This window comes from Equus quagga, chromosome 22 (genome assembly GCF_021613505.1).
Source record: "Equus quagga isolate Etosha38 chromosome 22, UCLA_HA_Equagga_1.0, whole genome shotgun sequence".
Taxonomy (NCBI): Eukaryota; Metazoa; Chordata; class Mammalia; order Perissodactyla; family Equidae; genus Equus; species Equus quagga.
The window spans coordinates 24,065,038-24,209,216 of NC_060288.1; the positions used below are offsets into that span (position 1 = coordinate 24,065,038).

Consider the following 144,179-nt stretch of genomic DNA (forward strand, 5'->3'; position numbering starts at 1 on the left):
ATGTACATTTATGTACCACACCCTCAAATGTGTTAGGAGCAAAGTTTGTAATAAAAAGAAGCTGAGGAAAGCAGCATAGCAGTGTGGTTAGGTTCCATTAATACCACCCTAAGACTAGTGCTCTCACTGGAAAGAAGCTCAGAGATGCTGAGAGAAGAAAAGGTAAGTAGTTTCAGGTTGGATCGACCATTCAGCATAACAAGGGAATCTTTAAGCAGGAATTGTCCTGAGAGACTTCCGGATCTCACAGCCCCCTGAAGGATGCTGTGGCCCATGATCTTGGTGAGACTATGAGGTTAGGTACAAAGGAAGAGTGTAGATGAAAGAATGTTCACTTTTCCATCTCCACTGCCCTCCTTCTTTCCTGTATCCTCTTAGTGTACCTTAAAGGATCCTGAATTGTCACTCCCTTCAAGGTTGAAGGACTTTACTGTAAAAGGCCCTTCAGCTCCTGGGCAAACGCAGTAAGATGAGGATGCTCTCTACGCGCCTCTGAGTCACAGCTCTGAGTTAAGACATTTGCTCTTGGGATCCTGGTGTCCAACTCTGGGAAACTCTGCAGGCTCCAATATCACCGTGTCCTTAAGCTGCTCAGCACTAAAGGAACATAGAGAGATACTATCTAGCACTCACAGGAGAAAACTCAGCAAGGTTGGCTTTGTCAGGCCCACAACTTGTTTTCTGCAGATATTACAATGTGACAAATCCCAGGGTCTCTTCTTCTGAGTAAGGTCCTCAGGTTTGGGACAAGGAGAGAGAAGGGGTCTGTTGTAGCATCTCTGTGCACCAAACCCTCTTGTGTAACCTTGGATCCTAGGCCCCAAAGGTCACTTCCACCAAGGACATCTTGGTTCTGTGGAAAGTAAATATTTTTCTGAAAGTTGCCACCTTGTCACCTGGGTCCCATCTGGGAGGAGAAAAATTAAATGGTTACATAGGGCAACTGAGTGGCAAAAAGAAGACCATGATATTTTGTTTCTATTCTATCTTCATGACAGAAACAAAAGCAAGACAGACAGATTGAATAGATGATAGAAGACAATGACAGTCATACCCATGATTTCTTTTTCTAATTCTAGAATCTAGAATCATTACCCAAATATTCCTCCAGAACACAACTAAATACCACTGTTTTACACTTAGTGTTACAGATATTTGGTGCAAGTACTTGGAATGTGACTAATTCTAGTGTGGTCAGTCCCGAACAATCTGAAAAGAAAAAAAGTGGTAGCCTAGCAATAAACTAGGGTCCAGCTAATGGCTGCTCCTGAAATGCACAGATAGAAAAGGATGTGGGCTAAAAGAGAAATCTGTGGGGACCTCTTATCTCATTAAGTAGCAAGCCAGGTTTCGTTCAACTAATCTGGTTCATCAGGCAGATATACCCCATCTCCCTTCACCCATCCCTGGGGGCCTGTCCTGAAGTGGTGCTACAAACTTACATCCATGTATTTTTAGAATTTTAAGGAAAAACTTGAACTCAGACTGATAGAGTTTTGTAAAGGAAATCCTCTCGAAAGCTAAAATGGTATTAAGATTATTCACTAATTAATGCATTCAACTATCATCTATTGTCTGTCCACCATGTACATTACTTGTTACTTAGGCATTCATTTCTTCTAGATGTTGACCGTTCGTTCAATAACAACACTGAAAAATCCACCCACTTATCTCTCTCATTTTGCCCGGAGGGAATGAGGGCCTTGCTCTCCCTCTGCATGCAGGTGTTTCCTTCTTCAGAAAGAGGGCTGAAGGCTGCTCCAAACTGGGAGCTTTGTCATCTCAAGAACAGCTTTTTTTAGAGCAACTCTGTGAACTTGCTGTCCCTTCTCACATTCAAAACTGACTCTGTAGGTCTGGAGCTTAATTGGAGAAATATTTTAAATTCCACTGATAGGTGGCCCTTCACTGATTCTTGGAAGCGGAAAATATTTTGCTCTGGTCTGACGCAGCTCCAGGGACAATGCACTACATTCAGCTTTTTGTACCGAATGTTCAAACAGCTGCAGGTTATTACAGGAGCTGGAGAACATTCTGTATTTAAAAGGAAATCTTTACACCTTGCAGCAGCTGCAAAAGCATCAATATAGTTGTGGGAAAATGGCTCCCAGGAACAAGGGCCTTTGAAATGTGACACTCCAGGACAAAGCGCTCCGGCTGTGAGGCAGGGTAAAATTTGCCCGCAACCCACAATCATTCCATGTGAAATCTCTCATTAAATTTACTTATTTGGGTCTCCAAATTTTCTTCTCCAAGCAAGTACAAGGCCATCTGCCTCCTCTTCCTTTTGAGAAGGCCGGTCACATGATGAACCATAACTATTAATGAAGATACTCATTAAAAAATGTAATATATATTTAGAATATTCATGCCTACTGAACTTCCCTGTATTAGCATCAAAATGGTTGGAAGGATAAAAAGCCATAAGAATTCCTCATAGGGCTTTAATCGTAAAGCATCGAAAAAACAAATTAATTATATCTCCCAGGCACTTGTGGGCCTATTTTCCTTGCCCAGCAAACACATAACCCTGGTCGCTAACAATCGTATACAGGTAGGATTTAATTTCTCTTGATTTTAATTAGATGCAAGAAAGGAACAAAAGCCATATCAAAACAAATGAATGTGAATGCCTAATTATTTTTGTTGCAACTTCTCTCCATCTTTTCCTTACATTTGTGTGGCTTGCCAAGGCTTTCACAGCATTTTTAGCTACCTTATCTTATTTGAATTTCACTGCAGTCTTGTGAAGAAAACAGATGACTAAAGTGACCATCACCATTTTGCAGATGAGGAAACCGAGGCTCTCAGAGATCTCCTAGCTGAGAACTGGCAGTGGAGCTCTGCACCAAAAATAAGGATTTAGTTTTTGCTGTTTTCCAGAAGGAACTGAGGCAGTTTGTCAGTACAGCTAATACTTGTGTGTGAGTGCCATGGATTAAGTTTAAGGGGCAAGACGGCCAAAAGATTAAAAAAGAAGAAAAAGAGCCAGCCCTGATGGTCTAGTGGTTAAAGTTCGGTGGTCTCACTGCTTTGGCAGCCCTGTTCATTTGCTGGTCATGGAACCACACCACCCGTCTGTCAGTAGCGATGCTGTGGCGGCATCCCACAGAGAAGAAGTAGAAGGACTTACAACTAGGATATACAACCATGCACTGGGGCTTTGGGGAGGAAAAAGAAAAAAAAGAGGAAGATTGGCAACAGATGTTAGCTCAGGGTTAATCCTTCTGTGCAAAAAAAAGAAGAAAATCAGGTCCGGCATGTTGGTGTAGTGGTTGAGTTCATGTGCTCTGCTTCAGTGGCCCAAGGTTCACAGGTCCAGATCCCAGGTGCAGACCTAGCACTGCTCATCAAGCCACACTGTGGCAGCATCCCACATAGAATAGAGGAAGACTGGCACTGATGTTAGCTCAGCAACAATCTTCCTCAAGTGAAAAGAGGAAGATAGCAACAGATGTTAGCTCAGGGACAATCTTCCTCACAAAAAAAAAGAAAAAGACATGGAAAATGGACTAAAAGGGGCTGAGAATAATAGTTATGCTAAAATATGGTTCAGTACAGCAAAATCAGCCCCTTGTGCCAGAGGATGAAAATATTAAATCAGCACCTATAATATGTCATGATTTCTCAAAACATGGTCCATGAGAATTCTTTGGTTGGCACCCAAACTAGTCACTAGGCATTGCTTTTAGCAGATACTGTAGTCAGTAAGTGGGGTAACATTGAGACACTCACACCTTTGAGAGAAGGTTAACCTCTGGGACTAAATGAGGAAGCATCCAAAGATACTGAGTAAGGTCAGACTGAAGACTAGTCAGTAAATTATTGACTAAGGAGATAGAGATGCCCCAAGCTAATCAATGTGTTATGTCAGGGCCTCTGTAGTAACGTATCCGAGGCTAAACATAACAGGTGTTATTAGCCTGGAGGAATATGAATCAACTATGTTTGCCTTATCTAGGGAAGAATGACTGTTCATAGGAGGGGGGTGGCAGATCACCATCCTCTCAAGCAAGGAGCTGGACAGCAGGAATTTGGCAGTTGGAGAGGGGAGAAGGAAGTAACTGGCAGCCACTGAAATCCCCTATTTGGGGCAGGATGAATCCCTGTGCTCTGATTTCATGCTCATCGTGCAGCCTCTAAGATACCTGGATACCTGGAAGGGGTAGCTGAGGATGGAGCAGACTTTGAAAAGAACTACTCCCCCTTATGAAGTGATAACCAGGCATTCTGGCTTATTTTTCACATCACTGGAGCTAGCTGGTGTGAGTCTGTCCTCCCACGATGCAACCGATTTTGGGGTTTCTTGCTCAGCAAAGCAGAACCTTGATCTTTAATGTGATGAGCATGCCAAGGCCCTTGGCCCAATTTGACTGTCCTGTCTGGGGGACAGCCAGTCTCCTTGGACCACACCTCTGCTGATCTCCCTCAGTGACAGTGAGCATGGTGCTTTTTTCTTTTGTTTAAATGAATAATCTACTTGTGGCATGTAGGGCAGTAGTCTGGTTCAAGGGCAGTGGCAGATCCATGTTGGGACTGGAGAGAATAGAGATTTTTGTCTTGGCATTATCACTAGCCATCTCTTTGATATTTTAAGCTATTTAACCTGAGTCTAGGTTTCCTCATCCATGCAGTGAAGGGATTTCCTTAGATGATCTTTGTATCTTTCCCTAGGTCACTTAGCTGATAAGCGACAAATGGACCTTTACCCCGTGACTCTTCCCCTACCTTACTCTACTTCTCCCATGGAAATTTGGGAGTAGAGCCTGGGTTGGCAGGAGTCCCAAGCGAATAGTAAGGTAATTTGAAATGGATTTCCCTTTTCCTTAACTCGGTTGGAATCAGGAGAGATTATACATAGACTTTTGTTACCTACATGAAGGCCTCATCAGTATAGAATCAACTCAACCACAACCCAGTCTCTCAACCTTCTCCATCTCATTGGACACATTTAGAAAATGATGATGGAAAATGATACTGTATATTGCACACTGGGGTAAATGCATGGGGCTGCACATGGCCATCCCAAGGGGTAAAGGACTCAATATTTTGGCCGACCTATAACCCATTTGCCCAAGCACACTGGCTGGAAAGTTCTGTCACAAGCCCTCTCAAACCAGGAGTAAAGCTAGATTAAGTTATCTCCTTTTCTTGGGATCTGTCTCTGATTGGTAGAATAATTTCTTCTCATCCAAAAATAGAGATACAGGTCCCAACCTCCCTTTGACCTCCATTATGCAGTGATGGTTTATTGTACAAGGTCTCCAGGTAGGAAAGAACCTGCTTCTTTGGTTTGGTGTCTTTCTGTAAAGTGGGGACCCATTCTACAGACTGCTGGTTTCTACTGTATTGCTTATATTGTTATTGTTTATCTCCATAGCTATCATGACTATTGTCTTCTTTCAGCATGATTTATTTAAAGGTAGAGTATGCTCTGTTTCTTAATGATTAACGTCCTAACAGACAGTCAGGAAGCCAACTTCCATTACTCACTCTGACCTATCAATCTTCTTGTATGCACCATAGAAAGCAGAGTCATCTTTGAAGAGTCTTTCCTGTGATGCACTCAAAATTTTAGGTTCCATCTCCAAATCTCATAATTTTGCATTGTTAATAGGTTATAAGCGACTTGCATGTTACTGCTCTAACAGCAGAGGCATAAGATCAGTATACGTTAGTCTATTTGGTACATTGTTTCTCCTTTACTTTTTAAATGAAGTATAGATTACAGACAGTACAGTGTTCATACATTTTTTTTGCACACTGTCTTGGCTGTCTTGGAACTCCACTCATGTTTATCTGCCTTCAGCAGATATTTTTGGTATACCTTTCAAGTATTATGGACTGTACTTGGTCTTTTTCTCCCCATTTTCTCTTTCTCACCTCATGATCTTTATCTCTTCCTTCCTTATTTCTCTGACCCTGTATCTATTTTTTCTATTTTCTTGCTCATTTCCCTTTCATTTCCTCCTTTCTCTCCTTCTTATCTTTCCCTTCCATTTATTATTTATTCTGTATTTCTCTATAGCATTTCTTTAGATGTCCATAATTTGATACTTCAATGATAATAATTACACTCATTACTCTTCCCCATTTTCACAAGACGTTGCTAAGCTTCTAATCTCTTTAGGCTTAATATTTCTACCATGTGACAAGCTCTCCTTTCTACTTTGCTGGTCTCACATTTGATGGGTGAGGTTAGTGAGGGTGAATCTTGGAGGCAATTCCCAGTGTCAGTATCTAGGGTACAGGGTTCCCTAGTCAATAAGGAAAGTGTAACTTGCTAAAGGCCAAGATGAGAAGTGCAAACCACAGTGTGAGACAAAGGGTGGGGAAACTTTAATGACCAATATGTAGGGCTGGTGGTTCCAAGTGGGAGGTAGGAAGATAGATTTGGAGAAGGTGAAATGTGATGAACAAGAAATCAAAACAGCTGTTTTTATGGTCCCTGTTCTAATTACCTATTGCCATATAATAAACCACCCCAACTTTAGTGGCATAAAACAACGAAAATCATTTGTTATTATTATCTCTCACAATCGTGGGGTTGGTTTGGCTTTGGTGGGCAGTTCTTGCTTGGGGTCTCTCATGTGGTCGCAGTTAGGTGGTGGCTGGGGCTGGAATCTGAGGTTAATGCTGGTTGTCAGCTGGGGCTTTAGCTGGACAGTCAGTCGGGAGGCCTTCATGTGACTCCTCCATGTGAGGTGGGCTTTCTCACAGCATGTCAGCTGGGTTCCAAAAGCAAGTATCCAGAGAAAAAGCCAGGATGAAACTGCATTGCCTTTTATGATCTAGTCTTGGAGGTCACATATTATTACTTCTGCTATACTCTGCTGGTTGAAGTAGTCGCAAAGATCTACCCGGGTTCAAGGGGAAGAGACATAGACACCACCTCTTGATGCGCGATGACAAGATCACATTGTCAAAGAGCATGTGGGACGGGAGATACTGTTGTGGTCATCTTTGGGTGGTATAGTCTACCCTCTGGTCACAATGACGCATACCCCTCCCACATGTAAAATATACTCATCCTCTCCCCAAGAGCTCCAAGTCTCACTGCTTTATGACATCAAGACAGGCCAGGAGGGAACAAAAACAGGATTCGCCCTCTTATCTCTGTCATGCAGGGACTCCCGCCTCCATTCCTTTGATCAGAAAGGGAGGGTTTCTCTTGGATCTTTTTCTGTCCTTGCCACTTAAGCAGTTCCAAGTTTCAGGTTGTCCTGAGTCTATGCCAAGAGATATGGAAAGAAAAAAACCAAGGACACTCACCATCTTATTGGTCTGTCTTGGAGTTTGGATTTGCCTCCCCAACCCACCTGCTATTATTTCCTTTCAGAGTCCTCATTAGTTGCTCTATGTATTCTGCCCAGGGTTTTTAGATGTAATCAGTAGGAGAAAGAGCATGGAATCTGCTCACTCCATCTTTACTGGAACCAGATCCAGAAGCCATTTCTTAATTTTAGATTTGTTTGCCATCTGGGAATGAGAAACCATTTTATTTCCGAACTCAGCAAGTCCTGTCACTTTTATATCTAACTGTTTGTTCTTTAGCTTATCTTTATACTCTCTCATTTTATTGTAGGCAGCTGGAAGAGGCCAGGTGGCACTTTCAACACCATTTCTGGAAATTTCCTTAGCTAGATCACACAGTTCATTGGTATATTTTCTATTTTCCAAGTTACCAAGGGTGTCAATGTTGCTAAACTTCCCACCACTACATAAAAACGTCTCCTTTCTTCCAGATTCCAATAATATTTTCCCCATGTTTATTTAAGCTTTCACTGACAGACTTTTCAAGGCCAGTCCCAAAGCCAGTGCAAATGTTTTAGGTTTTTATTACAGCAGCTCTCATCCTGGTTCCAAAATCTGTATCAGTTAAAATTTGATCCGAGAAGCAAAACCACTTTGAGCGAAACAAAGGATTCATTGTAGGGATTAGAATTATGTGATTATGGGAACTGGTCAGGCAGTCTGTGCAACCTGTGGTCCCCATGTCAGGACTTGGGGCTGAAGTCAGCAGGATGGGCTAGCTTCATGAGGGGAAGATGGATGGGAAGTGGAGATGTGAAGAGAGCAAGCCCAAACTGGAACTTGTGCGGACGAGATGGAACCCTCATGGATGAACTGGAACCCTGGTCTCCCGCATCGGTCTCTCATACCTTCAATCCTCCAATTTCAATGATGAAGGTGACCTGAGGAAGAGGTGGTGCACTTCGCCATGGAGTGAGTCACAAGCCTAACCAGGATTCACGGAAGCTGAAGAAGCAGCTGGAGGAGCTGGAGGCCGCGCTGCTGCCCTGCATCAGCGAAGTGAGCCAGCAGATGGCTCGCGTTGTGTGTGAGCTGCAACAGTGCCTGACCCCACACCGACCTTCTGACTACAATCATGGCTGCCGTTTCACTTTTGCCTTCCAGATGTTGTTCAGATTTTCTGGGATCGAGCTGAGGTACATTGACACTGTACAAAGCCACCACAGTCCTAAAGCCCCTGTCCAAGAATTAAGAGTATAGCCTGAGAATGCACGGTAGGTGTTTGTCTGTCTAACGGTGGAGACTGGCCATTGGAGGATTTGTGTGAAGCAAGTGCAAAGAACTCACGCAAGGGTAGGGAGAATTAGTGCTTATAAATCAGTGATGCTAGATAACTAACAAATAAAAATGAATAAATGTCCAGAATAAATTTTAATGAAATAGTATTGAAATGACTATTAACACTATTCCAGCATATCCCAAACCGATCATTAAAATATTAGTAGGTTTTCTGCATTCGTTTGCTGGGGCTGCCATACCAAAGTACCACAGACTAGGGGGGCTTAAACAATAGAAATTTATCTTCTCACAGTTCTGGAGGCCGGAAGTCGGAGATCAAAGCGTTGGCAGGGTTGGTTTCTTCTGAGGCCTCTCTCCTTGGCTTGTAGATGGCCACCTTCTTGCTGTGTGTTTGAATGGTCATCTCTCTTTGTGTGCACGCATTTGGTGTCTCTCTCTCTGTGTCCTAATCTCTTCTTATAAAGATACCCGTTGTTGGATTAGGGCCCACTCTGATGACTCCACTTTAACTTAATCACCTCTTTATAGGACCTATCTCCAAATGCAGTCACATTCTGAGGGACTGGAGGTTAGGCCTTCAAGATATGAATTTGGAAGGGGACACAATTCATCCCATTACATTTTCTATAGTGCAATAAAATTTGAAAAATGCTACATGCTATATTTTCTTCCTGGAAGTTCACAAAGTACATTTGTATATGAAGGATCACACAAAGTCTTGAAGAATATCCAGTATTCATCTTTTACATGCCCCACTCTTTTATACATTATTTATCGATAATCCTAAACTGTCCTTCGTCTTTTATACATTGGCTGATAATATTGAACTATCACCTGGTAATCCTATCTGCCAGCTGGTGCTGGTGGTCAGGAAGGGAAGATGGACGAGAGGTGGAGAAGAGCAACCTGGATCTGGAGAGGAACCTGGGTCTGTCTCTCATCAGAACCCATGTTGGTCTCTCTTCACCTCCAAGCCTCAAACTTTGAAGATGCTTGTTGAGTTGCTGTAGAGATCTATGCTGAGAGAGTGGGTTTGTAAGTGGGCAAGAGGGTTGGCCCTGTCACATGGAATTGTCCCTTCCATCTGTGCCAGGGGGACCTTCCAAATTGCCATGGGCCTGGAGTTTCCTTGCTCACCTATAGCTGCTGGCCAAGTTGAGTGGCCTCTTACCTGGCCCAACCCTGCTCCTCCCTTTGTTCTCTTGTTCGTTGCAGGTGAGGAAAAGAGCAGAACTGCGGATACCACTGGGTGTGACAGGCAGCTGGGCAAGGATCCATCCAGGAAGGTGTGGGCAGGTGCAAGTGTGTGGGGATGGGCGATAAGGGTTACTGGCCTTGCACAGTCAGCTAGTTCTGCAGCGGCAGTGGAAGAAGAGCCCCCCGCCATGCCCCAGCTCCAGATAGGCCACATCGGCCATCTAGGTAGCCACCTGCTCAGGCCTCTCCTGGCTCATGGCCTACTGTCTGATTTCTACTCTTACCTTTCCAACCCGATGCTCAAGTCAGCTTTTCTAGCTCAGATGTTGACTTTCCTTCTTGACTACAGTTAGGGTTTCTTCCCTAGGCCCTGGGCCCCCATTCTGAACAATTCCTGTGGCTCTGGCTTTGCACAAGTGATATAAGTCAGACCGCAGTCTCACTTCTTTCTTTGTGCAAGGAAAGATCCTCCAGGTACTCCGGGGAGGATGTGTCAGCTTCTAACATCGGTTCTGCTTGAACACTGGTATCTTTACTACGGCAGCCTAGTGCAGAGGATATTATTTCAACAAAGTGTCCATCTCTATAGTGACTGACTGAGCAGGTCAGAACAGTAACAACTGCTTCCCTTCCAGCAGGGCAACATGCAAGTTGCTTTTCATGCTTTATCTCTACTCCTCGCAACAAGCTTGAATGGTAGAGCGTACTGTGCCCATTTTACAGGTGGTAAAACTGGCTCCAAGAGAGCAACTTCACAGAGCTAGAACATGTCAGATCCTTGACTTGGACCCACGTCTCCTGACTCCCAGGGCCAGGGCCCTCACACAGGCCTTAACAGAAATGGCAGTTTAGGTTACAACTAGCCCTTAGCCCAGGATTGTCCTCACGCTCTAAGGATTTGCTGCATTTTTCCTCTAAATCCCAGTTCAAAAGTTCCCTTAGCAGCCTCTGTCAGAACGGGACCCTTGGTATTTGGTACACTCGGTTACACTGCAACAATTCCTACTGTGAACCCCATGTGCTGAGTTGCTTTGGGAAATATATCGTTTCTAAGTTAAAACTGCCCCATAAAAGTGAGAGGAGGTTCGATGAGTTTCTCTCCTGGCATGGCCTTAATCTCTGATCTCTGCAGCTTTCTTTTGCAGAATCACCCTTTCCCATTGCTGCCTCAGAGGGACCGCCCCCTGCATCTCACAGAACGTATTTGCATTTTAAGCTGACATCCCTTAAAATCATATATATCTTTTCTTTATATATTGTAAGAACAAAATGATGCATTTAAGCACATACCAATTTAACTAAATAGTCTTAAAATATGCACAAAATGGTGGGAGTTGTCACAGTGGCATTTATTAAGCAGAATATGGCATTACTGTTTCATGGTATTAAGAGAAGGTGAGTGAAATACTTTATATTTCTCTAGGACATAGTTTGCAAAGCAGTTTTACAAATGTTTTCTCATTTGATCCTTAAGAATCTCTAAAGGGATTAGGCGAGTTGGTATTTTTACAGAAGAGGAAGCTGGCTCAGAGTGGGCAAATGGCTCGCTGGGGTCCTCCAGCTGTTGTGGAGAGGGGAGGTCTTCTGATCTAAGATCTGTGCAGTTTGGCTACACCACATGCTAAACTTATTTACCTTTTATCCAGAGGGCTACTGCCTTCTCCTGTGGACCAGTGCTCTGTAATGAAGGAAAAACCTCACCCTCCTTTGTAATTCCCACGTCCACAAATTATGCCAAGAATTCTGGGCTGTGCGCACTGCTTTGCTGGCTATAATACGAGGGCGATGTGGCTGGAAAGACCATGAGGAGAGTCTCTGAAGCCTCCTGGTTCCCTCGAGTCTGGCAGATGGAACAGAGCCTCCTCCTCCAGCTTCGTCGTCTCCTGGGTGCAACAGGGGGAGAACAGCCACTCACGCTGACCACAGAAGGAATCGCCAGGTCTACGGGGCTCAGGCCGACCCTGACCTCCAAAAAGCTTCTCATTTCCTCACTGCTGCCAGATGGGAATCTTAAATCCAATCTCTCTATCCAAGGATTGGAGACTGGTCCTTTCACAGGTAAGAGACGCCGTCTGATCATATAGGACCTTCTGCTGGTTTTGTCCATGTGAAGCGAGACCTTATGAGAACAAGCCAGTTATGCAAAGAGCTGGACAAGAACATTCCAGGAAGAGGAAACAGGCAATAGAAAGCCCTGAGGGGGGGAATGAAAAGGGCGAGTTTTAGAAACAGAAGGGAGACCCGTGTGACTGAAGCAGGGCCCAGAAACTTTTCTTGCAGAGGGCCCGCTTGTAAATATTTTAAGCTTTTGTGGGCCATTCCGTCTTGGATGCAACGACTCGGCTATTGTAGCACAAAAGCCACCGTCAACAAAACACAAACGGACGGGCATGGCTGGGTCCCAATAAAGCTTTATTTATGGACACTGAAATTTGAATTGCATGTCATTTTCATGTGTCACAAAATATTGTTCTTTTGAATTTTTTCCAAATGTCTAAATATGTAAGAACCATTCTTAGCTCGGGGGCTGTACAAAGACAGGCAGTCGGATTTCGCCTGTGGGCTGTAATTTGCTGACCCCTGGTCTAAAGCGCAGTGAACAGGAAAGAGAATGGTGCCAGATGAAGTGAGGGAGAGGTAGAGAGGCGCAGGCCAGACCACATGTGCAGGTTTTGTAGGTTTTACAGGCCACTGAAGGGCATGTGGATTTTATTCTAATTGCTATGGGAAATGCCTGAAGGGCTTGAGGCAGCAAAGTGACATGATATATTTTAATACCCCTCTGGTGCATCGAAGTCCAGATGGACTGTCAGGAAAGAAAAGTAGAAGCAGAGATGCCAGCAAAGGGTCTCCTCCAGCAGACCAGGCAGAGATGATAAAATACTGCATTGGGAATTAGATCCCCACCCTCCCAAGGAATGACCCATTGGGGTGACTGAGTGTTTAAGCATCCAGCAGAGTGCCTGGTACATAGTAGGTACTCAGTAAATGTTAGTTCCATATGCTTCCTTCCTTCTTTGGTGATAAAAAGGCTGGGAGTATTGGTTTGGTCCAAATCTCTCACCACTCTCAGAAAAATGGCTCATTCTACTAAAAATGGGTCCAATAATATTGTTAAAAATAAGCAGACATAGGCTTAAGCTAAGGACTCTGTGACAGAATATATGTGTGTGTATGTGTATTCACATTTTTGTTGAGACACATGAAATAGCTAAAATTTTTCTACAGATTAAGCTTTATCAACTCTGAAAACACATTTAGGTATTTTTTTTGGGGGGAAGATTAGCCCTAACATCCGCTGCCAATCTTCCTCTCTTTTCTGAGGAAGACTGGCCCTGAGCTAACATCCATGCCCATCTTCCTCTACTTTATATGTGGGATGCCTGACACAGCATGGCTTGACAAGCAGTGTGTAGGTCTGCACCTGGGATCCGAACCAGCCAACCCCAGGCTGTTGAAGCAGAACGTGCGAACTTAACTGCTGCGCCACCGGGCTGGCTCCACACATTTAGTTTTAATCTATATAGTTATCCACATTAAAAGTATGACTATATCAAAAAGGTTTTTAAAAAATTATTCTTAGGTGTAGACTGAAAAAACAAACCCCTTGATCATTTTGCCAGAAGTAACAAAAAACTAGTCGTTGTGTGCCATTCCATTTTCTCCCAATCTCTTGATCTCTCCTGGCATTAAATAGGAATAAAGATGTATGAAAAAGCAAGGTCAAGAATTTGCCTGATTTTTGGCAAATTATCAACTTGGCAAAGGGGACAAATCACCCAGAACCCCATATAGGACCACATAGGACCATAAAGTTGAGATGAAGTAGGATAAAAAGCCAACCAGCCAACCAAAAAAACGTAGAATCTGGGTGTTAAAGGAAATAATGTAGACAGTTGTTGGGTTAAAGATTTTATACCTATTTGTTTTTGTGTACTTACAAAGATAGGGGTAGTTAATCAATACTTATTAATGTTATATATACAACAAAAGCACGAGTATGACCATAGGTGGCCTCAGAGGCTCCAGGAGGAAATCCTTCCTTGCCTGTTTGTTTCTGGTGGCTCCATGTGTTTCTTGGCTTGCAGTACCATCACTGCCATCTCTGCCTTAATCTTACATCACTTTCTCCTCTGTGGGTGTGTCTTCTCCTCTTCTGTCTCTTTTAAGGACACTTGTCTTTGGATTTAAGACCCACCAGGATAATACAGAATGATCTCATTTTGAGATCCTTAACTCAATTATGTCTGCAAAGACCCAATTTCCAATAAGGTCACATTCACAGGTTCTGGGTGTCAGGACATGGATAAATCTTTTTGAGAGCCACCGTTCAACCCACTACAACAGTGGACTCTGTCTTTGTCAAAAGGTTACTTCAGGGAATTGGCAGCGTAATTTGCCTACATACAATGTGCCACATGATACATTGCCCTAGAACCATTTCCTAATTGTTTTCACTATGCAAATCTTATCTCTTTAAGGAAGTTCTAAGTTTTATGTCCAGTATAGGGTTTTTTATATTGAATTCATCAATCTGATTATTAACTAGTATCATTCCATTGTCTTCTGGGCTTCCAAAATTCTGATGAGGAGTCTGCCGTCATCTTTGTTTTTGTTCCTCTCTATATTATATCTTTTTCTTCTCTGGCTGCTTTTAAGATTTTTCTCTTTATCATGTATTTTCAGAAATTTGAAAAGATACACCTTACTATGTTTTATTGTTTGTTTGTCTGATTATCCTGCTTAAGGTTTCTTGAGCTTCTTTCATCTGTGGATTTCATTAAACTTGGAAAACTTTCGGTCATTACTTCTTCAAAGATTTTTTTTGTGGCCTCCCCTCTTCTCTCTTTCTGGGAGTTCCATTATATATATGTCAGATTTCTTTGCATTTTCCCAAAGTCATTCAGTCTCTGTTTAATTTTTCTTTCAGTCTTTTTTTTTTAAATCTCTGTGCTGCATTTTGGATAGAGTGTATTGCTATGACTTAGGATTCCCTGCTTTTTCGTGTCTAATCTGCTGCTAATCCTATCCAGTGAATTTTTCAAAAATAAACTTTATTTTAGAAGAGTCTTATATTTACAGAAAAATTGCAAAGACAGTGCAGACAGTTCCTGTATACTCCTCACCCAGTTCCCCCTATTGTTAACATTTTACGTTACTGTGGTGCATTTGTTACAACTAATGAACCAACATTGACACATTACTGTTAACTATAGTCCATACTTTATTCAGATTTCCTGTTTTTACCTAATGTCCTTTTTTGCCTCTAAGATACCACATTACCTATAGTTATCATGTCTTCTTAGGCTCCTCTAGGTTGTGATGGTTTCTCAGACTTTCTTTGTTTTTGATGATCTTGACAGTTGGAGGAGATATTTTGTGGCAATTCCCTCAGTTTTGGTTTGCCTGATGTTTTCCTCATGGTTGGACTGAACTATTAGTTTTTTATTGCTGCAGTAACAAATTACTACAGACTTAGTGGTTTACACAACACAAATTTATTACTTACAATTCTGTAGGTCAGACATCTGACACATGTCTCATTGGGTCAAAATCAAGGTGTCATCAGGGCTGTGTTCCTTGCTGGAAGCCCTGGGGAGATCCTGTTTCCTTGCCTTTTCCAGCTTTCACAGGCCATCTACAGTTCCTTGAATAGTGGTCCCTTCTTCCATCTACAAACCCAGCAACTCTCTCACCCTTCTGTCCCTCTGACCCATCTTCCATCGTCTCCTCTCTCTCTGTCTCTGAGTCAGTAAAGGGTCTCCACTTTTAAGGACTCATGAGATTAGACTGGGTCTACCCAGATAATCCAGGATCATCTCCCCACCTCAAAGTCTATAGCCTTAATCTCATCTGCAAAGTCCCTTTTGCCACAAGGTAATGTATTCACAGGTTCTGGGCTTTAGAAAGTGGACACTTTGGGGGCCATTATTTTGCCTACCACATTGGAGTTATGGGTTTGTGGGAGGAAGACCACAGAGGTAAAGGGTCATTCTCATCGCCTCATATTAAGGGTACATGCTATCAATTTGATGTATCACTGATGATGTTAGCTTTTCTCACTTGGCTGAGGTAGCGTTTGTTGGGTTTCTTCATTATAAAGTTACTTTCCTCCCTAATTCTATACTGTACTCTTTGGAAAGAAGTCACTTAAGGAGTGGGAGTTATGCTTTACCTCCTTGAGAGAGAAGTCCCTACAGAAAATCATTTCAAATTCTTCTATATGAGCTATTTGTGTGTAGGTATGTATGTGTTATCATTGATTTATATCAGTATGGACTCATAGGTATTTATTTTATACTTTGGGTTATAATCCAATACTTCTTATTTATTTTATTCAAACCGTTCCAGCATAGGCCTTTCGGTTGGCTCCTCTGTCTCTTTGACATACCTCCATCATTTTGTTTCTTGAGGACTTAACTTTCTGGCACCAGGCTCATCTTGTATATTCTCTGCCCCAGCCCTAGAATCTATCATTTCTCCAAGGAGCCCTGGTTTCTTGTACTGGAGAGTTGATTTAGAAACCAAGACCTGAGTCTGGGTTTGTCCAGTTAAGCTTGCCTTTCAGATGATGTATTGTTACTATTTTTTTGCTGAGGAAGATTCACCTTCAGCTAACATCTGTGCCAATCTTCCTCTATTTTGTATGTGGGTCCCTACCACATCATGGCCGCTGATGAGTGTTGTAGGTCCATGCCCGGGAACTGAACCCAAGCTGCTGAAACAGAGTGCACCAAATTTAACCACTAGGCCATGGGGCCAGCCCCAAGATGGTGTACTTTTTTCTTAGAAATGTCATTTTTTTATATCTTCTGTTTATTCCCTTATTTAGTTCATACTTTCCTTTAAATATGTGTTCACAATTATAATAGCTAAAAAAAAAAGTCCTGTCTGCTTTTCCCATCATCTCTAGCTTTTATTTGTGTCTGTTCCTATTGCTTTTTTTCTTGATTATGGGTCATATTTTCTCACTTATTGGCATGTTTCATAATTTTTTATTGGATTTTAGATACTGCATATTTGATGTTGAATGTCTGGATTTTTGTTTTTTGTCTTACTTTAATGAGTTTTTGGTTTTGTTTAGGCAAATAGTTTTACTTTCATGTAAGCTTTATTCCTTTAAGACCTGTTTTTAATTCTGCTAAGACATACAGAAAGTAGCCTTCACTCCAAGGATTGTTCAGCCCTACCAGAGAGGCATAAAGGCCTTTGATGATTAGTAAGGCCTCTCCACTCTGCCTGTTAGGAATCTGATCAATTCCAAGATCTGCCTGGGCTCTGGGAATATTTAGTGTACCAGCCCCAGTCATTCTTTGTCCAGCATTTTGGAGGATGGGTTTCCACATGCCTGGTCCCACACTCAGCAAACACTAAAGGGGACCATAAACATTTCTAGAGCTCTGTTTTGCATCCCTACCTCTTTTTGAGAACTCTGCCTCACTACTTCCAGCTCTCTGATCACTGATCTTTGTATCTTCAGCCCCTTTCCTGGTTCTATTCGGGTCCCCTCATCATTGCAACTACAGTACGGAAATTGTCTCTAACACAAAGCGCAAGGCTCACTTCATTTCCCTTTTCTCAAGGATCACAGTCCTGTGCTGCCTGTTGCTCAATGCCTGAAAACAGCTGTTTCATGTTTTGTTCAGTTTTCTGCAGGAGGTCAAGTCCAGTCCTTGATACTCTTTCATGGCCAACCTGTCCCTTTTCTTCTTAGTTGTGGTGAAAGTCTTGAGGTAGATCTCCACATCATATCTTCGTTCATGTATTGTGTAGACATTGGGTGCCTTTTAAATCTGGAAAATCATGTTCCTCAAAACTTCCTGATTTGGTGACCATAAATTTTCTCTCCCAAGCCTAAGGAATCCGTTAAAGTATCACAAGGAAATGATTTTTTAATCTATAGTTTTAGAGGCTAAAGAGATGTCTCAGAGATCTTATTAAATGTACATATTTCTTCCACACGTTTGATCTAGGAGTCTCCCCCGACCCCTCATCTCCAATTTTTAATTTAAAAAACTAGCTTCCTAACTCTACCCATATATTTAATGTATAATTCAACAAAATCCCTTTGGCCTAAAAACAGAACTGGCTCAGACTATAAGACCAGATGAGTTTGTTAGATGGGTGTTCTCTGTGGGATGATAGGATGTTTTAAAGTCTGAAAGGTTCTATCAAGGCTGTTTTTTGTGGGTTTTTTTGGTGAGGAAGATTGTCACTGAACTAATATCTGTGCCAATCTTCCTCCATTTTGTATGTGGGATGTGGTCACAGCATGGTTTGATGAGCAGTGTGTAGGTCTACACCTGGGATCTGAACCTGTGAACCTCGGGCCACTGAAGCAGAGCACATGAACTTAATCACTATGCCACTGGGCTGGCCCCATCAAGGCTTTTTATTTTTATTTATTTATTTTATTTTTTATTGCAGTAAGATTGGATTATAACATTATATAACTTTCAGATGTACATCATAATATATTTCGAATTCTATGTAGATTACATCATGTTTACCACCCAAAGACTAATTACAAGCTATCACCACACGTGTGTATCAAGTCTTTTTAACTACACACACACACGAACCTATTTTTACTCATTTATTTTTAACCTGTTCTTTAATGTAGAGCTCACGTCTCGCTACCTGTGGGAAACCTTCTGTGCCTTTCTTTCCACTCTATGCTTCGTTGTTTACCCTCTGGAAGTGTTTACTTCTGTGCTTGACTTAGGAAAGTGTCATGTTGATGTAATGGACATGAATCTCCTGGTGCATAATTCGTCAGAAGAGGTACAGAGAAAACTGGACTAAGGTACCCACTTTTCCAGAGGCCACTGAACCAGCATCATGGGCTTCCAAGTACTGTCGAGCAGAAATGCCCCCAGCACTTTCTTAAAGTGTATTCAGTGGGCCAGTCCCCACCAGCTGCTTGCTTCCTTCCTGTGAGTACGTCCCGCCTGCCTGGAAGGAAGCCGTGTTGGTTCTTTAAGATGATGTAGATTCATCAGGATAAAGCAGAGAACCCTTAACGGGAGCAGGGCTCATGCTGGCATGAGAGCAATGCCCCTTTATTCCCACAGTTTTACACTTTAGGGAACTCTTCCTTACCATTTAGGTAGCAGAGATACACAGACAGGGTTAAGATGGGCCTCCCCACATGGGGAGCAGGCAGATCCCACAGGGAAGTGAATGCCCACCTGCTTAAAGGGGTCTCCATCATGGGTCTACTGGGTGGCTTTGGGTTAAAGCAGTCTTGCCAGGAGGCCCCTGAGTTGACATAAACATAGTGATGGTCAAGAAAAATCATTTCGAATTAATTATCCAGGGCAGTTCACACATACACACACACACACACATTTAACATAATAGAAATCAAATCAAAGTGATTTTAATTTTTCTCTTTAATCCACTCTGTATTTCCAAATTTTCATTTTGTTTTAAAATTATCATTTTTTCCCCCAAGATGAAGATAAATGAAGAAAAACATTAGTAACCCACCTGTCCTCAAGGTGACCAATATTAACAGCTTTGTGTATACACCCTTATCCTTTTTTTTTTCCTTTTTTTGTGAGGAAGATTGTTGCTGAGCTAACATCTGTGCCAGTCTTCCTGTATGTTTTTTATGTGGGTGGTGCTAGGTCTGTGCCCAGGATCTGAACCTGTGAACCCCAGGCCACCAAAGCAGAGTGCATAAGCTTAACCACTATGCCACCTGGCTGGTCCCCCACTTTATACTTTTTAATTCAAACTTTTTTTGGGGGGGGGGGGTCACTGTTGTGTTTGCAAAAAGATCATAATATGAATATTTCTTTGCATCTTTATTTTTATTCTTTATAATGCATCCTGGTCCCCTCTCCAGATCAACAGACATTCTTAATTTGTTCTTTTTTATTGGTGCATAACATTCCATAGGATGATCAACCATACTTTATTCAATCCTTCAGTTGCCAGCAGATATTCAAGTTCTTTCTGATTTTGTCACTACAAATAAGTCTGTGTTGCTCTAACAGTCTATGGAAATCATGTATTATTTACATTAGAAATATCATTTAAAATATAAAAAAGAGAGATAATTACTGTAAAGTCAAGAAACAGATGCTGAATGAACAGATAAATGAATGTGTTCCAATGTTACTTGGGAGAGGGGACGCATACCATTTCCCTCTTGTAATAATCATCTTTTCGTTGTCGGCCCTGTCTCTCAATGTCAACTGCAAATGCCTTGAGATCAGGAACCAGGTCTCTTTCTTCCTTGTCTTCTCCATGCTGCTGAGCACAGCCCTGAGCAGGGCGGAGGGCGGGCAGAGCCAGACCCAGACAACGCAGTGTGCTCTAATAGTTTCTTTTGAAAACAGCCGTTTAGATTTCAGAGTGAAATTCTCCCATGTGTACAACGTTATAAAATGGTGTATTTCCAGGCCAGCCCACAAACTCTTATTTTAACTTATAATGAAGGTAAACTATATACTTATACTATTATAGTTTCTTATTTCTGCGGGAAAAAATGTTCTGAATTCCAAATGAGCATCTGCATGCAGATAACCCTCCTCCAGTGTGTGTGTGTGTGTGTGTGTGAGAGAGAGAGAGAGAAAGGGCCTTTCCTTCACTGCCCTCAAATGAGATGTTTTCTTTCCCCGTCGGCTAATCTTGTTGTATGTGGCAATTAAGCAAGCAAAATAGGAAATATGATGACTAAATATGAAAGTGCCAGAAAGAAGAAAGGCAGAAAGAACAAATTTCACATAAAAGTTTGATATTTTTTCTTAGAGTCCTCATTCATGTTTGTGATCTAAGAATTCGATTGCTAAGAACACAGTAACTGAAATTTGCATATAAGTGAAATGAAAATTTACAATTAGAAAGGATTTTTTAGTTGCTATAGATTTCTCTTACTCTCAATCTTTCTCAAGCATCATATTTAAAACCTGATGCGAATCAAAGCAAAAGATTATTTAAACTTTAATAATGATCAAGGGCTGTATCACTTTTTAACAGCTACTGATCTGGAGACACACCAATTTACAAGTTTGTTCTTACACGTTCCTTTGGAGAGTCAATATTTGCACTGCTAAGAGAAAAACAAAAATGTGTCTTAAAAATGAATATTTTTATCAAAGACTAGGAGAAACTACAGAGCACTTGTAGGAAAAAATTATCTTCTAGACATACGAAAGGCCAACAGGTACATGAAAAGATACTCAACATCACTAGTCATTAGGGAAACAGAAATTAAAACCACAATGAGATATCACCTCATGCCTGTTAGAATGGCCATCATCAAAAAGACAAGAGATAAATGCTGGCGAGGATGTGGAGAAAGGGAACCTTGTGCAGTGTTGGTTCCACTGTAAACCGGTGCAGCAACTATGGAAAACAGTATGAAGGAGCCTTAAAAAATTAAAAATAGAACTACCACATGATCCAGCAATTCCACTTCTGGGACTATATCCAAAGGAAATGAAAACACTAACTCGAAAAGATACCTGTACCCCCGTGTTCATTGCAGCATTCTCTACAATAGCCAAGACATGGAAGCAACATAAGTGTTCATCGATGGATGAATGGATAAAGAAATCATATATTTCTTTGTAATTTAATTGTGTGTACACACACACACACACACACACACACACACACATAATGGAATATTATTCAACCATAAAAAATGAAGAAATCCTACCATTTGCAACAACATGGATGGACCTTGAAGGCATTATGCTAAGTGAAATAAGTCAGACAGAGAAAGATAAATACTGTGTGATCTCACTTATATGTGGAATCTAAAAAAAAAAAACCAAACACCAAACTCATAAAAAGAGATAGACAGGTGTTTGCCAGAGGCAGAGAGTGGAGAGACAGGGAATTGGAGGAAGGTGGTCAAAAGGTACAAATTTCCAGTTAAAAGATAAATAAGTCCTAGGGATGTAATGTACAACGTGATGACTACAGTTAACACTGCTGTGTGACATACAGGAAAGTTGCTAAGTGAGTAAACCCTAAGAGTTCTCACCAGAAGGAGGAAAACTTTTTTTCTTTTTATTGTATCCATATAAGATGATGGATGTTAGTGGAATCTATTATGATATCATTTCACAATATATGTAAATTAAACCATCATGCATACGTATGCCTTATACAGTGATGTATATGTCAATTTTTTCTCAATAAAACTGGAAAAAATTATCTTCTATGAAAATTAAAGAGGTCTAAATTTAAAAATTCTTAAAAGAATGTAGTGTAAGATATAAGATGTATTAATTAGTGCATTCTTTCTTGAAGTACTATGGAAGAAACTAGCTAAAACTTACAAGTTATTTATATAAAAATCACAAGCATATCAAGAAATAATTTTCTGAAATCACCTATAAAAGTATTACTTAAAATTTTACTTTAATAAAAGTAAAACTCTATTCTTAAAAATGTTAATTTTTCAATAGGACAAAAAAATTATCCACAGTTCCATTACTCAGAGACAATCACTATTAATGTTTTGATTTAGTTCCCTTTGGTCTTATTTATGTGAACATCTTCAGGGTGGTCATCTGTACATATAAAACTTTATTTTCCTTTTACCCTCAATGTAGCATAAATATTTCCTACTATCATGCTTATCTGAAGTTTATCATACGCAAAAATATCAACAAAAGGAAAAGCGTATATGTGGCAAGATATTTATGAGCATTGAGAAAGATGACAGCGTTAGGGCAATGTTCCTCCAGTTTCTCAATGAGAGCAAAAGATTTGTCCATTAGTCATAAAAGCATGACATTAACCGCACACATTGTGAAACAAGTGGTCATGATTCTGTTGGTTCTGCATCGCTGAAAAGGTAAAAAGTTCTCATCAAGATAGCAAATAAAAACAAAGAAATATGGAGACAATTTGAGCAACTCAAGCGATGATGAACCTATAATGTTGGTGTTCTACTGTGGTTGCCCCGGCCTGGCTACCCAACGGGAACCAACTCAACTGTGTGGATGCTCACACACGCTTCAACTACTCGGTGTCCATATTTCTGTCTCTCCTTCAGTCTTACGGTTTTTCACCCATGGTTGGTTGTCTTTTCTTTCTTATCTCCAATTATATCAAAATGAAGTAAAACTAAAAGCAAGTATTTGTGACTTTGATTTATTCCCTATTTTTTTAAGCAACAGAACCTTTTCCCTACATGAAATCTTACTCAGAACCTCAATATGTAAAACAGAAAAAAAGTGGATCTTTTTTGGTTGTCAAGAGAGGAGTGGTGCCGAAAACCAGGATCCACAGCTTGAGGTTGAGAAAATATGTGATGGGCTGTTTAAAGTAATATTTGCTTTCAAATTACAAAACAGTTAAGGCAAATCATGCTTTTATTTATGCTGATTGTTCTGTCAACAAAAATTCAGTTCTGTGGAAACTGTTTATTACATAAGGAGTTTGTGATGGAAAAAAATCTGAAAATTTTTAGAAATCAACAAAGTGAAATACATTTGAAACCATTAAATTTTGGAATGAATATTGATTTTGTGGTTACACAATCTCTGAAAATTATCACTGTTCACTCAAAACAGTCTGAGGAAAAGTGTGTGCCTGGGATCCACAGTTGAATGTATCTTCTTTGTTTTATTTTTAAGGAAAAGTTTTTGAGGGAGTGAAAAAATGACGTAAAATTTACTTCATTTATGAAGATGAAAATCAGAGAGAACGTTAAAGGGAAATAAATATTTTAACTTAGGAATTCAAAAATGGAATTAAAAAGACTAAACTGTTTCAGAATATCATAAATGCATTGTATTTCCTCTGCAAATTCATCAGTAATGAACTGAGAGAGCAATGAGAGAACAGTTGCAAATTCCTCTAAGAAATCAACAAATTAAGAAATCCTCTCATTTCACTGATGCTGAGGAGACAACTGAGAAATTTATAGGGTGACCTTTTAAAACCACAGAACCCTTCAAAATCTTCTCATTGATATTAGAATAAACCCAAACTCCTTGATCCGGCCTCTGCCCACCTGGCTTCTGCCTGTGCCTCTCTTACCCTCACTCACAACTCTAAAGTCATACTCACCTTCCTTCAGTTTCCAGCACATATCAGACCCTTTTTTTTTTTTGGTGAGGAAGCCTCGCCCTGAGCTAACATCTGTGCCAATCTTCCTCTATTTTATGTGGGATGCTGCCATAGCGTGACTTGACAAATGGTGCTAGGTCCGCAACTGGAATCTGAACCTGTAACTCCTAGGCTGTGCAAGTGGAGCATGCAAACTTACTCACTACACCACCGGGCTGGCCCCACCAGACCCTTTTGCTTCTTAGGGCTTTTGTCCCCACTCTTTCCTCTGCCTAGGGGCTTCCTTGCTCAATGGGTATCTGTTACGGATTGAACTGTATCCCCCTACAAATTCATATGTTGAAGTCCTAATTCCCAGAACCTAAGAATGTGACCTTATGTGAAATAGGTCTTTCCAGATGTAATTAGTTAAGATGAGATCATACTGGAGTACAGTGGGCCCCTAATCCAATATGCCTAGCGTCCTTATAAAACAGGGAAATTTGCACACAGACACACACGCAGGGAGAACACCATGTGAAGATGAAGGCAGAGATCAGAGTGATATGTCTACAGACAAAGAATGCCCAAGATTGCTGGCAAACCACCAGAAGCCAGGAGGCATGGAACAGATTGTTCCCTGACAACCCTCGGAAGGAACCAACCCTATGGACACCTTGATCTTGCACTTCTAGCCTCCCTAATGGTAAGAGAATAAATTTATGTTATTTAAGCCATCTAGTTTGAGGTTCTTTGTTATGGCAACCCTAGGAAACTAATACAGTGTCCTCTTATTCTTCAAGTCTTGGCTTAAATGTCATTTTCTTTGAGGAACCTTCTTTGACCACCTAGATGCCCCAGTATTTTCTATCGAAGCTCTGGTTATTTCCCTCAGAACACTAATACAAATCTGTAACCATTCTATTGGTTTGCTTGTCTGTCTGTCTGTTGACATCACCCCCACTGGAATGTAAGCTCCGTGAGAGCAGGGGCCTGTCTTGTCCTTACTGTCTTCACAGCAGCTCTCAGACCGTCTGGAGCATCCTGGAGCTCTATAAACACGGGTGGGAAATGTCACAGAGGTGCCTCCAAGGTTAAGGAGGGAGTGCCAAAAGCTGTATATATGAATTGTCAGGCACATTTTGGATTTAGCGGAGAGGAGATTTTCTAGCAAATGAGAGAATTTAAAAATACTCTCAATCCTTTGTTTTATGATGCTCTTCTGTCTTTCTGATTGGCAAGTTTTGAAACATTTTCAAATAGAATAAAGATGTATCATTCAAACCACTAGGAAGTTTGGGGACAAAGAGGACACACTGAATGCCACCAAGCTTCATATGCTGCGAGTGAGGCACTTATGGAGAAACAGTGGAAGCTGTAACGAAAAGTTCTTTAAATATTCAGATTCAGTAAATCACGTGGCTTACTGAATTTACATTACAAATTTGAAATTTATTTCTTATTTAAAATATTTTTAATACTCAAAACTACTATAGTAATTCTTTCTAAAGAATTTCAAGGCAAAGCTATAGATACTTTTTCCTTCTGACTTTAAAAGTAAAAGCACTACTTTCTCACCATAGAGAAATAATATTTCAAAGCCACTTGCGATGGAACAGAGAAATTATAGCAGAAAACAATTTATGAAGTTTTCAAAGTTGAAAGCCTTCCTTTTGGAGAAGAAAAACTCTCTCTCTTCCTCACACACACACGCACACATATATCCTGGCAATTTTAAAGAGTATTTTTTCCCTTATTTCATCAGAAGAACAGGACAAAATAAATATTTATTACTAAGGATTGGGCAATGTATATTACTCAATTTAAATTGGTGATTTTCAGAGAATAATTGCAACAAAATGAACCTCATTTCAGAGTTTCTAGTAAAACGGAAGAAACCATTACATGAGGTAATAGTCAAGAATTTCACCAACTTGGTGCCTATGATCTTTGAACTTTGATCGAAGTCTTTTTCAACATCTTCACCGTTCTATGGTCTCAACTAAAATCGAACTTGGCTGTATGTTTATTCAACATGGACTTCACAATAAGATTCTTTGCAATGCGGAACTCTCATCTATGGCTCTGTATTGGCCAACTGCTCTGGCAAGTGTGGAACACTCACCTTCCGTGATTTTATAACCCCTGAATTACGGCACCATGAAGGAGAGCCTTAGTGGTCAGGACAGAAGTGGTACCAGTGATACTGTGGAGAAAATCAGGGCATCCACTGACAGACAGATGAGGGGCTACTGATTTCATCACAGCCATAAATATGCAATGCTTTAGTTGGTGTGCCATCATATTCTATATTCTTAACTTTAACGTACAGTTCTAAAGGCTGTGATTATAGATGGAGGTGATGTGGGTGCAATGACTGGGACGATGCAAATGGAAATTAACATGCTGATGTACAGACTGTAAGAAAACTTGGAAGGCAGAGATTTTTCATTTGTTTTGTGCACTACTGTAGTCCCAGTGCTGAGAAAAGTTCTTGGGCACTTACTACATGTTTGTTACTTGAATGATTATTTGATGAAACTATTCTCATTTATTAGAAAAATAAGTAAAAAACCCATTTGAAAGGAGTTACCCTGGAATGTGTCTTTCAATTTCTTCCTTAGTTGAGTTCCATTCATGGAGAGATCCATCTCTACATGTCCTTACTCGACTCCCTTGAAAAGAAATTGGTCCTGATGCATCCAGGGAGATCTTCCTTTAGGATGTTCCATTCCACAGGTAAAACACAAGCATGCCTCACTGAGGAGATCATTCTGGTTTCATTATACAAGACTGTTGCAACAATGGTTTTTGTATTAGATCAAGGTGTTTCCTCAGATTTCCTTGGTATGGCAAAGGTTACTTTTTTCCAGAGACTTTCAAAGAGGTTATATTTTGTTATATTGATCCATTTTCCACTAGAAGCATCTCATCAAAGGGCTAAGAAATATATCTTGACTGTGTATATCAATACCACGTGGATTTGGGGTTCGTATTTATATTTTTGGTCTGCAGCGACATTTCACCAGGGGCATGAGAACAGAGTGAAATTCATTCTATGCTTTATGAGTGTAGGGGCCCAGAACACTGGAAACAATACTCATGCCCCAGGGAACTCCAGGGGCTCAGGAATGGCAGGCGTCCATGATGCCTCCCAGTTTCCTGGCTAGTTAATGAAATGACCAATACAAGGTTGTAGGGAAAGATGTTATGAGCTTAGTTTTAGATATGTTTAATTTGTTGCACCCAAGGAACCTTCAGGAGGTAAAGCACCCAGAGCTCAGAAATGACAAATCCTGGAGTTCTTACCAAACAGGGATATCTGAAGCTTTGGGTGTGGGTTAGAGCACTTTGTCAAAGAGACAGCATGAAGAATGAGAAAACAGGAAGGTCGAGGATAGACGGTCTGGAAACAGGGGGCTGGCCGCAGAAGAGGAGCCAGCCAAGAAAGAGAAAAGGACAGAGCGGTGTCACATGGGCATCATGGAAACGGGGAGCACGATGGGCATCATGAAATGATACGAGAGACTGAGCAGATGAGGACTGGAAATGGCCTTTTAGAAAAATCACTAGAAGGAAATAGATAAAAATATCAAGAGGTCCATTACTGACTGGTGGGATTTCAAGTGGCTTATTTTCTTCTTTCAACTTTTCTGTGTTTTGTGCCTTCTGTACAATACGTATTGACTACATTTATATTAAAAAATAAAATACTCTGATAAAGTTTAAAATATTTTATGAGAACAAAGAGCAAGTAATTATTAATCCACAAGTATTTGAGTCCCTATGTGCCGGGCAACATGCTAAGGATAAAATAACAAGCCAGAGGAAGGCTCTGTTGTTTTACAAAGAGGAATGGCAGCTGGTTTGACAAGGGAGAGGTGTACAGCTTGCTGGGCACAGTAGCAGGAGATGAGGCTGGAAAAGTAGTTTGTCGCCAGATTACAATGGACTTTATATGTCTCGTCAAATAATAGGGACTTTATTCTGAAGACTGCAGAGAGGTTTTTGAAGAGTGGAATTAGGATTGGAATTTTGCTTGACCTGAAGTTAATTTTCTACTTAATTTGGACAGTAGTGTGGCTGCGAGCTTGGGGGAGTCTGAGTTAGGAGAAGACAGAGCACAGTGACGAGGCCACTGCAATAACCGAATGAAGGCAATGGAGTGGGGATGCAGAAGGGGCCAGGTCCAGAGGGATCCGGGATTGGCATCAACAGGCCAATAGGATACTACTGATTGGAAGTATGGAAAGAAGACATAAAGGCCTATTGGGTTTTTAACTTGGGTCCATGGGTGGGTAAAGAGTGACAACGATCCTACAGAGTTTGTATATAGTGACTCTAATTGCTTATAGTGGTCACTGCTATAGGAAATAAGAAAGTGAGTGGCTGTGACAGTATTGTATGAGAGGGGGTGAGAAATAATGTGTGTATGTGAGATCTATTTCTCAGACCACAGCCACGAAACAGAATACTAAACCTTCACCCCTTTTTCAGGACACGTGTATATTTGGATATTTTTCTTTTTCCAGTCCCTAGAATTCAGCACTCCTGTGGCAGAGAGGGGTGTTAAAGTTGTTAGAAAAGTTTTTACATCTATCTAGCTATGGCCTCCCAGGAAGGGACTTTTCCTGTTGAGTAGAGAAGTTTGGGAGGAGGCTGATCAAACTGCGTGTAGGGGAAGAAACAGATATAATTAAAGGGGAATCTATACTTTTAAAGCAAGGGACCAAAAAGCAGCAGGTCCCAAGTGAATTGTATTAGGTTGAGCTTGAAGGTGACAGGTGCCATACCTCTTGCATTCTCATTTAGTCCATTTCACAGAATTGAAAACTGAGGCCTTGGGTGAAGCAACTTGACCAAGAAGGCCCAGCTTGGAAGTTAAGGAGACCAAATTGGAACCTGGCTGCAAGTCCTATAGGACAAAGCCTCTCTCCTGGGCCAGCCACGACCAAGACGTCTGTAAGTCAAATGAGCCCATATCCTTGCCCGCCTGGTCCTGCAGCAAGGTAACTTTGGTGCACTGGAGCGTGCTGTTGTTGATTTACTAGAGCAAGGCCTTCCTTATCTCGAAGCTAGCCCCCGAACAGAGCGCCAGGTGGTGGCAGAGATGGCAGCAGCCGTCACATGGTTACATCCTGAGCCACTGATAAGGGTTCAAATGAGGTTAAGGGTGCAAGTCCCGTGGCCCAGTTCTTGCATAACTATCTAAGTAACGCTGTCTTGTCAGTTAATTACTCCTTATGCTTCTTTGAGGTGGGCAGTGTTACAAAGTGACTTTTTATTCACTTTGAAGACAGCGGTTCTAAACATCTGCCCTACCAAAGAGAATGGCGGGAGGCCGTCTGCTTCCCCGGACGCCCGCTCTCTCCCTCCCTCCCAACCTCCAGGTAACCCTTAGGATGGAGAGTCAGGTACCCCCTTTCCTCCCCGACAGCCATTAGCTTCTGGCCTGAACGCAAGCTTGCTCCGGGTCAACCCCCAGAACCCCCCGGCCCCCCAAGTGCTCGCGCGGCGAGGGTGGGCGCCCCGGTGTGCGAGAAACAGACTCACGAGCAGCCGCTTGTTGCTCCCGCTGCCGCGACGTGGGGAAGTGAAAATGAAATTGACTTTTCCGAGAAATGATGAAAGCGGCGCTGCCTGCCAATGAACAGCGGCGGCGAACTTCCGCACCTCCCGGCCCGGCCGCTCGCGCCCTCCCTCCGCCTCCGACTCCCGGTTGCACAAGCCTGAAACAAACACTGGGGAGGAAGGGCGGAGGGAGGAGGGCGGAGGGGGAGCGAGGGAGGGAGGGAGGCAGGAGGAGGGCGGGGGGTGGGGGGATTTCCAGCCTCGGCTCTTCGCAGTTTCCTCTCCTTGTTTTGCTTTCGATCTGGACTGTTCTCAGGCAAGCCGGGGAGTAACTTTTAGTTTTGCTCCTGCGATTATTCATCTGACGGGCTTTCATTTCCATTTCATACACCCTAGCAACATTTAAACCTTGCGGAATTGTATTGGTAGCGTGAAAAAGCACACTGAGAGGTAACATTTTTCAAATAATAGTTGTGACTGTGCGTTGTGTTTTTCTCGAGGGCATGTTTATGAGGACCGGAGGGGATCTGTGTGCGTGCGTGTCCTGATGGTTTGACACGATGTTTTGCAGACGGAAAATGCTGAGGTTCATAAATATTAATACCGATTTTTGGAGGAACAGTCGGCGCCGTTATGGATCATCTGATTTTAGGGGAAGCAGGTTCTGCTGCTGTTTCTGCTGCTACTGGGGCTGCTGAGGCTGCAAGGAGGAGGAGGAGGTAGAGAGGGAGGAGGAGGAGGAGGAGGAGGAGGTCGGTGGAGGTTTAATTTCACTTTTGGATTTGCAGATGAGGAGAGGTGGCTCCATGGACACAGACCTGCTCTGTGTGGTTCTGCGCCCCAGGTGTCGTGTGTGGGGGTGCGCGTCCGCTGGAGCCGGGCCTCCTTTTAAAACAAAATTGTCGTGGACATGTATGTGCGTGTGTGTTTACAGATGCCGTCGCCACCGGATCCGAAGGAGGGGAGCGGGTCCTTCTCGGTGCCCGGCGGCGGCGCCTCTCTCCAGGCAGCCTCCAGCGTAAATAAGCAGGATCCCGCTGTCCGCCGGGCTGTCTGCGCCCGCGCCCCGGCCGGGCGAGGCGCCTCCCGCCGCGGCGACAGCAAACTTGATGGGGCGCCCCGCGGCGGTCCCAGAGCTCGCCCGCCCCTGGGGTCGGCAAGGGTCGCGGGCGTCGGGTGTCAGCGGCGGGAGCCGGCGGGCGGGCTCCGAGCTGGGCTGGGCGCAGGGCCTGGCCGGCGCGCCCGGCTTCCTGGGGGCTGGGCCGCCGCCGCCGCCGCCGCCGCTCCGGAGGGACGCCGCGTCCTCCTTCCCGCCGGCCAGCGCCCGGCCTGGCCCTAGGGGCTTTGTCACTGCACTTGTCCCGGCGCGCGGGGGGCTCGGGCGGCGCGCCCCGGGAGGGCGGCGCGCCGAGGGGTCATCTGCCCCGGCCGCGGCCTAGCGCCGGGCGCCTCCGGGTCCCCGCGGGCGCCCCCGGGCCGGCCTGGCGCGCTGGGCCTGACCCGCCTCGGCTGCGGAGCGGGCGAGGTGGGGGCGGGGAGCCTCCGGGGACCGAGCGGCGCCCCGCTGGCAGGCGTGGGCGCGTGTCCCCTGGGGTCTGGGGGCGCGGGCTGCCGCAGGGTGGGGACTTGAGCGCCTGCCCCGCGCCCTGCGACCCCGTTCTGGGCGCCGAGTGGCATTTGCCCGCCGGCCGAACATGGTTGGTGCAAAGCCGCGGCCGCCACTTCCTCTCCGCCCTGCCGGCCGGGCTCGCCCCCGGAGCGCTGCCCGCCGCGGCCAGTCGTGGCGCCCGCCCGCCTGCGGCCACTTTCGGCGCTCCGGCCTGGGGGCCGGCCCCCGCGGGGGCTCGGGCGCCTCTCCAAGTTCGGAGGGCTCCAGGATGCCCCATCCTCCTCCCCAGGACGCACCGGCGTCTCTCTGAGGCCCCAGGTGTGGGTGCGTTTGCTGCGCTCACCCCCTTGGCGCGTTAGAGGGCAAGAAGGGAAGGAGGGTGGCAGCCCCAGCCGGGCGCAAGGACAGTGTTCCGGGCACCAGGGCGCCGCCCGGGTCAGTCGGTGTAGGTAGGACCCTTGGTCATCAGCTGTAAATGTGACCCCTGGGACTGGCTAATTGTCACACATTGGCACCGGGGCCTTCACTCGTCTTTAACCCCATAGTATAGTCTTTGGGACTTGGGGACACTTTACCCGCTCCCTCCCTCTTCAGCCTCCTCCCTCCAGTGTGAGCAGTGGGTAGTGCTCCTCGATCTTGGTTACCGAATAAGAAAATGCAGAGTCTTTCTAAAGGAGGAAAAGTGCTGGCATTTGCCTCCTGCCTCTGGCGTCCCTGTTGCTGTGACTCGGTCTGCTTTTGATGAATGGCTAGGGAGGGTGGAGGATAGTTACATTTCCTGTTGTGGATTGTCAGGAATCACCAAGGTTGCTGTCGAGCCTGCAGTCTTTTATTAGTTTTCAGATTGCCTGCAAATAACATTGGGACTTAGCAGCCTGCACTTTTCGGTGCCTGAGGACAGGTGCAGACAGGGGCCTGGTGACAGAGTATGAAAGGTGGGTGTCCTGATGTTAGACAGATGCGCGCTCCCTTACCACGACCCGGATGGTGATCCCTGGTTAACTTCATCACGCACGCAGATCGAAGAGTCTCTCGTTTTCTCAAACCGCTCCTCTCTCCCCAATCATTCTTTTTTTGGAGGAGGAAAGGGTGAAAATAGAAACCTAAAAACTCCTAGAAAAACTTGTCTTTTTAAAAGGAACTTCCGCAGATGGAATATTTGGGACTTAACCTGGTATTTTTAAGGGGTAATCTTGGAACATCTATTGATTGATGTGGCAAAGTCCGGAATTTCACTGTAATTAGTGAATGATTATAATTTATAACTCAGCCTGTTATGTAAGAAGTTAGATTTTGGCCTCTAGATCCAAGAGTTCTTGTCTGTTATGATTTGTAGCTGCTTCTTAATATTAAACATTTACATATTTCATTCTCAATGAGTTGTCTTTTTTTCTGTTGACCTTCAAAAGTTAGAGATAATTCCGTGTATTTCAGACTTACCTGTAAAAATGACATCATAATCAAAAGTAAGGGTTTCTAGTTAAATTGGAAGCAAGTTATGGCAAATGATTGTCCTAAAGTACTGACAGCTCTCTCAACGATGGCCCCACTTTTCTCTGCCTCTGCTTTCTGAAGTTCTTTATTAGGTACAAATTCAATATACTAAGGGTAGTTCAAGATGTTTTAATTTAGTGAAAAATTTGAAACTTGGAGTGTTTTACATTTGATGTACATCGATTTTCCCATGTTTCCAAGAACAGTGTACTTTTATTTTTAGTCTCATTGAGTATAAGCTCTTGTTTTTAGAACATTTTTACACAGTTTCCTTTTGATAGAGAACAGACCAGTGAACTCTAAATGGGGTATCTGGGACATGGTTCCGGTGTGTGCTTTATACCAAAACGGGCTTGAGGCCAAGAAGGGGCTTTATTTATTCATCTCATAAATATGCCTAGAACATTCATTATGCCCCAGACACAGTGCTAGGCTCTGAGGGTTCAGCTGGAAACAGGAAGACAATTTCTCTACCCTCTGGGGAGATGGTGCCTTGGGGTTGGTGAGCTGACAGTCCACAACTGAAAGATAAATAGAGTAATTCCCTGGTGGGGTTAGTTCTATGGAAGGTGATAATGATACTTAACTGTGTATCCGTTAGGGTTGCTTTTAGGAACAAATGAGATACTGTTTATGAAAGACGGTGCATAAGTTACAGCAGTCTACAAATATGTGAGGCCTTAACTTTCAGGATTCTATGGGATTATTATTAATTTAAAAAAGCCAGGGAGGCATGACTGTGGATTAAACACTGACTTTCTCGCATAGAATTTTCAGCAAGAAGGGATTTTACTCCTTCTAAGAGTATATAGATAATGCTAAGGAATTAAACACAGAATAACTATTTTATGTAAAGCATCAAAGTATTTAACAATGAAATATTATATTGTCAGTGAATTTTTTTTTGCTGTCAGAAGAAAAGTTAGATGGTATCCATGGATACCAAATGATATGAAAATAACAGTGATTGGACTGGTATCTTTTCCTTCTTTGTATCAGAAAAAAATCTTCCTGAGCTCGATGTGCTTTAGTCTGGCTTTCTTCATCATTGCGGCAGACTCTCTAATTCATTATGTGTTATTGCAAGTAGGCCCTTAACTGATTTTGCTATCTTCTTGTACCATCTTTAAAAGGATTCAGTTAACTTGCATTTACTGAATGCTTCTTGTGTGCTGAACACTTTATATGTGAAAATAGTAAGTGACAACATATGTGAAAATAAATATAATAATATATACTTACAATATATAACACAAAAAACATAAAGTAGTATATAAAATAATATAAATTGCTGTGAAATATCAGTTATTGTTAATCATAAAGTCAGTTCTTCTTTTCGTCTGTATGGGACACTGTGTTCCTTCCCATCCTGGGGTAACAAGTCAGGGCTCTCTGCCCTGTTTGCTCATTTGTGCCCTCCTTTTGGCCTGAGTGTGATCAATGTTTGGTGTGTAATGTCTGCCCAGGGCTGAGGAGTGGTGCTCGTGATGTGGGTGGCTGGTGGGAACAGGAGTGAGGAGGTTTGATAAAATCTTGCTGTTTCAACAAAGAATGATAAACTATCTATAGGGTCCAGAGTTAACCTGAAGCTGCTATTTTATATAAGATACCACGGGAAATATACAGGCAGTAAATCAAGACTACAGGCCCTGATGCTGAGCTGTACCCTGCCCCCAGGACCCTGCCCCCAGGACCTTGCCCAGGCCTCCCTGGGGGGCAGGGATGCAGGCAGCAGGCCCATGGTTGCCAGCTTTTTACCTTCAAAGATCCCTTTAAAATGATTTTCCCCCTCACCCGATTTCTCCTGGGGATCCAGGAACCCCAGGGTATGAATCATTGTAGTAACCCAAGCAATTATTTTGTTAAACACAAACATTGTGCCCTTATTTCATTTATTTATTAAATATTTCTTGACCACCAGCTGTGTACATGGTTCTGTGTAGTGGAAATGAACTCAGGAGTCCAGAGGCCTGGAGTTGACGGTCAGTCTTCTGTTAACTCTTGCATCACTTCCTCTTTCTGGACTTTAGTTTTTACATCTGTAAAATGGGGCTGCGATGTTCTGTCATCTTTGGGGGATGGGACCTAGGTGTGCATCAAAATTGCCTGGGGTTTGGGGGGCTTTTGGAAACCACACAGGGACCTTCAGATTTGAGAGCCCCTTCCCCTTCTTGCCCCTCTCATCCTAAGATTCCCCCACCCCCTTGGTAAGCCTCTGATATTCACCAGGATGTCCTGGGTCCCTGTCTCTCAGGTGTGTGGGCCAGAGCAAAGGTGGAGAGCCACTGAATGGAGGATCTCCTCCTAGGGCCAAATCTTTTTATTTTTTATTGGCTCAGAGGCCACACTATGCAGGAAACAAGCGGATGGAACCTGTTCTCCACACTGTAGATGATGCTTGGAATACGGAATCTGGTCACTCTTCTTGGCTCTGCCCATGTTGACCTGGCTTGTCATACAAAAATGGTATTAGTGTTATGGTTGTGATACTTTGAATTTTTCATTCTGAAGAGACAAGAAGGACTTTGTCTTATGGTATGTCTCTCTGTCTGGGAAGGCCATAAAGAGTTATGGGTTTGTTTTCTGTTTGTTTCTGTTTGGGCTTATATGCCCTTTTCTCAGTTTAGCGTTCAGCTTCAATAAGCGGGAAAGTACTAGAGTCAAGCAAAAAATGTGCATGCCTTGTAGTCTCCATATTTTTATTTTTATTTTTTTGATGAGGAAGATTGGCCCTGAACTAACATCTGTTGCCAATCTTCCTCTTTTTGCTTGAGAAAGATTGTTGCTGAGCTAACATCTGTGCCAGGCTTCCTCTATTTTGTATATGGGATGCTGCCACAGCATGGCTTGATGAGCTGTGTGTTGGTCTGTCCCCGGGATCTGACCAGTGAACCCTGGGCCACTGAAGCAGAGCACGTGAACTTAACCGCTATGCCAGCAAGCTGGCCCCTGTAGTCTCCATTTTTATGAGAAACAGAAGGCTGTCTGGTGCTTTCTGATGATGGATTTTAAGCATTTTTATCTCAAGGGCAAAACCAATTTAGTTCTACAAACTATCTTAATTTAAGATTTTCGGTGATAAAAATCCTATCCAGTTTTCATCAAATGTATACCTTTGAGAGTTAACTATTTGCTGTATAATTTTCAGGCATATTTAGCAATCTGTTGCTAACTGTGTAACAGCATTTGGTACTTACACACCTAATGTGATCAAAGGGAAGGTGACCTTCCAATTTATTTGTTCTTAGTGAGCTTGTCAATGTCAGGTTTTTGTAGGAGCTAAAGAAATTTTATAGACAGGCTACACCAGCATAGCTCCATAAGCTTAGAATTCTACGGACTTTCCCATTTCATGAGGTTGACATTTTGAATGAGAAGGAACCGCATACAAATTGCTTTATTTCAAGTCATATCTAATGTGTTATCTTGGAAGGGAGCTTTTTTTGTTCCCCTGACCCTAGAATTATTGAAGATGATGAGAAAAGTGACCGTGGTGAGAAGACAGTGTCCTAACACCTGGATAGGGTGTTAGTGGGTGTGTGGAGGGATGGAATAGGAGTGGGAGGGCGGTGGAAGGTGACCTTTGGGGGATGAGAAGCTGAAAAAAGAGAATAAGGTGGAGAGTAGAATAGTGCCTCCTGACTTCTCCAGTGGGAGAGAGAAAAGAGGGAGTCACGCAGGTACATTTCTGTCTTGCCACAAAAGTCACTGAAGGCGTTTCAGAGGTGATGGAAAGAAGTTAGTGGTTAATTGAGAGTGACTCCAGGACAAGTTGAAATGCTGGAAGGACCCTCCCTTTCCGACCTTGGAGTTAGGCCTTTTTAGGCTGGGGAAGAATAAAGTCTGATGAGGAAACCGCCCTGCCTCACTGACTTTAGACAGGTGAACACGAGCTTGTGGGTGTCTATCACTGGGGCATGGTTGAAGCCTCCTTAGGGTGAGAAGTGTTGCAGCTGGAGAGGATGTAGGAATTGATACCCCCACCTGAGGCCTCAGACTCAATCCAAAATTGCCTTTGGAGGCAACGATGAGGCCCAAGAGGACGATACATGTTGATAAAATTTATCAGAAATACTGTTGGAGCTATCTTAGCCCTCCTTCCTTCCCCATGCTGGTCTTCCTTGCTGCTGTTTTATTTTTGTGAGGTTGTAGGAGGGAAAACAGAATGGGCCGCCACTGTGTTTCCCTAAGGAATAGGTACCACAAGTTAAGATTGAACTGTGAATGCCATCACAGGCTCACTGATTTTGAAACTAAGCACTCCATATTGGAGTTGGGATTTACACTGAAATAAACTTTCTGGAATTCGATTCAGTGTTATATACTTAAGGTCTTAAAAATGTCAAACTCTCTGTTCCACTAATTCTGCTTCTAGGAACCTACTTAATGTGAAATAACCAGAGATGGGGCAAAGATTTATGTACTGGGATGTTTATTGACTTAGCTTTTTTTGTAGTGAAAACTTGGAAAAAACCTAAATACCCAACAATAGGAGTACGTTTAAATGAATTATGGCACATCCAGACACTGAGTATAGACAGCTTATAAAATTCAGGTTTTGGCTTTTAATGATGGGAAAATGTTTGTGATATATGTTGAGTAGAGAAAAAGAGGATGTCAATTGTGACCCTAATTTTATTTTGAAAATGTGTGTGTGTTTGTATGTACACCATTTCAGAAACAAACCTGAAAGAAAACATTTGGATGGTGGCATTGTGGGTGTTAGGCTTTTTTTTTTTTTTACCTCCTTGAAACACTTGTATTTCCCAAATTTAATGCAACAGCACAATTTTAAAACCAGAAAAAATATTCTCAAGACAGCTCTAAAGTGTCCCCCGTGACCTCACCTCTGGTGTATAAGATTAGGACAAGTAAACTGGATGTTGCTGGGTGAATGTTGTGCGTGGACTTGGCCATTCTTGACTTCTTTCTGCCTTGGTGTGTGGAGCCAGGCTCCAGAATCAGGGCTTTCCTAGCCAGTTCTTAGAGATGCCATTGTCCCCATTCAGCTCTTACCACTTGAAGGCACTTAGATTGATGGCTCTTTTGTGAGGCTGGGACATGCTGTTTTGTCAAGAACTGTGGACAGTCTGAGATGTTACCCCACTTCACAGATACGTCTTTGATGCATGTGAACACTGTAGAAACACAAGACGCTGAGGTAGGAGAAAAGTTCTTTATCGGTCTTTACAGCCAGATTGATGTTTGGTGCTGGTCCCCCATACCTAGACTCTCAGGCGATGCTATGAGAACTGATGGACTCTGGGTGTGGGTTACACCCTGTAGGTGACGGTCAGAGCAACCATCCCTTTCCTCTCTCAAAGGAGAGAGAGAGAGAAAAGAAAACACCTTTGCTTCTTTGAGACGGGATGAAAGGACCGCAGGGTTCTCATCCTAAACTTCTGGAAAGTAAGGCTTTTACAACTTAGAGGTGTCCCTATAGGAGGTCTGGGCCTCATCCCTTTCGAAATGTACATGCTTAGAGAGAGAGGACTTCCTGGCACCCTGGGAACTTATCCTAGGGACCTAGTCCAGGCTGTAACCATTTGGCCCTCTCGAGGAGATAAGAGAAATTTAATTGTCCTTTTGGATCAGAGCAATTAATTTAGACAAATGCCTGCAGATCCAGTTCTCGTGGCATGTGAAGAGTAAGGTGTTTCTAGGGGAAGTGAGTGCAAACATTCCCTATCTTTACATCATATACATCCTCTGTCTTTCTATGGTGTGCATTCCTGGGTCTCCGGTGGCTCAGGTGTTCACAAGAGCCCTGGGGAATTCAGAGAAGTTTCATTTTCCCCCTACACCAACCCTTACAAGTCCTCTATTGGAAAATGACTCAGTATGACTCAGTCAAACTGTGACTTCTGACTTTGCACAAGTGAAGAAACCTCCAGATTCCTAGTTGGTATCTGAAAAGAATTTTAGAGTAGTTTTGATCCCTATATAGATACTGGAGGCATTTTTGGATTGTTATGAAACTTGAGTTGAGTATAACCATTGTTTCAGAGGCAGAATGCCAAAGCACAGCCCCTCCCTGCCCCCAATATATTGATTAGGACAACACTGTCCAATACAAATATAGTGTGAGCCACATGTATAATTTTTAATTTTCTAGTAGCCATGTTAGAAAAATTAAAAGAAGTCAGTGAAAGTAATTTTAATATTTTTTACCCCAGTATGTCCAACAGATTATCATTTCAACATGTAACTAATGTAAAAATATTAATGAGATTATTTACATTCTTTCTTAGGGAATCTTCAAAGTCCAATATGTCTTTCACACCTACAGCATATCTTAATTCAGCCTGGTCACATTTCAAGTGCACAATAGCTGCTTGTCACCAGTGGCTGCCATATTAGATGGTGGAGGATTAGGAAATGAAGCAAGGCGTGAAGAGAAATACGGGGAAAGTTGTAGTACGGGGACTAAACCTAAAAGGACCGAAGGAGAGCAGAGTTAGAGTGGTCGTTTTGGTTATAACTGCATGTGTCTCCCTGTGCCTCCTCCCACAAACCTCACCTGATCTCTTCAGCATAAAATAGTCATGCCTCGACTCTTCCCAGCGCCCTAGGAGTGAAGTGGCGGAGTGAGCTCACCCGGGACTCTCTCCCTTCCAAACTACAACCAAAATGGAACAACTGAATTTCAACCAATAACTCTAATAATACAGAGATCATCAGAGACCCACAGCAGCAAAACGACGGAGGGTGGAGAGGCTGGAGCCCTCCTCAGAGGAGCTGGAATGGGGTAAGAGAGAACTTCCCTCCCTCCCCTAGAGACTGGGATCACTGCAGCGGGTGAGGGAAGGAGCGGGGGAGGGGCCGCGCCACCATGGGATCATCCAGGACTTCCACTGCCCGCGCAGTGGAAACCTGCTAACGGGGGAAAGCTTTCCCGTGCAGGCACCCCATCAAGCCAGGGCCCTGGGAAACCAGAGAGCAAGAGCTGATTGGAATCCAGGTCGGCATGTGAGAGAAAGTATCCCTCCTCCCCCGACCCATGCTGCGCACCGCTATCGCGGCTGAAGGTGGAGGGCTCAGAACACATGGCTTTCGACCCCCATCTAGTGGCGACAGGCTTTAACTGCAACCGAATAATACCATCATGCGCAAAAACTGCTCCTCTACCATTTAGCAATTTATAAAAGCTCCAGACCAGAAGGAAAACAAGAAAAACACAGAATTAAGTCCTGAGGACTTGGAAATAGGTAAACTAAGTGAAAATGAGTTCAGAGTAGCTATCATCAAAAAACTCAATGAGGTAAAGGGGAATATAGAGAAACAAGTCAATGAGTTCTGGAGTTACTTCACAAAAGAGATTGAAACTATAAAGAAGAATCAATCAGAAATACTAGAGATGAAAAATACAATGATCAGATAAAATAGAATACGGATTCCCTGGATGCCCGTGTGGACACCATAGAGGAGAAAATTAGCATAATCGAAGATAGACAGGCTGAATGGCTCCAGACAGAGGAAGAAAGAGAACTAAGGATTAAAAAGAATGAGGAAAATCTCAGAAAAATAGCGGATTCAATGAGGAAATCCAATTTAAGAATTATCGGAATACCTGAGGGCGTGGAAAAAGAAAATGGAGCAGAAAGTGTGCTTAACGAAATTATAGAAGAGAACTTCCCAAATCTAGGGATTGAGGGAGAAATGTGTGTGCAGGAAGTTTTCAGATCTCCTAGATTTGTCAATGTAAAAAGACCTACTGCAAGGCATATAGTAGTAAAAATTGCAAAAATGAATGACAAAGAAAGAATACTCAGGGCAGCAAGACAAAAGAAAATAACCTGCAAAGGAACTGCTATCAGACTTTCAGTGGATTTCTCTACAGAAATCTTACAAGCGAGGAGAGAATGGAATGACATATTCAAAACTTTAAAAGATAAAAATCTTCACCCAAGAATACTCTATCCGGCAAAAATATCCTTCAGATATGAGGGAAAAATTAAATCTTTTCCAGACAAGCAAAAGTTAAGGGAATTTGTAACCAAAAGTTCTCTAGTACAAGAAATCCTCAAGAAGGCTCTCATACCTGAATAAAGAAAAAAAGGGAGAAAGGGGTCACGAACCACAGAGTAGGGAGACAAATAGATAGAACAGAATAGGATAGCAAATATTCAACTATAGCATTAGGATAAAGGGAAGGACACCACCAAAGCAAAGACGATCTTATCACTCTAACCACAAACTTATAACACGAGTTGGAATAAGACAGGAAAATAATAATTTAGAAGGGGAGGAGGGAAGGGACTAAATCAGTCTAGGCCAAGTAAGTAAGAGACCACCAGAAAATGGGCTATATTATACACGAGATTCTAAATACAAACTTCAGGGTAGCCACTAAACTAAAAAACAGAACAGAGGCACAAAACATAAATAAGGAAAAATCTAAGAAACCCGGCATAAGGAATTGCAGTAGTCAATGGGTAGGCTAAAACACACAGGACGAGAAACAAAGGTAATGCAGGAAAACAGGATAATGAGCAACAGATTGACAGCATTAAGTCCACATGCATCAATAATCACTCTCAATGTGAACGGATTGAACTCTCCAATAAAAAGACACAGAGTGGCAAAATGGATTAAAGAACAAGATCCAACAATATGTTGCCTCCAGGAAACACACCTCAGCCCCAAGGGCAAACACAGGCTCAGAGTGATGTGGTGGAAGACAATACTCCAAGCTAATAGCAAACAAAAGAAAGCAGGTGTCACAATACTCATATCAGACAAAACAGATTTCAAAATAAGGCAGGTAAAGAGAGACACAGAGGGACAATATATAATGATCAAAGGGACACTTCATCAAGAAGAAATAATGCTTATAAATATCTATGCACCCAACACAGAAGCACCAAGATTCATAAAGCAACTATTAACAGACCTAAAGGAAGATGTTAAAAACAACACAATAATAGTAGGGGACCTCAACACCCCACTCACATCAACGGACAGATCATCCAGACAGAAAATCAACAAGGAAATAGTGGAGCTAAATGAAAAGCTAAAACAATTGGACTTAGTAGACATATATAGAACACTTCATCCAAAAACAGCAGAATACACATTCTTCTCAAGTGCGCGTGGAACATTCTCAAGGATAGACCATATGGCGGGAAACAAGGCAAGTCTCTACAAATTTTAAAAAACTGAAGTAATAACAAGCATCTTCTCCAATCATAATGCTATAAGGCTAGAAATTAATTATAAGAAAAAAGCTGAGAAAGGCACAAGGATGTGGAGACTAAACAATATGCTATTAAACAAGCAATGGATCATTGAAGAAATTAAAGAAGAAATAAAAAAAATACCTGGAGACAAATGAAAATGATAACCTGCCATACCAACTCATATGGGATACAGCAAAAGCTGTATTAAGAGGAAAATTCATCACAATACAGACACATCTTAACAAACAAGAAAAATCCCAAATAAGCAATCTTAAACTACACCTAACTGAATTAGAGAAAGAAGAACAAACAAAGCCCAAAGTCAGCAGAAGGAGAGAAATAATAAAAATCAGAGCAGAAATAAATGCTATTGAAATGAAAAAGGCAGTAGAAAGGATCAATGAAACAAAGAGCTGGTTCTTTGAGAAGATAAATAAAATTGATAAACCCCTAGCCAGACTTACAAAGAAAAAAAGGGAGAAAGCTCAAATAAACAAAATCAGAAATGAAAGAGGAGAAATAACAACAGACACCACAGAGTACAACTGATTATAAGAGAATACTATGAAAAACTATATGCCAACAAAATGGATAACCTAGTGGAAATGGATAAATTCTTGGACTCCTACAATCTTCCAAAGCTCTCTCAAGAAGAGGCAGACAATTTGAACAGACCAATCATAAGGAAAGAGGTTGAAGCAGCAATCAAAAACATCCCAAAGAATAAAATCCCAGGACCAGATGGCTTTCCTGGGGAATTCTACCAAACTTTCAGAGAGGATTTAATACCTATCCTTTTCAAGCTATTCCAAAAAATTAGGGAGGATGGAACACTTCCTAACACATTCTACGAGACCAACATCATGCTGATACCAAAGCCTGACAAGGACAGCATGAAAAAAGAGAACCAGAGGCCAATATCTCTGATGAACATAGATGCAAAAATTCTAAACAAAATTTTGGTAACCCGAATTCAGCAATACATCAAAAGGATCATACATCAGGATCAGGTGGGATTCATACCAGGGACACAGGAATGGTTCAACATCTGCAAATCAATCAACATGATACACCACATCAACAAACTGAGGAATAAAAATCACATGATCATCTCAATAGATGGAGAGAAAGCATTTGGCAAGATCCAACAGCCATTTATGATAAAAACTCTGAACAAAATGGGCATAGAAGGGAACTACCTCAACATAATAAAGGCCATATATGACAAACTCACAGCCAACATCATACTCAATGGGCAAAAACTGAGTGCTAGCCCCGTGAAAACAGGAACGAGACAAGGATGCCCTCTATCACCACTCTTAATTAACATTGTACTGGAGGTCCTGACCAGAGCAATCAGGCAAGAAAAAGGAATAAAAGCAGTCCAAATAGGGAGGGAAGAAGTGAAACTCTCCCTGTTTGCAGACGGCATGATCTTATATATAGAAATCCCAAAGAATCCATAGGAAAACTTTTAGAAGTAATCAACAACTACAGCAAAGTTGCAGGGTATAAAATCAATTTGTATAAGTCAGTAGCATTTCTATATTCTAATAATGAACTAACAGAAAAAGAACTCAAGAACACAATACCATTCACAATTGCTACAAAAAGAATAAAATATCTTGGGGTGAATTTAACTAAGGAAGTGAAGGACCTATATAATGAAAATTACAAGGCCTTTCTGAAAGAAATGGATGATGATGTAAAGAGATGGAAAGACATTCCATGTACATGGATTGGAAGAATAAACATAGTTAAAATGTCCATTCTACCTAAAGCAATCTACAGATTCAACGCTATCCCGATCAGAGTCCCAGTGAGATTCTTTACAGAATTAGAACACAGAGTCCTAAAATTCATATGGGGCAACAAAAGACCCAGAATTGCTAAAGCACTCCTGAGAAAAAAGAACAAAGCTACAGGCATCACAATCCCTGACTTCAAAACATACTACAAAGCTACAGTAATCAAAACAGCATGGTACTGGTACAAAAACAGGTGCACAGATCAATGGAACAGAATTGAAAGCCCAGAAATAAAACCACACATCTATGGACAGCTAATCTTCGACAAAGGAGCTGAGGGCATACAATGGAGAAAAGAAAGTCTTTTCAACAAATGGTGCTGGGAAAACTGGAAAGCTACATGTAAAAGAATGAAAATTGACCATTCTTTCTCACCATTCACCAAAATAAACTCAAAATGGATCAAAGATCTAAAGGTGAGACCTGAAACCATAAGGCTTCTAGAAGAAAATGTAGGCAGTACACTCTTTGACATCAGTATTAAAAGGATCTTTTCAGACACCATGTCTTCTCAAAGAAGGGAAACAATAGAAAGAATAAACAAATGGGACTTCATCAGACTAAAGAGCTTCTTCAAGGCAAATGAAAACAGGATTGAAACAAAAAAACAACCCACTAACTGGGAAAAAATATTTGCAAGTCATACATCTGACAAAGGCTTAATATCCATAATACATAAAGAACTCACACAACTCAACAACAAAAAGTCAAACAACCTGGTCAAAAAATGGGCTGGAGACATGAACAGACATTTCTTCAAAGAAGATATATGGATGGCCAATAGACACATGAAAAGATGTTCATCACCACTGATCATCAGGAAAATGCAAATTAAAACTACACTAAGATATCACCTTACACCCATTAGAATGACAAAAATATCTAAAACTAATAGTAACAAATGTTGGAGAGGTTGTGGAGAAAAAGGAACCCTCATACACTACTGGTGGGAATGCAAACTGGTGCAGCCACTATGGAAAACAGTATGGAGATTCCTCAAAAAATTAAAAATAGAACTACCATACGACCCAGCTATCCCACTACTGGGTATCTATCCAAAGAGCTTGAAGTCAGCAATTCCAAAAGTCCTATGCACCCCAATGTTTATTGCAGCATTATTTACAATAGCCAAGATGTGGAAGCAACCTAAGTGTCCATCAACAGATGATTGGATAAAGAAGATGTGGTATATATATACAATGGAATACTACTCAGCTGTAAAAAAGAACAAAATCGTCCCATTTGCAACAACGTGGATGGACCTTGAGGGAATTATGTTAAGTGAAATAAGCCAGATAGAGAAGGACAATCTCTGTATGACTCCACTCATATGAGGAACTTAAAAATGTAGACAAAGAGAACAGATTAGTGGCTACCAGGGGAAAGGTGTGGTGGGGTGTGGGCACAAAGGGTGAAGGGGTGCACCTACAACACGACTGACAAACAATAACGTACAACTGAAATTTCGCAAGATTGTAACCTATCATTAACTCAATAAAAATTAAAAAAAAATAGTCATGCATCACTTAACAATGAGGATACGTTCTGAGAAATGCGTTTTGGGCGATTTCGCTGTTGTGCGAACATCATAGCGTGTACTTACACAAACCTAGGTGGTACAGCCTACTACACACCTAGGCTCTATGGTACTAATTTTATGGGACCACCGTCATATATGCAGTCCATCGTCGACTGAAACATTGTTATATGGTTCATGACTATAATAAATCCTCTGAATTTCTTCAACAGCAACACACTGTGTATGCCATTTGTATGGGCAATTAGTCACAAACATCTTGAATCTCTCCTAGCCTCTTGAACTGTTGTGAAAATTGTTGATTCCTTGGATTTTTCCATTTATAACACCTACAAGGCAAGTTATTTGAGAACTAGGATCGTGTTGTATTTCTTTGCATTCCCCACCAGTACTTAACCTGCCACAGTAAGAGGTAGATAAATATTTGTTGATTTGATTTTCAGCCCTAAAGCAAAGGTTAGCTCAGAAGGCTGAATTCCATCTCGAGATGGATGGCACGGATCTACTTTGTGTTAGAAACCTAATAGTATATGTATTGAGCACATAACGTTGGGATTTGTCACTTTGCATTAGGATTTGTCGCTTTGTATTAGGGGTTCAACATTCAGAAGGTGAAAAATTGTTTGCTTTTCTCCTTTGTACCTAGGTCTTTAAGGAAATCTTGTCAGTCCATTCCTTTGACATTTAAGTTTCACTGGTGGTACTGAATATCTTCCTGTATGTATAAACAAACTGCATTTGCTGATAAACTGGATAGACACATTTGCAAGCTGTTACTTTCTCTGTGGGTTAGTTATTAACAATAACTTTGTTATTAACAAACACTCAGCTGTAACATACATGCAGTGAAATTCTTTTGAAATCAAGTGCAGTATTTTACTGTTGCCTTCATTTGTTCTCTTGGACTGTAATTGTTGGGTTGAAGCAATAGATTTATCCACACAGCCAACGCAATTTATTTTTACTGAAGCCTACCTAAGAACTGCTTAGGTAGCTTTTCTCTGCAAGATTAAATACGACCTTCACTGAATCATGTTAGCAGGGCCAGCAGCTAGAAAAATAAAGACTAAACCAAACCTTCAGCAAAGAAATTCCCAGCTGCTCAGTGGGTCAGAGCTTTCCTGATTGCTTTCTTCCAATGAAAACACTGTAGATTAGTTTTAAGTGAATTCTAGTTAAGTTTGGGGATTTGCAACTGACAGAAGAAAAGGAAGGTATAATCTCACTTTAAAATAGTAATCCTGAAGGTAAATCTTCATTGACTCTGTTCGAGGATGTTGGGATTTTGTTCGTATGGGAAACATCACTCACGTGCACTGTTTAGCTAACCTTTAAAGTTAAGGTCCTCAGCTAGAATGGGACAGAGAAGTCAGGCGTGAGGCGGGGCATGTGGGGTGTTCTAGGTCTCCCAAGGACCGACACAGATGGCTCTGATCCCCTTTCTTCTCTCCATTATACAGTGAAAGTGGGAAGTAGGGGAGTTTGCAAGGGAAGCCCCAGAAGGGAATGTAGATGAACTGCCATGTCCACCTTTGGGTGTGGTCATCCTGAGGATTTGTGAAGTCAGGCTGAATTTAAAATATTATTGCTTCTCTTACAGGTGCTTTTAATACATTAAGACTTTTATTTTGTTTTTCTTCAAAATCAGTTTGCAGTTTGGGAGATGGAGTAAAGAAGGGCACTCCGTTCAACTGAAAAAATGGACGATTTTGATCATTCAGTCAGTCATTTATTCAATGAGTATGTACTCACTTCAAACTTTATGCAGAGGGAAGAATAAAAAGATAGAGATCTAATCAGCTTGGATTTGAGGTAGTGAGGTGGATCTGCATTCCCTACTGGGGCCTCCCTTGCGGGTTCCCCAAGGTTCCACTTTCATTGTATAATGGAGAGAAAAAGGAGCAGAACCATCCGTATTGGTCCTTGGGAGTACCTGGAACAACCCACACCCCCAGTACATCCTCTTGGGGAGTGTCTGATGACCTGCATTCCTTATAGTTAGGAGCCTAATTTATATGGCTAGATAAAGCAGAATCAAGCCATTGGCCAGTGAAGACCACAGTTCCAGAAGTGATTTTAGAGGTCTGTGCATCCCTTCTAGAGTAACCCCGTGGGCCACGTGGAGTTGTCTCAGATTGTAGGGCAAGCAACAGTGCTAAAATGACAAATTTTGGGCCAAATATATACCTTTTCTTTTCTAAAAGACTGATTCTTAATAAGTGTCACGTAATGGGCATCAAACAACATGTTGTGTTGTGGTTATTGCTGTTTTTCCACAATTCTTCCACGTTCAGTTTGGCATGTAGAGTTCACTTGTCTTTTGCATCGTCATGAAGGGAAAATGGGCCCTTAATTTTGAACATGCATCATTTTCTCTGTCTGTGTGTGACTGTGTGTGTGTGTGTTTGGTCAATGAATACTTCAAGTTGCCTGGAATTAAAGAATAATTATCGTCCATGACAGGACTCAAAGAAACAGTGGCAGCAAGTAGTGAGTGCATAAATGCATGTCTAGTAATTTTTTTATTATGAGAAAGTTACATAAGATAAAATGTACTGTTATAGCCATCTTAAGTATACAACCCAGTGACATTAAATACATTTACACTGTTGTGCAACCATCACCACTATCCATCTCCAGAACTTTTTCATCGTCTCAAATAGAAACTTTGTGCCCACTAAACAATAACTCCGCTTCCCCCAGCCTGGACCACCATTCTACTTCCTGTCTCTATGAATTTGACTCCTCTAGGTATTTCATATAAGTAAACCATACAATATTTGTCCTTTTGTGTCTGGCTTGTTTCACTTAGCTGTTTTCTAGGTTCATCCACGTTGTAGCACGGGTCAGAACTTCATTCCTTTTTAAGACTGAATAATATTCCCACATTTTGTTTCGCCATTCATCTGTTGATAGGCACTCGGGTTGTTATTACTATCTGGCTATTGTGAATAATGCTGCTATGAACATTGGGGTTAGGCCGTCTGTTTGAGTCCCTGCTTTCAATTCTTTCAATCCAGTAGATCATATGGTAACTCTATGTTTAACATTTTGAGGAACCGCCAAACTGTTTTCCACAGTGGCTGTACCATTTTACATTCCCACCAGTAATGCACATGGTTCCAATTTCTCCATATCCTCATCAAAATTTGTTCTTTTCTTTTTTGATAATAGCTATCCTAATTGATGTGAAGTGGTATTTCATTGTGGTTTTGATTGGCATTTCCCTAGTGGCTAGTGATGCTGAGCATCTTTTCATATGCCTCGTGGCCATTTCTGTATCTTCTTTGGAGAAATGTCTATTCCAGTCCTTTGCCCATTTTGGAATGGTTACTTGGTTTTTTTGTTGTTGAGTTGTAGAATCGAGTCATTCTTTCTGTGGGTTCCAGAATGATGTGCTAGTATGACCTGAAGACTAACAGAGATTCTCCCTCATTACAGTACGTGTAACATGCGGCACAAAACCATTTAAAAAATTTTGAGATGCTGTAAAGCAATGAAGCACCTACTGAGGAATTAAATTCTACCGAATGAAGTAAATCAGAGTGGATTGGTAAATGGGGAATCAGATAAAAGTACGTAACCTCATAAAATACAGAATTGGAAGTTTCCTTAGAGATTATAGTCTGCGCCTTCATTTTTTTAGCTGGAGAAATCGGGTGAGCTGCCAGGTTCTTGCAGCCAGATTAAATACTCAGTATGTTTTGTTGAACTCTGTAGGAAGGAATTAAATTTTTTTCTGTTGTACTTTTAATCCTAAAATTTCTGATGAAAAGAAAAAGATAGCAGTGCTGGAACACGGTAATGAATTAGTTGCAGCGGCTGCTCCTATGGTACCTTCCATGCTGGGGCTTGTGAAAAAGACCCTAGGGTTCATCACTTTTGTGGTTTAGGATAAAAATGAGTGAAAGCAGCCTCAGAATAGCATTTAGGGGCGTGGGAATTCAAATGTAATACATTCAATAATGGTTCAATACTACTACTTGAGTGGATGAAAAAATTTATTACTGTAATAACAGATCCGTTAAGTAAAATGAATAAAAGCATCTGTGTATTTATTGTGAATTATTGACAGAATGAGAAACTATTTATTTATATTATTATATTATATGCAATATAAAACATTTTATAATATATAATATAATAAATATATTAAAATATATTTCATATTATACATATATTTATATTTATATTATTATAAGAGCTATAGTTGGTGAAAAATGCAGTGAAATATCACAACTTTACAGTAGCAAATTTATTGTCAGGTTACTTTTACGGTCTGCTCAAATTTTTCATTTCATTTCATTGAGTCTTTATTGAATAATATAACCTGGCAAGATAACATATGGATTATAACCAAGAGTGAGTTGTAAATAATTAGGAAGAAGATACATAATGTCTGTGTTTGACATAAGGCAGAGTGATAAAAAGAGTTGCAAAAATTTGTATTCCCTTCAGGCTTGGGGCCAAGGATAAAAAAAAGTGCTTAAAATTAGCCTGAAGTACTATGAAAACAAATATGATAATGGTGAAATTACGTTGAACACTCCTTTCTGCAAACAAATATTTTATTTTATTTATTTTTTTGTGCTGAGGAAGATTCACCCTGAGCTAACATCAGCTGCCAGTCTTCCTCTTTTTGTACATGAGCCGCAGCGTGACCTCTGACAGATAAGTGGTGAAGGTCTGCCTGTGGAACCAAAGCAGCCTCAGAAGGGGAGTGCACCAAACGTAACCGCTATGCCACCCGGCTGGCCTTGCAAACACATATTTTAAATAAAACTCCGAGAAGAGTTAATTCCTTCACTGAGCATTTTTGAACCGCTGTGTGTGAAGCCCTGTGCTGTGGAGACGTAAAGTTGAAAATCTCATGTTCTCATCATTTCGAGAGACACGCAGGTAAATTACCATCTGTAGTAACAAAAAGAGTGACATGTGTGCTTAATAGAAATGCAGCAAGCAGAAGGCTGGGGGAGAGAAGAGGAAGGAGCTGTAGCTTTGACCGGAGAAGCTGGGGTGTGCTTCACCACTGACCTCCCACTGGCCGTAAGGAGGAGGGCAGTTACTCTTGGCAAATGAGTGAGCGGGGCGTCTTTGGTTGAACGAACAGCAGGAGCAAAGACATAGACTGGAAAATTCTTTACGCTCTTGGTGCCCTCAGAGTTCCCTGGTGTGGCGGGAGCAGACAGATCAAGGGAGTGTCCGGCTCGGTTCCCGGTGGCCCCGACCCCTCAGGACACGTGTTCCTGTGTTTCCAGGAAAGAAAGACTTTGTTCTGAGGAAAGAGCAAGCTTTTTGGGAGGAAGGTTCTTGAGGCCTTGGAACACTTTCCCCCTTACATTTAGAAACTGATAGATAATGGCTGTTAGCAGCTGGGAGTGGCAGAGCTGTGCACCTGCCTCCTCTGAGAGGAGCGACAGGGAGGCATGCATTCATTGTTCAGAGACATGATGGGCATTGCAGACTGGCCGGATTGCGCTGTGGGCAATTCCCAGGCCTGCCTTTGAGGTGCTCTCGTACATTTCTGGGAGGAAGTGATGTGTTGGTACAAAAATATTTTTTGTACTCTCATTTGGTTGTTTTGATTTGGTTTATAAAGAGGGTGAAGTGATTATGAATAGGTTTCCAATACTCAAGTGAGAAGGAGAAAGGGACGTCATCTTTAATATGGATGAGAAACCCAAGTTCAAGAGCCAAGACAGTGAATGGCAAGGGGCCCCAGAACGACACCTCCCGCAGCACAACTTCTTCGTCTTGTCGGCTCCAAGAGTGGTTGGGATCTCAGTGTCACCTCAGCAGTGAGACTGGCCATTGGCCCAGCAGGTTCCTCCCTACCCAGACATGAGGAGCGCTTGGCCACGTTCTCTGAGTGATGCCTGTGGAAGACCATGGAAGGGCTGGTCCATGGAACCTTAGGGTAGAGCCTAAACTGCAGGGACTCAGGAAGCTAGTGCTGCAGTGGTACCCTTTATGCGGGGGGATACCTTCCAAGACCCACAGTGGATGTCTGAAACCGTGGATATTACCAAACCCTATATATACTATGTGTTTTCCTAACTAATGGGCTAACGGGGATGTTGGGTATACAGCGTGGATACGCTGGACATAAGGGTGATTCATGCCCTTAGTGGGACTGAGAGGGATGGCATGAGATTTCATCACACGACTCAGAATGGCATGCAAATTAAAACTTATGAATTGTTTATTTCAGAAATTTTCCATTTAATATTTTCGGACCAGTTGACCCTAGGTAACTGAAACCCCCAAAAACAAAACCGCGAATAAGTGGGGGCTAGTGTATTGGTTGTACCACGTTGAGCGTTCCTCCCATATGCATCCCCAAAGCATGGCTGAGGTGAAAACCGCGCCACCATCTGGCGCCGAGCCCATCTCAGCTTGGTTGACTGGCTGCGCCGATAGCATTGCATAGGTATTTGTTGAGCTCTTCACCTCCTTGTAGGAATGAGATCTGAAGATCTTATTCAAAGGCCCTAGATATTTCTGTTATATTTCTATATATCATGTTCTACATCTATGATCATCGACTGCCTTTTTGATCTGATTATAAATTTTGGAGTATAGTTATTTGTTCCTTAGAGGGCTCAGCAAAATGACTTGCATATACCCAGTTCTCAATAAATGTTGGTTGAATTAAATTGTAACGATTGACCTCATTCTCCATTTGTTATTTCCTGTCCAGACGACAGACCTATCCCAGTACCTTAGAGCTAATAGGGCTCACGTGCTGTGTTTCCTAGTAAGGAACGGGACCAGACAGAAGGTGGGAAGCGGGTCAGCCATGTGCTTCCAGGGGTTTACTGGGGGCTTTCCCCTCACGAGTCAAGAGGGACCCTGATTAAGGTACAAGGACAAGTGGCGCTCTGTTAATCAGCCAACCTTAGGCAAGTCTTCCAGCTGTTTCTCTACCACATCCACCCATATTCCCTGGGGCACAGCTTCTCCATGTTACTAATATTTACACGCCGTCCACACTTCCTCCGTCTTGCCTTGGTTGTTATTCTTCCTTTTGTTTGGAATGTTTTCCTTCTTTTCCACCTGAAGATCTCTTAGCTTTCCAGGCCCAGTTCAGTTGTCCCCTCGTCTTTGAAGCCTTCCAGAGTTGTTTCTTCTGGGCTTTTATATAATACAGTAAAACTCCTCCCAAATGCCTTCCAGAAGATTCACCTATATTAAATGCGGGGTCACCTTACTGTGAGGCTATGAAATCATGGGGGTGAGTCTGATGCAGAGAAAGAACCAAGAAGCAAGGTGTTGAATGCCCAAGTTCCGCTATCGTGGGATGTGTTATATATGAGGTACATCAGCAGAAGTTTTATCATCCTCGGTTTGTTTCTCTAGAATCACCTTCAGGATAAGATGCCTTGTTTTAGAGTCGGTCATTTGTGTACCTGCTTCCATCGTTGCAGTGTAAACTCTTTTGAGTCCAGAGATCCTGTTCTCATCATCTTCGTAATCGGCCACAGAGTAATGCTTGGCACATCCTGCTCTTCACAGCGCTTGGCTCAGTAAGATTTTTTGGATGAAATGTTGCGTAAATGTGATTTAGAAGTTTGTTAACATACTTAGCTCGATTCACCTGGCAAATGTCATGAAAGTAGTAGAATTATTCGTTTTTAGGTTGCATGCTTTTTGCAGTCATTTTCCCCCTCTGCTTGCTTATCACCTGTACTTAGTAAGTTTCACCCATCACAGCTTTTCCTCCCCATCCCCTGCCCCCAGTGGGTCCTCTAGAATAGTCACCCAATTTCTTAGCAATAAATAATTACTACATATCAATGTGCAAGGTACTGTACCTGATATTTTGGGAGATTTAAAGATGAATAAGATGAGATTCCTGCTCACCAGGACTTTACACACAGATATGACTGTTTTCAAGGCCGTGAAGCTGTGAGCTTTGGTTATATTAGAAGATGGAAAGAATCAGGATAAGAAGTCAGAAAGGTGAGGTGGGGCTGAATTATGGTGGCTAGGAGTCCAGATTTTATTCAGTGGGCATTGTGTAGCCACTGAAGGATTTTGAGCAAGGTGATAAGATGTTTGGGAGGATTAAGCTGCCCAGCACTGTTCACGGTGGAGACTACAGTCATATTCCAGAAGATGGACCCTGGGTAGCTTCCTGCTCCTTGTGAGCCAATCTGGCCTTGTCCAGTCTGCTGTTGGGTGGAGTACTGGCTCTACTATTTGACACTTTCACTGGGGAGGTCTTAGGGGGAGATCAAAGCAATCATCCCATCCTTTTCCTCCTAGTATGAACTTCCCTTTATCCATGTCTTTTTCACAGTAGCTCTGCCAAGTTGCTGTTAACATCTCTGTTTATAGATGAGGAAACTAAGATTTGGAGAAGTTAGAGGCTGAGTGGTGAAGTTCGAATCCAGATGTGCTTGACATGACACCTGGGCTCTCTCCAACACATTCTGCTTCAACAAGGAGAGAAAAGGTCCTGGAAGGGGTTGGCTGAAGGGAAATGGGGACAATACAGTGGATGCCAAATCCAACTTCCAGGTACCATTTGGGACTTGTGTAGTGGCAATAAGTATCTTGTAAAAATATTTGAAGACCATTTTGCAGTTTGCAAAGGAGAGACGCGTTCTTGCTTCCGAGGTATTCCTGTACTTTGAGTAGGTAGCAATTTGGCTCTCTTTTTCCAGTTAGAATTCACTGGTAATCAGGATGTCTCATCTCAGGAATAGAAACAAGCTTGTGAAAACTGTAGTGCGTAAGTTTATAGTTTGTGAGTTGGATCTCAGCCTGATTTGAACATAAAGAGTTGAGTTGGATGGCTCTGTAATAATAGTAATAATGGGTAAGGTTTATTGAGACCTTCCTAGCAGGGGGGACAACTCAAAGGAAACTCCGAAAGGAGAAGTGGCAGCAAGGAGGCCATCAAGGACAGCCTGGTGGATATCGAATGAAGGAGGGGAATCATTTATTCTCATCCAGGGGAAAAGATAGACAGTACCCTTCAAGGTCAACCTCTCACGGAGCAAATGATTTCAGGCAACCGTCTTGGGAAGGTTTCCAACACTCTTCCAGTAATGGGTTTGAAATCAGATGGCAGCAAGCAGTTTTGTCATTTTATGCAAATAGGTTTTCTTAGAAGGTTCCAGTATGCTGGCCCTTCTAAGAATCTCTGTTTTTTGACTTTTCAAACTTAAGTACTGAAAGCATTGCCGTCTCTTCTTTCCTTATGTCCCCTTGGCTTTTCTGTATTCCAGGTGGGACCAAACACACCCACTGTAGGTCTGTAGAGTGTGGAAAGCAAGTGGAAGGTATGCCTTGACTTGCGTGATAGAAGCAACTCAGACAATTCAGGTCCTGCCCATGTCCTGCCCTGCTCCTCCTCCCCAAGCCAGCGTGTGTGTGTCTCACGTATGCACTTTGTCGTCCATACTTTTCTCGCATGCATCCTTGTATTTAACTTTTTTGCACTTTCCCTGTGTCCTGGAGGACTAAGATCTCTTTTCCAGGCTACTGCTGACTCACATAGCTGGCTCCAGGGAGACCAGCCTATTCATGGAAAGAGGGACGGTCTTAAATGAACTCTTCACGTAACTCCCAAAAGGAGAAGCTCTGCCTTCCAGAGTGCTTTACTTCTGTTCTGCAAAGGCGGTGCTCAGAGGACATGCTGATTCAGGGAAAACAGGGTCGCTGCTTTTCCCATTTTCCATATGGAAAGAAGGTTTGCACATGCAGTATGAGCCTCAGTCCATATGCTTTGAAATCTGTCCATGAGTCTTGCTTTGCTGAATTGTGCAATCTGATGCCATCTAGGTACTGGAGTCTGCTGCCAAACACACCCGGTGGTGCCAGCGTGATTTCAAGTTGATGAAATATTTTTAAAAGTCAATCTACCCTTTTAGGTCCTTATTGCCTTCTATGAAACCTTCTAGAAACTTCTTTAAAAAGGTGATGGATTAAAAGAATGCTCTTAGATTTTTATAATTTACATGTATCTGGAAAGTTATTTATCTGTGCAACTTCACACAACGTCCTCATCGTCTTATTTTATTTGACAAGAAAGAATACTACATTTATACCTGCAGCAGATTGAATGATCATTGTAAATTTTTGTTTTTTTGGAAGACATTTTTCACACATGATTAAATTGCTTAGGAAACATTCCTAGAGGTAACATGACTGGGTCAAAGGATGTCACTTATCAAATTTTTTATATCTATTGTCAAGCTGCTGTCTGGAAATTTTGTACCTGTTGATACTCCAACCCATGCTACATGTGAGATGTAAACATTCTAAATGTTTTACATATTTCCTCACGCAATCCTCACAAAGCCCTGTGAGAACAGAGAGGGTCAGTAACCTGCCCAAGGTCACACAGCTAAAAAGTGATGGAGCTGGAATTTGGAGCCAGGCATCTCAATTTTAGTCCACACTGTTGCCTTTTCTGCTCTGTTACTTCCATGGCAGCCGGTATGAAAAAGTTAAAAAGGGCGTGCTCTGATGAGACTCTTACTTCCTTCTGTGAGCCCCTGGGTATGGATATGATCTCTTCTTTAACCCTCATTCTTGATGCACCAGATAGAGAGGTGCAGAGTGACTTTCCTGAGGCAAAACCTTTGGTCTTTACATTCTTTATGAAACTGTATAATTCGGAAAATGTTCTTTAAGAAAGAAGCAGCAGTCACTTTGGGGAGCCGGCCCCTTTCCTCGGTTCTCCTTCCCCCCTCTTCTGCTGGCTGCAGGCTAGGAAAGACAGGTGACAGTGTTAAATCCTTACCCCCATAACTCTCCTTCAAGTGTTGGTGGGCCCCGTGCCTGCCCGTCAAGGGTTCCTGTTGTTGCCAACATCCCCGGAGAGGGGATGTCAGACGGAGTGTGAAGGTTTTACAAAGTTTGCTTAGGGTCTTCAGGTTTTCAATGCATGCTTGTGTTTGCTGCTGGATCTGGTGAGAGATCACACACACACACACACACACACACACACACACACGCACACAATTGTTTTCATCAGTGCAGCCCTGGGGTTATGCAGGGTCAAAAGACTTCCTCTTTTAGGAACAGCCCCAGACAGCTCACTTATTTTCTTGTTCCATCCTTGTTTGTGGGTGACTTGTATTCTTAACTGCCCCTCCCTCAGAACAAAGACCGAACGAAACAGAAAGTGTTGGGAGATGCCACGAAACTGGCTCTATGTTTTCTTTCTGATCTGTAGGCCTGGGGGACTTGAAGGTTGGTGTTCCCGAAACGTTCTTGACAGGAGGAAGCAACTGTCGGAACGAGTGTGGTCTCCAAGTAAAGCTTGGGAAACACACCCTGTTTTTAGTGTTTATGCTTGAGGACCCAAAGGGCCTGGTAGATGGATACTGTCTGCTCAGGGTTGAGGTCTATTTTGGATACTCAGGTTTGTGATAATGCAGCTCAGTGATGGAGAGTCAGCTTTGGCATGGGCTCGGGCACAGCTTTCTCTTCTTAAAATGGGAATAATAATAATACCTGCCGCATAGGGTTATTGTGAGGGTTAAGTGAGAAAATGTATGTAAAGCATAGGGTTTAATACCAGCTACCTCATAGGTGGTCTATAGTCTTTGCCCTACCACCATCATTATCTCCTGGGGAATCAGGAGAGCACTTTTTTGGAGGCAAGTTTTGACTTTTTTATGCATATATTTGTATTCAGGTTGGTGCATGCAAATGTAAATTCTGGTATAAGTGCCTTGGCCTCACGGGAGGAAGGTCTCTGGGGACCCCTTCACCTTGACCATCCTTTCTTCACACTGCCAGGAGGACGTATGTGCCCAAGGATCTCTCAACTGAACTTCTGCTCAAGTCCCACAGATCCTAAACTGTTCACTGTGTCTGGTACTTCTCATATGGCAATGATAGAGCTGTCCTTTCATTCAAAATTACTGTAAGTGATTAAAAAATGGAGGAGGTAAACTTTCCAGACGATTCCTTGCATGAATTTGCATTCGTGCCCCTATACATATTTAGTCTTTTCTTTTTCACACGATGGTCTCCACAGAGCAGTAGGGTTTATATTAAATGGGAGAGTGGCCCCTATGCCCATTTCAGTGGATGAGGGAGTTTTCGTTCATACGGCATAAACAGTAATCAACAAACAAATAAACTTGATTTAACTTGATACTCACAAAAGTATTCTTTGAAACAAATTTAATTTTTGAAATCAAAGATTTAAAATATTATAGGAGAAGGGGCAGTGTCATTGTAAGAGAACTCTAGAGAGGATATTTTAAGGAAATCTGAATCCTAAAAATTTTCTTATTTTATAAATACATGTTTTATGTATTAGATTGGTTAAACAAAACATGTATACATATTGTTAGGTAGACCTAATGTAAAGGCAATAAAAATTTTGAAATGGCTACTTAAGATTTCAAATTTATAAAAATATTCAGCAAAAGTATTTCTCCACTTTTTAAGATGCAAAAGCAGTTTGCATTAAACTTTTTCATTTCAGGCCTAAAAATGTGCTGTTACTCACTAATTTAAGCATAGGGCATGCCAGATTAATTTAGAATGTTAGCACAATTTAAAGAAGATGCTGATTCTCCTTGTATAACATGGGAACAATCATATATTCCAAGGATAGAAATAACTTGAAATTAATTACAGATCCGAAATCCCTTATTTGCAATCCAAAAAGCTTTGAAAATTGAAAGTTTTTATCATGACTCATTTGGCAGCGTACTCTGCCCTGATTGGCATGAAGCTATTCATAGTTTTTACTAGTCCCAGTTCGTGTGAATGTCCATATTTTACTGCAGAAATATTACTGTATTGGATGAAGGGGTTCTGCTCCAAATATTGCTGGGGGTGTTATGTTCTGTATGGTGTCTGCACCCTGTTATTTCTCTAAAATCCAAAACCTGCTGAATTCTGAAACGTATCTGGTCCAAGCATTTTGAATAAATGAGCAACTATCTCCTACAACCAGAATACTCTCACATCCTGGTTTTTCCGGGGACAGTCCTCTTGACATCTAAATGGGGCAAGGTATAATTATAGATAAGGCTGAATTCACACTCAAAAGTGTTCCATTTTGGGCAATGAATGATATGGCCCCCATACTGACCATCTGTGAGTTCTTGGTAATGGACAGTGTGATGCTGACGGGCATCAGTAAGTTTCTAGTGAATGCTCATATAAATAAACAAAGATTCCAGATCATATCTTGAAACCCTAAAATAATTTAAAGCATTGTTTATAAGAAATAATTTTTTAAATGTATAGCCTACTGCTTTCTTAGACAGAATGCCCCACAGCATTTATATACACCTTTTTTTTTTTTTTTAGCGGCATATCATCATTTTTCTCATTGTAATTGCTTGTGTGCCAGCCTTCTTTTACTAGGCTGCAAGCCCCACCTTTCTTCCCCCTTTGATTATCTTTGATGCCCGGCGACACGGTCAGTTCATAGTTTATTTATTAAGCATCAGCCTTGGCCACACTAGGCCCTGGGAACAGAGTGGTGAATGCACAGAATTGGTCTTGGCCTCATGGAGATTCTTGTCAAGTGGGGCAGACAGATTTGGGGACCTGGTCTCCCCTGGGGAGACTAGGGAGGCTGGCTGAGGAGGTGATTTTGCAGCTAAGACCTGAAGAATGTTAGAGTTACCCAGTGAAAGGGGTTGCTCTTGAGACTAAGGGCCGATAGGTGCAGAGGCCTTGGGGCAGACCCACTGGCTGGAGTGAGGACAGCAGGGGTTATGACACTGGAGCCAGTGCACGTGACAACAATGGGCTTTAAGCTGGTGATACTTGTACTTTTACTAGAGTATTGTGGCTGCAGGCAGATAACAGATTGGGGGTGGGGGTGGGGCAGAGCAGTCAGTATGGCCGCTTGGTACCAGCTTTGTTGAAGGAAGGAATTGTTCTTGACCCACGGGTTTCGCTTTCTCTTCCTACGGTGTTAGAGTTATTCTCTTGGAGAACAGTAAATGTGTGCTCTGCTTGTTCCTTTGCGGCCAAAGTAGTTACTGAAATCGTCAGCCAAGTTGGAGCAAGGAAAACAGAAGGTTATTCCGGCTTCTGAATTCTACAAGTTGAAGAAAAGTTGTAAATGAGAAACAAAAAGCAAAACCCTTACTCACGGTGGGCCTTTTTTGAGCCAAGTGCTTGAAAGGCTGTGGGAGTAGGAACTATTGTCATGAAAGAAAATGAAACTATGCCGGGAATGCCGGCTTTGGGGGCTCCGGTGACAACTTGGAGCTGGCCCGAAAAGTCCCACAGAGAATACGGTGGTGTGGGGCCTCTGAAGGCTGAATATTGAAAAAAATGCCATCCGTCGCAGCTCAGGAAGGTGTGCTTCTGACTTCTTTCCTTTGCTGCCGACTTGACCTGTGAGGTGAGGCTGTGTCACTTGGAAACCAAACTTGTGTTTTAAAATTTAAATAACTTCAATTAAATATTAGTATAGAAGTCTGACTGGAGGTAAGTCTTTGATGCTTAAACCTGAGAGCCTTCTCTAAAATATTCAGGCGAGCTTTTTGGTCGGCTCACTTGTAGTTTTGTACACAACCTACAATTTCACTGAATTATGGACCATCCCACCTCGTCTTCCCCAGGAAATGAGCTGTGAGGCTCCTTGTTCAGGTAATTGTTGCTTGATTACTCTGCCCCTTATGGATGGACCGATAAAGTGATTGATGGGGTGCACTTCATACAGTCGTGGTGACTGCGTTAAGAAAAACTGCCAGTAGTTTAATTTAAGCACCACAGAGGGAATTTTCTCGAGTTTGTTGTATTTGCAGAAATGCTGTCATTTCCCTCTCTGGGCCGTAAATCACTTATGTACTTTATTGTCTTTCTCGCCAAGTCTTTTCCTTTGCAACTAATCTCAGACTTACACTAAAGTTGCAAAAATAGTACAAAGAATTTTTTTTGCGAAGTTTTGGAGGGTAACTTGCCAACGTGACATCCCATCACTCCTGAATACTTGAGGGTGTGTTTCCTGCACACAAGGACACTCTCCAACATGACCACAACATGACTGTCAGAATCAGGCAATTGATGTTAGTAGCATCTAATCCCACAGGCCCCATTCAGGTTTGCCAGTTGTCTCAATAATGTTCCTTCCTGCGAAAGAATCCGATCCAGGCTCAGGGGTCATGCATCTTTAATCTTTCCTTAATTTTCATGAACTTGACATTTTTGACAATTACAAGCCAGTCATCTTATAGAAATGTCCATCAGTTTGGGTGTGTTGGCGGTTTCCTCGTGCTTAGATTCAGGTTGTGCATTTTCTGCAAGAATATCACAGACGGGATGCTCTGTTCTTCTAATTGCATCCTCTCAGGTGGTGTATGACTTTGACTTGTTCCTCCTTTACTGGTGGTGTTCATTTGATCATTTGATTGAGGATCTACGTGTCAGGCTTCTCCATTGTAAAGCTACTCTTTTTCCTTTTGTAATGAAAAATATTTTGTGGGAGGTGCTTTGAGACTTTGTAAGTGTCCCATTTCTCATCAATGTTTTACCTACTGGGTTTAGCATCCATTGATGTTTCTTGACTGAATAATTGCTGCTTCCATAGCTGCCAAATGGCGATCTTCTAGTTTCATCATCTTTCCACATTTATTAGTTGGCATTCTACTTTCTGGGAAAGCTTTCTCTTCCCCCTGTTTACTTTTTCATAGATCTCTGTTTTGTTCAGTGGGCTGTAACACATTTTTATTATTATTTTGATGCTCAAATTGTCTCAGTATTAGCCAGTGGGAGCCCCTTCAAGTTGGCTGCTATGTCCTCTTGATGTGTTCCCAGTATTATTTCAGCACTTCCTTACTTTCTGGCCCAAAAAGATGATTCAGGCTCATCTTTTGCTTCCTCTGTCCTAGCCTTGGAATAAGCCATTTTTCCAAGAGGGCCTGATTCCTTTTAGTGGAGAGTGGTATTTAGAAACGAAGATTTGGGCACTACATGCTCTCATCACCACTGGCGTATTGCTGTCCCCAGACTCTCTTAGTGGACGGGGTTAGGGAATATATGTACTATTTACATATATACTGACACACACATACTTTTTACATCAATAGGTACTTCTGTATTTATCGAGATGTATGAAAAACCATGAATTCAGTCCTATTCCAATCCAAAAACCAGTGTCATTCTAGTTTTCTTTCTATATTTGAACTTCCTTCTCCAATAGTGAGAAACCTGGCCCCCTTAATGTATTAATTCATTTAATAAATTGCCTATGTGTATCCAATCTCACGTCCATATGGCCACCCACCACAACGAGGATGCCCTCCTCACCTCACTCCTTGGCTCCTATACTCTGGACAGGACTGCTGCCCTCCTGTACAGGAGCCTATGTGCTCTGCTTGGGCCCTGACAGCCCAGTCTGGGCTGCTCTCTTCCTCCTGTATTTATCCTCACTGCCCAACGTGGGTTTCAGTACTCCACAAGCCAGGTGCTGCTGCCTCTTCCCACCCAGCTGGATACCTTCTTTATGCCAATACCCCACACTGGGATGCCTCTGCCACGCTCCACTAATGTCTACTATGTTAAGTTTGCTAGGGCTGCCATAACAAAGTACCATAAACCTAGTGACTTACACAACAGAAATTTATTGTCCTACAGTTTTGGAGGCCAGAAGTCTGAAATCAAGATGGCGGCAGGATTGGTTCCTTCTGCAGACTGTAAGGGAGAATCTGCTCCATGCCTCTCTCCTCGCTTCTGGTGGTTGCTGGCAAGCCTTGGCCTTCCTTGGCTTGTAGACACATCACTCCAATCTCTTTCTCTGTCTTCATATGGCCTTCTCCTGTCTGTGTCCAAATTTCCCTCTTCTTTTAAGGACACCAGTCATATTGGATTTAGGGCCTATCTTAATCCATTGTGACCTCATTTTAACTTGATTACATCTGCAAAGACCCTATTTCCAAATAAGGTCATATTCACAGGTTCTGAGTGGACATGAATTCTGGGGCAACACTATTCAATCCAGGATATCTGCTTTGCTCAGTTCCACCTACTAGGCTTTTGAGCTAAATCAGTCATAAAGGGAGGAAGGGGGGCAGGGAAGGTAAAAGGAAGCTCTCAGTCATTTTGAGAAGAGTGTTCTCTGTTGCCATATTGTTCTTATTTTCTAGTCTAAAATTACAGTGCTCTGCTGACATCTGGGCTCTTGGAAAACTGAGGACTTGGAGTGAGCACAGGATGGCACTCACTGTGATGTCGTAGGACTTTACGATTCCTCATGGGGACCGCACCCCTTAAGACACTCTGTGCTGTAAAGTGTTGCAACCTGTTACTCTAACTGTTCAGGAGGCTTCCTCACCTGATATGGAGCCACGAGGCTTGGGGTGCTCCCCTCCTCTTGCTGCCCAGTTCTGGGCCAAATAACTGTGTCCTGGTGCGTCCTGGCAGTCCTGTACTAGGCGGTGCTGGCTGCCTCCGAGAGTCAGCTGGAGTGCGGGTGGGGGTGAGCTCCGACTGTCATCAGCGCTGTCCAAGAAGAGAGCAGTGTGTCAGCGCTGGGACTCGAGCCATGGGGAAGCCATCCACGGCCCAGCATGTCTTAGAAGTTTGTTACCCTCATGGTTGAAAATCGACCCCCACTCTGCTTTTTTTCACTTATTAACTTATATTATATTCTGAACTATATTGAATTATTTATTATTTATATAGAATATATAAAAACACATCCACAGGATATATAATTATATATATTAGCTACATGAACATATATATTCTGAACATTTTTTTGTACAAATACAATATTCTCGTATAGTTGCAATATTCCATTATTTGAGTCTGCCGCATTTTATTTAACCATCTTCCTACTGGCTGGTACTTGGATCAAATTAAATTTTTTGCTATTACCAATAATGCTCTGTCGAACATCCTTCACCATAAATTTGTGCCTGCGGGAACTGTTAATTATTAAATATCCAGTATTGATCAGATAGTAGGCTAGGCACTTTTCATATCCTCTTTGATCCTTACCACAAACCCAATGAAGTGATCCTCATTTTACAGGTGAGAAAGCTGAGGATGAGGATCTTGGGTTCTGCTACCCCTGCTTTTGGTTCCTGAAGCAGCGCCCTGGGGAGTAGCCATGGTGATACTCCCAAACCTGAGTGGCTCCTACAGTTGTGGAGAGAGTGGCAGAGACTAAGGAATCTCTGAGTTTTGAGGGGAATGGCAGGTTGATTTCTCATTTAAGGTCACAACTCCCCAATCCTAGTCTCATATAAGGTATGGTGATAAGGAAGTGGCACTAGCCATAGGCTCACTCCTTGCCCAGTTGTGGTGGACACGGGCCTTCCCTGGTCTCCACTCTGCCCGTGGATGGCCATGCTGTCCCGGAGTCATGGTGGCTGTCGGACCCTGAGTGATGTCCTGCATCGTGGCCACCATCCTACTCGATGATAAATAAGGACAGTGCTAGGCCCTATGGAGATCATAATCATTTTTTAGGAAGTTCCAGGTCAAATTAATTAGCCAAGAGTCAGACAAGATCGATAGTCATTAATATCCAAATATTCCTCAGGGCTCTCATATCAGTACGAACAAACGATTGTTGTGGTAACAGTTGAGTCTGCGTTGGTCAGGTGAAGCCTTTTTGGAAGGGTGGATTTAAAACTGGCCCCTCGATTCCAAGAGAGAAGTGAGTTGGTGTAGAGCCGTGTAGAACGAACAGGGTGCTGAGCGACTTCAGCTGATTGGAGCGGGGCTTGCGGGCGTGGGGGTTTGGCTCTTGGTAGAGGGCCAGATACTACAAATGAGGGGGAAGCAAAATGGCCTCATAGCCAAGAGTTTGCTCTTCATACACAGGGCAGGGGTGGAAACTGACAAATACCCAGAATGCTTCGCTCATTAGCCCTTTCAGATCCTTACAGAACTGTTAATGTGAAATTAACATTAAGATGATGGAGCATCAGGTTTCTATGGGGCTTATTTGTGTTCCTGGTATAGTTCTCCAGGTTGATCAGTAATAGGCCGGGCAGGGAGCTCTTTCTTCTCCCCTGCTTTCAGAAGACCCCCTCAGGACGCAGGTGGCCCATGCTCTGGGCCAGGTGACCCTGCCTTATGGCAGAGGGAGACACTAAAATGAAACACCTGGAGAATACATCCAGGGACTCAAGAAAAAATACCCACCCTGGTTCTTTCTTGTTGCTTTCTTAAAGAGGGGATGGAGGTGAAGGGGTGGAGAGTGGAAAAATATTTTTATTTTGGAAGCGGGGTTGGGGAAATATTGTTTTCCTAGTATAAATTACAAAAATAAAGCTCTGCCTGGACAGGATATGCAGTAGGTCTTGCTGATTTCCACCAGCCAGGAAGGTACTAAAAGGGGCAGGAAGCGTGAATTACTTGAGTGGGGGGCCAGGGAGGGGTGTTTGGGAAGCTGCTTTCTACTCATCAGGCCCAGTTCCAGTTCCTGCAGCTTGAGTGTGCTTGGGGTTCTCCTGGCCCCTTCAGCACAGGCTCCCAGTGCAGGTGCTGTGTCAGACTGGGAAGCATCGGGTCCTCGATGCCTCTTTAGGTGGCCTCAATTTGGCCTCATAATCCAAACTGAGTAAGCGTAAGACTCCTGTTTAAATCGGAGCGCTACCGCTCAGCAGCTGTGTGACCTTGGGCTAGTTATTTAACCTTGCGTGCCTCAGTTTCTTCATCTATAAAATGGGGATTTTGGGTAGCTCTTACCTTACAAGGATTGTTGTGAATCAAGTGAACTAATAGTCATAAAGAGCTTAGAACTTGCCTAACAGCTTTAAGCACTTAATACCCGTTAGCAATTGTTAATGTCATCATGGTGTAGTGTGGATACCGTATACTCTGTACCTGCCAGCTGGTGGTGTTTTTGAGGGCTTGCAGGTCTGGACGTGGAAAAGGATTACTCACACAGAAGCTCCTCCGCTTACCAACAGGTTGCCTTCCAAAATTAAGCTTGCAGAGTGTCAGGCCTTTCAAAACCAGGCTTTTCTCAAAATAGAGCAGTTTTGGTATTAGGTGGGTGATCTGCCTCTTCAGGAACTCCCTGGGGGCTCCTATGCAGATGCTTTGTTTTTACCAGACACCTAACCCCTCCCTGTGATTGGGAAAGACCAGAACCGTCCTTGAAACTGTGTGTGTATCTTTGGGGACAAATGGTGCCTCATTCATACTGGCCACATTTCAGGAGGCTAGTGGCTGCCTTGGTGGACTGGGTGGATATTGAACATGTTCAGGATTGCTGGATAGGGCTGGTCTGTGCTAATCCGGTGCCTGTTGCATGCAAGGTATAAGACTACATAGTTCTACATATTAACATATGTAGCAATGCTAACTAGGTTTCCAGCTGGGAAGGAGTGTTTGTTTCAGTGGCATAAGGCACATAAAAATGAAACAAAGACTACAAGGCAGCATAAGATACATATTAAAGGCAGTGTGTTTCATAAAGTCAAAAGAAGTTTTGAATTGGCCAGGATAGGCTTTGTGGAAGGGATGGCATTTGAACAATCTGTAAAGGGGTGGTTGGCTATTTCCAGGCTAGACTTTTCTGCTGAGCTCCAGCCTCACATATCTAATTGCCCACCCATCATCTCTTTTTGGATATCCCAAAGATATCTCAAATCCAATAGACCTGAAACCAATCTCAGTATTTCTCCTCTTAAACCTTCCACATCCCCTGTTCCAGAGAGTGTGGCCTTACCACTCCCCTGGTCTGAAGAAGGGAAAAAGGAGGTCACAGAAGTCCAGATAAGATTGAAGGGGGAAGGGAGTCAGAAATTCAGATAGAAGAGCATGGTGACCTCTGTTTTTCTCTCTGAGGTTGGAGGCAAGATCATTTGCTGGGACTGATCAATGTGCAAGAGAATTAGCGAGTGTGAAGGTGGAAGCTCTGAAATCGCTTCTGTGGGGAACAAGAACAGGAGCTATGAGTCTCTGCAAAAAGATCTGCAGAGACTTTGAAAGCTCAGGTGAGGTGGTAAACCAAATAAACCCAAAATCGATCATGGTATTATTATTATGACTGGGTATCTTTCAGCCCAGTCATGAATTTTTGCCGCATGATCAGACAGGAGGAGACAGGTAGACCCATTTGTAGAGGAGAGGTGGTAGGGCAGCTGTGTTGGGGAGCGAATGGGGCCAGAGAGTGGCCATTTTGGGGAGAGGGAGCAGGGAAGCGGACTGTAGGGTTCTGAGTCCTCTCTCGGAAAGGCGCACACGACATAGACGTCACGTCTTCCATGTATTTTCAGGCTTACTCCCTGGATGGAGAACTCCTGTTCTCTTTAGGCTGCCCTGAGAACTGTTTCGTAGAATGACCGTTGGGTCACCTGCAGTACTGAAAACCAGTTATATTTTGGTGCCTTTCGAGAACACACGTGGAGGCCATAAGTCAGTTTCTCTGTCAGCTTGGGGTTGCAATGATGCAGCACAAGTTGCTATCAGAGGTGAAATCACCCTGTTTCAGGTGCCACAGTAGTTTGTGGTCAGAGGCAGGGAAATTTTTGTAAAGTAGCAATGGTAATATCTTCTAAAAGGATGTAGAAAATGTGCCTGATAAGAAAATTGTGGGTAGAATGGCGAATATGCAAAACTGTAATCTGGACGATTCTCAGTATGGGAAACTTGTTCTGTGGTATTTAAAGGCATTTGAGAATTTTAATTTCATATGCATTTATATTCCATTCACGATGAAATCTATTCACCACTGGCCTCCCTGTTTTTCCATGACTCAACTGGAGATGTTTATTAAATGTATGGGATCTGGAAGGCCATTGGGCTAATAGGTACTAAATGGTTGTGATACCTCCACTTAGCTGCATATCAAAATTACCTAGGATAGTAAAAAAATTCCTGATTCCTAAGCCCTAGAGATTTTTATTCAGTAGGTCTAGGATGGGCCTGGGGAATCTTTTTTTTTTAATTCCCCTGGTAATAATGTTGCACAGGCAGTTTTGGGATGCTGGTATAGTTAACTAGAAAAGTATAAAAAAGTATGACTATAGGTTATGATATATTGAAGGTAGTCATTTGCAGCAATCCTGCCACATCATTCAAGGTTGGGTTCTTGAAAAATGCACATAGTAGGAGAACTCATGGTTGAATTGCTTAAAGCCTTGAGAAAAACTGGGCTAGAGACTACAATCTTTAAATGACTCTATGCCATACATCTTTTTAAAAGTTCAATAAAATGAAATGATGAATGAATGAAATAAGGGTTAGATCAGTGATACAATGGATATCATACAATTGATTTCCATTGCTCACTAATTCTCCTGAAGTTTAACAAAACTTTTTAAAACTGGTTTTGCATTGATGCAGATAATGTGTACACTGAGAGGCAGGCTTTTTTCTGTGTCTGGCACCCTCTCCAAATGTTAAATGTCTTTCTGATTTCATGACTGGTAATTGTTGACTTCATCCTCCAGGGCCCCACCAGAGTATGTAAAGTGATTTGAATACTGTAGGCAGAGAAGGATTAAGTATAGCCAAATGGGTATGTCTCAGCCCCTCACTCTAACAGACAGAGTCCTATTATCTTCCCTGTAAACATGATATTTTTGTGCCAAGCACATGCCATTAGACTTCTCTTAGACGTTTCACTTCTGTCTTCCGAGAGTCAGTACAGTTCTAAGTGTTTGCTGCTTCTCATCTTCCTGTACCTTCTCTTCTGCTTTCGACTTTCCACCATTACCTCCTCTCTGCCCGCCACCGACATGCTCACACACATCTGTGCACACACCTGGGAAACAGTTCAGCCTAGTGCAATGCTTTTTATACTGTTGACCACAGTAGCAGTATAATAGAATATAAGATTGAAACCGAAGTTTAATGAAACAATGCTTACTCTGATTTGGGGACTCTCATAGTTTGTGTTCTGTGTTCTTGAACAGTAACACTGAAGTGCCCATCTTCAGCCAGTAATGCTGATCTTAATCCAATAAGTTGATTTCATGACCCTTAATGGGTTGCTACCAGAGGTTTGGTGTAGAGCTTTCTGGCATATTCTTCCGCGTCCGGCAGATCTGAATTTGAATCCTAGCTTTACCACTTAGTAGCTCCGTAGCTTTGCTAAGTAGCTTCATTTCCTCATCTGTATAATGGAGATAAGATACTATGCGTCAGAGAGCTTGTTTGAAGATTAAATGAAATAATGCATGAAAAACGCTTGGCCTAGTGTCTGATTCCTAGTAAGCACCTGAACAGATGTGGTGATGATGATGATGTGATGATGATGATTTTCAATTTTCAACTCCAGCTTCCTCTCAGGTCACATAATTTTGAGCTGAAATTCTTACTCTTGCTGAAAAGGTACACAAAAGTCAATGTGAGGAGTATAGAATGCCATGTAAGAGGAACTTGCAATTTGGGAAGGATTACTGTATGTCCAGGAGAAATTACTATTAAAAATCTCTATTCCTATTCCTCCAAGTGTATTGCTACTTGTGGTCTTGTTGTGCGTTCCCATACCCACCATCCTGGACCAGAGACGTAGCTTCTAGTTTATCTCCTTGCCTCTGTTTGCCCCTGTGTAGAGTGCTGCTTGGATCATGAGGGTGAAACACGGCTATTCTCATGTCATGCGCTCAGAAGTTCTAGTAGCCTCTGTCAACAAGCTCAGTCTCTAGCTGAGAAAGACCTGGGTTCAAATCTTGGTTCCTCATCTAGAGGCTTGGATGACTTGGACATATCTTTCTTTTTTCTTTCTTTTAGTTACCTTTTCAAGCTATACTTTTTCCTCATCTCTAAAATAGGGATCATAATATTTAGCTGATTAAGGCTGTTGGGAGGGTTAGAGATGATTTAGGTAAAATATCCAGTCCGTGCTTCTCACATGCTGGCTCACTCTTACGAAGCTCCACCCACATTGGTGCCTAAGTCAGTAGCTCTGCTCACATCAGCAAACACATCTTCCTGGGTCCTGCTTTGGCCATTGATGCCAACCTTTCACCTTGTCTGGCTTGCTTGCTACCTTCTCTCTGCTTAGGCGATCCCTCCCCATCCTGTAAGCTCTACCTTTACCATCAAGCCTCCCCTTACAAACCCATCTAATAATGATTTATGTATTCCTTAGGAACTGGGCCACTTAGTTGGCAATTAATCATAGACTGTCTTCCTATCGCTATTGCAGTCTTTTATTATTATAATTATAATATTATTAGTTAATTTTATATGATTTATATCTCATATCCCCAGTTAACTTATTAATTCCTGAGGGTGGCAATCACATCTTATACATCTTTGAATCCCCCATAGCACTTAGCACAGTTCCTTGTAATAGTTTGCGTTTAAGAAATATCTGTTGATACGCTGGATGACAGGATACTGCAGACAGTATGTGTCATAGGAGAAGAGTGTCCAGTGGTTAGAGTTGTGAGAGAATGTTTAATGGATGAAAATAGATTTGAGCTGGCTTTTCTTAGGAGGGTAGCATTTTTGTAGGTTGGAAGACAGTGGGCACGTGGCTATGGAGGGAGGGCTGTTCGTTGACAAGAGCCTTCACAGACAATTTAAAACAAATGATACAGCTGCAGAAGAGATGGGGCCAGGCACTGCCTATGGTGGGCTTCCGCAACACAGACTCAAACTCCAGCCCTGTTCTTAGCATCTTCGTTCCCATACATTTGCCTTCACTTGCCCAGTTATGACCTGTTTCCTATGACTTTAACTGGGAACTGATGAGCTGTGCGACTGCTGACGGAAAATTCTCTAAGTTTTTCTCTGATGCCTTTATTTCCTCTTCATTCCTGAAGGAAATATTTGCTGTGTATAAAATTTTTAAATAGCAGTTATTTTCTTTCGGTCCTTTAAAGACGTCTTTCCATTGTCCTCTGTCATCCATTGTTTCTGTCGAGTAGTCACCATAAGGCTTCTGGGTTTTTTTGTTTTTTGAAGGTGATGACTGTTTTTCCCTCTGGCTGTTTTTAGGATTTTCCTCTATATTTTTGGTTTTCAGCAAGTGTACTACAGTATGTCCAGGTGTGACTTCTTTTGTATTTTTCCCTTTGGGATTTGTACTACCGTCATGCATTACCCAACAATGGGGCTACATCCTGAGAAATGTGTTGTTAGGTGATTTCATCATTGTGTGAACATCATAGACTGTACTTATACAAACCTAGATGGCATAGTCTACTACACGCCTAGGCCATATGGTACCAATCTTATGGGACCACCATCACATATGTGGTCCATTGTTGACTGAAACCTTGTTACACAGTGCATGACTGCAATTATTAAATCTGTGGTTGGAAGATAATTGGTCGTTGTCTCTTCAAATATTGCTTCTGCCTCATTCTTTATCTTGTCTTTGTGGAACTTCAAACTAACCATACTTTTGACCTTTTTATGTCAAAAATAAAATCTCCTATGGCTTTTATTTTTTTAAATATTTTCCACCTTTTCTCTCTAAGTGCTTCATTCTGTTTATTTTCTTCTGACCTATCTTCTGGTTCACTTATTATTTTTTTCTGGTGGTGTCTAATCTATTGGTAAACTCATCCATTGAGTTTTTAAATTATTTATTCTTCAGTTTTAGAATTTCTATTTTTTTATAGTCTCCACTTCTCTGCCAAAATTTTCCATCTTGTCTTTTATTTCCTCGAACATATTAGGCATAATTTTAAAGACTGTGTCTGAAAACATTTGATATCTGTACAGTAGTCCTCTTTAGTCCACAGTTTTGCTATCTGGGTTTCAGTTACCTGTGGTCAATTGCAGTTCAAAAATATTAAATGGAAAATTCCAGAAATAAGCAATTCATAAGTTTTAAATTGTGCGCCATTCTGAGTAGGATGATGAAATCTTGTGCTGTTCCACTTCATCCTGCCTGGGATGTGAATCATCCCTTTGTCCAGTGTATCCACCCTGTATATGCTACCCACCCATTAGTCACTTAGTAGGTTTCTTGGTTATCAGATTGACTATCACAGTATTGCAGTGCTTGCATTCAAGTACCCTTGTTTTATTTAATCATGGCCCAAAAGTGCACGAGTAGTGATGCTGGCAATTCAGACATACCAACGAGAAGCTATAAAGTGCTTCTTTTAAGTGAAAACGTGAGCGTTCTCGACTTAATAAGGAAAGAAAAAGAATCATACGCTGAAGTTACAAAGATCTAGTTTTATCCCATACCAAGCTTGGAGGGAGCGGTTTCCAGGACTTCCTTTTCCTAGTTGGGTCCTCATCTTCAATTCTTGTCCCACTGAAGTGTCACAGACCCTGCTCAGCTGCTATTCTCTGCATCCTCCTCTTCTGGAATCAGCAGATGCCCCTAGACTAGAGAAGAACCGCCCCAAATGGCAGGCTTGACCTTCCTGGGTTTCTTTCTTCTCCCAGATCTTGCCTTCCTAATTCTGTACTACCTTGTTAGTTCTCTGATGCTTTTAAACATATTTTTAAAGACATGATTTGTCCAAGTTTCTTAGTTATCCACGGTGAGAGTTGGGTCTGAATTTCCTATTGCACTCTTACCAGAAGCACTCCCCTCTCAGCCAGGGATTTTGTTATCTTAAATCCAGCGGGGATGTTTAGAAGTCTCTAGAACAGAACATTAACATGATTTAAGTGGTATTTCAGGAAGATTAATGAGTCAGTGGTATGCAAAACAGAGACAAGTTGGGAAAGGCTCAGTACATAGAAGAGTTAAGGCCATGATCACTGAGTGCTTCTAAAGTAAGATGAAAGCACAGGTTACGGTTTCTGAGCCTGGGCGTTTCAGATGGACCTGAATGTGTCTTGGCTCCCCTGCTTACCAGCAGATTGCTCTCGAGCAGTTCCCTGACATGTCCTGTCATCTGTAATGTGGGGTAACGAAGTCCCTACCTCCTAGGCTTCTAAGAGTTAAATGAGAAACTCAAAGAAAACCCTGGTTTTAATGCCTGCCATGTGGTAAGTGCTCAGTAAATAGTAGCCATTGCTATTACTATTCCAAGATCTAAACTTCCAAGTTATTGATGTTAATATTCAAGATGCTGTTAATGACACTAATCAGGACCGAAGCATTGTCAGCTTCATGGGGGACATGATTTATGTCCCATGAATCACAGTGAACAGCTTGCATGCCTTTATGCAGCATCCTTGGCGCCAGTAATATTCTAAATACCCACCATGTACTGAATTGATTTATAGCCCGATGCCATGGTTTTGAAGATGATCCCAACCCCAAATCTCAAAGGTCTAACATAGCTGATTTTAGAAAGTTCTTTTTGCCAGGGTCGAGGGTGGATGCTCCATATTTTAGGTTTATAGAACCATAGAATTTTACCATTTCACTTTTAAAAACAACCCAGTGTACAAGAATGGAAACTTACAAAAAAGATAAATCAGATTATGAGCCTTCGTTTTACAAAAGAATTCCTGAAATCATAGATAACCTCAGAAATTGTCTTTTTGAAACCTCTCGTTTTTCTAGATGTTCAAAGTGTGGACCAGAGAGTTTGAGTGATGAGCTCAAGGAGACATGCTGTTAATGGCAAAGTCAGATCTGGAACACAGGTGTCTCAATTTCTGGTGTATTTTGGTTCTCTTGGCAAAAATAGCACCTCTGTGTCTTGTCTATCCAGTTTCATGCCTTCTTCATCTCTGTTCAAGTTTCATGTGGCCTGGGTGTTGGTGACTGTGGGAAACTTGCCTTACAGAAGGAAGACCAATCTATCACCTTGAGTTTCATTGACGAAAGCTAGAAAATCATGCCAAATGAGCGTCTTTTCTCAGTACTCAGTTCTCTGACCCTCTGTGACTGTCATCCTAGCCTTTTAATCTCTGGAAATATAATTTATTTTTAGCCTCAAACTAAATGATGAGTTTCTGGTGCTAGGCTCAATGTAGAATTCCACTTTTGCTTTCTTTCACAGAAGTAAGGATGCATACTCAACCTCTGATCATCTTGAGAAATCTGTGTCAAATGCAGTGTTTTTCTTGTGTGTCCTGTGGCGAGACCACTGGTCATTCATTACCTGTTCAGTTTGTGGGAGGTGGGGCAAGGCCATAAAGTCAAGTAAAAAAGAGGAAGAACCTTCATGTAAAAGGGTTAGCTTTTCGTTGTGTATCATTGGGGATGTCCTAGCTATTTAAAAAAAAAAAAAACAAAAAGACATAGAACCTGAAATAAGTGAAGCCCTTTATAACAGAGTTTGCCCTACCCTGATAACATACTTGCTATATTTGCTTTTCCCAGAAATCTGCTTATCATTAACACCAGCCCTGATTAAAGATTTAGAAAAATTTTTACATATGTGATTTCCATAGTATTTGGGCTAGGTACACGATAAGCTTTGAGGTTAGGCTGAGCTGCGTCTTTGGAAGGCACAGTATGTAAATAAGGAGGGACCGACTGGTAGATGAGGCAGCGGAATCTGACACACTGAGACTGATGGGGGAGGGGTGTCTGCAGAATGACCAGACTTTTTCAGGAAGTCACAGAAGAGCCAGGTGACTCAGAAAAATGAAAGTTAATCCAGAGCCTTGCTGCTCAGAGTGTGGACCTAGGAGCTTGTTAATCACGGGGCTCGCCCAGACCTACTGAGTCGAGACTTGTATGCACGTTAAAGTGGGTGACGCACTGGTCTGGGTTTTGTACTCAGCTTTTCCCTTTACTATCAACAGAACGGATCATATCATTCATTTGCATAAATCTTCAGTTTTCTCTTCAGTCTTGGGATGATGGCCAAAATCCTGGGCATGGTTTTCTAGGCCCTGCAGGGTCAGCCTGTCTCTGGCATGCTGCTTGTTGCCGACTGCCTTCTGGCAGCCAGTGTTCCTGCCCCGGCTCTTTTCCAGAGTCTTCTCTTCTTCTCATGGCCTCAGGATGCCTTCCTTCACCTGAGTCTAGGTTGGGGCTGTTTCCTGCCCTCAAAGTACCTTCTGTATTAGTTTCAGGGGCTTAAACAGCAGAAATTTATTCTTTCACGGTTCTGGAGGCTAGAAGTCCAAAATTGAAGCGTTTGTAGGGCTCTTCTTCTCTGAAGCCTCTACAGGAGGGTCATTCTATCTCTCTTCAGCTTCTGGTGGCTCCAGGCACTCCTTGGCTTGTGGCAGCATCACTCCCGTCCCTGCTTCTGTCTGCACATGGCCATCTTCCCATGTCTGTGTCTTCACATGACGCTCCCTCTGTGTGGGGCTATGTCCAAATTTCCCTCTTCTTATAAGAACATTAGGATCCCGGGAGCCTCTAGTCGCAACATTTTCGTCAGTCAATACATAATCTTGTTTCATGTCTGTGTCTGTTTAAAGACTCTTTATCCGATGTAAACTATTAATTCATTCACATTGAACTCACACTGCCTACCTCACTGTAACTCAGACCTGAACGAAGCTTATCTAACACACGGATTTTCTCCATAAGGCGCATCACAGCCTCCTTGGGCTTTGGAATGCTAGACTGCACTTCAGAGAGACCACTCTTGGGGACCATTTTAAACAGCAAAATCACCAACGGGAAGCGCAAAAATGTGAAAAATTTTGCACTAAATAGACCATAAATAGGACACTTGTTTACAGTGTGAGAGCTGAAATAAGAAGTCAGAATGTCTCGTTGTTCAACCTCAGCTGGGAATGTGTACATTGGACCACTCAGAGTTTTCACCTCTTTCTGTGCCTGCGAATGACCCATGAAAGCATGCTGAGGATGCACCTGGGTGTCACAGATACATTTGAGCAAGTAGGTGATTTTACAAATAGGGAGCCCACAAATAATGAGGGTTGACTCTTATCTCCCCATGGAAGCTTTAAAGACAGAAAGCTTCCTGAAACATTTCAGGTGACCATTTTTTCGAACTGGGTCATTTGTGAAAAAAATATGAGAAGAAATATCATATTATTGTAGTGACAAATTGGGAGTAGGGCCGTTTACACATCCCTGTTGTTTTTTCCTTGTTAAGTTTAGGCAGAGCAGCAATGGTAGTGACCCGTAGCAGTTCTGCCTGTCATGTTGTCCCTGGAGAAGAACTCGTAACTATGTGGCTGCTCCTCCTTCCACCCCTCCCTCTACTTTCTTTACTGCCCTGGACTTAGCTGTCCTCTTTCTGCACCTTGAGAGCTTCCTGAGAGGGAGGATCTGACCGGGTTGGTGATTGCTACCCCATTGGGTAGAGCCCTCACCGTGGCCAGTCACCCAGTGGGGTCTTCCGTGGACAGCTTTCCCCAGCGCTCCCAGAACTCTTCTGTCACTCCTTATCATTCTGTACACAGAACTCTTCATGTCTTAATTCTCTTCCTCCCTGTCTCCTGTTAGACTAGGAGTTTCTTGATGGTGGGGAATGTCTTACTTTTTCCTGTTCCTGGAATATCGTTTTCAATAAATGATCTTTGAACGGGTGGATGAATGAATGAGTGAGTGGAACGACTTGAGAACCACTAAGAGAAACCCTACTGGGGGCTCCCTGTGGCTGTTCCATGTCCTTTTGGACTGTCCTTGAGGGTTCTCATTACTCATCCCAAAGAATGGTGGCCTGAAGCCACCAGATGAGTGGCCGGAGCCAACCTGCAGTGGTCACCCCCCTTGGCTGATCTTCAGAACTGGCCTAGTTCTTGTGTTGACCATCTCTTGGGTGGAGGGCAGCATTTGGGCTTTGTAGGATTATGAAAAGACCTATAAGAGGTAGAGTTCCCACTCTCAAAGCACTTAGCTTTGTGTGTTAGGAAGAGAGGGTGTACACAGCTGAAAAGTTCATAGTTAAGGTAAGAGTTAGATAAGAATAAAGACAATATATAACAGTTGCCCAAAGGCAGTGTTTGCTTTTCAAATGAGCAGGATAAGATCAGTGAGTATTGTGGGAGTCAGAGGAGGAGGATTCCTTCAGGCTGGAGTGGTCTGGGAAGGCCTTGTGGAGAAGGAGGGTGGAGGCTGGGTCTTGGAAGATGGGTAGGGATTGGTAAGGCCCCGGAAAAGAGAAGCAGAGGGCATGGTATGAGCAAGGAGCAGGAGGCGTCTGCAACAGTGAGTGGATCAGAACTGGGCGAGATGTACAAGGGAAAGGCAGGTCCCAGAATTTAGTTCCAGAATTTAATTAGGCTCTACAGGCAAAGGGTGCTGCCCTAGCTGGTTCATGTAATGATGCTTGCACTCTGGCATGAGCTGGGGGGAGGGCATAGAGGAGAGAGGAAGTCCTTTGCTAGCTGGAAGAGAGAGTTATTGAGACTTCGATCATCTCAGCCCAAATTCATCTGAATAGAATTTTCAGAGTTCATTTTTGGGGGAGGAGATGAGTGAAATAAAGAAGAGACAGCTAGGGGTTGAAAAGAGGATTATGTCACACTGACCATGAAGTCCTACGGAATGGAAGCTTGAATTGGCGTAATCTTGGCTTTTGAATCCCACATTAAATTTAAATTTACGTGTAAATAGGATGAAGATGAGTGGTAGACAGAGCTCTGTTAGTGCTTCCACTCTGCATATACTTAGGTGGACAAGGGAAAGACCACCTGCAAAGGTTTCAGAAGGAGGGGAGAGAGGCATTGTGTGTGCTGGTAGATGAAAGGTGTTTAGAGCATGAAACGATTTTCAGAGGGAAAGTAAGTTACAGGCAGAGGGAGGATGATGTGAGGTCAGAGGGGGAGGGTGGCAGGGAAGAAGGATCCTTGAGGGAGTGAAGAGAATGCATTAACATAAAAGCAAAGCTGAAACCAGAGCAAGATGCTGCTGCGTTCTGAAGGAGACAGAACGTCAGGAGGGAACAACTCGTTGGTGAAGGACCTTGGAACCAAGTGAACTGATGCCTTTAGAGCTTTCAAGTGCCAATATTGGGGGTTGAAAGCACTTCTATAACCCAGATACCCAAAGGGATTGAGATGGTTATGGTAACTCTTTCCCACAATGGTTTTGCTCTGTCCACCTTGGCTCTTGGAAGGATAATACCCAAAGGTATTTGTAAAATACTGGTCCTGTGAATGCCTGGTACACTGAAGGTGTCTGCTGTAAACACAGCCAGGTTAGGAGAAGGTAAGACGAAGCGTTAGGCAAGGTGACCCGGAGGTGTCTGGGCCCTCTGGCTAGACGAGTTTCTGCGTGTCCAGGCCTCCTGCGTCCATGAGACCCTCTTAGCTGAGAGCAGGCTTGGCCTGTACCAATGCCCCACCGAGACAGCCTCTCAGGATGAGCAGAGTGCTCAAGAGGGGGCAGGTGGCTCTAGGGCAAAGGCCCTCAGTACGCTGCCTTAGCTCTCCAATCCTTAGCTCTGGGGTTTGGGGGACAGGGATCAAAGAAGAGGCTGGGGCTGGGGTGCACAACTTTATAGTGCAGACATGACAGTCAGCAGCACAAATGCCTCATGTTGTGTTTCTCTTCTGCAAAAGGGTACCATGCCGGTGGAAAGGATGCGGATGCGGCCATGGCTGGAGGAACAGATAAACTCAAATACGATACCAGGGCTAAAGTGGCTTAACAAGGTAAGTGCATTGGGTGCCTGTGTGTGTGTATGGGTGTGTGTGTGTGAGACAGAGAGAGAGAGAGAGAGAGAGAGAGCGCGAGTTCGAGAGATCCTTATTAAAAACACGTGCATGTGGACCCCCAAAAGTAAAATTGTTCTTTGTGTCCAAAATCTTATGCTTATTAATTATAAAACTCAACTGACCAAAAATGATCATAAAAATGTCAAGTTATCATATAAAGAAGGCTTTTATCATCTTCTCAGACTGGAGCCTCATCCCCGAGTTGACGCTCTCAGTTCCCCTTTGGTATTGGCGTGACTGTTGATGGGGAGCTTCTCGCTGTTTTTCTTGAATGAGTCCTCCCTCTTCCAGCGCTGACACCTTCCTTGCTTCTCCTGGCTTTCTCGGATTAGAGGACTTGAAACTCTAGGGCTTTCTGTTGAGAATGGAGCATATTGATTTTCTTTTCAGTATTCTCTATGTAAAGAAAACTTTTGTTTTCGTCTTTAAAAAATGCCTTCTCTTTATCTTTATTGTGGGACCCTGTTTGTGTGCCTACTCGTCCTAAAAGAGAAGAATCTATCATTTACAAACAGCCCCCTCCTGCCCCCATCTGTACGTAAATGCTCTCTTACTTTATCAACCCCTAAACTCTCAATTTAATCAATCTTGCCTGTTAAGGGTGAATCAGGAAGATAGTGTCTATAAAAATAAAGAGCCCCTGAAATAGATAGTTATAATCTAGGAAAGCAACTAAATATAATATATCATGCTTTCTTTAAGAGGGCCCAAGAGAGAGCTTCCTCTCCCACTACCAGGAATATTGCAATTCTTCTGAGCAATTTCTTTTTCCTCTTCTACCCCCTTCCTCATTTTCAGTCTTAAGGACATGATGAATAATTTAGCGGGTCAGGCTTTATCTTTGTATCACGTTCTTGAGAGTTTAGTGCCAGATTGTGGCCCGCTTCTAACAAGTGTACAGAATATTGCAGCGTTATTTTTTTTATATTATATATCACTCCTGGCTTCCTTTTATCTTTTCAGATATCTCTCAAATCTTACTTATTTTTGTTCTTTTTCCTTCATCCACTTATTTTTAAATTAATGGTATTTTATTTGAATGTATCTGTTTAAGTGATTCCTTTCTGAAACAAAGTGGGGTGTGAAGTAAATAGAAATAAATAAACCGTATGCTCGTTTCGTGTGACTTGTCGTGTATCTTAAGGTCTTATAGCAAACAATGTTTTTTTCTAGGCTTGCTATATCTACAGTATTTTGGATTTGTATCCTGAGGGGGCTTTGTAATTAACCTCTTCCGAAGAAATAAACAAGAAATCAGGTTGCACCTTTGCCTGCTGGGCTTCCAGGGACGCATGTGGAGATTTAAGAAAGGGGAGATGATAGTCAAGGAGAGTTGACAACACATAGGGTACTCGATAACAATGATAATCATCATAATAAAACTAACATATATTAAGAGCCAGGTACTCCTCTAAGCAAGATACATGCATTAACTCACACAATCCCCCCATGGGGTAGATACTCTTATTTTTTCCATTTTACAAACGAGGAAACCGAGGCACAGAAAAGTTAAGTAGGATTATATTTTGAAGAACAAGATAACATTGCCTATATTGATTTAGAGTGTGAAATTAAAGCAGGTGTTCCTGAATTATGAAGAGAAGTAAGTTGTTTGTTTTTTCCTTTCCTTTTTTAAAAAACGCATCTACCCTTTTCGGCTGGCTTGATGCTGGGGCAAACTTAGAATGTCATCGTGTCTCCTGTTCCCAGCAGACACTTGACATTGCTGCAGTCCATTGTCCTCTCTAGTGGGTTGAACTGTGGTCACCCAAAAGATACGTCCACGTGGTAAGCCCCGGTACCTGTAGGTGTGACCTTATTTGGAAAAGGGGTCTTGGCAGGTGTAATTAAATTAAGGATCTCAAGATGAGATCATCCTAGATTATCCAGCTGGGCCAAGCCAATGACAAGTGTCCTTATAAGAGACAGAGGAAAAGAGACACACACAGAGGAGGAGGCCATGAGAAGGAGAAGGCAGAGATTGGATGCTGCTGCTGTAAGCCACAGAATGGCTGGAATACCAGTAGCTGGAAGAGGCAAGGAAGATTCTCCTTAGAGCCTTTGCAGGGAACACAGCCCTGCTGATTTTGGATTTCTGGCCTCCAGAACTGGGATAGAAGAAATTTCTGTGGTTGTATGCTGCCCAGTCTGCGGCAATTTGTCATAATAGCCCTGGGAAACTAATGTACCCTCTTAGGGTTGTTTCCTTACTGCGACTCTCCATTGAGACACCTTTCTTCCATCCACTCTCTCCATGTTTTTCTGAAAGTAAATGGATTCCTCTTTGTGCAGCTGAAAACTTAGCTCGTCTCAGGTGGCCCTTACTACTGAACTTCACTCAACTGGCTCTTGGCTCATGAGTTCTCTTCCATAGCAGAGAGGGCAAGGAGACCCTTCCGCCATCTTGTCTGGCTCCTCTCCTAGCACTGGGCATGAGCCAGGCTAAAGGAAAGAGAACGTGCATGTGGCTGCAGAAAATGGCGCCTCTCAGGACAACACTGGCACAGGAGTCCGTGGGCTGCCTGAAGGGCCTGGTCAAGCAGGCCTCTGACTGGGGCTGGCCAGAGTGGGCATGTGGCCGTGTTTGTGATGTGGGCAGTGCTGTTACTGTCACTGGAGACCTCAGATGGGGTCGGGACCTTTTTTCTCCATACCTATACCCCTGCAGGGCATCTTTTTAGAGGTTTCTGCTAACTCGGGCCTAGTGGCATTCATCTGTTCATGTATATACTTAACTGAGACTCTAATATTATTTCCTTCCCGTTTATAAGCATTTTGCCTAAGAATCCTTGTTGGTATTTTGGGTGGTTTGAGATCATTCTAGAATCTCTTCTCCCGCTGAAGACTGTTGTAACTCCTAGAAAATGGGAACCGTCCATGTGGTTTTGCCTTATGCCTTAGTTGTGTTCAGGATGTGTTGGTATTTAGGGTGAAGTGCTCCAGACTGGAAGCCCCCTGAGGGCAGGTGCCATGGCGTCTTGATGGTTACTGCACACTCGGTGCCAGGCCTGTTGCCTGACACTTACAAGATACTCGGTTAATATTGTTCTGTGAATAAATGGGTGAATGATGCATACTTGAAGAGGAGCAGCATTGGCAGCTGTGTTTTTGTTCTGTTAAGACTTATGAACACTGAGTTGGCAGTTGTGATATATCTCATCAAAGGGATGGTGCATCAAACCCGGTCCCTTCTTAGTAAGAGACAAATAGGTGGTTAATTAATGCCTTAAATATATTTCCATCTCCTATTTTGAGTAAATTTGGAGGAGAGTGGTGATGAAATGGGTCCTTTGGATTCCTCTGAAGGAGCAGTGAGGAAGTCTGGCAAAGCAGCATTATAACCAGCTCATGAATGGGGCCTTGGCCTGGGCCAGTTACTTTATGAGTATTTGCAAACATACATAGTGTGTTAGAATAGCCTAATGACTAGAAAGAATAGTACAGCAAATTTCCATCTAGATTTAAAATTCACATCTAGATTTAACAGTTGTTAACATCTTTTTAAGTCCATACGTGTGTGTGTGTGGTATTTTAAAGCAACTCCCTAACAGTGTACATCTCTAAGACTTAAGAACATTTTGTTATATATTCACAATATTGTTATCAATTGGAAAAAAAATCATAATTTGTCAATATCACTGCGCCGTTCACAATCAAAATGCTGCGAGTGTTCCCCAAATATCTTTTTACAGTTGATTTGTTCACTCAGAATCCAGAGAGGGTCCACAGGTTGGCTTGCTTCTTCTGACTTGACGTCTCTCCTGATTGTGAACAGAAGCCCTTCCTTTTATTTCCTTTTTGCCACTGACTTGCTGAAGAAACCAGGTCAGTTCTGGACCTGTCCACGTGCTTGCTTGTGGTTTCCCTGGGCCATTTCTTGAAGAAGGGAGCCGCATCCGGGTTCATCGTTTCTCTTGGAGCTCCGATTGATTCCCACTCTGTTTATTGATGTTCTTATTTCACGTTGGAGACCTGCCTGGACCCAGTTGCCAAGGCCATTCCTTGAGCACAGGAGATCATCAGGTAGTTCCAGACCTTTGCTTTCTCTTCACTTTGAAAGCAAGCTTGTGCTTGTGTAAATGTCAAGCCATCTCGGAACAGAGTAAGGAGCCCAAACAAAAATAACAAAATTGAATTGGAACATCTTATAAATATTGGGAGAGAGAAAGAGGCAGAGGGAGAGAAGAGAGATGCTCAAGATAAGCTTCAATGTTCCTCTCAACCTGAGCAAAGCTTCCCTTTCCTGCCCTGAGAGGGGCTGAGTTCTATATATATATATGTACACATGAGTGGACTCTGGTACATGCGGCCCTTCCATACACAATGTGTAGAGCCACTGCGTGTGTGGACTGGGCACTCAGGGCTTCTGATGGCGCATGCAGATGTCACAGAGTCTACTCAGACACAGAACAACACCGTCAACGTCCCATAGAACTCAATGATGTATGACCAGAATGTTTACTGGTCAGAATGTCTTTCAATTTTAAAATGAATTTCATCTTCTTTACCTTTCATCATGGTCTTTTTAAAAAAGATATGTGATGCGTTTATTTGTATTTCTTTCTTTCTTTTTTTTTTTGAGGAAGATTAGCCCTGAGCTAACATCTGCTGCCAATCCTCCTCTTTTTGCTGAGGAAGACTGGCCCTGAGCTAACATCCATGCCCATCTTCCTCTACTTTATATGTGGGACGCCTGCCACAGCTTGGCTTGATGAGCAGTGCCATGTCCACACCTGGATCCGAGCCGGTGAACACTAGCCACCGAAGCAGAATGTGCGACGTTAACTGCTGCGCTACCAGGCTGGCCCCCTGTATTTCCTGTTTTTTTTTTGCAATATGAAAAGCTAGTTAAAAGTTACATGTAGCTTTTTTTTTCAATTTACCATTTTACCATTTTAAAGTGTACAATTCAGTGGCATTAAGTACATTCACAATATTATGCAACCATCACCATTATCTAATTCCAAATTTTTTCATCACCTCAAAAGGAAACACTTACCCATGGAGCAGCCACTCCCTATTTCCTCTTCCCCTCATTCATGGCAACCACTAACCTGCTTGCTGTCTCTATGAATTTGCCTTTTCTGGATATTTCATATAAATGGAATTATTCAACATGTGGCCTTTTGTGTAAGGCTTCTTTCACTTAACATAATGTTTTCAAGCTTCATCCGTGTTGTAGCACATACTGCATTCCTTTTTGTAGCTGAATAATACTCCATTTTATGCATATACAACATTTTCTTTATCCATTCATCAATTGATGGACATTTGGGTTCTAACTTTTGGCTCTTGTGAGTAGTGTTGCTATGAGTATTCACGTACAACTATTTGTTTGAATACCTGTTTGTAATTCTTTGGGTACATATCCAGGAGTGAAATTACTGGACCGTGTGGGAATTCTGTGTTTAACTTTTTGAGGAACGGCCAAACTGTTTTCCACAGCAGCTACGCCATTTTGCATTCCCACCAGCAATGTGTGAGGGTTCCAGTTTCTCCACATCTTTACCAACACTTATTATTTTCTATTTTTATTTTTTTATTTTAGCCATCCTAGTGGGTCTGAAATGGTATCTCATTGTTGGTTTGATTTGCGTTTCCCTAATGGTTAGTGATATCGAGCATCTTTTCATGTGCTATTGACCATTTATTTATCTTCTTTGGAGAAAGGTCTATTCAGGTCCTTTGCCCGTTTCAAGAGGATCCACAGTGCAAAATTGCTGGATTCAGTCATTATGCTTGTGGTTTCATGATTTTGGCATGGTTTCTGTGAGACCAGGTTTGGTAGTGTGTGTGTGGGGGGGGGGGGGGGGGGGTTGGGAACGCATGCGCATACGTGCATGTGTGCTCTTGCAAATGCTTGAAAAGACCTTCTTATCAGAATCAACTTTATGTCTTGTGAGATAGATTTCACCCCAAACTCCTTTGACCTAGAAATAAGTACAATAGCAAATTATTGAAAGATCTGTATCTTTAAGCATAAACCTTTAGATTCTGCCTGTGCACTTCAGGAAAAGTTCTTTCAGCGGAATAAATTCATTTTCATGTGAACATCAAAAACTGCATTAAGTGCTTTTGCTCTCTGATTTTCATCTGCATTAAAAAATAAAATTTTACTCAGTCCCTTTGTGATGACTGCCGTTTTGAAAATGACTCACCTGAAACCGTGCGCTCTCGGCGGATGATGCAGAAGGAACGAGGAGGGGTTTGTGAAAGTCTCTTGCTTTCAGTTCTTCTTAGTTAACTGAGTTTTAAATGCAGTAGAATTTTCCCATTAACAGTTTTTGGGGAACTCTCAAATGCTCTGAAATATTTTTAGTTCAGGCTTTGTAATTGGTTCTGTAGAGAGGCACGGAGCCCCCTTTTGGGTCAATTGGGACCGTTTATATGTTTCATTGTGTAAGACCAAAGTGGTGAAAAATCCCTACTGGTATTTTCTTTCCTTCCCCAGTGTATTGTGCAGGGACCCTATACCTGGAAATTATCAGAACTACCTTGAGAGTTTCCTGGCCTTTAATCTCCACAGAATCCAGGTCAACAGACCTGTCGTAGGATGGCAAAACCTCTAAATCGACACGCTAGGGGACAATGTGTGGTGTGATTAAGTGATTGAATATGGGATCACATGACCACGGTTTTGAATTTAGGCGCTTATTACCATAAATTCCTTGGCTAAATAATTTAATTTTGTGTCTCAGTTTCCTCCACTGTAAAGCAGAAATAATGACATATCCGTAACTCATTAGGTTGTTGCAAAAAACAAAACTGAGACCATGTGAACATGTGTAGTCAAATATAAAGTGCCACGGGAGCGTAGCAACTGCTGGCGTTGCCAGGAGAGCTGGTCGAACCAGGTTTCACATATGTAGGTTTACTATGAGTGTGATTTTGTTTCCAAAGCACTAGTTTCCGATCATGCGTTTGCCAGGGTCGATTTAAGCAATTTTGAGTTACCTCCTGGGCTGTAAGAGAGATGGAAAGTCTGGTATAAGAAGAATTGTATTGAGGGACTTTTCTCCAAAAAAGGAGTATTATTTCCATGTACTCAATACATCTTTGTTTGTACTTCTTGCTATTCAGGGCGGTAGACACATAGGAGTTAGAGCGTTAGACAGAATCTTCTATTTCTGTTGGCTACACAAGCAGATTGAGATATTTGGTCTCTGTGGCAGTGGCCTCAGATACCCCCTGATGTCCCTTTAGCAGCACAAATGGATGTTACTTTGGAAAGTTGCCTAATTTTTGATTTACTGGAGGCAGCTGGAGTTCCTCTTTACCAAATGATGGAAATAAGCGATAAGACTAAGCATTAGAAGTTTCAGTAAGTGGCCAGTTATCTGGGGTCCTAGAACAGAGAAGTGACATAGATAACAGAACACGTTGGCATATCCCAAATCATCAGCTTTGACCTTGGAATATATTCCTCTTGTCCAGACTCCGCACGACGCTGAATCTTACCTGGCTAGACTGTAGGATTTGGGGCCCAGTGGGGAAGTGGGTTTGGTTTACAATAGATTTTACTGTAGACACTCAACAAACCCAGTGATACTCGGTGGGGAATCTTACCAGCTAGAACTTAAGAACCCTCCACAATGGTGGCCTGACACCCATGGCTGCAGTTCTTATTTACTTTTTTTTTTTTCCAGGAGAAGAAGATTTTTCAGATCCCCTGGATGCATGCAGCTAGACATGGGTGGGATGTGGAGAAGGATGCCCCACTCTTTAGAAACTGGGCAATCCATACAGGTATTGAAACCCTTGTGTTGATTGTCGAGGCAGGTACTATTGGATTTTGTTGTTGTTTTCATTCCTTCTTTTTTTAAATTGAGGTGGAATTGACAAATAAACTTGTAAGATATTTAAAGCGTATAACATGATGATCTGATGAACGTAAACATGGATCCCGCCCCCCACATTGAGTTAATTCACAAGTCCGTCACCTCACATTTCGCTTTTTGTTTGGTGAGAAGATTTAAATTGTACTCTCTTAGGAAATTTCAATTATGCAATACCCTGTTAACTATTGTTTATTTTTGTTTTCACTACATATATAAAATCTCCTGGCTTATGCCCTTGTGAAGATAGCTTTGAAAAACCTGTGACTTGTCCCCAGGCACATCCAGGACGCGTGGGGTACACACTTCATCACTCAGAAGAGATGCTCCACCTATGCCACAGAAACTTAGTCCTTAAATTTCCTGCAGATGTGGTATTCTGATTAAGTTTCCCATGTGTGTACCAGGGGAATATAGAATTTATTTGTTCTGGAGCTATAAATTTGGGTTGAATTTATCTCCTCAAAAGGTAGTAAATAATATATTTATTGAGAACAGAATGTAAATAGGGAGCTATTTACAGCAATGGACTTTTTACTGAATATTTGAGAGTCAGACAAAAAAGAGAGACTTGAGTCACCTGTGCCTGTCAGCCTCCCGGTCTCCTGGGCTTCTCTGTTACTTAACATTGATTCTCCATTCTTCTACCATGATTAGTTTTCTCTCAAGATGTTTGGTAGAGCCAGAGTGACCAGCCTGCCCCAGTTTTCCCAGGACTGTCCAGGTTTTAAAACAAAAATTCCCACATCTCCAAAACCTTCTCAGTCCCAGGAAGCCAGGACGCTTGGTCCCTGCAGGTGTAGCCTGGAATTCGGAAAGGGTTCTTGGCACCCCCTGGCCAGCAATCCTGTGTTTCCAGACATGTATACCCAGTATCGAGTGTTTTTCCCTCTTTTCCCTAACCTTAATTCTTTTGGCTATTTTTATTAGGAAAGCATCAACCGGGAGTAGATAAACCTGACCCAAAAACATGGAAGGCGAATTTTCGATGTGCCATGAACTCCTTGCCTGATATTGAAGAAGTCAAGGACAGAAGTATAAAGAAGGGAAACAATGCCTTCAGGGTGTACCGGATGCTGCCCTTATCTGAGCGACCTTCCAAGAAAGGTAGACCAAGATGTTTACTGACTAAACTGTGCTCACTCGGTATATACTACAGTGCCTTTCCCATTTCTTTATTTCCACATCTGTAGTCACACCAAGGATAGAACATCTGCTCACACTGTGGATGATCATTCTGCTTTACCTGGTTGGGGAAAATGAATCTCAGGTCCCCAAAGGCATTAGAAGAAGCATTTGGAGTTTTGACCACATACAGATTAAAGCAACAGGTTCATTGAGATTTTCAGAAAAACTGTAACGTAGGGAAACTGTTTCTCTGTATGGTCCTCATGAATTAATCCAGAACTATTTTTTCTTGCCACAGGAAAGAAACCAAAGACAGAAAAAGAAGACAGAGTTAAGCACATCAAGGTAATCTTTGGTTGTTCAGAGAGAAAGCCAGAGTTTTGACCATATTAATGATTCATATTCTGTCTCGTAAAAACAAGTAATGTGAGCTCTGCGAAGTATTTAATCTTTCTTCTTCTGCTATTGTGTTTTATGTGCTTTACATGTCTCCTCTTTGGCATGTACCCGCTTGCAGACTCAAGTACACATAGCCCCTGCTTCATCCAATTTCACTGAGCAATTTATGAATGAAGTCACAAGTTCACACCGAGCTTGACAGTCTCAGGCCTCCATCTGGTCCCCACAACTATTGCCAGCTGGTCACTTAGTTCCAGCTAAGCTCCAGCAACCAGCTACTATCTGATAACATTAAGTGTATTTTCAGGCTATTAAATATATTTTGAAGTATGTTACATATTATGTACTTAGATCAAAATGTTTTACCTATATTATATATATGTATTCCATGACAGGCCATTAGGTTGGGGACACAGTGGTCAGTTCAAGCACTTTATTAGTATGGTTCTCAGTAGTTTTTTTGTGCTCTGCTATACATAACTCCCAAAGGTTTCCCATAGGGATGAGTGTGTGTGTGTGCACGCATGTGTTTTGTGTGTGTGTGTGTGTGAGCTTTTCAGTAGGTTGTATAGTCTGAATCCCCTGCCATGTGAGGATCTTTGTGTATAGATTGGGTTACCCTTGTTAAATAGCCAGAGAATAGCCAGATAATCCTGTGCAAAATTGAGGATAAGCTTCAGTTGCCAAGCAAAGAACAGACACGATAGTCTCAGACTCGTAAAACCATCAGAGAGAAGATTGTCTTAAGGTTTACCGAGGTCTGTTTGCAGATGAAGAAACTGAAGCCAAGGTCACATGGTTATTTAGAACTGAACTTAAAGGAGATGCCAAGTATTCTGATTTCTAATCTAGAGTAACTGTTGAAGCAAAAACAAAACTGTCCAGACAGCACAATGTTTAAAAACAAGCCAGTTAGTCAAAATAGTTGGAAAAAATACAGCGAAATTTACTTCAGATGTAAGGTTAGACTTGTGATGGTAGTCAGAGTTTGAGGGAACACTTAGATAAATTGGTAAAGTCTCAGACATATTTACCTCAACAGTGGAAAATCAGTATTTTAAGTGGAGTGTTTCAGCAACAATAACCTCCAGTTTCACTTTCAATGTTCTTAGTTTGTGACTTATTTTATATACAGCGTAGTGTTAAGGCCTAATTTTGTTTTAACTTTTTATTGTGGAAAAATTTTATACACACAGGAAGAAGACACATGAGTAAGATTTATTCCATAGACCATTACTCCAATTTCAACATTAATCAGCTCGTGGTCAATTAATTTCATTAGCACCTCCACCCACTTCCTGACATCCAATATGAAATTACAGATATCCAACCAGTTTTGACTTACCAAACACAATTTCATGTGGTTCAGCTCATTATTTTGAAGCAAATTCCAAACGTCCTATCATTTCTTCCATAAATATTTTGTATATATCTTTAAAGATAGGCACTCTTTAAAAATAGCACAATATCATTATTGCATCTAAAAAAATTAACAGTAATTCCTGAGTATCATCAAATATCTGGTCACTGGTCAGATCTCCAGTTGTCTCATAAACGTTACAATTTTTGTACAGTCTGTTTACTTGAATCAAGAGCTGTATAAGGTCAATATTGTGTTTTTTGGATATATCTCTTATTTTTTTTATTAAGATTATGATAGTTAACAACCTTGTGAAATTACAGTTGTACATTATTATTAGTCATGTTGTAGGTACACCACTTCACCCTTAGTGCCCTCCCCCGACACCCCCTTTCCCCTGGTAACCACCGATCAGTTCCCTTTGTCTATATGTTAACTACCACCTATGAGTGGAGTCGTACAGAGTTCGTCTTTCTCTGTCTGGCTTATTTCACTCAACATAATACCCTCTCTCTTACTTTTTTTTAATCTATAGGTTTCCCCTACATCACTTTTTAAAAAGTTTATTTTTTCTTGCAATTGAAAAAACTTAGTTGTATGAAATTTCCCACATTTTGGATATTTTTAGGGCCTACATTTTGATTAGTATTGTTTAGGCAGAAAAGTACAGCTTACCCACAAATATGTGATAACTTCCCCACAAACAATTTGCTATAATCTTAAGCATGAGTATATTATACAGCATGTGGCTCAGTGCCTGGTACAGAACAGATCATTAACATGTATTGATCACTGAATAGATGCATGAGTATTTGTTGGCTAAATAGATGCATGAATAAATATAATACATGGAGTGGGAGTGTGGGTTTTGACATTAGAATGCAGACTCAATTTCATAATCTCAGTTAATGGAGAGATAAGAATGGAGTAACAGATGTTCACTTTTCAACAGACTTTGCTCAGACATATCCACCATACTCCACTGAACGTCAGGTGCCACTGAGTATCAGACGCACCATTATTGTATGTATCTCTAAGCAAGAAAAACTGATTACAGTGAGACCATGACACATAAATAATTATAAGGCACATCTTATTTCAAGGATGTGGAAATTTGAGGAAATATTCATCTTAGAATTGTTGACACGTGGTGTTCTTGTAAGTAAAGGACATCTTCAGTCACATCAGCAATGGCAATCACATGGCCTCTCCAATGGGCAAGTTATAAAAAGCACAGCCCTGGCTGGGGCTGGCCATATTGGCCCAGGGAAGCAAGAATTTTCCTCTTAGGTGCAATTGTGCGGGTCAAGTTCCAGCCCAGCAAAGTGTATGTTGTGAAATCCTTCTGTGATGAAGATATGGTCAATACCTGAAACTCATCCCTCAGAGGGACGTTATTCTTTCAGCAAAAGGCAGATGGTTCATCAGAAATAAGCACTGCCTAACTTCTGAATTTAAATCTACTTGCATTTGTCCTCCAGTGTAGCAGCAGAGCATAAATAAGGCCAGTGGGCTTCCCACATTCTGTAGCTCATGACTGCTCATGCCATAGTATTCACTTGATGTTTCTGTAGAATGTTTCATAGTTCAAGGACGTTGTCCTTACTGAGCTGTTAATACATGACTTTTTGTTGTATGTGAGAACCCCTCAGCTCTGAATTAATGTGTCCTGTGCGAATATGCAACTGGATGGACTGGGTAGTTTTCTTCCACTGAGAAGAGTTGTCTTGTGTGTAGTAACTAAGGACGAAAATTTGCTGTTGAAACAGGCTCTTCCCAATCTTCATTCACTTCAAGTTGAATTGAAGTTTTAACTAGTGAAGGATGTTTAGAACATGCAAGCCAACTGTCAGCATTTTTCTTGGGTCATTCACGCAATTTATCTCTATGCTGTATGTTCCCTCAGCACATAGCTTCCCTGAGACTGGGAGATGCAAAGCCCACTGGACACACAGTAGGTATAGCAATGCTGCCTCAGTATTCCCTGATGCTCTCTTTGTGAGTATATGCTGCTTACTCAGTGAGCTGTGTTTTACTTGAACTAGGCCTCACCTGTGTGGAGGTAAACAGCTAAGGAAATAAGAAGAAGAAACACAATAGTGAGCAGGACTAGACTGCACGTCATCAGTGCATATGTGTGTTTCAAAAAATGTCACAAGGCCAAGATCAGCTGTCAGCCTGAAAGTTTTGTTAGTGGAGAGACCTAGAGATGCCCTTAAATTTGGCTTCAAGTAGACTGGCTTTGTGTAGATGAGTTATGAGATTTCTGGGGGTGGAGGCTTGGGTTGGGAATAGGAAATGGTATTTTGGCCATTATATTTGGTCTCAAGAGACATCTAGACAAGGGGCTATCTCACAGGGATGAGACAGAATGGCCTTGAGTAGAGGGATGGGTGGTCCTTTGACTCAGGCCTACACCCAAACCACTCCGGCAAGTGTAGCTTTGAGACAACTCAAGGTATATTATTTTAGAGGTCTAAAGCAGGCAGCCCCTGCCCTGAATGCTCTCTTGTGTCAGTTTGCTTTCACCTAAAATCCCTTAAACTGTAGACCAAACCTTGGATTCTGTATTGACAAAATCATTCTTGGGTATAAATATTTGGCAGAGTAAATGCACCATGGAGGATCCTGAACCTAGGCACAATCTTTTTTTGCTTTTCTTGGGGCAAGATGAGAGGATTAGAAACTAAGACTACTTGATTGACACGAGAGCCTATGTGTAAAGTAAGGAAGGGAACAGAAAGACGAGGCTGGTTCCGGACTAACCAGGCCAGGTTATGGTACAGCAGGGCGGGATGGGGCCGGAGTGGGCACCATGGAGGACCAGGAGATGCTGTGGGAAGAGGTCGTTCGTGACCTGCACGATCTCTATGCACAGGTTCCATAGAGAACTGTTCGCCTCTTCTCTTAATTTCGGTTCCTTGCTTTTAAAAAAAGATTTTAGTTTAGGTTTAGATATTCCTATTCTAATCATTTTTTCAAAAACTTCAAGTGAGTATGGTGAAGATCTCAGTTGTTCTGCACCCTAGATGGAAACCTTTCAGGGAGACGCTAGCTGTATTTCGCCATACAGTTTACCATATTGTCCTTCTAGAGTGATGGTACCAATGAGATGGTTTACACTGAAGACTTGGAAATCAACAGGTTATTTCCGAAGTGAGGATGGGAGGAGTAAAACAGGGTTCAAACCAATCTGATGCAGCCTCCATTGGTAGAATACTGTTCCATTATAGAAGGGGTGCAGGATACAAGGTAGGGATGGGGGCAGTAAAATGGTGTTGAAAATAGTTGTGTCTCTATCCCCATTGGAATTAGCATAGGATACAGGGTTTGTTAAGACAGTAAGCGCTGGAATTGCACCCTGCTGCATGACCAGAGTCTGAGATAAGTTCTTGTATCTCCTTTGACTAAAAGTAGTGTGATCTCAGAAAATTAATTTAGTCTGAGTCATGGTTTTCGCAAGGGAAAAGTGATAAAAGTATCACTTGCCACTAATTAAACTGTAGATCATGTGAAACAGTTAGATGTCTTCAATTGAGAAATCAGAATAATTTAGGTTTTTAAATATATGCAAGTCTGACTACCTCATTACTTTCATAAGAAACCTAGTAGCAGAATGAGAGAAAAGTAACTTAAGAAAAGAAACCCATAGAATCAAATGTTCTGTAGTTAGTTCCTTTTGAGGGAATTGAGGAAAAGGCAGTGGAATGATGAAATGTGGGGCATGACTGGGGAGAGGGGGATGGGAAGGGGGCCATTGGGGAAGCCAGCAAGAAAGAAGGTGCCATCAGAAAGATCAAGGCTTGCAGCAACGTCAGACAGTTCGTGCTGTCAAGAGGGAGAAGAGTGGCCTTCCTGTTGGATGCCAGAGGATGGGACTGAGGGAAAGGGACATGAGGAACGGTCCTTGGATTTGGGAGAGCAGAGTTTTGTTGGCGACGTTAGATAATAGTGAGCATTTGTTTAGTAATAAGTGCCAGGTGCATATTTACCTTGTTTCGTCTTCACGTCATCCCTGTGACTTGGGTCCCATTACTGTCGTCAGTTTACAGCCATCTGCAGTGCCCTAAGAGAGGCTTAAAGAGGTTAAATAAAGTCATGCAACTAGGGACAGGCTTGCGGCCCAGGGCTGTGTGACTGCAAAGCCGGGCCTGTCTTACCATCCCTGGCAGCCAGGAGCTTGATTCTGCAAGTGGAGTGGCAGCGAGACCAGACTCTAACAAGGGCGTGGTGAGGAGGCCAAGGTGGGGAAGGCAGATGCTAGTTCAGAAGTTTGGCTCTAAAGGAGGAGAAAAGATGGTGACTCAAGTCACAGGCAAGTGAAGTTTTTTTCCAGAAACAACAGATTTCTTTGGAACTTGTAAAGAGGGGAAAATGCAAGATGCTGCAAGAGAAAGGGGTAAAACTTCTGCCCAGTGGGGCTGTCCCAGGCCCTTCCTGTGTTCGCCCTTTGGTGCATCTTGTCAACGCTGCAGTATGGGAGTTTTTAGAACTAAGCTGTACGGTGAAGTGATGTCTTTGAAGTCATGGTTAGCAAAGAGGGAGTTTGCCAGGTGGGATCATGAAGAAGGAGGTAATCGCCCCCTCCTTCCCTAAGATTTTTAAGAGGTTCATCATTGATTTCACATAGCACATAAAATAAATTGGTAAGAACACCCTGCATGCCTCAGAGGCGTCCACCACTCTGGATTTTTCAAAGCGCAGTCACATCTGCCTCATGTGGTCTTCTGTTCCCGTCTTGTGTTCTTTCCACTCCTCTTCCCTCCTGTCCATTTTGGTTTTCCCAGGAGGTGTCCTGTGTGGCTTTTTTGTCCGACTCAATTGCTGTCATAGATGCAAATGCAATCTTACCTTGGGGAGATGCTGTCTCATCAAAATGCTCAAAGTCAATATGTACCTCCAGACTGGCTCTCCCAGAGGTTGGCACTCTCAGAGACTGGAGAGTTCTAGTGCACTTGAATAAAGCAGAATCGAGAGCTGTACTAAGGAAAAGGAACTTGTTCTCATTGTTTCATTAGTCCAAACGTGTAGCCTCTCAGACTGCATGGGACATTCAGGCACTCGAAAGGCATTTATGTGAAGCCACGGGTGTGAGGTTGCTTGACTGGACTCCATCAGGAGAGAGAGGCTTCAGCTGTGAGTCTGGCCCATGTTATCGGCCAGGCACCCAGCGCAGGATGCTCAAGTGGCCAGAGTCCTGGGCAAACCATATCTGAGAAGAATTCATCCACAACATCCTCTGGGTTCCTGCTCTTGGGCCAATGGTTAAGGCAGAGCTTCTCCTTGGAAATAATTGTGAGAGGGGTGCCATGATTCCTCCCGTAGAGGGAAAGCCAAGAGTTGACTCTTGTGAGCACTCCCTCCCTCAGAGAAGGAAGACTTGGAATCTAGGCAGCTCCGTACCTTGATAGACAGTTATGCAGCTCTCCTGAACCCCAAAGCTATTGTCCGCAGGTGTAAGCGTTTCAGAAAGGCAAGCCAGATGTGCTGGTACCGTTTTCTTGAAGGAAAATGAAAGAAAGCAGATACCTAGCAGTATACTCTCTGCAGAAATTGCTTTTTTTAGCTCCTGGCTGTTTTAAAGAAGTAGGAAATGCATTTGGGAGATGAACATGACCCTAGCATTAAAGAAAGTAGACAGAGGGTAGAATTTAAGCTAAGAAAAGGGAGGGAAAAGGAAGTGTTCTCAATTCTTTTTTCTTTTCTTCTTCCTAGCAAGAACCAGTTGAGTCATCTTTGGGGCTTAGTAATGGAGTAAGTGATCTTTCTCCTGAGTATGCGGTCCTGACTTCAGCTATAAAAAATGAAGTGGATAGTACGGTGAACATCATAGGTAAACTGTTTTGACGTCTCATTTCTTATACACATGAGGAGCCCCCTGTGGTCGAAAATCTGTAAAACATGGTCTGAAATAACAGTCAGTGGGAGGAGGTCTTGGAACCATCTCAAAATGCAAGTTCCAGCTCCCAGATCTTAGGGCTGAAAAATAAAGACCTTTGAAGATCAGATAAAGGAACTTTTAGTTGGGTCAGCCTCAAGAAAAGTGACTTCTCAGGGGAGTCCAAATAGATGAAAAAAATTTTTTCCCCCAGTGACTAATGATTAGTGGTTCTCAATCTTTCAATAATTGGTCACATGGACAAAAGTGTTATTTCTTTCACTTGGGAACAAGGAAAGGGAAGATATCTTCATGAGTCCTCTCAGTGCCTGCTCCATGGCAGACCTGCCACACAGGTGGCCCACATCTTACAGATGAAGAAACTGAGGCACAGAGCCATGTTGTTAAAAGGCATACTTTGATTCCACAAAGATTTGTGTGCACCTTCTGCATCCTAGACCCAGTACCATGAGCAGGAAATAGATTGGGGAAGAAGGAAGGCCATGGAAGGAGATGGTAAACAAGTAAAGCCACAGATAATGACAGCATTACCGTTGGGGACAAATGCTGCAAAAGAAAAGAACCAAGAGTTGAGAGAGAATAATCAGGGTCTGGATTTAGATTGGAGGCCTCTTGGAGGAGCGACGTTTCTCCTGAAGCCAGTGGGTGAGGCGGGGCAGCGTGGGGTAGGCAGCAGAACATGGACCCCGACGTAGGAAGACCCTTGGAGGACTAGAACGAAGGCCAGTGTGGCTGAGCATAGTGAGCATGGGGACAGCCGCATGAGGGTCCCCTCAGAGAAGGAGGCAGGGCGGGGTCGTGGGGGCCTTTTCAGGCCGTGGGAAGGAGGTTGGGTTTCATTCCCAAACTGCTAGAGGGTGTGTTTCAAAGGAAATTTTTTTTAATTGAAGTATAACAGACAGTAAAGTGCACAGGTGTTTTACACACACACGCACACATAATGTAAACACCTCTTAGAGACTTTTAGGCAGGAGGGTGGCGAGTGTGAATGACATCTCAATAAAGGCCCGTTGGGATGCTGTGGTGACTGGATGGTGGGGGCTCTGTGCAAGAGGGCAGGCCTAGCCCCAGAATCCAGTACTGGGCCTTCTTTGCCCTTAGGTCCCTTTTGGTCCATTAAACTTTGCTCCATTTTGTCAACAGTCAGGGCTTCTGAGGCTGGTAAGAACCAGAGAGATCAACCAGAGCGACAAGAGCAGGCCTCATGTCCTGGTCCCTTCATTTCTGGATTCTCAGTTGAGTATGGACAGGAGGTGGCAGCCACTGCAGACATCAGTCACCCCTCCTTCCCCTTGGTTTTGGAATTTGGGAAGTAGAATCCTGTAGCAGGGACTCCCGGGAACGTTGAAGTCTTCGGCAGGGTGCGGTGTGGAGAGGGAATGAAGCAGATGTTGAGTGACAGCTATATCTCAGGACAGGTGCATCCTTGCCTTCCTCCCAGTGCTCAGGTCTACACCAGCACTTTAGGATAGAGGCCGTTGGGTTGGTCCCACAGTTGTTTCTGAGCTGAGAGAGGTCTTCGAGATGGAGCATTCTTCTCACTTCCCCTCTGGGGCCAGGGGACTTGCCTGACCAGAAGCCCAGCTCTCCTCGCTCCTGGACCCTTTTTTCCAAGGCCCCGTGCTGCTTCCCCACCCTCCTGGGTCCATCTTCCCTTCCTCTGCAGGCAGTCCCTGGAAAGCCTGTGCCCATCAAGCCTTTTAGAAAACGGAAGATGTTCGCCCAATCTCCAGGCACTTTTTCTTAAGATTCAGCTTTATTTTGAGTGTGCTGGTTGGTTTTTGGAGCTCCCCTACATTTATGAGGTGAATTCAGCCCCAGATAAAATGCCAAACAAAAGCCAGAATTGTACTGGAATTTTCTTTACTTTTTAAAAACATTTCGATTGAGTCTTCAGTATGTGAATTCTCCATTGGGTGATTGTCCTTTGTCCTTCTGTATGGTTGCTGCTATAATAAAATAAGAAGGGCTGGCAGTAAAATGAGTTTGAAAAACTCTTTCTAATTTGTTGGTGGCCCTTATGAAGGTATGTCAATTATATATGAAGTGGATCCATACAAGTATTTTAAAGAAATGGGTAGTTTGTGGTCTTTGCTAACAATGGCACCACCTCAGATTTTAAACTCTTCTCAGAGCTTTAGTCCACACTCTCCCATGTGACCGTTAATTAGCTATTAATTAGTCTTTGTGATTTGTGGGTAGAGATGAGAAACAGGGATTCTGATTCCAAGGCCACTGTGGAATTTGAGAGATGCTCTTTCTGTCTCTCTTTACCTTTTAAAAGTGCTTTATTTAAAAATGACCTCGTTTCTTGCTCTTGGTTCATTTGGTCCTAAACCCAGAGTTCATTCCGGTTTTCTATGTAGGCACCCAGATGAAAGCTTCAGGGTGTTCTCAATCTACTTTCATAAGCATTGTGTTATAAGATTAAAGTTGGGAGCTGGAATGAGTACTTAATAGGATAGTATTTTTTCATCTCATCTGCTGGCTTTCTAGGGAAATAGACTGCAAATCAATAACTTCATCCAGTGGAGGCCAGCCACGCAGGACGTTATTATTCTGGCTGTTTTCTAAGCGAATCCAGTAAGGGTGTAAAACGTGAAATGTACTGTTGCCCTGACAAATGAACTCTTGCTGATTGCTGCTGTTTTACTTTTATCTTTTGCCACAAATCATAGCAGGAAAGCACGCGCACACACATGCGCGCACTCACAGTTGGCAGCGGGCTGCGTCCTCATCTTACCCTTTTGTCCATAACAGCTGACTGTCCTTCCAGATGTAGCTAGCTGTGCACACTTAAGAGGAGTGTGGCGTCCCATTACTTAAGACGTATCGTTTATGTTCCGTCTCTCCTGTGTGTTAAATGCACAGGTTAGCACCCCCAAGGAGTGATCCCTGCTTTCCCTTTAAGGGGAGGGAGAAAAACCTCCTTATTTTTATTTTTGCTTTTCTTTAGCATTGCATTGTTTTGTGTGTGTGGCGACTTCTGTTTTTAGGAAGCGGAAGAAGCCAGCAACATGTTGGATTGTTCTGACAATACCCCGCTGGCCTCTTGCCCAGGCTAGCAATGCTTCGGCTGAGCTGCATTGCAATCATCTCCAGGCCAGTGTAAAATGTTTGCAGGTGCGAACATTCTGTCTGACTAGCCTAGGCAGGGCTCTATAACCCCATTGTGTTTCTTGATAAAAGGTAACCCCACCCTTCCATAAAGCAAGGATTGCTATGAAACAAGGGAGGCTGTTCATGACTCTGAAGACAGTCAAACAATCCTTAGTGAGAAGACATATAGCAACTAGGAAATAATGTGATTTTGCCTTGATTTCAGCTGCCCAAAGTGAACTTTATAGGATGTACTTTTTAATTAATCGCTTCCAAGTTTGACTGACTTTATCTAAAGTAAACCTTGAGTAGCTTTTTTAGCCAAGCTTGGAAACTTGAGTATCAACAGGGAGGGCTCAAAGAACAGAACAGATTCGCAACTTAGAGACCAACTTTAGGGTTCCCACGAGGGCCTCATGGTTCTAACTCAAGATCGGCAGCCTCTGGCACCAGAATTCATAGTGATTTGGGGATGGCCAAGGGCGACGCTAGGCTATAGAACTATGTTTTCATCTTTTTCCACCCCATTGTTCCTTGTTCTTTTTGCCATTTTTCCTGATACTTAAGATATGAAAAATCCCACCTATAGGATAAGAAGCAGCTTTGGGATGCGTCTTTAAATGGAAGGCTCCCCTCTTAAGAAGGAACCAGTGAGGGTCTTCCATGCTCGTTCTCGGTGGGCTGTCTGTTGTGCCCCTTCTCCTGGGAGGGCTGAGCTGTTCACCCCTCAGGAGCAGGGGCCAGAGACAAGGCATCCGATTTTATCAGGACCCCTAGGAAACTCTTAGCAATGTGAAACTCCATGTGAGATGTGAACCAAGGTGTCACACTATACCCACGCACAGAATCGAGAATACGTCCTATTTTTCTTCGGTGAAGTGGGCCTTGGAAAGCCAGGCACAGAGGTGAGGCTGCGTGGGATGTGCTGCCGGTCACTGTGTGCCACCGGGAGCCCTCGGCAGTGGAGTTTGGCTGTTGTTTTCTCAACCTTAAGAAGTTTTTATTCACTCTAGAAACCTGCCATCTTTTTATGAGGCTTATTTACTTTGCTACTCCCCCCCCTTGTCTCCTCCACCTCATTTATAATTAAGCATCAAATCTTCCTGTCTTCCCTCATCGTATTTCTTAAATCCGTGCCCTCTTTCTGTTTCCGATACTCGCAGTCGCCTTTGCTCTTGCCTGAGCTCTGATTCCATTCCACCCCTTCTCCATTCATTCTCCACTCACAATGATTTTTTTTAAAAATGTACAGTCATGTCACCATTGCCCCAGCGCAAAGACCCGAATCTCCTTCGTGTCCCCGGGGTCCTGGTGACCTGGCCCCTGTGCGCCTCTTTTACTTGTTTTTGAACTTGAATTATGCTGAACAACTTGACTTCCGTGTGCCTATTCAGAGAGAAAGCAAGGTTGTTTGTGGGTTTTGTCTTGGGAGCAGCCACTAAGACTGTGTTGACACAGCACAGGAAGAAAGGGACGTTTGGTGGTTCCACTGGTCAGTGTGAGCTGCCAACCCAAGGAGTCTTACTCAGAATTCTGCCTCCCGACTGTTGACCCTTGAGACATATTGATGACCTCTACTGAGTTTTTATTGGGACACATTATTTGCTGCCCTTTCTAGTAGCGTGTGATGCTGTCTTCTCGTGGAGTGAAGAGAATATACTTTGCCAATCACAGTCTTACTTCACCTTGCACCTGTGTCAACCTGTTGCAGTCAGAGCCATCAACCTGGCCCGTGCAAGGACAGAACTCTGTTCTCTGAAATCACTAATCCCATAGAGACTGTCTCTTCCACCATCGCTCTTGAGCACCGAAATAAACCATAACCATATTTTATTTAACAAAAAATAAAGTGAGGAGGGCTGGCCCCGTGGCCGAGTGGTTGACGTTCCACATGCTGTGCTTCAGCAGCCTGGGTTCGTGGGTTTGGATCCTGGGCATGGACCTACTCCACTCATCAGCTGTGCTGTGGAGGCACACCACGTACAAAGTAGAGGAAGACTGGCAAAGATGTTAGCTCAGGGCTGATGTTCCTCAAGCAAAAAAGAGAGAAAGATTGGCAGCAGATGTTAACTCAGAGCAAATCTTCCTCATAAGAAAAAAAAGGAAAAAAGCACACTGGATTAGAAGTTAAAAGACTTGGGTTCTAGACCTAGTCCTGCAGTCTTTTTATTTGCCACAAGATCTTGGGCAAACCCCTGACCGTCTCTGAGACTCAGTTTCCTCATATATAAAACGGAAATAGTAATACTGATCCTGCCTACCTCACAGGGTTCTTGTGAGGATCAAATGAGTGTAGCGGAAAAATCACTGTGTGGTTAGGAGGTGTAAAATAATATTATGGCTGTGATATTATCAAAATCATGCTAAACTCTATTTGAGGAAGAGAAGTGGCATCCATCTGTGCTGTGTCTTCAGGGCTGGTGTTCAAACTTTCAGATAGGGTCGAGAAGGAATTTCTCTCCATGGTACCATGCGGATGGTCTAATTTTATACGCCCCACTAATAAGCTTTATTCTTGACCTTGCAGCTACCTGGGTGACATTGGCAATTCACTGGGACTCTCTGGGTTTTAGCTTTTTGCAGCTGTAAAGTGGTAGCACCAACCCGCCTTTCCATTTTGAATAGTCTCTGCTTTTAGACCTTTCTCTGAAGCCTGGGGCACCTGCCTTCTCAGGTGGGGCCCTCCATTAGGTCAACAGTTGTTCACAAAGTAAGAATGACCTTTTAAGGAATCCAACCGGTCCTTCAGTAACCAGCCATGAATAATATTGTCGTACTTCTCAGCAACTGGGGCTAGATAAAATTACATTCCTGTGGGTGACTCTTTTCCTAATGTGCTGACCTTAATAAGCTGGAGAAGCTTACTGGATTTCCAGCGCCTCCAACCATTTGAGGATTTCCTTGGCGCCCGATATAGAACTGTTGAAAAGCAATTTCATTATTGGTTAGGAGCCCGGAGTCTCATAAGGTGAGATTTGAAAGTTTTTATCCTGAGAGGGGCTTAGAAAGCCACGAGTAGCTCAGTTTGGACCCCATGAACTCTTCTCTTAGGGAGGCCGTATCGTGTACTCAGCTCAGTACTTGAGCTGAGCTTTGGGATCAGAGAAAGCTGAATTTGAGTCCTGGTTCTGCCACTTACTGGCTGTCTGACCTTGAATTAGTTATTTAACTCTCCATGATGCCTTTCCTCGTGTCTCAAATGGGAGTGATAATTGTACCTTCCTGTGGGGTTGTGAGGTCTTATAGCTGGTCTCATGGTGGGAAGAGCAAAGATCAGCGCTCAGTGGATGTTAGGTTTGTTACTCTTATTTATCCATCAGGATACTGCTGCCACGTCTGACCCTCTTTGTTGTAGCAGACGGCTGAAAGGTTGCTGTTCTGTGTCTTTTCAGTGGTCAGGAGTCAGTGTTGCTGTGTTGTCACTGGGGGCAAAGGTTGGTGGTTCAGGGAAATCAGTTCATCTGGCGTAAAAGAGAGAGAGAGAGAGAGATTGCGGAGGGATGGGGCCTAAAGCACCTCCGGAGGGCATCTCAGATGTTGGGCTTTCCCTGCTTCTCTCTTGGGCTTGCGACTTGTGAGTTGGGAAGTTTCTAAAGTGCCCTCGGTGATGTTCGGATGGAGAGAACTGGTCCTTCCTGTCCGAAGCATAAGACTACACACTCCTCCGGGGATGTTTGCCTTAGAGGTGATGTGATTAGATTAACTGGTATCCAAGTTGTAGCTGAGAAAACAAAAGCTCGTTTTCGTATCCTGGTCACCAGCATTGAGGATGCATGTAAAACTTGAATAGAGATGCTTATCTACTTTTTTATCATAAGTCCTATATATTATGTGAAATACAGTAAAATTAACCCCTTTTAGGAGTACGGGTCTATGAATTTTGAAAGATGCATTCAGTTCCATACCCACCACTATGGTCAAGACATAAGACATTTTTATCACCCCAAAATATTTCCTCCCCCTTGCGCTAACCCCTGGCAACTACAGCCTGCTATGTCCTTATCACTTCATCTTGGTTTAAGAAGCCCACTTGCCAGAAGTCTTCAGATTTTCTAGAAAACATTCATTGTTACATCCGGTATTTGCAAGTGGTCATGAACTCCAGCAGGATTCTGGCTCCAGACAGTGAAGCTTAGTCTGATCGTTTATCTATTTATTCAGCAGAGATTCGTTGAGCTGCTCTCTGGCGTAAGCCGTGAGCATGTGCTATGACTTGTTACAAAAAATTCTAAATGCAGGGTCTCAACTCTCTGAGGAGCCATAATTTGGTTGGGAGATAACACAAATAAAAAATTAAATAGGGGCCAACCCTGTGATTTAGTAGTTAGTGGTTTGGCACGCTCTCCTTTGGCAGCCTGGGTTCACAGGTTCAGATCCTGGGCGTGGACCTATGCCCCTCATCAGCCACGCTGTGGCAGTGACCCACATGCAAAACAGAGGAAGATTGGCACAGATGTTAGCCTAGAGCCAATCTTCCTCAAGCAAAAAAAGAGGAAGATTGGCAACAGATGTTAGCTCAGGGTGAGTCTTCCTCAGCAAAAAAACAAAAAAAGAAGAAAGTTAAGTAAAGATATAGAGAGTTAACTTGAATGCGAGGCAGGAAGTCAAGCACTGTCATAAGGTTGTGTCACACTGCAGTTTTGGCTGAGCAATGGGTCAGTAAGTGAGACGCCCTCAGGAAAGAGAGGTCAGTATGTTCCCGGGGTAGTCAGGAAAAGGCTCCAGAAAAACAGAGGTGTTCTGAATTCTGAATACTGAATACTCCCCCCTCCCGCCCCATGGTACTGCCTCATTGAAGCCTTTGATTCCTTAACTGGAAAAAAATATTCCACTTCCTCAACTCTCATCGTGTGGCCTCACTCCCCTCCCCCACCACATCTTTCTTTTCACTACTTAGTGTCCTAAACTTATTCTCTAGATTGTTGTCTGCTGGTGGGGAGCCCTCATGGACTTCTTACAAACCAGATCCTTGACTAGACTGATCTTTCTCTGCCCTTCCCCGCACTTGACAACGATGTCCTGCACAAAGTTGGTGCTCGGTAAATCTTTGTTAGTTGAATGACCGAGTTGGGCATTATGGGGAAAAACAGTGAGGGAGAGAATTCTTGGTGAGAACCAAGGGATATAGTTAGGAAGATGCTTGAGCTGCTGCCGTGGTTTATACCCCTAGTAGCTTGCTGTCTCTCTATTTGGAAGGACAGTGCAAGAGAGAAGTGAATTTTGGAGTATTGGGAGTTAAAGTGACTTCTGTTTAAATCAAATTTGTATAAGACCTTAATTGCCTTAGCATGTAAAGTATTGCTTGCACCCACCCCTTCCTCACACACACACACACACACACGCACCCGCATTTGGTTTCTGTCTCCACCCATGACTTGGGAAAGGACGGGACACGTCTCGTCTTCCTGCTGTTTTATTTTACTTGGAAGATGAGGCAGAAGAAACTAGAGCGAGGTCAGTGTCAGCACTCAGTCTGTGTCTGGCGACGGGTGTAATTGATGCTCTCATGCTCAAATAGGATAGTCCAAAGGATGAAATAGGAATTTGGGAGTCTACCTGCCGTGTTTAGCCAGCCTGCCTTTTGTTTAATTTTATCCCCTCCAGGAAAACCTAAACGGAATCCAGTTCCCCTTCCATTCTGTCTGCTATGGCTTTGTGGACTCTCCAGTCACATCCCGAAATGTCCTTTGCCGGCCTCTCTGGTGCCTTTCCTTTCTTCCTTAGAGAACCCATCAATTCTCACTCCCTCTGAAACCCTTCCTAAGTAGAAATCAGAAATGTCCTCCCTACCTCATCTAGTCATTCCATCACCACCTCCGCCCTACCCGCTCAAGGCAGTTAAAACAGGAACCCATTTGTAAACAAAAATATTTGAGCAATTAAAATACTTTGAGCAGTGAAAACAGGAACTTGTCCACAATGGCTAACTTCTCAAGGAGACTGGAATGTGCTGCCCTCCAGCCTATCTTGGACATTTCACGGATGGCCCAGAAAATGTCAGGGACGTGGAGCACTGTGTGTAAACCAAGTCACTCTCCTCTGTGCCCGAGTTTCCTCGTTTATGACAGGCTAATCATGCCTGCCCTGCCATTCTCGTGGGCTGGAATGTTGGAGTAACTTAGACAGGCGTGAGCAAAACATTGATTATGATGGCAAAGTGCCTTGAGGCCCGTGGGAAAACACCGTTATTCCTATTTGTTTATTGGTGCCAATTTTCAGGGATATTCCACCCAATCAATTGCCAACAGAAGTGTAAGGTCAGCTCTGTTTAAAGGTTGGGCAGGGCATTAGGGGCATTCAAATTAAAACCACAATGAGATGTTGCTACACACCTACCGGAGTGGCTAGAGTAAAAAAATAGTGACAACACCAAAAGCTGGTGAAAATGTGCATAGATTAAATCATTCATACATTGCTGGTGATATAGCCACTCTGGACAATAGTTTGGCAGTTTCTTGTAAAACTAAACATACAATTATCATATGATCCAGCAATTGCATTCTTGGGTATTTATTCCAGAGAAGTGGAAACTATGTTCATATAAAACCTGTCCATGAATGTTCATAGCAGCCTTATTTGTAATAGCCAAAGAGTGGAAACAACCCAGAAGTCCTTCAATGGGTGAATAGTTAAAACAGACTGTGATACGTCCATAACATGAGACATTACTCAGGAAGGAAAAGGAACCAACTATTGAAATACACGACAACTTGGATGACTCTCCAGGGAATTATGCTGAGTGGAAAAAAGCCAATCTCAGAAAGTTACTGTGTGAGTCCATTTATGAAACATCCTTGAAATGACAAAAATTATAGAAATCGGGAACAGATCAGTGGATGTCAGGGGTCAGAGACCAGGGGAGGAAGCTGAAGGAAGGTGGATATAGTTACAAAAGAGTAGCATAGAAGGTGCTTGTGATGGCCATCAGTTCAGTATTTTGACTGGGGTGGCAGGTATGTGAAACTACATATGTCATAAAGTTGCATAGAACTAAATACACACACACACAAAGGAGTACAAGTAAAACTGAGGCAATCTGAACAAGCTGCGTAGATTGTTATCAGCATCAATATCCTGATATTGTACGATAGTTTGCAAGGTGTTACCATCGGAGGAAACTTGGATAAGGGGCACACAGGGTCTCTGTATTATTTCTTAAACTGTAGGTGAATCTACAATGATCTAAAACTAAAAGGCAGGATTCAGAGCCAAGGTGGTCAGAATTCATCTTGTCAGCGTCCTGGGGAGTTGATGCCACTATTGTGTGTTAGAATTGGGATACCATTCTATTCCATTGTTCTGATATTTCATCCAGTGGTCATGTTGCCTGCAGAGACTGGGAGAATGAACAGAGCACCCCACAGCTAGAAATGACACAATGGGGTGGATTTTGGGGGTCCTTCCTCCTTATTAAGATCTGATAATGTCTCTCTGGACCCCAGGAACCCAGAAAATAGCACATCAGCTTCTTTCGGAGCAAGAGCAGAGAACAGAAACGGGTCATGTTCAAAGCATTGTCTGTTTCTCTGGCCCTGGGGCTAGATCTGGATGCAGCCTCTGGTCCTGCAGCCTTGGCTGTCACTGGCTTCGGTTTGGGACATTGTAACCACCATTGGCAGGCATGCTGGAAATAGCCCTGGAAGCCAGGTTTTTGGCAGGCTGCTTCTCTGGAGACATTCACCCGAAGCTAAGGCTTGTTCTTCTCCCATGGCGCCGACATTTGGTGACCAGGAGTTCACTCCTGGCTATTTGGCAATTTTGGGGAAGGTCTTCCTTCTTGAGAGTGTGTCTTAGAATTGTGAAGTCAAGTGACGTTGGTGCATGATGGATCTCTCTTCTTTGAAGTTGTAGGACAGTCCCATCTGGACAGCAACATCGAGGATCAAGAGATTGTCACTAATCCGCCAGACATTTGCCAAGTTGTGGAGGTGACCACAGAGAGTGATGAGCAGCCGGTCAGCATGAGTGAGCTCTACCCTCTGCAGATTTCCCCCGTGTCTTCCTACGCAGGTACGGGGGCAGGAGGGAAATTCTGGAGCTGAGCAGGGGACAAAGGAGGCTGTCCTTTAGTCTGGGGTCACCCGTTTCACCACACAGCAGAGACCTTCTCCTCTGTCCCAAGAATTATTCCTGCTAGAATTATTCTTGCCTTTAATTTTCTCAACCAACGTCTTCTTGTTCTCAGTTAGAAGCCAAGGTCACAGTATTTCTTTACTTGATGACCCGTAACATTTTCATACATGACCTACAAATAATAAGATTTCTTGGGGGAAGTAGTTCATCTGAGTCTATTTTATTTGCACACGTTATCAGAAATTCGGAAGAGTGTTTTTACTGGCATCTCAGTTTGACCAAGCTGGGGAGGGCCTTAGGGATCATCTCTTCAAGTTCCGTCATTTTTGGAACTGAGGGATCTTGCTCAAGGTCGCACAGTGTTTAGACCAAGACTTGAACTAAAGCTTCAGACCTCAAGCCCCATTTCATCCCACCAAGTTCACTTCTCACTCCCGCATAGTTCCCCCTTCTTTTTTCATTTAGTACAGCTTCTGATTGGACCAGGCGACTGAGCCCATTTCTGATTCCCAAGGAAATGGCCACATAATTGCAGGAATTGGCCCAGACAGTCACAAGATTAGAACCAGAGTCCGTTGGTTCTTCCATCCTTACAGAATAAGGTGATAGCTCCTTTTTCCTGCCAACGTTACATCATCTTATACTCTCTTCCTGATGAACTCCACTTAATTTGGGGGGATATAATCATAATTATGAAATATGAATTCTGAATCAATGTCATTGCTTGCAAATATTAAAAACAAAAAGCAGAGGCCCTATCGTGAGTCAGCTCGAATAAATGGTTCAAGAATTCCCCCCAATGTCCTTTATGTGCTGCCAAATAGAATGTCCTTCATTTAAGGTGCCACCCCAGCGACTGGCCCAGAATCAGCATTAGAATTACGTTGATTCAAATGCCAGGTTGTTTATGAATTATCAGTCACTACACTAACCTCGTGTTTCCTGAACTCCAACTTCCTTTTTTTTAACTTATTTTTTTAAATTGTGGTAAAAGTTGTATAACATTACATTTACCATTTTAGCCATTTTTAAGTGTACATTTCTGCGGCATTAAGTGCCTTAACGCTCTTGTGCAGCCATCACCGCCATCCGTCTCCAGAACTTTTCCATCTTGCAAAACTGAAACTCTGTGCCCATTGAACACTAACTCCCCATCCTCCCCCACCAGCCCCTCGCAACCCCCATTCTACTTTCTGTCTCTATGAATCTGGCTACTCTAGGGACCTTGTACACGTGGAATAATCCCACAGTATTGTCCTTTTGTGACTGACTTATTTCACTTCGCATCATGTCCTCAAGGTCCTAACTTTCTTTTGTGCCGGGAACTTAAAAGGAATGTGAGAACAAACCTTGGCTTCAAGGAGCTTATAATCTGTCAAACAGGATAAGCTTCTTGTCAGTTATTTATTCATCAAACATATTTTGAAGTCCTATGTGTGCCAGTCTCTCTTGAGCCTTGGCCAATCCCCAGTAATAATGACGACTCTTTGTTGCATGTGTTTGTGCCCTGGGAACTGTGCTCAATGCTTGGAAGCGATGGACTTATATTTAATTATCATGAGAATAACCTTGTCAGCCTGGGTATCATTATTACCTCTTTAAACTCTAGGGATGTAAGGCGATGAGGGTAAAGTAGTGTGTCTAGGGATGGGCAACTGGTAGCACAGTTAGAACCCACGTGTAGCTGATGCCAAAGGCCTGTTCTTGACCGTTTCACTATAATGCTGTCCTGTGCAACGGCCTGGGGCTCTGCTGTTCAGAACACAGCCACATCTCGTGATCTCAAGGACCCACCAAAGGAGGCAGAGCAGAATGTTTATGCTTTAATTTTACAGTTGAGATAACTAAGGCTTGAAACATTAAGCTACTTATATTTACATAGCTATGGCTAAAAATATATGACTTTCTTCTATATCATGCTGCTGCAGGCATTGTGACATCCCATGTGGGGTTTTTTTTTTTAAGGGATTGGAGCTTTAGAATAGACTTTTATCTGTTTATCTGTTGAGTAAGACTTTCCGAAGTCTTCTGGGGAATTCTGGAAAGACCTCTTCTTGCTGTTCTGCCAGCAGTGGCATTTTGCTTTAGCAGAAGAATGCCGAGAACAGCTGATCCATGCAGAGAGAAATGAAAATTTCATTACCCTTTCCAGGACATTTGCATAGATTTGAAAGGAAGGATTTTAGGGCCAGGCTGGCAGGCAGTGGGGGGGTTTGTTAGAGCCTGGCTTTTCAGCCTCCCCTTTAGTTCTTTCCCTTGTTTTCATTGTCTGAATTCTCCAGAACCTTTTGGAGGGAGCCAAAATATTTCCCACTGCTACTTTTCTAGAGCTTACAGACACATAAATTCATCGGTTACTGACCATGGCTAGCTTAAGTCTAATTTTAGTCAGGAATTTTATCGCCTGCTGCTAAGAAAGGCAGCTTTTTGGTTGTCTTCCCCATTCTAACTTTTTGTTCCCCAGTAGAAGAGCCTGTTTGCCTGTTTTTCATCACAGGCTTCCTTTGTTTGGACTATTGAACTGAATTTCAACCTCCTCTAATCGTTTCATTCACTTGTTTTGGAAACTGGTCTTTGGAGGCTGCTGTTTGCTATTTTTTTCCCCTACTGATCGTTGGAATATAATCCCAGTCGGATTACAAAACCACGTTCATTTTGCAAGTCGGCTTTCTCTATGGGCTAAATATGGTGAACAAGAAAAGAGACAGTTTCTTTGAGTGGAAGTACTTGCATTGGATGTTTTAAGACGACATCACTTTCTAGTCGGATTCGTAAAACTTTCATCCTTGGGAGCCCAACCTTGGGAAACTCTAGAGGAGAGTCATTTTCCTCTTAAACGTCTCCCATAAAGTGGCTTCGTGTCTGGTGTGTGGCACTAGGATTTTATTAGGTTGTTGATGGTTTAGTAAAAGAAAGCCACACTAGTATATTGGGGGAGGCTGGATGAGAGAATGGAGAATAGCTGGAGAAGAGAGCATGATGTAAAGGATTAATTGGTTGTGAATGAGAGAATGGAGATTGCCTACTGACCAGCAGCCAACAGTAAAGACTTTGGGTCTTTGTGGAAACCAAAGCATGCTTGCCTTTTGTTGGGTAGGGCAAAGATAAGAGTGCTTTGAGATTAAGAGGACTCTTGATTTGAACCTTTTAATAGAACCTTCTAGTGAAAGTAATTGAGGAAATTACGAAAGGAAAGAAATCCTTGCCAATCTTATTAATCAAACTTGTCAAACAAGAGCCTTCCAGAAAATGTACCAGGATCAGAGTGCAAGAAAGCTTTCCCATAGAAGATAGGGTGTCCCTCCCTACAGATGGTTTGACAATAAAAACTGAGCTGGAGTGTGGACCTAAGACAAGCATCCTTCTAGAACTGCAGCTCTGGAGGAAGCATCTTTGGGATCATCTAATCCATACCTCCCCTTCCCTGTCAACCCCGTTACTTTTGGGGAAACTGAGACCAGAAAGATGAAATGAGCTACTCAAGTCCCTGTTATTACTCTGTAAACACTTTGAACTTATTCAGACCATGCGTGTTAGTGAAACAACTTCAAATTTTTTTATTCCATTGTATTCAAAGTAAATAAAAAACCAAATCCAAAACAATCCAAAAGGGGAAATGAAATAACAACTTATGTTGGTATTTCAGCAGTAACATGGATCTGGAAGCAGCAGCTGCACTGAACTCATTTGTGTATAAGAAGTGATCTTGAAAATGGCAATGGTAAAGTAAAACCAAGGAAACAGAGGAAAATGGGCATGAGTACACCCAACGAGCACTTGGAGCCAGCGATTCAGGGTTGCCCGTGAGAACCACTGTTACTCTGGGAGAAGGGTCTTGGGTCCTCAAGCATCTGCTCCCAGGCCGACGGCACTCAAGGCCATTCTTTAAACAACAAAAATTAGAAATCTCAGTTTGCTAATATGGAGAGTCTTCATAACTGCTTCAGAAGCAGTTGATCTTAATTTAGAAATGATGCTCTCAACTAGCATTTGTGTCAGCTGAAAACATAAGTTCAGAACATGTGTGTCTTTTCTTGTCTCAGACTATTTCCCTGAGGTTGAAAACTGGGTACTTAAAGGCGGTTAGCATTGCGATCATGCTCATGGTCTGTGCAAGCTCTTACCAAGGAGTCATACCCAGGTCCACCTTCCAACTTCTCCCGCTCTGGGCTTGGACTGCGGTGGAATCCCAGAACCTTGGTGTCCACTGCTCATTTCTGCATAGTTCCAGCTCCCAAAGCCTGCCTGGTTTTTCTTTGAAGGGGAAAGGAACAGAAGATGGTGGCGTTCATGCAGGGTAATTAGGAGTGGAGGGGGCCTAGACGTATATGAAGGAAGAGAGAAACCTTGGCGTTGGAGCACAAAGAAAGCTAAGCATAAAAATGGAAAGGGGATCTTGAAATTTCGTCAGAGGCTGAGCAGTGGAGTGCCTCGGCAAGCAGACGCTGCGTTCAGGGCACAGCCTGGAGCCAGAAGTGCAGTTTTGTTTTCTCTGCTCTTTGCTGACTCAGTCCACAACTTTGGCAGGTTTCTCAACGTCTCTGTTCCTCATTTTTCTTGGGAGTGGCTATACCGATTCCTGCCTTCCCTGGATACTGGGCTAGCCTGAGGGTTATGTGAAGAGGGGAATTTTCCTTTTCTGCTGTTTGTAATTTGTTTTTGTGTAGAAACTTTTCTTGTGCCTGGCATTGCCGGCTTGTCTCGGTGGCTAGGGGGCTTCTCTGGGCCCCTCTTGCTCCCAGTCAGGGATGCTTTGGGGAAGTCTGCTCGTTCTCAGGAGAGGAGAGGCACATCCTCCAGATGCTCATGGTCAGCCCTCGGCCATCACTCAACGCCCAGGAAAAGTCACTGGAGAACAGTGGCCAAGAAATGTGCAGAAAGGCCACAGGGTAGGCCCAGTGTGGCCAACGTTCTCACCTTCTTTGCTTGAGGAATGAACCTGTGGCTCGGTTTGTCTGTTTGTTCTTTGGCCTTTAATTCATAGAGAGCCTGGTCTGTGGTTAGTGCTCTGGGTGGTGGAAAGGGCCCTATCTGGGCTGGGAGCCATTTGGTCCGAGCAGGGCCACCAGCAAGACGTGAGACTGGGAGCCAGTCCCTCAGCAGGCTCAGGATGGAAGCAGGTAGAAGGCAGCAGAGCACACGAGCTGCATGCTGGGAGCTGTTTCCCAACTTAGGGTCCTCATGAGGGCTAAACAAGGCATGCATGCAGAGATGCCAGCCTGGCCCTGGCGCCAGCCCTCTGTAAATGTTCACCATTACGGTTCCTCTTTCGGCCTTGTCTGTAAAATGAATGCCCCAGACTCAGGGATTTCTAAGGGTCTGTGTATTTTAGGAATTCTGCCCTCTGTGCTTTCATTTTTCAGTGCTGTGAACATTGAAACACTGCACATCACCGATTTCTTATTTAAAAAAATCAAAAATTTTTTTACTTAAAAAAAAACCAAAAATTTTTTCGCTTAAGAAAATCTTGTATTATATGTTCAGATGATGTGTAACCATTAGTTATTGACTCTGGACTCTGTTAATCTAGCATGTTGTGCAAATCCAGGGTTGAACAAGGCTGCTGAGCTCAGGACAGAGGCACACCAGCGTTTACAGAGTGAGAGCTGTGTGCTGGGCCCTTGCTCGGCCTTTCCCCACACACCCTCACTCTCACTCGTCAGCAATCCTCTGTGGAAGGTGTTCATCCTCCCCTTGTACAGATGAGGACACTGCAGCTCAGTGCGTGAAGTTAGTGCCTTGCTCCGTGCCTTACAGCCAGCAGGCTGAATCAGTGTAGTCGCCAAATGAGTTATCTATTGCTGCTGAACAATATCACCCCAACCTTAGTGACTTAATCAACACACACGTGTTATCCCACAGTTTCTGAGGGTCAGGAGTGCAGGCCTGGCCTAGGTGGGTCCTCTGCTCGGGGGTTCCCTGCACAGACCTGCAGACAAGGTGCGCTCCAGGACTGCTGCCTCATTGGAGGATCTAATGGGGAGGCTCTGCTTCGAAGCTCGCGTGGTTTGCAGCAGAATGTAGCTCCTTGCACGTTGTCAAACTGAGGGCTTTGGTCTCTTGCTGGCTGTTGGCTGGAAGGAGCCCTTAGTTCTTTGTCAGGCGAGTCTTCCCAGCTTGGCTCCTGCTTCCTCAAAGCCAGCAAGGGAGATTCTCTTCATAAGATGGGTCCCTGCATAAGATGTGATCACACACATCTCATCGCCTTCACTGTGTTCTGTGGATTCGAAGTAAGTCACAGGCCCCACGCGCACTCCACAGGAGGGAGTCCCACAGGAAAGGAAACTCTAGGAGATGAGGATCATGGGAGCTGCCCTAAAACCTGTCCACCCACAGTAACCCAAGTGGAAGATGCAACGTTATAAATTCAAGATGTATAATTACTACAGAGACATGAGGTGAAGGAGGGATCTGAGCAGACTTAGGGTGACCTAGGAAGGCTCTGAGTTGGGACTTGAATGAACTAATGCTCATGGATTGGAAAAGAAGACCAGTGTGGGGCGTTGTGGATAGAGCAGCAGTGATGAAGGGGCTTCACGTGGAGGCAGGGTGAGCCAAGGACAGGGGGAGCGGAAAGCGGATTGGCACCGGCAGGGGGGGCGGGCCCACACCCATACTGGGAAGTAGTGGCCGTGAAGAAACATAGCCTGGCCTTGGAAAGTGAGCTCCCCCTCAACTCTGAATGCTTCCTCTGAAGGGCCCAAATTAGAGAAACCGAATTCCCTCTAGCATCTTCCAAGTGCAAGTGTTTGACGTTACAGAGGGGACGGAATTATGAGTTTAGTTACCCATTTCTCTTTTGAAAAATGAAGTGCTGATGTATTTTTTAAACACTGCCTGAGCCTCAAAACTGTTTGAGTGGCAGGAATGATGGCCTTGTGTTTTTCTCTCTGTGAACAGAAAGTGAAACTACCGATAGTGTGCCCAGTGATGAAGAGAGCACGGAGGTAAGCGTGGCTCCCCGCCCCCACCCCCTGAAGGGCGTGCTGGGGACTGGGGTCTCCTTGCTGCTAGGTACATTTCTTTTCTTTTGATCGCCATTTGTACTTTTGGACTTCTTGTGTGTGAGTGTGCTAAAATATACGTAACGTAAAATTTATGATGCTTTTGGATTTCGAATTATAAAATGGAGCTTTGGGAACTGAATGGGAGGAAAGAAAGATGTTACCATAGAAAGAGAGCTTGTGACGGCAGGAAAAGGAAACTGAAGTAAGGACAGGAAACGTTGATATTCTTACCACGATAAACATCCTACTTCACAAGCAGAAATAGAGTGTCCAAGTGTCCAAGAGCAATGACCAGAAGTAAATGTCAGAAAGCACGAAGTAAATAGATCTCCCTGTACACCTGCAGTCCCTGCCCTCTGTGCTCCGTGCCCAGAGGCCAGGCGGGTGTTCAGTTTTGATTCTGAGTGGCCTGCTCCGATTTCCCTCCTCTGGGCTGGGCTCCCACAATGGCAGGAAAGAGCTGTAATGGTGATGGATAGCATTCCTGCTAACCGCCTGCTTTGTGTCTGTCTTTGAGTGAGAGAGAGAGAGAAAGAATGGCTGACTGACTAATGGTTGTTTGAATTAGTGATTTCCTAGTACACTAAATCCTTAAAGTATAGTCCAGGAATTCTGAAAGGACAGTAGATAGAGATGCTTCCATACATTTCAACCCTGTTTCTTCAAGGTCAGAATTCCAGCTCCTTCTCTGAATGAAGCTAGCCTGGAGGCCAGCTGTTTGCCTGGCACACTGGAGCTCGAAGCTGCACCCGTTTGAAAGCCCTCAAGGGGCGTCCCCTGTCTGTTACAGAGTCTCTCACCTCCCTCCCTCTGAAAATGCAGGTTGACTCTAAGATCAGATTGGGCCATCAGTGAGGAACCAAGTCACCATGATAAAGCAGCCCTCATGGCCTGAAACCCACCTAATGCTCAGACTGGGCAGCCGGAGTGGAGGGGAACTAGAAACCAAGTTGCCTTGTTTTCCTGCCTTCTTAGAACAGTCTTGCCTGTATTTCTGGGAGGTAGCAAATGGGAATTGATAAAAAGGGAAGAGAAACCATTGCTTGGGGCATGAACAGCTTGGGGTCTGGATTTCAGTTGAGGGATGTAGAGGTGCCAAGCTTCTGCTCATCCCATGACTCTTAAGAAATTCAGTTGAAACACCAACATGTGGGGACTGTGGTGCATTTAAAAAAAAATTTTTTTTAAAAGCTGTTCTACAGAAGGCAAAGAAAATACGTATCTGAATTCTTTTCTTTGAAAGGGACGCCCACACTGGAGGAAGAGGAACATTGAAGGCAAACAGTACCTCAGCAACATGGGCACCAGAAGCACCTACCTGCTGCCCAGCATGGCGACCTTCGTGACTTCCAACAAGCCGGATCTCCAGGTCACCATCAAAGAGGAGAGCTGTCCGGTGCCTTTCAACAGCTCCTGGCCCCCTTTCCCAGACCTGCCCCTCACTCCCTCCGTGACCCCAGCGCCCAGCAGCAGTCGGCCCGACCGGGAGACTCGGGCCAGCGTCATCAAGAAAACGTCCGATATCACCCAGGCCCGCGTCAAGAGCTGTTAGGCCTTTGACTTCCCCTGGTGGTTGTTGGGAGTTCTTGGCTTTGTTTGTTGTTTGTTTGTATTTTATTTTTCTCTCTGACACCTATTTTAGACAAATCTAAGGGAAAAAGCCTTGACAATAGAACATTGATTGCTGTGTCCAACTCCAGTACTGGAGCTTCTTTTTAACTCAGGACTCCAGCCCCTTGGTAGACGTGTATCTCTAGAGCCTGCTGGACCTCCCAGGGCTGCTCCCTCAACTTCAAGGACGTCATAGGACCAACAGCCGCATGGGCAGTGAGGTGCTGCATTGCCTGCGGTCAAGGCCAGCATGGTGGAGTGGGTGCCTCAGAATGGATGAGAAAATGTGAACTAGCTGGAATTTTTTATTCTTGTGAATATGTACATAGGGCAGTACCAGCGACGCTGCAGTCTGCTTCTGCACCTTATCTTAAAGCACTTACAGATAGACCTTCTCTGATCTTGCTCTATTTCATAGCACAGCACATTCAGCATCCCTTTCATGTCCCCTCTCTCGCCTCCCATCCCGTCCCTTCCCACCCAGTTCCTTTCCTCCTTTTCCTCCCCTCAAAGGCTGTGTTCCACATCCCTGAGGAGGAGAAGAAGAAAATGAACTTCTCCCCAGATGTCCCATTTTAAGACTGCTTTAACAACACAAAAAGAAAAAGAAAATCTTTTTAATCTGCTATGCTTGAATGCCACGCGGTACAAAGGAAAACTATCATGGAGATATTATGCAAATTCCCAGATTTGAAGACAAAAACACTCTAATTCTAACCAGAGCAAGCTTTTTTATTTTTTATACAGGGGAGTATTTTATTCAAGGTAAAATTCTAAAGAAAATATAATTGTTTTTTATCTTTTCTACAGCAAATTTATAATTTGAAGATTCCTTTTCTTGTTTCTCAGCAGTTATTATTACATCCTTGTGGCACATTTTTTTTTTTTTAATTTTGTAAAGGTGGAAAAGCTTTTATGAGCTCATGTAGCAATCAAATTATCCTGTGGATTGATAATAAATGAATATGATATATAGTTAAATTTTTAATGGGCGCCATGCCTGGCTTTGTGTGTGTCTGCTTTAGAACACCAGACAGGACTGACAAAGTAGCGTTTCTTCTTGGGGACTGAAACGTTTTCCCTTGTTGACCGCAAGAAACCCCAGAGGGTTCCTTCTGTGAGGATGCGAATGGCTTCCTCTCCTGAGTGTTCACCTTGAACCAGGAGCGCTGCTGAGTGTCTCACGTGAGTTCCCTTCTTCACGCATCCAGGTGTGCACGGGATGGAGCTGTCGCCACTTCACATGGAGGAAACAGAGACTTAAAATGAAAATACCTTTACTCAAGGTCACACAGGTAGTCAGAGTCAAGGGCAAAAGTTAAGCCCAAGTCTGGTGTGACACTGGGGGGAGTCTTTTTACTCACTTCCCTGTTCTCTTTCTCTACTCTGACCAAATGCCACCCATCTCTGTGCTTCTCCTGTTCTCATCCGTAGGCTATATGGATGACTAAAATTTTGTGTTTATGTCACATACTGGGCCCATGGATAAGACATTGTCAATAACAGGAAATATTTGTTGGGTTTCTACTCTATGACAGTTGTCCTTTGAGGACCTGGGGCCTTAGACATAGAACCTGCCCTCAGAACTTAGGGCACGTCTTTGCAAGTGAGAAATGTGAATTCCAGAACTCCAGACTCCTTCACCCAATTAATATTTCAAGGTATTTCCGTGATCTTGGGGAAGCCCACTGCACTCACCTCTCCATCTTCCATGATGTCTGTAAAAGCAGGATACCAAGACTCAGCTGCGTACCTCCTACCTCTGGGGGATTGTGGAGGAGATGGCCAAGTTAATATTTAAAGAGCTTCCTTCAGTGGAAGGACAAAGGGCTATTTTTATGCTTCTCTCCATGTGTGGCTGCACAGATAATTAGTGGTCATAAAATTATCCAGCCCTGAGCAAAAATTAACCAAGCATTTTACTGGTTGATGTGTCGTCATTGAAATGCCAGTATTGATGGTCGACTGTCTCTGTGGGGAGCTCTTTGCTGACCATGTGTTTACCTCAATTTCAAGGGAAAGGCCCACTTTCTCAGTGAAAAGAGGAGTCACGAGGAGGAAAGAGATGCTCCCGGCTTCCTTAGCACTATGCTCTTGGGTTAAGACTGTTAAAAAGAAAACCACAGGCCCAAAATGGCGTCACTCGTGCTAAAGCCCGTGCTACCAAACCTAGATTTGATTCCTGATGTAATTGCAGTTTCAGCCCCTCCCAGAAATATAATCTTCATCAACCAGTGTGGAATTTTCTGGTCTAGAAACAGTAAGGTAATCTGTCAGGTGGACCCTCTCCAAGCCCTAGAAGAAGAGGCAATCTGGTGGTAAGGCCCCCTGCCAGTCCCTTCCCCCAAGAGGAGACAGCCTGGCCTAAAACTAATCCTGTCTTTTGCTAATAGCTCCCTTTCCCCACCCCTCTTCCTATAAAAACCTTGCATTCTGTATGACACCTCAGAGCCCCTTCTACTTGCTAGATGAGAGGCTGCCCAATTGGTGAACCGTTTAATAAAGCCGATTAGATCTTCAAATTTACTCGGCTAAATTTTGTTTTTTAACTGGACCTACCCTTCTCCCAGGTCCTAAATAAATGAGTCCAGTGCTTCGTGACCTATATCTAAATCCTTTTATGTGATGTTTTGTTTGGGGCGGGCGAATTTAAGCTCAAAGACTGAGACTGTCCCTGCCAATATGTTATTTAACGCAGGTTCACTGTGGGATTTATAATAGTTTCACAAGCCAATAGCACACAGGATAATGTCTCGTAATAAGCCAGTAAAGAAAGAACATACTCCAGAGCAATAAGAGGTTAGTCACACTGTTGTTCCAGGCAAGGGGAGATAAAAGGAATAAAGTCCAAATTTAATCGAGGTGTACTTTTTCGGACAAGTAGGCAATGGCAAAACCAAGCAAGGGCTGACCTCCAGCTGCCAGTGCAAAATAAAAGTCCTCTGTTGCTAGAGCACGTTGCTAGGAAACGACGGTGCCAGTGTTGGCAGGCAGGCTGGTCTCCTTCATGGGGTCGCTGTGTGGTTTGTGGCCACTACCAATAAGAGTGTGCCCTTACCATGGTAGGAGCTAATGCCTCCAGGTCTTCATAGGATTTATTTAGACCAGCAAAGCGTCGTCTTGCCCAGACCACAACTTGAATAATTCTTACACACTCTGGATATTTTTAGTCTAAATGTCCCCTTGCCATACTGGCTTTTCCGCATGTTCTTACTGATCAGCCCCCCAGTAGGGTTCCTCATGTTCGTCGTCAGCTGAGCTGCTGAATTTTAATCAATGACAACAGAGGAGATGATGACATCTCGATTCGACTTGCTTCATTCATGTATCAAAACAGCTTTACTGCAACCTCATTTATTTGTCTTTGTCATAAACAAGTGGATTAAAGCAACTTCACTTGAGTCATAAACAGGTGGGTTTGAAATAATATCAAACCAATACACCACATTTAGTCATTGTGTTTTAAAATAAATTAAAAAGACAGTCACAGCAAGTGGCCCTGGGTCACATGGCCTGGGGATCCTGCTCTGTCTCCCTTCCCTCTTCGGAACACAGATGGGGCGGCCAGCTCGCTTCTTGCCCCTTTCAGGGGCCTACGGGTCCCAGGCACCATCCCCACTTGCTTCCTTCACTTCTGTGGTTGTAACCAGACTTACAGAATCTTACCAGGTGAAAGAAAATTCGGGATTTGGAAATGCCCGATAGAAGTACTAAAGATAATCATCCATTGTCAAAAGGCCAAGAAAAACAGAATGATGTTTAAATTATTTCTGAGAAAGGCTATATTGTTTCTAAGTACTACTTGCCAGTGGTATAGGAAAACAAGCTGGTTACACAATGACTGGCGTTGACATGAGGAAGAAAAACCCATGAGATGGGGCATCTCGTGGACTCAAGCCTCAGACCTTGCTGTCAGTTAGAGGAAGTGCTAGGAACACGTGTTTCATTCGGCTGGCATCTGTGTGAGCTGATATGCTTTTATGATGGGCTTGGTTGTGTGTGTGTGTATTTAAGTAGCAAGTTCAGTGGAACAACCTTTGGAACAATTCTCTTCGTTCTTTGCAGCCAGCATCTGGATCACTCCCTTGAAAACCAGGAGCGTTATACAGCTGTGAGCTGTGAATCCAGTGACAGGGACTTCTGCCCAGTCAGGTTGAGAGAACCCAGCACATCCTCAAGCTGTGGTTCCACAACACCGTTTGCAAGTCTCTAAATAGATCCATGCTCAACCAGAGCGTTTTTTCCAAGTTTTGATGAAGTAACTGCCAAAGGAGGTGTTTAGTCTATTTAAATATATTTATAGGGAAGAAGAAATAATACATGGATAAGAAATACACACAAATCCGTTGGACATCAAAAGCCCAAAATAGTATCCTTTTCCCCCCAAAATCTAACGTGTATTAAGCTATCAAGTAACCACTACTGAGCTAAAAATGTTAAGAATGAGGAAGATTAGTGATTTGGTTTCAAATTCTAAGTTTTCAAACTTGTGCTTTTGGAAGTGTTTTGCATGTGAATGAAAAAGATGTTAAGCCCCAAATGGCCTCCTGCCCTCAGCCGGAGAGATGGAACATCAGACATTCCATTTGCCTGAGGCCATTCTTTGACCGTTGAATTCATTAGGTTTTAAAAGCCCCCCGTTATTCTAGCTATGGACAAACAGACCCAGATAAGAGGTGAAAATAAGAACTCCATGATTCTGCCAAATTTCTACTGAAGAAAGACAAACAGCATGCTAGGAAGAGAGTGGCAAACAGGGAGCCAAGAGAGGTCGCTGGCCTGCAGTGTCAGCTATCCAGTGTCTCAGGACCAGTTTTTGGTTTGGAAAGAGAAGGGAGTTAGATGCTGGTTTGTACCTGGTGCTGCGCAGCCACTTCATCCTGAAATTTCATCCTGTGGCATAAACACGGCCAGGAGGATCAGAGCCAGCCGGACCTGAACCTGACCAGCCAAGGAGGCTGGGAGCCACCTCTCCATCTGTTTCCAGGCTGCAGTAGCCCCTTTCCCATGGAATCGCAGTCCACAGGACTGTAAGCTTTTCGAGGCTGTGTCTCAGTCACCTTTGCGTCCCAATGTGTGGGATGAGGTCAGCTACATATTAGGTGGTCACCTCCAGGATCTCCTCCTCCTCCCCTGGGATCCACCAGACCCGTGTCAAAAGAACAGGGCTGGGCCCCTTGGCTGCGCCCCTTAGGAACGTGGCCAGTCACAGACCTGGAGAGGAGTGCCCAGGTTGTGCGAATCAGGTCAGGAGACACAAGATAGTGGGTGAGATGTTCCCTCCTGAGGCTGCCTCGCCTGTGCTCCCTGACCAGCCCCTCTGGACACTCATACCGTCCCTTGCCTCCACTCGGGCGTCGCTGGACCTACTGTGCAGACAGATGAGGGTTTTGCAGAGGTTTCCGTCTGTGGCCACACTAACAACAGGTGCAGGGGCTCCGTGTCTCTGCTTCTGAAAATAGTGCCTGGAGGAAGGAAGTGGCCAGGCCTAATAGCCAGTTTTAGTAAAAATGTGAAGTCTGTCCAAGAACTTGAGTCATGCTGTGGAGGGATCAAGACGTGGGACATTTCAGAGTTCACACAGTCTGAAAAGAGCATTTTCTGGAGTCCTTTGACCAATTTCTTAAGAAGAAAAGCAGCACGTGCACTTCTGTTCCTCCAAACAAGCTGCCCTTTGGAGGTTTGGTCAGTTTCTCTGTATCTGATTTATAAACATGTTCAAACCGAGATTGCTGGCTCTGTGGAATGTATTGTGCTGGGATTGCGCAACTGCCGCTTGCTTAACCCCTTACGCACGTGGCTGGCGAAACACCACCGTCACATGCAACAGCCCGTGGTGCGAAAACAGTTGATTTTAGTAACACAACTGTTTTCGCAGGTGCAAAAATAATTCCAGGGTGATAGCATCTCTTTAAGTTTCAGTTTCGGTTGAGAAGAACATTTTAAAATCTAAACACCTAAACATCCATCCACATGAATCATCAGGGAGCAAGAATCCCCAAGAGGTTCCAACTGCCGGGAACTTGGGTCGTAGATCTGAGAATGTTGCTATTCTCCAAATTCTCTCTAATGCACCAGTTCAAAGGCGTTGACACTTCGAATATGCAAGTTATGCTTGAACTCGCTGTCTGAAGCTTCAGAACAATGTTAGCAGCTAGAAGGGTGAGTCTTGTGGTTGGTGAAGGCTAAGTCTTTATTCGCTCTTAGAGTTAACACTGATAGATCTCCGCAGTTTACTCTTCTGTCTCCCAACGAAATTAGAATCTTAGACTTCTGTCGCCTTCTCTGCAGGATCTAGGATCTAACTATAGATGCTGTAGCATCTTTTCTCTAGGAAGCTCCTGTATCGTATTTTTAACGTAACTAGGAAATACAGAAGAGATTTCACAGGCTGAACCCTAACATGTTCAAGGTATAGGCTGAAAAGGAACTTTAGTAAAAATGTAAAATACAGTTTGAAATATTGCTCAAATTTCACCTGATGGCTTCAGGGATCATTTGCAGCATGGCTGTGACATGGGAAGGAAACTGCAGGATGGTTTAAAAGATTCGTGTTTGCAAACTTTTATTTGCAAGAGTGCTTTAAAGTAATATAATTCAAATGCCTTTATTTAGCACCTCATGAATTTAATCAGGGTAACCGATCATCTTGGTTTGCCCAGGACTGAAGGCTTTCCCAGGATGTGGGTCTTGAGTGCTAAAACTAGGAAAGTCTCAGACACAGGGGGAGGAGTTGGTCACCCTAAATTTAAGGCCTCGGTCCAGGCAATGTGTGCCATTTTGTGTTCTCTGGGGATTTTCTAAACCTGGGTCAAAGCTTCATGAGGAGGCATTATTGAGGGTATTTATTGATGAATCTATTAGTAATGCATTAATACAGTACTAGTTTCTGTTAGGAAAAGTAGATTCATCCATTCGACACTATCTATTCAGTTCCCACTGTTTGCTGGTACTGTTCTAAGTGTCACAGAGCCATACAGAAGTGAACAAAGCAAAGCCCTTATTCCAATGGAGCTTAAATTCTAGGAGAGGTGGACATTGGGCCAATAAGGAATCTTGGAGTGACAATAAACACTATGGAGAACAATAAAACCGGATAAGGGAGATAGGGAGCAATGGAGATATTCAAAGCTTTCATTTTAGAGCTGAAAACACCACTTGAAGGGTTGGCAGTTGCAAAGACCAGCAGTTAGTGGGAAAGAGGGAAAACTGTGTATCAGCAGGGTTCAGTCGCAGGAAACAGAAACCACACGAGTTATTTTAAGCAGAAAGGCATCGAATAGAGAGAAGCAGGTGTTTACAACATTGTCCGGAAGGCTGGAGGTTCCTTCTGCCTCTGCCGCCAGCAAGAAGGTCGGAAGTCAGGAGGCTGTCACTGGAAGTATTGACTGTGGGAACATGCTGCTTTAGCTGACACCTGAGAATCCGGAAGGCCTTGTCACTCCCACCCTATCTGTCTCTTGACACCCATTAAATTAGTGACTGAACGTTAAGACTCGGCTTTAAAAAGTCCCAGTCTCACAATCACGTTTGCCAATGGTTACAACCAAATCCGTGGGAAGGCGGCTTCTGCTTCAATTCTGACTTCTAATCTCACGCAGGTGCATATAACTGAGCCTAATTCATAGGTAGAAGCCAAGCTTTGAGAAAGACTAAGAAATGTGGCTCTAGATTCCCACCTTCCGCAGGAGAGAAAGGCCCTCCAGAAGGAGGTGGGAATGGATACTGAGCACTATTTAAATGAACATCCATACAGCTCAAGGAAACCATTCTTTGCCAAGAATACCAAAGGAAGTAAAGAAATCCAAGGTAAGCATATCCAGAGAATGGAATCTGCATCCAATACACTCCAGTGTGTGTGGGAGGCAGCATCGTGCAGTGGGAAAAGGTTAGGTTTTGAAGTGAGATAAACCTGAGTTCAGTTCCTTCTTACTTGCTGATGACTTTGGACAATCTCTTAATATCTATGAGAGGTGGTTTCTTTGTGTATAAAATGGGGTATTAACATCCTACCCTCAAGGATGTGGTAAGAATTAAATAAGATAATGCTCTGAAAGCATGGGGCTCATTGTGTGTGCTCAGTTTTATCAACCATATAATCTATATGTAAAATAGCTAAGACCCGTGTTACGGAGCACTGGTTCCAAATTACCCATCCTCCCCTTAGACTTACATTAATTCAAGGATTTGCCACTGAGGCTCCCAGAGCTCAAACATGTGACCCCAAGTTCTATGGAGCCAAAATTAGTAGGTCTTTTTTTCCCCTTGATCCTCGGCCATCTTTTATTGTGCAAGGTTAATTCTATTATTGAGTGGGCTTAGAAGGAGCTAAGAAAACACTGTATTCCTTTCTGGTAGAAGTTGAAGGGGATCAGAACCCGCTGCTAGTTACTTTTATTTTTAACAACATAGACTCAAACAAACTTTTTAAATGCCTCATAAAGGGGGGAATTAAATTAACTTTTGATTATTGAGATGCTTCTAATTAGCTTCATTCAGGGTCAGCAATGTAATTTCCGTCATAGCCCGGTTTGCACTGGAATTCCCACCAGACTCATGGGAGGCATGACATTTCGACTCTAATTTTGAAACCAGGTGTGTTTCAACATCCTTCTAAAATGGACTAACAAACCATTCAGCTTTTGTGCTTTCTTGAGATATTCCTACCCTCTCCTAGAACGCTATCCTAGTTCATGACCTGGGCAAGGGGGCTGGGAGGGCAGATGTTTTCTCAGAGCCAAAACATGTGCCGGGTGTGTGAGTGCTCCCTTCCAGGGCATCTATTTGCCCAAACGGATTAACACTGGGGCTGAGAAGCCTCCTGGGAAAAGAGCTAGAAGACGGTGTGGGAGACTAGATTCTGGGAAGATAATTGAGCGTGAGGATGGGACCAGCTGGAGCCAATAATACTCTGAAAGGAGCAGGAGCTATTCTCAGTAGGATCAAGGCTATTGCTGGAGCCCATAAAGACACCTAGCCACCCTGAGGAGACAGTGGCTGAGGGCATGTCGAGCTGCCAGCTCAGGACCCTGTCACCCTCATTAAACGGAGGTTTCTCATTTCCCTGGCTGTTTCTTAGTGGTTGGATGGGCAGGGCCCTGAGCCCGGGTGGCAGATCAAGTAGAATGATGAGAACCACTGGAGAGGGCAGAGGCAGGTGGCCAGTAGGAGTTCCCAGACATTCTGGAGCAGAATTGCATCAGTAGAGCGTGCAGCAGCCTTAGCCAAGGAATGAGAATTTGGCTAAAAGTAGCAAGGGAGTGGAGCCGGCAGCGGGCCCAGGGAAGTAGGAGCTCCAAGGCCAGGGATGGAAGAAGTGTCCTTAGTGGACTGATACACAAAGCAGAGAATCTAAGGTACTGGGGGTGGAGGGGACCTTGAAAATGGGTGGTCGTGGTGGCAGGAGGATGTGCTGTTGAGTTCCTGAGCTTGCATAGGTTGGACTTTCAAGCGTAGGACAGCTAGTCTGTGCTTTAACATGGCATCATTTGTACCTACAGGCTGGGAAACATTGGGACATTCAAATTACAATTGGATCATAAAAACAGATTTTTTCATTATAGGGTGGCCATTATAATGTAAAAGTGTATTTCTTTAATTTCATCAAGATTCTCAAACTTTCCCCTCTTGCCTCCTTCTTTTTCTTCACTGTCTACAAGGGGCACCACTGCTTCTCTATGTGTCTTATTCTCGTCCAGAAGCAACGCTTCTCTGAGGCTGCTCCTTTCACTCACCTTGAAGACTCTGCAGGGAATAAATACCACAGACACACATGCCCCTCTAGAGAACTCTCTTCCAGGATGAGCTGCATTCAGCAAAAGGTAACTGGGGAAATTTCAGCACAAGAATTGATGATGAAAATTCAATATACTTAACTGTGTAGCGAGGACTAAAACAAGGATGGGGACATGATCGAAATAATGGTATATAAACATTACACGTTCTGGCAAAATGGAAAGAATGCCACTAAATAAGAGCAGAAGGAAGAGGGAAGGAGCAGCTCTCTCATTATTTGTTATTCACTTTCTCATATGATTATATCATTGATGTAATGAATAATATCATTGACAATGGATATTGAGTGTGAGCCAATACTGTTTAAAATGGATAGAACAGACTGTAAAAAGTTAAGTAAGAAAAAGAGAGGACAAAGGTATTACAAAAGGGATAAATTCAGAGGTATTAAAGTGTTTCTGCATCAAAACAACTGTGACAAAATATCCTGATCCAACATTATGTTTGCTGAGATGAAACGTGTGTGTCTCTCCAAAATTCATGTGTTGAAGCCTATTCACCCAATATGATGGCATTAGGAGATGGAGACTTGGAGGTGATCAGGTCACCGGGTGGACCTCTCATGAATGGGATTACTACCCTTATGAAAGAGACCCCAGAGAGCTCCCTTCTCCCTTCCACCATGTGAGGACACAGCGAAAAAATGACCAGCTTTGAACCCAGAAGCGCGTTCTCACCAGTCACCAAATCTGCTGGTGCCTTGATCTTGGACTTCCAGCCTCCGGAAGTGTGAGAAGTAAATTTCTGTTGTTTGTAAGCCTCCCTGGCTATGGGAGTTTGTTGTTGCAGCCCCAACTGACTAAGACAATGGCTCTGAAAATTATTCAGTTCAGTGATTTGGAGGAAAGGATGAGGAAATCTTTACTCATCAGAATCTGGGGAGGGGAAAGTTTGTGTCTAGAGAGAAAATGGTACTTTTTCTCATTGCCTTGATTTGTTCTCAGTTGTATTACTTTATCTATTTTGAATTTTATAAACATTTTCATAGCGTATGCAATGTTCGTGTGACGAACAGAGAAAATGGGTTCAAAAAGATCGAGAAACACTAATCTGAGGGAGTTTCCAGGTTTGGATGATATGTGCAGCCCCCTGAAATTGAATCTCTCCATAAAACCCTTAAATTCAACAAGAGCACAAGGAAACCACACATGACCCCTGTCTTCAGCATTAATAGAAGACAGAGAATGTCACAAACTTCAAATTACCAATAAGTAAAGAAATAAACACCAAATTCCAAGAGAGCTCCTGTCACTTATCTCTATAAGCTGGGTACAGAGTGTGGGAGAGAGGAGTCTTAAAATCTCCAGGAAAAAGAGTAAAGAGGCGTGGAAGAATTAGATGTAGCATAGACAAAATCACCCAGAGAAAGAGTACCTTTCAAGACCAAGTTACACATTCACAGCACAGTTAGAGAGAAGCAGCTTGAAAGTCAACAGGACCAGAAGCAGCAGCTTCGAGAAAGCATTGCTTCTTGGAGAAGCAGGAAAACCAAGAAAGGATGGTGCCTCTTACAGACTTGGCAGCAAAGAGAAAGAAGCAACTAAGGAGAAAATTGAGGATCTTGCAGAAATGAAAGAGAGAAGATGTGATGACTCCTCTTTCCTTACTGTTCACTAAACGTGTTTCACTTCACTGCACTGGCAGGAGAGGGTATTCTTGAGTTAGGAACTCTGTCTACAAAATGCTAGGAAAAGAAAAAACAAAAACACCTATCTCCATAAAGACCTACTATTAGAAGGACGTAGAAAATGAGAATCATAACAGTTTAATTGATGGAAATTTCCCCCCCGAAACCAACCACAAAGCAGAAGAAAACTACACGACAACATTCCAAACTGAAGTCACTCTGGTCAAACAATTGGAGATATTTAGAAAAAAAAACCAAATCAGAAATTTAAACCCTAAGGCCCTAAATGAGCACAAAACAGAAAAAAATGAAACAAGAGTTGATTGACCTAGAAAAATAAATTGAGGAAAAGTACAAAAGCATTTCAAAAATGAAGAATAAAGTACAAAGTGCTCAAAGGAAAATAGATTTGAACGTTGAACAATTTCAACATTGAAGAAGGGCAGATAAACAACCAAGAGAATAAACATGAAATAACAGATGATGCAAGCAGAATTGAAGAGATGAGATTGAAATGGAAGACAGGCAAATAAAATCCAACGTATATAGTAGGAGTTCCTGAGGAAGAAAGACAAAGCCATGAAACATGACTATAATCAGAGAAAACTCTCCAGAAGTAAGAGAAAATGCAAATGTCCATATGGAAAAGGCCCACTGTATAGCCAGAAAACATTGATCTAGAAAGAGCAACTTTGAGACATTTTCTAGCAAGCTATGAAGCTTTAAAGACACACACACACACACACCTTCAGGGCCTGGGTTCATTTCCTAGGTCTGCTGTAAGAACTTACCACAACTTGGTGTCTTAAAACAACAAAAATTTGGGGCCAGCCCAGTGGCACATCAGTTAAGTTCGCACATTCCACTTTGGCGGCCTGGGGTTCACTGGTTTGGATCCCGGGTACAGACGTACGCACCGCTTGTCAAGCCATGCTGTGGCGTGTCCCGCATATAAAGTAGAGGAAGATGGGCACAGGTGTTAGCCCAGGGCCAGTCTTCCTCAGCCAAAACAGGAGGATTGGTGTCAGATGTTAGCTCAGGGCTGATCTTCCTCAAAAAAAAAAAAAAGAAAACAAATTAATTTTTTTACAGTGCCGGAGCCCAGAAGTCCAAAATCAAGGTGTCAACAGGACTGTGCTCCCTCTGAAGCCTTGAAGGGAGAATCCTTCCATGCCTTTTCCAGCTTCTGGTGACTCTGAGTATTCCTTGGCTTGTGACAGCATCACTCCGATCTCTGCCTGCGTCTTCACATGGCCTTCTGCTGTGTTTCTTCCGCTGTCCCTCGCAAATCTACCTCCCTGTGCCTTTCTCTTATAAGAAGACTTGTTGTTAAATTTATGGACCACCTGGGTAATCCAGATGATCCAATGTCAAAATCCTTAGCTTAGTTACATCTGCGAAGACCCTCTTTCCAAATAAGGGAGCACTCAAATGTCCCAGGGATTTGGGCATGGATGTAGCTTTTTTGGGGCCACTGTTCAATCCACTACAGGGCTTCCAAGCAAAACAGTCAATTCAATAACTTATAAGGATAAGAATATTAAACTGGCATCAGACTTCTCATGAGCCGCTTATAAAGCCAGTCAATAATGGGGCAGCATTCTTAAGAGATTTAAGAGCAGAGTGTGAGCCAAGCTGTCTTTCAAGTATCAAGGTTAAAGGAAACAGTTTCAACAGGCAGTAACTCAGGAAATACTGTATACATGTGCAGTAGACTCTTCTAGAGGGTGAGCTTTATCTTACCAAGAGATAACTGGGAAAACTTGATCAATGGGACTGGTGGTGAAAATGTATTTTATGATGTAATCTTATTACAATAGATTATTACATTATATTAACTATTAATATATTATTTGTATTGTAATGTATTTAATTGTATATCTAAGACTAAAACAGTGGTGAGGACATGGATCGAAGAGTTGTGTCTGTATATTAAATATTCTGGAAAAGTGAAATTAACAGAACCAAAAACAAGAGCAGAGAAGGGAGAGAAACCAGAAGGGAGAAGAGTAAAATTGACAGTTGTGTAGATAGTAAGTGAGAGAGAAGAACACCAATGGACCTACCAGGTGGTAAATCTTCAGCAAGGAAAAAAAGAGATTAAGGGCACTATAAATGGAATAAATACGAAGAACACTGGAACAAACATGCAAACATTCTGAAATGCAAAAAGAAATGAAAAAATAAATAGCAAAGAGAATATGCCAAATAAAGAAGGAAATACACTAAATCTAACACAGGAAGTAATTATAAAATAATGTGACAGTCTTGAGACTAAACACATGAGTCACGTCAATAAATGAAATAGACTTTGCTGGTTTCTTCTCTTTTCTTGTTATAGTAACAAATGAGCCAAGTCTCCAGTTGGGTCACAAGGCAAAATCTGATCCCGTGTTATATTTAATAGACACCTCAAACACAGTGATTCAAAAGACCAAAAATAAAGAAATGGGCAAAGACGCACCAGAAAAATAAAAACAATAAGAAAACAGGATGGTGATTCAAGATATCAGACAAAGGGAATTCAGGCCAAAAAGCTTTAAGTGAGACAAAAAAGTGTATTAGATAAGGCTGAAAACCACAATTCACAAAGAAGGTAAATTATAAACATCTATGCACCAAATAATATAGCAACCCCCAACATGAAGCAGAAATTACATGAGATGAGAATAGAATAGATAGAAATACATTACTAATAAGAGACTTTAATACACCACACCAAGCATGGCAGGTTTAATGGAAAGTAAATAAAGATATAAGAGTTTTAAATAATTTAGTAAAGAATAAGGTAGAACGTATGCATATGTATATTCACCACTATACCCTAATAATAGAGACTGTATCTTCTTTTAAAATATAACAAACATGGATCATTTTGAAAAATCGATCATATACTCATATTTATGGCTGCAATGAGTTAACCTGGATAAGACTGGTGGACCTCTGCTTTTATTGTCGCTTCTCCAAGTTCTTGTCTCATTGTGTGAGATCCACATGCAGGGAGAACAAGTTTCACTTTAACGTGTACCCAGACCCTTTCCAGACACAGGATTATGAGTATCTCCTCTTGAAGGACAGCATGTGGGATGCTTATAATAAAATGTACTCTCAGGGGGCCAGCATGGATGTTAGCTTGGGGACCATCTTCCTCACACACACACACACACACACACAAAGTGCTTTCAGATGCAAGTGTCTAGGGATGGATAATTCCTTCAAGTCTCCAGACCTCTGGAGAGGTATTTGATGCTGCTGCTCCTGCAGGCCACTCAGTGTGCCAGTCAGTTGTGCCATGTGATCTGTGCTATGGCCTGTGAGATGTCCAATGTCATTACATTGCCATTCAGCAAGGTCAGTGGGAAACACAGGAAATTATACATTAGTTGTACACGAAATACGTGCAGAAAGCAAAGCTGAGCACTCCCTCCATAGAGCGTGTACAAAGTACCCTGAATGCTCTTGGTACAGAGGTTTTGTCGTTTACTGTATAATCTAAATACGCAACTATTTATTTTAACAGGAGTGGTTTTTTTAAAAAAGTGCATGCTTGGGGCTGGCCTGGGGGCGCAGTGGTTAAGTTCACACATGCTGCTTCTCAGTGGCCCGGGGTTCATCGGTTCAGATCCTGGGTGCAGACATGGTACTGCTTGGCAAAAGCCATGCTGTGGTAGGTGTCCTATGTATAAAGTAGAGGAAGATGGTCATGGATGTTAGCTCAGGGCCAGTCTTCTTCAGCAAAAAGAGGAAGATTGGCAGCAGTTAGCTCAGGGCTAATCTTCCTCAAAAAAAAAAATAATAAAGTGCATGCTTAATGAAAAATTTATTGCTATCTTTTTGATTCTCAAGGAAGTTGATGATGAATTTATAATTTGCACAGAATGTTTGTAGACATTTACTATCCAGCAAGGGACTGTAGTGATGTCATTGACCGCAAGAAAACATGTAGACAAAATCTGCTAAAGAAGTATTAGCATCGATTTCAAAAAGTTAATAGTTATTTTAAGAAGATTATGCTTGGAGATGGCTATTTAACATAAGCAGATGCAAAAGATGCATTTATATAACATTGTGAAGCAGTGTTGACTTTTTATTTAGATTAAGTGTCTGTTCTCCTAACTGAACTTTTTTCATTTTCAATAGCAGTGCCCCAGTGAAGGGCCACTGGTTCTGGCGGGACTGCACTGCTGTTCAGCCTGTGTCCTGACAACGGGTGGAGAAGTCCAGGTCCTCCGAGTGATGAATAAATGCCAAAGAATAGGATATCTTGGCATATATAAGGAAACCATTTGGTTTAAAACTAATTCTGCCTGATCTTCTTTTTCCAAAAAACGTGATGTCCATCTGCTATAAACATTCACACTGTCCCCAGGACAAGAATGATGCCCTTAAAGATAAGGATGTAGCTCCCCCCATATTGGCATTTCTTTAAGGATAAGCAGCTCTTCCTGGAAACTAGGGATTAATTACCAACCTGCTGTGCTCACATTGTGACCACTGACCTTCTGATCACCGCCCTGCTGTGCTAGCTAAGCATCTCATGACTGCAGTAAAAGAGGTATTCCTGTCACAGGTGATATATGCTCTTTGTTCCAAGATGTTATATAACCACCCTGTACACCCCACTTCTTCGGTGTGCTTCCTTCCTTGGGGAAGGAAACCCCTGGGCTATAGTCCTCAGATCTGGCTCATAATAAACTCACCCCAATTTTAATTTATAGATTGATTATGGATTATTCGCAACAACACAAGTGTGCCACATAGAGATAGTCAGTAATGGAAAATGAGGCCTTTTCCCATAAAAGAAATTAACCCAATAAGTGGGATATATCTGAAAGCTTGTGTGATGAGTGGGGGAATAACGGTGGAGAATTTGATGGCCAGAAATGGGCGGAAAGGATTTCTAGCTGCTCCAACAGAGAAATTTCTCTTTCCTGTCGAGCAACCAAGTGCCACTTGGCAGTGAGGAGGGAGGGCTGAGGAGCAGAGGCCTGCGATCCTCTCTGCTAGTCTCACAGCTCAGGGTCTGCAGGGCTCCGTGCACCAGCAGGGGCACTTGGCTGCTGGAGACGTACACAGCTCTCATTCATTCTTACCCTGGGGCTGGCTGAGTGAGAGGGGCCCTGAATGTCCGCCCCCCGCCCCCCAACCGACTCTTTCTCCCAGAGCTTTGTGTAAATTCCCTCCAAACACCTGCATCTTAGCTTTGCTCTCCTGTGTAGGTTCTCATCACCTATTTCCAGATAGAAGGACTCACTCCTTCTGTGAAAGCTGCGAATTTTTTCAGAGGCAGCAAGGCAAAGCTCTTACGGTTAAAACAGGAAGCGAGGGGCTTGCTGTATGAGAGTTTGTAATCACCATTAAAAGGTTATTCGCTTTATTAAAAAGAAAGAAACAAAAAACACCCCAAACAAAAATAACCACATACATGATCATACAAAACTGCAAAATACTTTTATAGGATTAATTGCTAATTCCTTTATTAGATAGGATTTTGTGTTTCACAATAGCCGTACGTCCATCCTAATCCAAATGACATTCTAGGCCCCAGCAAAGGGAGCCTTCATAACGACCATGAAAGTATGCGTTTGCCGGTGAACCTTCAGGAAATGAAGTCTGACCTAGAAGAAATTTAGCCTAATGGTAGTTCAGGCAGCAAACTTAAAATAAGCACCTCAATTGTCTTCTTCTTCCTTTCTAGATGGGTTATCCCTCCCAGCTGTGATGTGAGCTCTATAATCTCTGGGGTTGGGGCTGGAGGGGCAGCTGGGATGACAGAAAGGGTAGAGCTAGACACAACTTTTTAGCTGGTGGACACAGCTCCAGTTGCAAAAGCTAAATAGAATTCTCAAGGTCTTGTGAGTTTTGAAAACTGCCATGTTTCCTCTAGTTGATGACTTACTTTGTTTTTCCGTATGTGAACGTTTATGAACTTGGCATCTGATACCAAGTGCTGGGCAGAGGAGTGAGGCGCCAACATGGCTGATGTTGCCTATGGCCACACAAATCTAACCAGCGTAGAATTATCTCTTTATCTGCTTTGCCACAAATGTGTCGTTGTTTACATTGGTGGCACCACACACTGTTGACTTAGATTTGTGTCCCTAATGGTCACTGAAAATGTCTTCACAGAGATTACACTGCTTTACTGAATTAAAACAAACAGATGTCAGCATGTGTGCATAAGAATGCCTAGCACATACCAAGCGTTGCAAATTGCCCCATCGCACAGAGTAAATTAAACATTTTTCAAAGCTGGGGGAAACCATTGTGACCACTTCATGCGTCATAACAAAAACTGGTATTCAGGCTCCAAAATCTATCAAAAGTTTCTAGTGACGGTCAGTAGAAACTGCTTAATGTTTAAGGGAAAAACAAAATTATAAGTTTAACCAAAGAGGAAATGCCACAAACCCTGAGAATTCTCCAGGATGCCTTCAAATTGTATTGTCAATTAAGTGTGCAAAAGAGGCCAACCTTTGAAGCACAGCTGAAAAGGAGCATGTTCCCAGGAGGCTGTGCATAGCTGTGGGTGTCCAAAAAGATTTGGAAGAATATTTAGTCTCTGATAATGAAATAAGCTAGAGCTCAACTTCGCTACCAACAGCAGCATGGAATTGTGAAAGGTGTAAGTTCTGGGTCTAGAGTCATTCTTTTGCATGTGGGTATTCAATTGTTTCAGCACCATTTGTCGAAAAAATTACGTCTTTTCCCCATTATATTGTCTTTGCTCCGCGTCAAAGATCAGTTAACTATATTTGTGAGGATCTGTTTCTGGGTTCTCTACCCTGTTCTGGATCTACTTGTCTGTTCTTTCGCCAATGCCACACCGTCTCAATTACTTTAACTTCATAATAAGTCTTGGAATTGGGTGGTGTCCGTCCTCCAACTTCACTCTTCTCCTTCAATATTGTGTTAGTTATTCCAGATCTTTTGCATTTCCCTGTAAACTTTAGGATCGGTCTATCAATATCCACAAAATGACTTGTTGCGATCTTAGTCAGGACTGTGTTGAACTGATAGATCAAGATAGGAAGAACTGACATCTTGACAATATTCGTCTTTCTATTCATGAAGATGCAACAGGACTTCTTTGATAGCTCTCATCAGAGTTTTGTAGTTTTCCTCAAATAGATCATGTCTGTATTATGTTAGATTTATACCTAAGTTTTCTATTTTGCGGGGTGCTAATGTAAATGGTATTTTTAATTTCAAATTCCACTGTTCATTGCTGGTATATAGGAAAGCAATAGCAGCATATAATTGCAGAGATAAATGAATACTAAAGTAATTTGAGAACATGCACAGTGAATTTAGCTTCTCTCTCTCTTTCCCTCCCTCCTTTCTTTCTGACTTCTCTCATTTCCTTCTTTCCTTTCTTTCTCCTACTGAAAGGTTTCTATTCATCGATAGAGCATCTTACAATTAATGGCATCTCAGAATTGAGGAAAGAGAGTGTTTTTCAGGCTTCTTGAATGAACCATTATGGGATGAAGGGATGGGGATGATTTCAAACCAGTAGGATGATTGAGCCTCTTTAGAGAAGATGCTGAAGAAATGGCATCACCATAGCAGAATCAAAAGCAGAGAAACATAAGCAAAGGTCAGGCTCCTCCAAGCTATTAGGAGTGGATGGGGAAAGAGGGGCTCTTGGGCTTGTGAGCATGGCAGTGGTCAGATGGGCACATCAGCAAGTGACAGTCTCAAAGGAAGAGGAGACGGTGGAGTTTGAGCATTCAGAATCCAAGGTTCGAATGGAAGAGAGGTGGGTCACCTCCTTGGTGAATGCCTTCATTTAACAGATAAAGAAAACAGGCTCATATGGCAGAAATAATCTGCAGAGGGGGGCCCAGCTCTCAGATGTCCAATACCTTCTCCCAGGGATTTTCACATGGAGGGGTCAGGTGGGCACCCCTCTCAGGGCCTTTGCACCTACTGTTTCCTTTACCTGGAACATTCTTCCCCTAGATAGCCTCATAGCTTTCTTCCTCATCTCCTTCAAGTGTTTGCTGAAATTTCACTTTCTCAGTGAGGTTTTCTTCGACCACTGTATTAACAGTGACAAATTCCTACTCTGCACATCCCCTGATCTCCTTCCCTGAATTTTCCCCCATAGCCTTGAAAACGACAGAGAAAGAAATTCCGAAAGAACAAGGACAAAGGAGAAATGTCTCTTCCCTGATTTTCAACAGGGAGAACTAAGCCTCTTATTTTTAATTTACGTTTGCCCTTACATGACCCAGCATCTAGGACAATGCATATGGTGGGCGTGCACCAAATATTTGTGAGATGAATGAATAAATGATGGATCTTGGTTAATAGTCTAAATGCTTACTGTATGATTTCCAACCCCATTTACAAACTATGTTCCGTGGGATGTGAAAATAGTTTCACAGGATGTGAATAGACTTTTTAAAATTTGCTTGGCATTGTGCCATTTTTCTTTTACCCTCATCTTAAAAAATGATTGAGCTATAACTTATAGGCAGTAAAATTAACCTTTTAAATGTATTCAATTCAATGAGTTTTGACAAGTGCACAGCCATGTAGTCATCACCACAACCATGATGCGAAATATTTCCTTCACCCCGAAAAACTCCCTCTACCCTTTGAGGTCATCCCCTCCCCTACTCCCAGACTTTGGCAGCCACTTATCAGCTTTCTGTTCTTATAAGTTTTCCCTATTCCAGGATGTCACATGAATGGTATTATACAGTATGTAGCCCTTTGAGTCTGGCTTCTTTCCTTTCATATAAGGTGTCTGATACTCAAGCACATTGTTGCACGTATCAGCAGTTCATTCTTTTTTGTTGTGGAGTAGTATTCCATTGTATGAATGTATCATAATTTGTTCATCTATTCATCTATTGGAGGTGGATGGGGGGAAAAAAACCTTTTTCCTCTTTCCTCCTAGGTTCAGTAGCTGGAACCCTGCAAACTGAACCCACAAAAGACAGACTAACAGGACAAAAAGGGTTATTTCATCAGCATAAGGGGAGTCCCCACAGAACTCAAAACCCCAAAGAGGCAGTCAGACCTGGAAGTTTATATATCATGTTAGCAAAAGGGTGATAAATTTGTGGAGAAGTGACAAGACAAAGGAAAAATGGTTTAAGCCTCCAGGAGTGGTAGATTGTGGGAAGGTAAATATATGGAGGAATGAATGGAAGATAAGGGTTATTTAGTAAAGCTTGTTTGTGCGGGCCCATCTTGGTGGTGACTTTCCAGCTTCTCCATGGCCATAAAACTCCCCCAGGAAAGGGAATTTATCAGGCCATCTCTCGGAAGTTTCTGCTCTTAGTCAGATAAGGGGAGTTCCGAGAAGGTTTCTTTCAGCGTCTGTTGTTTCTCAATTGCTTTCAGTTCAAAATAATCCTTGTGCCAAAGTGGCATATTTTGGGGTGGCATATTCTGGTCCCCTTCAAAGGATGTTTGGGTAGTTTCCAGTTTTGGGTAATGATGAACAAAAAGTTTTAAGCATTTGTGTTCCAGTTTCTGTGTGAACGTTAAGTTTTATTTCACTTGGATAAATGTCTACGAGTGAGATTGCTGGGGATGGTAAGTGTATGTTATGCTCTGAATGTGAGGACAGGGAGAAGGTGGCCAGTCTACAAGCCAGGAAGAGTCCTCACCGGGACCAACCATGCTGGCACGCTGATCTTGAGCTTCTAGCTTCCAGAACTGTGAGAAAATAAATGTCCAATAGTTTAAGCCCCTCAGTGTATGGCATTTTGTTATGGCTGACTAAGACAGATTTTGGTGCCGAGAAGTGGGGTGCTGCTGCAACAAATCCCTAAAAAGGTAGAAGAGGTTATAGAACTGGGTCATGGGCAGAGGCTGGAAGAGTTTCAAGCTGCATTCTAGAAGTGTGGACATTAAGGCAATTCTGGTAAGGCCTCAGACAGAAATGAGGAACATGCTGTTGAACCTGGAGCACAGGTGATCCTTATTACAAAGTGGCAAAGGACTCGGCTGAACTGTGTGCTAGGGCTTTGTGGAAGGTAGAGCTTGTGAGCAATGAAGCTGGACATTTAGCCGAGGAGGTTTCTAAGCGAAGTGTTGAAGGCGTGGCTTGGTTCTTCCTGACTGCTTATATAAACTGTAGAGGAGATATGTGAATCGAAGAAGGAATTGTTAAGCAAAAAAGGAACCAGAACTTGAAGATTTGGAAAATTCTCAGCCTATGCATGTTGCAAAAACTGAGAAAGCATGTTCTGAAGAGAACGCCAACGGTGTGGCTGTACTGTCACTGGAGAAAGAGCTTACAGGATTGTATGAGCAGAAACACTGCCAGTTTGAAACGAAAAGAATAGAGACAGGACAAAATGAAGGAAGGCTGTCAAGCTTCCTGGATTTTGCAAGATGGGACAGTAGAGCTCTTCAGCTGCAAACATTCACTATTCAGCTGCAAATATTCACTATTCTTCAAGAAAGTGAAAAATGACTCTGTATGCAATTCAGGGATCACCAGGGCCAGTGCCTTGGCTTCAACAGGCCGGACAACCTCCACCCAAAACCTTGAAGGCAGGGCCACCTGGCAGAGCCAAGGGAGCAGACTTGGCCCAGCAGGGTCTCAGAAGTTGGGCTCACACCTAGAGCCATGGGGGTGACACTGCCACCCCAGTGGGCATGAAGGACAAAGCATGAGCCAAAGAGGATTATTCTTGACCCTTCAGATCTAATGGAATTTGCCCTGCTAGGTTTTGGACTTGCTCAGGAGCTGTTCCCTTTTTCTTCTTTCCTCTTCTCCCTCTTGGAATGGGAATGCCTATGCAAGCCTGTTCCACCATTGTGTTTCGGAAGCACATACCTTGTCTGGTTTCATAGGTTCACAGTTGGAGAAGAATTCTGCCTCAGGATAAAGTGTAGCTTGAGTCTCACCCATAGCAGATTTAGATGATATTTAAATGAGACTTTGGACTTTAGAGTTGATGCTGCAACAAGTGAAGAATTCTGGGGCTGTTGGGAAGGAAGGAATGCTTTTGCATGTGAGAAAGACATGGATTTTGAAGGGGCCAAGATTGGGATGTCATAGACTGAATGTCTGTGTCCTCCCAAACTTCATATGTTGAAGCCCTAACCCCTAATGTGATGGTACTTGGAGATGAGGCCTTTAGGAGGTAACTAACGTTAGAAGAGGTCATGAGGGTGGGGCCTTCACGATAGAATTGGTGTCCTAAGAAGAAGGGACGCCTGTGAGCTTGCTCCCTTGCACTTTCTCTCTGTCATGTGAGGACAAAGCATGAAGATGGCCATCTGCCAGCCAGGAAGAGAGTCCTTACCAGAACCAGCCATGCTGGCACCCTGATCTTGGACTTCCAGCCTTTGGGACTGTGAGAAAATAAGTTTGTGTTGTTTAAGCCACCCAATCTGTGGTATCTTACGGCAGCCCAGGATGACTAAGACAGCGCCTATTTGGCTTTATTTTAAAAAGCTGCCCAACTGTTTCCAAAGTTGTGGTACCATTTTGCACTCCGATAAGCTGTGTACAAGAGTTCCATTTGCTCTGTGTCCTCACTAACACTTAATATTGCTGGGTGTTTTTTAGCCACTCTAATAGATAGGATATGTTTATAATTTTCACTTCTCTAATTACTAATGATGTTGAACATCTTCTCATGTTTAATAGGACTTTAAACCAAGTCAGACAGAGTTCTCTCTTTACTGCAGGACCACTCAGTCTTCACTATATTAATGCACAACGGAATCCCCTATGAGAAGGTAACTCTGCTCTATTTTTGTAACCAGATAGTTAGTGGAAGTCCCTGATCTCCTCGACTTTAAAGTCCCCTGATGCATTGAGCTGTGTGCATAGCTACTGCTTATAAACACCTGTTGAATTCATATAAAGTAAATTTACAGACATTTATGTCCGTTCACTTAAATTTAACTCTCCATTTAGCCAGGCACCAAGAACAGATGTCAGAAAGAGAAGTTTGTTGGCAGTTCCTGGCTAAATGGGAAGACATTTTATTGAAATATGAAGCTCACAGCCGGGTCTCCTGGAACTTGTAGGTGAAACTGGGAGTTGGTGGCCAAGACTACCAATAAAATCCTCCAACTGTTTCATCTCCTTTGACACACTGGTCATGAAATCAAGGAACTGGAGAGGAGATCATCCAGTCTACTCTTGTCTTTAAACTGGATTGCACCCATGACTACAAGAAACAAATGGAGCCTGTGACATGCAGATTTCTGTGCCCCTCACTCCACTCATCTCTCTCATTGGTTCTCTCACCTGCCTCAGCAAACTTTCCATGCCCAACTCATTAGCCAAAGGGACTGGCTGGTCAGGCAGATGGTGAGTCAAGAGTGCTCAAGTGTTTCAGGATGATGTCAAGAGTGGTGGCAGCTGCGATCCTACATCTTAGCCTTTTCTGGGCACCTCAGCCCTGCAGTAGCATCAGACTGGGTGGCACAAACTAGCGTGTAGCCAGAAATCAGTCAGTGGGGACATGATGTGCCCAGTTGTACAATGACCACATCCTGTAGCTTTCTGTTGTTTGTTCCTTCAACAAACATAGATTGAGCATTTACTGTATATCAGGCACTGTAAGAGTTCCTGTAATGTATGTATGTAACGTGATCCTTGACTCGAGGAACTTGTAGCCCTGATGGGAGAGAGGTATGTAAATAAAACCTTCCAACAGAACCCTAGATGTCAGCTATGTGTCTTAGGTTATGCCACTGGTGGTGATGGGAGTTGGGTTGAAATAAGATTCTAAAAGTAGTCACAGATTTGTGTTTCTCTGACTCCCATGCGTGGGAGTCTAGAGGTTTCTAGTGTCTTCCATAGTTTATGAAGTCCTCTTGGCTGACACAGTACAGCACGGGTCTTCTTTCTCTGTCTGCCCACGCTTAACTGTGGCATGCAGACATGGATGTCCACCCAGGTCACCCTGCACTGCTGATGCTGGCTGTATATATATGTCTCCTTTTTCTGTGACAGGAGACATGCCACCTGTTCTGGCCCACTGCTCAATCTCCCATGACCACTCTCCACTCAGATCTGCTCCAATGGTAACCTCCAGTGGGCCTGAGTCCTCTTCATCCTGACTCGTACTCCACTCTGTTACCACACTTCAGAACTGTACTTTTTAATGTATAACTCAAACTACAGTGCATTCGGGCTGCCCTCGTTCATACAACACCTCTGGAGGAATTGGAAATGAGCACCACTCCCTCTGGGTGGGTGTAGCCCAGTGCAAGTGGAGGACAGGCTGGGTTTCAGCTCAAATTCACCTCCAGGGCTGAGTGTCCTGGCAGGGCACAACTAAGCCAAGTGATAGACCTGATGATGGGGCCCCTCCCTAGATTATTGCAAGCCTTGGCCGCCTTCACTCTTGTTTGCTGGCTTTAATGACTATTTCCCAAGTTTTCGTCTGACTTGAAGTCAAGGTTGGGTCTCCTAGGGCCTACCGTCTTGACCTTCTGGTCACACTGTAATTGACCCTCCCAAGGCTCACATCTCCACTGGGTACCCCTGGCCTCCTCTGGAGACTGTTCCTGCTCTTCTGTCCTCTTTGTTCCCTAACTGCACAGGCCTGGATTTTCATTATGTCTTCTTGGCATGGCTGAGGCCACACTATAATGTTTAACAAGGTTTTACCTGAGCTTTAACGATAAAGGAAGGAACATAAACTCATATACATGCACATATCCTCCCCCACCCCAGGAACTATATAGATATGCATATTGACATAGATATAAAGATATAGATATAGATATAAATATAATCTCCCAGGAAATCCTTTACAAATATTGCACAGACTAAGATCTGCCCTGTGCTTTCTCACCAGACCACTACCCTCCTGTCTTCGTGGCTTGCATGTGACCAGGGACAGCTCACCCCCACTGCCAGAAATACTTGGGGCACTTTCATCCTCAGACCCAGCACCAAACTGAGCCATGGCTTCAGAGAGGAGGAAGTTATATTCTTCCTCTCAATCCAGGACCCCTAATTCCTGTCCCAGAAATGATCTCTTGCCAGGATGATCGACGGCTGGAATGTTGCAACCTTCGGGAGAACTGGGCCTCTGCCTGCAAGTGCGTGGTCTGGCTACAAGGCAATCACACAAAGAAGTGATATCAATATATTTTCCCAAGTTTGATTTCAAAAAGTCTATGGATGCAGGTTCACCCATGGACTTTTTGTGAGGAACACTTAAGAGGATTTCAGTAAAACAGCGCTTTAAATTATTAATGGACCATCACCGGAGTCTCTCTTGACAGAACCACTGTGGACTGAGCACAGTCCACAGCGTAGAGAGTCCTTGTGCAGATCTTCAGATGCAGCTAACGTAGTTCCTGTAGGTTCCAATGGGTTGTAAGGATGGATGAAAGAGCAATACGGCAGCCTTAAAACATGACCACAAATTCTCCGACACTCTTCCTATCAAGAAGTAGAGTCTGTGTCCTCTGCCCTGAAATCTGGCTGAGCCCATGTCTGCTTTGACCAATATCGAATGACAGAGTGATGCCATGTGACTTCCAAGACCAGGTCACAAAAGACCACACAGTCCAGTCTTGCTGTCTGGGATATTTGCCCTTGGAGCCCTGAACTCCCACGTAAGTGGTCCAACTAGCCTGAAGCTACCAGGCTGCGGAGACACATATACACGTGCTGTGGCAGAGAGCCCAGCTAAGTCTGTCCTTCATCTACCCTAGCTCACAGACTGGATGTGAGCCAACAAGCCATCTTGGAAGTGGATCTTCCAGCTCCAACAGTTCTAGCCCCCGGCTATGTGAGTCATCCCAGATGTGGCCCCAGACATCCTAGAGGGAGAAGAACCATGCATTCTGTTTCCTTTCCAAATTCCTGACCTACAGAGTCTGTAGAGCATAGTGATAAAATTGATGTTGTTTCATACCGCTAAGTATTGGGATGGTTTATTCTGCAACAATAGATGAGTGAAACATGCAACCTCTTTTCAATTATTTCCCTTCTTTAGTATTAAATTTCACATCCTTATCTCTTCAAGCACAGATCTTCCTCAACTTATGATTGTGTTACATCCCAATAAACCCATCGTAAGTTGAAAATGCATTTAATAAACCCAACCCACCGAAAATCATAGCTTAGCCCACCCTAAACATGCTCATAACACTTAGATTAACCTACAGTTGGGCACAATCCTCTAACACAAAGCCTATTTTATAATAAAGTGTTGATTATCTCATGTAACTGATTGAAGACTGCACTGAAAGTGACAAACAGAATGGTGGTCTGGGGACAGAACGGTTGTCAGTGGATCGGTTGCTCACCCTTGTGATTGCGGGGCTGACTGGGAGCTGCAGTCACAGCCTCTGCCCAGCATCACGAGAGAGGATCATGCTGTACGTTGCTAGCCCGGGAAAAGATCACAATTCAAAATTCGAAGTATGGTTTCTATTGAATTCATGAGACTTTCACACCGTCGCCAAGTCAAAAAATTGTAAGTCAAACCATTGTAAGTTGGGAACTGTCTGTATAAGAATAGAAATGTCATGTTGCTTACTTTTACTTGTTTCATTTCAACTGTAGTGGGAATGTGTTCATTTCCTGGAGCTGTTTTAACAAATCACCATGAACTTGATGGCTTGAAAAAGAGAGATTTCTTCTCTCACAGTTCTGGAGGCTCGGAGTCCAAAACAGAGGTGTCGGCAGGGAGGTGCTTCCTTAGGGAAGATGCCTTCCTTGCCTCTTCCTGTGTTGGGTGGCCCCAGGCATCCCTTGGCTTGTGGCTGCATTGCTTCAATCTCTGCCTCTGTCCTCGTGTGGCCTCCTCTGTGTGTATCTCTCTGTGTCCTCTCTTCTCCTTCTAAGGACAACTGTCATTGGATTTAGGGCCCATCCTAAAACCAGAATGACTTTATCTCAAGATCCTTAACTAACGACATCTGCAAAGTCCTTATTTTCAAATAAAGTCACATTCTGAGGTTCTGAGTAGACATGAATTTTCAGGGGACGCTTTCAACCCACTAGAACAGATCACAAATCTCAGGGCAAGGGGTAGCTTTCTTTTTTCTACTATTCAATTTGATCAATATGTCAAGTAACTCTGTTCACTTGATAGCAGAATTGAGGTTTAAACTCAACCTCTTTGGGATAAACCGAATTTGAGGAGTCTTCCTCTCTTTCCTTTATTCCTCAGGTGGAAGGGAAGTCCTGGTGTTCCCGGGGGTGAGGCAGTGTCTGGCGACGCTGAGGAGGGCAGTATTAGGTATAGCCATCTCTGTCTTCTGCTGGCCCTCCTTGAAGTCTACCTGGCTGGAGCAATTTACTGCTAAGCTATTGAAGTTTAAGCTGCAGGGTCCTCTGAAGGCCTTAGAATGTGTTTAAATGGTCATGTGTTTATAAAATTCGCAAAAGTAAGCAACAAATTAAGACTGCCGTTTTTTTTCTGCTCTGACTTCCCCTCCGTTTCTATTTTCCTTGTGTGGGTGTTGAGAGTGGCCCTGGGTGACTTTTGTATTTGCTTGAATGGAGTTTAGGTTGGAAGGATATTTAGCTTGCGTTAAACGGGATGTATTTATGTGGTTTTTCGACGATATCACGCATAGTTATTAATAACCATCCTGATGGGGAAGGACTTCCAGGAATACTCCCCCAGCCCACTGGGTGGATTTATCCACTGCTGGGACATAAATGTGCAATCAGAGAACAATCTGCACCAGTGCTGAAAGCATGTGGGGAGTGGAGGAGAAATAATGCGTAAAATGTGTGGAGCTAGAGGCCAGTCTGGAAAATTCTTCTAGTCATCAAAGTATAAAGCTGTAAGCATAGGATTAGGTCCTCTCTAAGGCCCCCTCGAAAGAGTAGTTCTCCTCAATTGGGAATAACCTTGGTAATACAGAGTATTCAATTACAAGTTCACTATGTATGTTTTTTATTTTCTGATCAGATTCACATGAAATAGGATTTATCTGAGTTTCTATGCTTATGGGACACCAGCCTGTAGCAGTATCACAAATAGTGGATACACCTGCAACCACTTTCATATGAAAGAGAGATCATAGAGGTTTCCTCAAACTTGAAAACAATCCTAAACATTTATATAACATTATCAATAACAACTTGTGAAGTGGAAAGGAACTTTTCCACACTTGTCAATAATAGAACATTTTGAACAAACATGATAGAGAAAAGGCTGTATTATATTTATATTCTCTCTATAAAAATGATATTATTGGGGCTGGCCCCATAGCCCAGTGGTTAAGTTCAGTGCACTCTGCTTTGGCAGCTCGAGTTCAGTTCCCAGGCACAGACCTACAGCACTCATCAGCCATGCTGTGGCAGTGACCCACATACAAAATAGAGGAAGATTGGCGCAGATGTTAGCTCAGGGACAATCTTCCTTAAGCAAAAAGAGGAGGATTGGCAACAGATGTCAGCTCAGGGTGAATCTTCCTCAGAAAGAAAAATATGAGACTATGAAATAGATAGCTAATAAATGTATGTTAAAAGTACAATAAAGGTGTTTTAAGCAGTTAATTGATAACAAATCTTAATTTTCTGGACTTCATGATGTTTGTGCTATTTGCCAGTTTTAAATTTATATATCATTCTGTGTTCTTTTCTTACTCTATTAACATTCATACCTACTTTTATATTTATAATGTTGCATTCTTTTCCTTCAGGGGTACCCCAAATATATCAGCTTTGGGGTCCCACAAAACCTGAATCCACTCCTGTCTCTCCTTTTTTTTTTTAAATATTGGCACCTGAGTTAACAACTGTTGCCAATCTTCTTTTTTTTTTTTCTGCCTTTTCTCCCCAAATTCCCCCAGTACATAGTTGTATATTTTAGTTGTGAGTCCTTCTAGTTGTGGCGTGTGGGACGCCGCCTCAGCATGGCCTGATGAGCGGTGCTGTGTCTGCAGTGGGATCTGAACCAGCGAAACCCTGGGCTGCCAAAGTGGAGTGCGTGAACTTAACCACTTGGCCATGGGGCCGGCCCCTCTCTCTCCTTTAATCTGCACAAACCCCTCTGGAATTTCTATTAGTTCTTCCTCTACTTCTAAAGACTTGACCTGGAAGGGGGTAGCCTGGCTCCTTGCCTAGTCTCTTTTCAAGTTATAGACCAGGGCAAAACGTTAATGCCATGCTTTCTTTGGGCTTGGTCTTCTGAAGCAGGAAATGACGTATTTGAGTTGTAGCATGAATGAGTTGTAATGTGGAGGGAGTTCATACTCTTTGGAAAGGGATTCATGCCTCATTGATTCTCTAGTTGGGGGAAGGGGACTGGCAATGAGTGCTTAGACTCTAAAGAAGCTTGTTAAGACAACAGTTACCTTGGATGTTGGAACAAGGGAGGTGACATTTCCTTCCTGTCTTTAAGCCATTCCATGGATCCACGAAAAAAATATTGACAATGTGGTCCCTTAGGAATTGGGAACACCAGAAGCTGGTTTTATTGAACATGTTCAGAAATAACTAGGGAACAGCATTGTATAGTGAATTTTCTAAGTCTCTAGTATCATCCATGGTGGTCTTGTCCATGGTGTCATCAAAGTCTTTCAGGAATTGAAGGTCTATAGAATCATCAAAATCTTTCAGGAAGTGAAGGATGACGTTACTGCAAAAAGACCCTCCAAGATCCCAAGAATGGGCAAAATGATGCTGGCTTACCTTAGCCCCAGCCAGTATAAGGTTAGGTGAATGAGGCTGAGGCTCAAAGAGGCCAAGAGGCTCAGCCCTGGCATCTAACAGAATTTCCCCTGTGATTCTTTTTACATCCTCATGGTGTGCACTGGAATGAATCAAGGCTTGTGAGTCTCATTGGGAAGGGCAAAGAAAACAGCAAAGGGATAGTATGACCCCACATAAAATCAATGAGAACTTACTCTGGAAATGCCGCTGGATGGCCCCAATGAAGTTAGAGAAACAGAGAAGGAAACTAGAGTGATCAAGTGGATGGAGGATCTTCAAATTGAGGACTGATGTTTTTACATTTTTAGAGTTGTATCTTTAAGTCTGGAAAGCTGAAAGCTTCCACATCACAAAAGGTGTGAAGGGATT

At 43.0% G+C, this 144,179-nt stretch overlaps 1 protein-coding gene across 3 annotated transcripts; it reads left to right on the top strand.

Moving 5' to 3' along the window:
- Positions 1-29,607: 29,607 nt before the first annotated feature.
- Positions 29,608-114,748, top strand: IRF2 (interferon regulatory factor 2). Of its 3 annotated transcripts, none has more exons than XM_046648572.1 (10): positions 29,608-29,793; positions 74,246-74,560; positions 77,194-77,286; positions 84,996-85,095; positions 86,115-86,291; positions 86,611-86,657; positions 93,787-93,904; positions 104,921-105,079; positions 112,043-112,089; positions 113,393-114,748. In XM_046648572.1, the coding sequence occupies exons 2-10, from the start codon at positions 74,504-74,506 to the stop codon at positions 113,699-113,701; spliced, it is 1,107 nt and encodes a 368-aa protein (XP_046504528.1). In that variant the 5' UTR covers positions 29,608-29,793; positions 74,246-74,503; the 3' UTR covers positions 113,702-114,748. The 3 variants fall into 3 exon arrangements, with proteins under 3 accessions (XP_046504528.1, XP_046504527.1, XP_046504529.1); XM_046648571.1 differs by having other exon boundaries at positions 29,611-29,793; positions 104,915-105,079; XM_046648573.1 differs by lacking the exon at positions 74,246-74,560 and having other exon boundaries at positions 29,613-29,793; positions 104,915-105,079.
- Positions 114,749-144,179: the final 29,431 nt, after the last annotated feature.

Bases quoted from the DNA above. Each gene is read 5' to 3' on its own strand.
- IRF2 (XM_046648571.1), top strand. From the start codon at position 74,504: ATGACCCATGAAAGCATGCTGAGGATGCACCTGGGTGTCACAGATACA. The intron at 74,561-77,193 runs GTAGGTGATTTT...CTTCTGCAAAAG, and splicing joins TCACAGATACATTTGAGCAA to GGTACCATGCCGGTGGAAAG. The intron at 86,292-86,610 runs GTAGACCAAGAT...TTCTTGCCACAG, and splicing joins TGAGCGACCTTCCAAGAAAG to GAAAGAAACCAAAGACAGAA.